At 39.8% G+C, this 123,053-nt stretch overlaps 2 protein-coding genes across 3 annotated transcripts; one reads left to right on the top strand and one right to left on the bottom strand.

The window, feature by feature from the left end:
* Window positions 1–14,482: 14,482 nt before the first annotated feature.
* Window positions 14,483–77,318, bottom strand: LOC114667326 (zinc finger protein 883-like). The gene is made up of 4 exons (XM_028822605.2): window positions 76,930–77,318; window positions 62,798–63,165; window positions 58,599–59,861; window positions 14,483–16,278 (listed from the first exon to the last, which is right to left on the bottom strand). Exons 2-4 carry the CDS (start codon window positions 63,126–63,128, stop codon window positions 15,758–15,760), a joined length of 2,115 nt encoding a protein of 704 aa, XP_028678438.2. The 5' UTR covers window positions 63,129–63,165; window positions 76,930–77,318; the 3' UTR covers window positions 14,483–15,757.
* Window positions 77,319–77,345: 27 nt separating this feature from the next.
* LOC114667405 (zinc finger protein OZF-like) lies at window positions 77,346–115,874 on the top strand. 2 transcript variants are annotated; one of them, XM_051926226.1, is made up of 3 exons: window positions 77,346–77,934; window positions 87,585–87,958; window positions 113,722–115,874. In XM_051926226.1, exons 1-3 carry the CDS (start codon window positions 77,924–77,926, stop codon window positions 114,798–114,800), a joined length of 1,464 nt encoding a protein of 487 aa, XP_051782186.1. In that variant the 5' UTR covers window positions 77,346–77,923; the 3' UTR covers window positions 114,801–115,874. The 2 variants fall into 2 exon arrangements, with proteins under 2 accessions (XP_051782186.1, XP_028678533.1); XM_028822700.2 differs by having other exon boundaries at window positions 77,921–78,032.
* Window positions 115,875–123,053: the final 7,179 nt, after the last annotated feature.

The following is a 123,053-nucleotide window of genomic DNA, read 5'->3' as shown; positions in this document are numbered from 1 at the left end:
CCACCCGATGCATACTCTAAATGAACAACCACATATGAAATCCAATAACAAATTATATTTTCTGCCTCATTACTCATTCCATCCAATTTAATTAACAGAACCCGTGTCCACAGTGAGTCATAAGCTTTTGTTATATCTAGAAAAACTATGATTATTTTACTATAAAGGCTTTCCTTGCATAATTTTCCAGTTATTTGTATTAACTAGCTGAATACCCGTGCCTAGCAATGGGATAGCAACAGGAAAAATGTGTTCTAAAATATACAGAGTGATAGTATATGCCCTGTAAAGGTCAGAAGGCAAAATTTAGCACATAAAGGAAACAAAATAGGTTACTAATTATTTCTTGAAATGGTTTACTCAAATAGAAGTTGTTTTAAATATAGAAGACTTAAACAGTGATGATCAAAACTTATTTTGGACTAAAGCCCCAGTGATCCCTTTACCACCCCTGGTATTATTTAGTAAACAGTCCGCATAAGTTTTAAGTGCTAAATTTATTTGTTAATAAAAATAGATGAAGGTGAATGTTATATTAATTATATTAAAAATAGATTTTCAAGGAGTTTTTGAGATCATAAACCATTTACAAATCCTAAGCAATCTACCAAACCTGAAAACAAAAATCAAAAATAACATTGTCATTTACATAGACTGTAATAGATTAAGATAAGCCCAGGGATTTTACCACCGCCTCTGAAAAAAATCCACGGAGTAAACAGCCTATGTTTTAAGAATGTAGTACTTTGTTGTACACTACATTCTTAGTTTTCCCCTCAGGCTGGAGGATGACTAGGCTGTCAGGGGAGCTTACTCTAGAACAGGCCACGTACAACTGGCCGTGGGAGGAACAGTCACTCCTCAAAACCACGCCAACCATTTTCAAACTTTGCCCCTGAGCTTTGTTTATGGTCATGGTGTAGCAGACTTTCACCGGGAACTGCAGTCTTTTAAACTGAAAGGGGTAGTCTGATGGGATTAGGGGAAGGCAGGGAATGAAGACTACTTTTCCCTGTCCGACGCCTGTAAATATTGTGGCTTCAATGACATGTTTGTGTAGAGCCATCACCATTGCACAAGTTAGGAGAATTAAGGTTGCACAGGAGCACTATGGGAGTGCGAACCTTGAAGTACAGAATATGGGGAGGCACTCCAGGTGGGTTGAGAGTGTGGAGGAACTCCACAGGATAGTGAACTGTGTCTTCAATCTCCACCACGGAGTCCACTGACTCATACCTAACCATCTCACTTGCCAGCTTCTCCAACAGAGCATTATTGATGTTCAATTTTTAAAACCGTTTCTTAGCGATCACCTATGGGCCAAGGGTAACCTCCATTCCAAATTTCAGGTCCCAAGTCCTCATGGTTCGGGAGATTCTGTGATGAGTGAGTCAGTGGTATTTGGCTTTTATATATATAGAAGATTAAATCCACTAAATGTGGATTTCCTTTTTCAAAAACCCCACTGGTAGGAACTCCTTAACCCTTCTTTTCTAAATAATATGTAATTTGGCCAACATCATTCTTTCCATTACTTTACACAAAACCGATGTAAGGGCACTAGGCCTAAAGTTTTTTGTTTGACAAGGGAAGTTCACAGGTTTCATAAACTAAAGCCTTTTCCCACTCTACAGAAGGAAATTCCTGCTTCTAACTGTCATTCTGTATTCATGATAATCAACATCTAATGCAGTATCAGGTAGATGTTTAACCATTTGATAAGAAATCATATCTTGTCCATGAGTTGAATTTTTGGCATCATTATTTGCAATTTGGAGTTCAAATAATGTGATTTCGTCATCTAACACACTGTTGTATATGTAGTCCATTTTTCATAAATGTCCTTGCACTCCCTTCTCATTTTCTGACATTTTTAATATAGTCATCTTCTATATTGTCCAGACTATGCATTTTCCTAAACTTTCATTTTTTTCTTCATTCTACTGACCCAATGCTAGACTTCTTTTAAAAATATTGGAAACACTTTAGGTGATACAAAAATGCATCTATTACTGATTTATTCATTTGAAACAAGACATCAACAAAGGCTTCTCTTGGTCTTTATTACACTTTGAAAACATCAGTAGATGGATTATTCATTTCAGTGCAGTGTGGCATATTAACATGCTGATAAAATTACTTATGAATATGAAGGACTTAGGGTGGTGCAGTGGGTAGCGCTGCTGCCTCACAGTTGGGAGACCTGGGTTCGCTTCCCGGGTCCTCCCTGTGTGGAGTTTGCATGTTCTCCCCGTGTCTGCATGGGTTTCCTCCAGGCGCTCCGTTTTCCTGCCACAGTCCAAAGACATGCAGGTTAGGTGGATTGGCTGATTCTAAATTGGCCCTAGTGTGTGCTTGGTGTGTGTCCTGCAGTGGGTTGGCACCCTGCCCAGGATTGGTTCCTGCCTTGTGCCCTGTGTTGGCTGGGATTGGCTCCAGCAGACCCCCATGACCCTGTGTTCGGATTCAGCGGGTTGGAAAATGGATGGATGGATGGATGGATGAAGGACTCACAGGTCTTATACTAAATATGTAACAGCAAGATAAATGCATCTCAGTTAAGCCATCTCAGACCACTCCAAAGTAATATTTTGTTAGTAGGTCATATTACAGAGATGAATAGATATTTTGTAATACTCTGTGTTACTGTGGTGGGCTGGCACCCTACCTGGGTTTGTTCCTGCCTTGCGCCCTGTGCTGGCTGGGATTGGCTCCAGTGGACCCCCGTGACCCTGTGTTAGGATATTGCGGGTTGGAAAATGACTGACTGACTGACTGACTATAAGTGTTATGAAGCCTCAAGAAGTGTTTGTTAAGGTCTTGTTACCTACAGTGCCCTCCATAATCTTTGGAACAGAGAAACATTTTTCCTTAATTTACCCCTCTGCTCCACAGATTAAAATTACAAATCAAACAATTCAGATGTGATTAAAGTGCACATTGCAGACTTTTATTTAAGGGCATTTGCGTACATTTTGGCCACACAATGTAAAAATGACAACACTTTTTCTGCACCATCCCCCCATTTCAGGACACCATAATGTTTACTACAATTGGCATCACTGGTGTTTGTGATTCCTCAGGTGTGTTTCATGGCTTCATTAGATACCTTGGTGGAGTCTGTAGTTGCCATTATTCAACCTGAAGACAAGAGCTGTGCCAATGAAAGTCAAAGAAACAATTATGAGGGTGAAAAACAAGAACAAAATCATTTGAGACATCAGTAAAACCTTAGGATGACCTAAATCAATTGTCTGGAATATCATGAAGAAGAAAGAACACACTGGTGAGCTCAGTAAAATCAAAGGGACTGCCAGGCCAAGGAAGACCTCTACTACTGATGACAGAAGAATCCTCACTATGGTTAAGAAAAAGCCCCAAACACCTGTCTGACAGATCAGAGACAGTCTTCAGGAGGAAGACGTGTGTGTGTGTCAGAGATGACTATCAGTAGAAGACTTCATGAACAGAAATGCAGAGGACACACTGCAATATGTAAACCACTAGTTAGCCACAAGAACAGTATGGCCAGTTTACAGTTTATGAAAAAGGACTTCAAAGAGACAGCAGAATTCTGGGAAAAGGTCTTGTGGACAGATGAGACAAAGATGAACCTGATCAGAGTGATGGAAGGACCAAAGTGTGGAAATAACAAGGGACTGCCCAAGATCCAAAGCAGACCACCTCAACTGTTAAACATGGTGGTGAGGGAGTTATGGCTTGGGCATTTATGGCACCAAAGGTCCTGGCACACTTCTCTTCATTGATAATGGAACTGCTGATGGTAGTGGCACAGTGAATTCTGAGGTGTGTAGAAACATCTGATATGCTCAAGTTCAGTAAATGCCTCCAAACTCACTGGACGGAACTTCATCCTACAAGAAGATAATGAGCCTAACACACTGCTGAGGCAACACAGGAGTTTTTCAAAGCTAAAAATCCGAAAACTCTTGAATGGCCAAGCCGGTCACCTGATTTAAATGCAATTGAGCAGGCCTTCCATATGCTGAAGAGAAAACTTAAGGAAATAAGCCCACGAAACAAGCAGGAGCTGAAGATGGCTGCATTAGAGGCATGGCAGAGCATCACCAGAGAAGATCCTCAGTGCCTGGTGATGTTTGTGAATCGCAGACTTCAAGCAGTCTTTGCATGAGAGGGACATGCAACAAAGGACTAAATATGATGATGGCTTTAATAGACCTGCCATTGCAGTGTCCAAACATTATTGTCTCCTGAAATGGGACGAATCATATAAAAAATGTTGTCATCTCTACACGGTGTGACTGAAATGTATGTAAATCCTTTTAAATGAAAGTCTGCAATGTGCACTTTAATCACGTCTGAATTGTTTGACTTATAATTTTAAACTGTGGAGCAGAGGGGTAAATCAAGGAAAATGTGTCTTTGTCACTAACATTACAGAGGGCATTGTATATGTACAATGAAAAAGTGGGTGGCGCAGTGGTAGCGCTGCTGCCTCGCAGTTAGGAGACCCAGGTTCGCTTCCTGGGTCCTCCCTGCGTGGAGTTTGCATGTTCTCCCCATGTCTGCATGGGTTTCCTCCGGGCGCTCCGGTTTCCTCCCACAGTCCAAAGACATGCAGGTTAGGTGGATTGGCAATTCTAAATTGGCCCTAGTGTCTGCTTGGTGTGTGTGTGTGTGCCCTGCGGTGGGTTGGCACCCTGCCCGGGATTGGTTCCTGCCTTGTGCCCTGTGTTGGCTGGGATTGGCTCCAGCAGACCCCTGTGATCCTGTGTTTGGATTCAGTGGGTTGGAAAATGGATGGATGGATGGATATGAAAAAGTTTGGGAACCCCTATTAATCCTTTGGATTTTTGTTTCTCATTGGCTGAGCTTTCAAAGTAGCAACTTCCTTTTAATAGATGACATGCCTTATGGAAACAGTAGTATTTCAGCAGTGACATTTTTAAGTTTATTGGATTAACAGAAAATATGCAATATGCATCATAACAAAATTAGACAGGTGCATAAATTTGGGCACCACAACAGAGATATTACATCAATACTTAGTTGAGCCTCCTTTTGTAAATATAACAGCCTCTAGACACTGTCCTCGTATAGCCTTTGATGAGTGTCTGGATTCTGGATGGAGGTATTTTTGACCATTCTTCCATACAAAATCTCTCCAGTTCAGTTAAATTTGATGGCTGCCAGGCATGGACAGCCTGCTTCAAATCATCCCATAGATTTTCGATGATATTCAAGTCAGGGGACTGTGACGGCCATTCCAGAACATTGTACTTCTCCCTCTGCATGAATGCATTTGTAGATTTCAAACTGTGTTTTGGGTCATAGTCTTATTGGAATATCGAACCCCTGTATAACTTCAACTTTGTGACTGATGCTTGAACATTATCCTGAAGAATTTGTTGATATTGGGTTGAATTCATCTGACCCTCGACTTTAACAAGGGCCCCAGTCCCTGAACTAGCCACACAGCCCCACAACATGATGGAACCTCCACCAGATTTAACAGTAGGTAGCAGGTGTTTTTCTTGGAATGCGGTGTTCTTCTTCCGCCATGCAAAGAGCTTTTTGTTACAACCAAATAACTCAATTTTTGTCTCATCAGTCCAAAGCACTTTGTTCCAAAATGAATCTGGCTTGTCTAAATGAGCATTTGCATACAACAAGCGACTCTGTTTGTGGTGTGAGTGCAAAAAGGGCTTCTTTCTCATCACCCTGCCATACAGATGTTCTTTGTGCAAATTGCGCTGAATTGTAGAACAATGTACAGATACACCATCTGCAGCAAGATGTTCTTGCAGGTCTTTGGAGGTGATCTGTGGGTTGTCTGTAACCATTCTCACAATCCTGTGCATATGCCGCTCCTGTATCTTTCTTGGCCTGCCAGACCTGCTGGGTTTAACAGCAACTGTGCCTGTGGCCTTCCATTTCCTGATTCCATTCCTTACAGTTGAAACTGACAGTTTAAACCTCTGAGATAGCTTTTTGTAGCCTTCCACTAACCAAGAGACTGAACAATCTTTGTCTTCAGGGGCCTCATGTATAACGCCGTGCGTAGAACTCACACTATAACATGGCGTAAGCACAAAAGCGGAATTGTGCGTACGCACAGAAAAATCAAGATGCAGGAATCTGTGCGCACACATACTTTCACGTTCTTCCACTACATAAATCCCGATCAGCGTGAAAAGTAACGCACGTGCACGCGCCTTCTGTCCCGCCCCAACTCCTCCCAGAATTACGCCTCTTTGAATATGCAAATCAATATAAATAGCCTTCTGTGAAAAGACAATGGGAAAAGCACAGGGGAAAATATAAGAATTTCAGCGAATACCAAGTGGAGGCAAAGGAAAAACGTACTATTTGTTGGTTTAAACAGTGGTATAATCAACAGAAGAAAGTTGATCGAGTGACAGAGTGTCGGAAAAACTCGAAAGATCAAATTCACAAAGTCGCACAGTGCCGAAATAAAAAAGAAATCACATATCAAAGTCGCTGTGAAAAGGCGAATCGTAGCCCACCGTCTGAGTGTCATATGAAAGCTTATTAGGGTACAAACAAAAAACATAGGCACACAGTGGGGAAAAAAGCACGAAATGTCAACTTTAATCTCGAAATTTCCACTTTAATCACGTAGTTTATTTTGCCATTAAAGTAGAACATCATAAACTTCATCTTAAAATCGTTTATTTTACTAGTTTCTCAAGTAGCGTGTTAAATGCTTTGTTCTGTGTTTGATCTTCTATGTGCTCTATGTGTGTGAATCACTACGTGCTTCCGTTCTTTCTCTTTCTCCGACAGGACACAGAATGCATTACATTTGAGATATTACAGCTCTCTGAATAATTAAAATACTGAGATGTATACGTGATATCATTTTCATGATGATAGGAATGAAAGCATGTTATTAAACATGGGAACACGGTGGCGCAGTGATTGTTCATATCTCACGCAAGAGGCTTGCTGCACCATGTGCGACCTTCGATGAAATAATTTATTACAGAAGTACTGTCTCTTTCAAATGTACTAACCTCCAATTCCTGTCCTTACTTTTCTTTCTTCAATCGCCACACAATCAGCTCTGTAATAGACGTTAAGCCATTTGTAAGCTTAGAACGCCGATTCTTCAAAACTTTTAAGGAACATTGAAATATCTTCATAGTACATGTTTAATTATTCTATTCTTCTATCCTTCCAGTGTCGCGTCAGCACCAGCAAGAATACAGCGCAAGGCAGGAGCTATCCTTGAACTAGCTATACGCTGCGGCACCGTGTCCTCACATGTTTAATTATTAACAATACAGATTATTTAAATGAAGTTAAAGTTTTATCTGTATACTATAAGCAACATATTTTGCTGCATTTCATCTTAAAAATGATATTGTCATCATACGCGCTTTATAAAGTAGCGCAGGTTGTGCAATATTATAACTGTAGTGCAAGTTTACAGTGAGGTGATTGTACTTATATGTAGAAACAGTTCTACAAGGAGCACTAGATGGACTGATTGAGTGCGTTTATAGTTCTTCGGATTAAACTGTTTCTGAAACGCGAGGTCCGTACAGGAAAGGCTTTGACGCTTTTTGCAGTGGTTGAGGTAGTGTGTACTTGAAACTGTATACCGATAATTCTCTTTCCGATCATCTGCTGCTGTGATTCACACTCAGATGCAGTGATATAAATACTCCGAGTGGTGCAGTGAGAGTAATATGGAAAAAGATGATCCGCAGTGGCAACCCTTAACGGGAACAGCAAAAAGAAGAAGAAGATGCAGTGAGCATAACAACGCTAAAGCAGTTATGGTATTTGGAATACTATGGCTATTCCCTGGCCCATTATATTGCTACAGGTTAATTACAATCAGATGCATTACACTAATAAACAATATGCAGTTAATTTCAGTGTATTTATAAAGCTGCGTCAGGAATGTGGAGCTAAGAAAGAAAGGATGAGCACACAGGAACAGTAGTTTGACCATTCTGTGGACCATTATATTGTTACAGGTTAATTACAATCAGATGCATTAAATTTATGAACGATATGCGGTTAATTTCAGTGTATTTGATAAAGCTGCCGCCGTGGATGTGGATCTAAGAAAGAGTAACCACACAGGAACAGTAGCACTGCTTTGACGCTGGGTGCCGCCAGTCTGCAAAACCGAGCGGAGAAATTGCGTACGCCAAGGTATGAGTTACCGTGGAAATGTGCATGGCTTTACGCCAAGTTTAGGTTTTATACATCGCGATTTGAGCGTGGAAAGGTTCGTACGCAACATTTCTGTGCGTACGCACCGTTTATACATGAGGCCCCAGATCTTTTGAGAGTTGCTTTGAGGATCCCATGCTGTCACTCTTCAGAGGAGAGTCAAAGGGAAGCACAACTTGCAATTGACCACCTTAAATACCTTTATATCTCATGATTGGACACACCTGTCTATGAAGTTTAAGGCTTCACAAGCTAATCCAACCATTTTGGTGTTGCAAGTAATCAGCATTGAGCAGTGACAGGCATTCAAATCGGCAACATTACAAGGGGACCCACATTTTTGCACAGCCAGTTTTTCACATTTGATTTAATTTCATACAACTAAATACTGCTTCACTAAAAATCTTTGTTCGGAAAACACCCCACTACTCAAATGTTCCTAGGAAATGAAAGACATACCACTGTTATCTTTCTGGTTGAAAGTAGAGTCAATTATTATGCAGGCTGAGAGGGGTTCCCAAACTTTTTCATATGACTGCATATACCATGGATTCAAAAAGCATTCAGACCCCTTCACTTTCGGCACACTTTACTGTATTGTAGATTTCATTTTAAATGGATGAATGCACCATCAATTTACACTTAATAACAGCTGGTGAAAAACACCCTTTCAGAAAAGTTTTACAATTTAATTAAAAATTAACAGCTGCAATTTCTTATCCATAGAAGTATTCAGACCCTTAATTCATTACTTTGTAGAATCTCCTGTCGCAGCAAGTCCATCTTTTAGTCTGCTTGGATAAGTCTCTACAAGCTCTGCACACCTGAATTTAGCCAGTGTATCCCCTTTTTCCTGACAGGTTTTCTCAAGCTCCATTAGATTGAATAGGAAATGTCTATAAACTACCATAAAGTATCTATCTATCTATCTATCTATCTATCTATCTATCTATCTATCTATCTATCTATCTATCTATCTATCTATCTATCTATCTATCTATCTATCTATCTATCTATCTATCTATCTATCTATCTATCTATCTATCTATCTATCTATCTATCTTCAGGTTACTCCACAGTTGTTCTAAGGGTTTAATACTGGGCTTTAGCTGGGCCACCTAAGGACAGTTAGAGGCTTGCTCTGAAGTCAATTCGGTGTAGTCTTGGCTGAATTCTTCAGGTCATTGTTGTGCTGAAAGTTGAACCGTCACTCCAGTCTGAGGTGGCATGCACTCTGGAGCAGGTGTTCTTGAAGGACGTCTCTGTATTATTCTGCATTCTTCCTTCCCTCAATTCTGACCAGTCTCTGTCACTGAGAAGCACCCTGATACAGCAGTCATGGGCAAAAGTTTTGAGAATGACACAAATACTAATTTTCACAAAGTTTGCTGCCTCAGTTTTTAAGATAGAAATTTGCATATACTCCAGAATGTTCTGAAGAGTGACCAGATGAATTACAATTAATCACAAAAGTCCCTCTTTGCCATGAAAATGAACTTAATCCCCAAAAAACTAATTTCCACTGCATGTCCGCCCTGCCACAAAAGGACCTGCTGACGTCATTTCAGTGATCCTCTTGTTAACACAGGTGAGTGTGTCGATGAGGACAAGGCCGGAGATCACTCTGTCATGCTGACTGAGTTACAACAGAGAGGTTCAATTGTTGTGAAGAAGGCTTCAGGGTGCCCAAGAAAGTCCAGCAAGTGCCAGGACTGTCTCCTAAAGTTGATTCAGCTGCCGGCACCACCAGGGCAGAGCTTAGTCAGGCATGGCAGCTGGCAGGTGTGAGTGAGGCAAAGACTTTTGGAGGATGGCCTGGTGTCAAGAAGGTCAGCAAAGAGACCAAGTAAAACATCAGGGACAGATGAGTATTCTGCAAAAGGTCCAGGGATTGGACTGCTGAGGACTGCTGGGGTCAAGTCATTTTCTTGGATGAATGTTTCCAATTGTTTGGGGCATCTGGAAAAAAAGATTGGCTGGAGAAGAAAATGTGAGCACTACTATCAATCCTGTGTCATGGAGACCATTCACGTGTGGGGTTGCTTCTCAGCCAAGGCAGTGGGCTCATTCACAATTTTGCCCAAGAACACAGCCATGAATAAAGAATGGGACCAAAACATCCACCGAGATCAACGTTTCTCAACAATTCAAGAACAGTTTGGTGACACACAATGCCTTTGCCAGCATGATGGAGCACTGTGCCATAAGGAAAAAGTGACAACTAAGTGGCTCGGGGAACAAAACATCAAAATTTTGGGTCCATGGCCAGGAAACTCCCCAGCCCTTAATCCCATTGAGAGCTTGTGGTCAATCCTCAAGAGGCGAGTGGACAAACAAAATCACACAAATTGTGACAAACTCCAAACTCAGGATTTGGCCCAGAAGTTGATTGACAGAATGCCAGGGGGAATTGCAGAGGTCTTGAAAAAGAAAGAAGGGCCAACACTGCAAATATGGACACTTTGCATAAACTTAATGTAATTGTCAATAAAAGCCTTTGAAACTTATGAAATGCTTGTAATTCTACTTCAGTATACCATAGGAACATCTGACAAAAAGATTTAAAAACACTGAAGCAGCAGACTTTGTGAAAACCAATACTTGTGTCATTCTCAAAACGTTTGGCCATGACTGTATATTGCTGATACCACCATACTTCACAGTACGGCTGGTATTAGGCAGGTGGTGAACAGTGTCTGGTGCTGCTTGGAGGTCTGCCCAAAGAGTTCAACTTTTGTCTCATCAGACCAGAGGATCCGTTTCCTCATGATCTTAGAGTCTTTGAAATGCAGTCATGTGTCTTTATCGCAAGAGTGGTTTCTGTCTAGTCTGATTCATGGAGTAGTGCTGAGATGGCCGTCCTTTTCACAGGTTCTTCGATCTTAGCAGAGGACTTCTGAAGTTCTTTTAGAACTGAGCCAAATTCTCCCTGACCAAGGCCCTACTTGCCTGGTTACTCAGTTTGGCCAGACAGCCAGTTCTAGAAAGAGTCCTGGTGGTTTCAAACTTCTCCTATTTCACAATTATTGAAGTCACTGTGCTGTTGGGAACACTGAAAGCTTTAGAAATGGTTGTATCTGCTTGCCCTGATCTATGCCTCACCATAATTTCATTATTGAGATCTACAGAGTGTTCCTTGGACTTTATGGCTTAGTTTTTGTTCTGATATGCAGTGTGAATTGTGGGACCTTCTACAAACAAGTAAACATTTGCCTTTCAAAATGATGTACAAACAATTCAGTTTGCCTCAGGTGAACTCCAACCAAGTTCTGGACACATCTCAGGGAGAATGAAAGACAACAGGATGCACCTGAGCACAATTTGGAGTGCCTCGACAAAGGGTCTGAATCCTTCTAGGGATGGCAGATTTCAGTTTTTGACTTTTAAAAAATTACCAAAACTTTCTAAAAAAAAAACGTTTTTCACTCTGTCATTCTGGGTTGTTGTATGCGGATTAATAGGCAAACGTTTCCACTTAAAATTAAATCTACCACATAATAAAGTATGCAGGAAGTGACAAGGTCTGAAAACTTTGACAGGCAGAGAAGCAGGATGCAATACAAATTTCTCATGTACCCAACCACACTTACACATGATCAATTTGGGATTGCCAAGAACCTTACCTTGAATGCCTTTGGCGATGCGTGGGAAAACTGTGGTACCTGGAAGGAAAGCAAAGCAAGGAGAATATGCAAAATTTACAGTGATAATATGATGGCTGTAAGATTCAAGTCAAGCTTATTGTCTTATCTGGACAGCACTATTAAATTCTCACCTTGTATGTTGTTGTGATTTAGATGTAGGACCATAGCAAAAAGGGAGCACAGCCTCAAAAATAGGACACTAGAGCAGGCCAGGACCACCACTATCCTATCCAAAGTAGCCTCACTCCAAATCAGACAACCCTACAATTGCTAACTGTAGGCTGCACTCAATCAAAATACTAGAAATGTCAAATTAAACAAAAAAATACCTTTAAAGGGAGATAAACTGTAAAAACTGTGGCTTGTAATGACCGTCCAAACAAAGAATATTTATAAACAAAAATATTTATTTTAAATGAGAAAAAAAAAAAAATCACAAGATAATCATAAGAACAAAAAGTGTGTGTGTGGCCAAAAATACAATATGTAAGCAATATCCAGAGGCAGAGCAGAAAAAAAAGTTGTAGAAAAAATTATTTGAGAAGCAATACTCACTCAAGAGACTCTGAATGCAATCACCGAACTGCCACTGACTTCTCCTCTTTGGGTGATTTACAAAGCCAGAGGGAGGACCCAGCAGCAGTGATGTCAGGGAGGCCCCGCCTCTTGGGGCACCAGGCACAGAGCACAAGGGACATAATAATAATAATAATAATAATAACAATAATAACAATAATAATAAATTCTTTACATTTATATAGTGCTTTTCTCACTACTCAAAGCACTCCACACAGGGAGGATCCGGGAAACAAACCCATGATCTCCTTACTGTGAGACAGCAGTGCTACCACTGCGCCACCTGCATGGATACATAAGAGAAAAATTATTTCATATAAGTACTAAATAAAACATAAAAATAAACATAACAGTATTAACAAAACCAAATGACAACTGTAAAATAAACAGAAAAGGCATACAAAAAGAACAAATCCTAGATAAAACATAACATGTGTCACTTTAGTAGAATAGTTGACAATAAGACAATATCCACAAAAGACACACACACACACACATAAAAGGTAAGTTTCTGATTTACATGGGGCTGAAGCAGGAGGGCAGCATATTTCCTAATGCATTTGTGCTCTAGAAAGTTGAAATTCTGCTTTGCTGTATGAAACTGGCAGTGCACGATCCAGTCCAGTCCTCTTAAATTCTTGCAAAAGTTGTGCTTTGTGGTCAGATTTATTCCATTGTGGTGTGGCCAGAAATACCATCCATCTGGACTGACACCACATTTGAGTTTTTTTATTTTCATCTGAAGATGTTGCACGATCACCATCACCTACTCAAGTGTTGAGGCATAGTGTGGGCACCTATTTATCCAGTGATACATATTACCTTTTTGGATCCTTTTCGTACCAGAACAGTAGTTTCATTCTGATGAAATTTGGGATGGATCTTGTAACAAAAAAGCCTACCATGTGATGGAACTCATCAAGACTTGAGTATCTTGGAGATTTATATTTTACTCGTTCCTCTGTTCTGTCATTCTTCACCCACCAACTTGCTCCTTTAGGGCTTCTCTTACAGTTTCCTTCTCCAAACTTTCTTGGTGTGCTTACTTATCCAGACAAGAGTGAAAGTAACTCGTGACCATTCAGGTCTACTGCTGGATTTCTTATTCTTGGAGACTGCAGAGACAGCATGAGGCACCTCCATTATTCCCATTAACACTTTCTTCTGCAGTTCTTATGGAATTATGACACTCAGTAGGATGTCAAGATGGACCTGACAATTTCTGCTTATTAGCCTCATAGATCACAGCATGGCAGGCACTATTCTGTTGTTTTCTTCAACACCTGGCATATCTTGGATTGCATTTCTTTGCACTTTATTATTGAACACAGAACTGAGTGTCAATTGCAATTCACTTGGAGAACTGATTATCATTTAGACTGGACACTTCAGTTATCCAGGACTGTTTTTCTTTGATAATTACAGTGGTGTGAAAAATTATTTGCCCCCTTCCTGATTTCTTATTCTTTTGCATGTTTGTCACACAAAATGTTTCTGATCATCAAACACATTTAACCATTAGTCAAATATAACACAAGTAAACACAAAATGCATTTTATAAATCGTGGTTTTTATTATTTAGGGAGAAAAAAAAATCCAAACCTACATGGTCCTGTGTGAAAAAGTAATTGCCCCCTGAACCTAATAACTGGTTGGGCCACCCTTAGCAGCAATAACTGCAATCAAGCGTTTGCGATAACTTGCAATGAGTCTTTTACAGCGCTCTGGAGGAATTTTGGCCCACTCATCTTTGCAAAATTGTTGTAATTCAGCTTTATTTGAGGGTTTTCTAGCATGAACCGCCTTTTTAAGGTCATACCATAGCATCTCAATTGGATTCAGGTCAGGACTTTGACTAGGCCACTCCAAAGTCTTTATTTTGTTTTTCTTCAGCCATTCAGAGGTGGATTTGCTGGTGTGTTTTGGGTCATTGTCCTGTTGCAGCACCCAAGATCGCTTCAGCTTGAGTTGACGAACAGATGGCCGGACATTCTCCTTCAGGATTTTTTGGTAGACAGTAGAATTCATGGTTCCATCTATCACAGCAAGCCTTCCAGGTCCTGAAGCAGCAAAACAACCCCAGACCATCACACTACCACCACCATATTTTACTGTTGGTATGATGTTCTTTTTCTAAAATGCTGTGTTCCTTTTATGCCAGATGTAACGGGACATTTGCCTTCCAAAAAGTTCAACTTTTGACTCATCAGTCCACAAGGTATTTTCCCAAAAGTCTTGGCAATCATTGAGACGTTTCTTAGCAAAATTGAGACGAGCCCTAATGTTCTTTTTGCTTAACAGTGGTTTGCGTCTTGGAAATCTGCCATGCAGGCCGTTTTTGCCCAGTCTCTTTCTTATGGTGGAGTCGTGAACACTGACCTTAATTGAGGCAAGTGAGGCCTGCAGTTCTTTAGACGTTGTCCTGGGGTCTTTTGTGACCTCTCGGATGAGTCGTCTCTGCGCTCTTGGGGTAATTTTGGTCGGCCGGCCACTCCTGGGAAGGTTCACCACTGTTCCATGTTTTTGCCATTTGTGGATAATGGCTCTCACTGTGGTTTGCTGGAGTCCCAAAGCTTTAGAAATGGCTTTATAACCTTTACCAGACTGATAGATCTCAATTACTTCTGTTCTCATTTGTTCCTGAATTTCTTTGGATCTTGGCATGATGTCTAGCTTTTGAGGTGCTTTTGGTCTACTTCTCTGTGTCAGGCAGCTCCTATTTAAGTGATTTCTTGATTGAAACAGGTGTGGCAGTAATCAGGCCTGGGGGTGGCTACGGAAATTGAACTCAGGTGTGATACACCACAGTTAGGTTATTTTTTTAACAAGGGGGCAATTACTTTTTCACACAGGGCCATGTAGGTTTGGATTTTTTTTCTCCCTAAATAATAAAAACCATCATTTAAAAACTGCATTTTGTGTTTACTTGTGTTATATTTGACTAATGGTTAAATGTGTTTGATGATCAGAAACTTTTTGTGTGACAAACATGCAAAAGAATAAGAAATCAGGAAGGGGGCAAATAGTTTTTCACACCACTGTATGCCCAATATTCTGGCGTCTCTTGTCCTCTCATTTGGTATTGGTTTGTCCCAGGTGATTAACTATGAAGTCTGGATTGTGATTCCAGTTTCTTTCTAGTGCATTAAAACCATATTTTAAACAAATTTCCCAGCAAATTAGTCGTCTAATAACATTGTTGTTACTTGCAGCCATCAGGAACCTACACATAGCAACCAGATGTGTGAAAATCTCCAGCTCTGTTTTTTATAAAATTCTTTTCTATTGATATCCTTAGCCAACTTTTGCACATGCTGCAATCTTGTCCAGCCATTATTAGGCATTCATCTTTTAATCTTGTCTCCAGTGTGAAGTTTTGTGTGGCTCTGAAGGTTACTTCTGTGGCCAAAACGCTTGCCACATTCGTTACAGCAATATGGCTTCTCTCCAGTGTGAATTCTTCTGTGGCTCTGAAGATCACCCCTCTGACAGAATTGTTTGCCACATTCAGAACAGCAATAGGGCTTCTCTCCGGTGTGAACTCTATTGTGGCTCAGAAGATTACTCCTGCGATAGAATTGTTTGCCACATTCAATACAGCAATAGGGCTTCTCTCCGGTGTGAATTCTTTTGTGGATCTGAAGATCATTTCTGTGACAGAATCGTTTACCACATTCATTACAGCAATATGGCTTCTCTCCAGTGTGAGTTCTAATGTGTCTCTGAAGATGGGTACTTTGCAAAAACTGTTTACCACATTCTGAACAACAATATGGCTTCTCTCCAGTGTGAATTCTAATATGCCTCCAAAGGTGACTACTGTAACAGAACTGTTTGCCACATTCAGAACAGCAGTGATGTTTGTCTCCTGTAATAACATTAAAAGAAAAAATAATACCTTACTTCCCACTTTTCTATTATTTACATTAATACACAATATTCAATAAAAGATGGTTGAAATTAAGAACAAGCTTTTGTTAAAATAAGACATCATAAAACTGAGGTTGCATGTTGAAAGACACTCAACTTTTCATTTTCCCCTCTATATTACAACTGTGCACCACACACTCATAATCACTGGAGCCAAGAAGCAGAAACAGTAGAATAAACATATCACGTGTGACAGGCCTAATTGACAAAATTAGTGGCCACATTTTGTTAACATTGACTCATAATGTTATCATACTCTTAAAATATTTTAAACTATTTTGTTTCTATTTATCATTTTTATTTATAATCTTCACTTACCATGATATTAAAGACAGTTTTATCTGTAAAACAGTATTCCATGCCATTCAAGTGAAATGAACTTTTCATGATCAGAATGAGCCCCAACATTTCTCTTTTTAGACTAAAGTTAATTGGCTCCAAACATACTGTATATCCAAATGGTTTATTTGAATCAATAAAGTAAAATACAGCATTATACAAGTAGAAGGTGAAATATCAATGTACAGACCTACAAGGGCTGCAATGGTCTGTGAGAAAAAATAAAGATGAGAAAACCCAGGATCATTTGTGTCTGCTTTGAAGGGAAGAGGCAGGGGACACTAGGACTGTTCAGCTTTGTGACACATACTCTGTATTATGTAATTCAGCATGTTACTGTCCTTATTTATTTATACTGATTAAATTGACACTTACTTAGTTTTACTCTGTATCTAATCTAGTGTGTGTGCTCATGTTGTGAGGTTTCTGAACTCTTGTAGGACCCACTAAACGGGATGACACGCCAAAGCGCGATTACCACGTCTGTGGAGAACTGCTTGACCATTGCCACGGCAACCGCGGGTTTGCAGCACCACTGCATAGCGTCGCGGACACAACTATGAGCCAATCGCAGTCGTGCTATAAGCCCCTGTTGTCGAGGCACAGTATTACTTGGCCACTAACTTGGTCATGACCCTGCCTGATTGTTGTCTCTTATATATAAGAGAACGGTAGATCCCACTACAATTAATAACCATGCTGATCCTGTTTCAACCTGATTAAAGCTGGTTTTGTTAAAGTACTGAGACTCAGCCTCTTGCTTTGGGGTGCAAGACAGGGACTCACCATTACAATGTCTGTAAGTTATGTCTGGTTGAATTACTTCTGTCACAGTATTAAAGCTGGAAACCTCAAGCACTCCATGCCTATACTCAATGAAGAGCACTATCCATCCATCCATCCATCCATTATCCAACCTGCTGAATCCGAACACAGGGTCACGGGGGTCTGCTGGAGCCAATCCCAGCCAACACAGGGCACAAGGCAGGAACCAATCCCGGGCAGGGTGCCAACCCACCAAGCACACACTAGGGCCAATTTAGAATCGCCAATCCACCTAACCTGCATGTCTTTGGACTGTGGGAGGAAACTGGAGCACCCGGAGGAAACCCACGCAGACACGGGGAGAACATGCAAACTCCACGCAGTGAGGACCCGGGAAGCGAACCCAGGTCCCCAGGTCTCCCAACTGCGAGGCAGCAGCGCTACCCACTGTGCCACCATGCCGCCCATGAAGAGCACTATACAAAACTAAAATGGAAAAAAGCAAAGTTACTTAGCTCTCCCAGGAAATTAGCAAAGTTACTTAGCTCTGCAATTAACACATACCTTTGTCCTGGAGTGGAAAATGTTCAGTTTTTAAAATGCAGATTGTTTATGTTACATTTTAATTATTTGCTCAAAAGATTCAGGATGAACTGAATATACAAGACTTTAATTACAGGCACTGCAAGTGTCCTTTCTTGTACATTCTTCCATTATTGTATCAGTGACTTATGCATCTGTTCAAAGATGGTTTCTTTTTCAATTTGCCTGAACAAATTTATCAGGCATGCCTGCACCACCATAGGGCTAAAACTAGGAAGCTGTTGTGAAAAAGAAGATGATGGCAAAATTGGAGGCCATCATGAAAAATCCCCTCCGTCCCCTCCAGGAGGTGCTCTCTTGAAGAATTTCTAGCCATAGGCTCATTCCTCTATGGTGTGCTAAGTAATGCCTCCAGGGATCTTTTTTCTCCACTGCTATCAGGCAATTCAATGCATACTCCTGATGTACTCATTAAGTTTCTTTTGAAATTTCTGCACAATATTAATTTATTTATTAATTGATTGTTCGGCAGTATTATTTGTCCTGTGAATCTGTATCTTTGTCTTTTATGTTTCTGCTGCTGTATGCATCTAAATTTCCCCTTAGGTTAAATAAAGTCTATTTAATTGAATGACCTGGGAATGGGAAATAAGTACAGATGCCAAGAACCCATTTTAAAGTTTAAAACTTGGGAAGGAATGGAAGGTGAAATACTATGAATTACATAATTAGTTTACAGTCTGAGAAAAGAAAGAATATGGAGGTACTTAAAAGATCAAATACTTTGATCAGAGTCATTCATTAACAGGATAAGGCAGCCAATCAAATATGTGCAAACTCACATGTCCCAAAACCCCATATATGCATTTTAACATAATCATGGCTTGTCCGAGGGATTAAAGAGACGACGACAGAAGGGGATCGAAACAGATTGAGAGACCATCAGAAAACAATCTACGAATAACTCCAATCATTAAATCAAAAGCCACTCAGGACAATATCCACTCCCTGACATTTCCAGTTTTCAGAAAGCTTTTCTAAGAGTCTTTATATCCCGACTTTGCTGTTTTATTTTGTATTATATTTTCTTCTATTTGGCATATGTTATATGTTAATAAAAACCATGTTGCTTTTATATTTTCTATACTTTGTCTTTAATCTAGAGTGATTAAAATAATAAAAGGGCACCAAGTGTGGGGAGGATTGCTCCATTTCTTGCCCACAGGGTTTATCAAGGCTTATATAGTCTCAATAGTTAGAACAACGGCGGTAAATGTAAAACATGATTTGGTTGGTAAATGGCATATAACCAGAAGAGTTGGGCTTTTATGTGTGTTGCAATGGATACTTGCATAATAATGTTAATGTTTTTTAGTCCCTGCATAGAGAATCTTAGGCAGAATATTGCAGTTTGACTGGCAATTAGTACCCCTTGAGACTGTGTCTGGCTGGGAACTCTATGTGTATGTGCGTGTATATCTCTGTGTGTGTGTGTATTAATCTTTAAAGGTGAGAGTAGATAAACCTGATAAACGTACCCGCTTTAAACTGGATAAACTGCCAAGTTTTACCTTAACATATGGTTTTGGGGGCAGGTGTGAAGATGTTCTATTCCCCCACTGGTCTGAAGTATGGCTGTTTGGAACTGGCTTGTATCAGAAGCCTTTAAGTACCATGACACCCTGTTGGCTCTAGGGGTTGGACAGAAAACTTATAAATTTGCTCACTCCCTCACTCTCTCTCTCTCTCTCTCTCTTACTAACATCTGATGAGGGAGCAGCTTACCCCATGAACCGACAAGGACAACACAATGAAGAGCACAGCTCAGCAGCCATATTGAGAAAGGCATGCGGCCTGTTCTGAAGAAAGCTGACCACAAAAAGATGCCTTAACTATAGACATTTTAAGAAACTAACAAGTCTGTGTGCCACCTGAAACTACACATCACCATTTATCAGGTTGTATGATGGCCAATGTTCAAATGTACTTTGCATATTGTTATTATTTATGAATATTATCAATTATGTATTGTTTAAATTGTAACTTAAATCTGCTTGTCTTTTACTACACCTAATTGCCGGAGGTTATACATGCAGAAGGGAACGTGGGGAGTACTTATATGGGACAATACCTTATAAACAGTGGTAAGTCTGTGAAATTAGATGCATTCTGAGAAAGGCTACATATTAATAATACAAAAGGGGAAAGGAGAGGAATATATTACTCTACCAAGACAAAACAAGGAGATTTTGAAACTAACATTACATGGAAAGCCTCTTTCTTCAACTTGACAGGTTCTCTTACTGCTGGTGTTCTCCAAAATCTCTTGCAGCTGCAATCACAACAGGCACAAACAAGTTTCTGGCCAGAGGTCCTTGCAATGGCCCCCACTATGCCTCTGATACCTGCCATAGTGGAAAAGAAGCTCATTCTGAATAAAGACATTCACTACCTGTTTGGGTCATCCAAGTGGCAATTATCTGTTAGCTCAACACATATGTTTATCTAAATGTCCAGACAATTTGGTCTCAGAGTAGACAACACAATCACAGTCAATCACTGACCACTGGCCCCAGGTAGTCTGATACCAGGTATGCTGACAAACCCTGGGATCAAAAAGGGTGTTTGTTAAGACTGCTTAAAAACTTCACAGTGCAGACAAAAGCATAAATCAAACCAACACCTTAAGCAGTACCTAGCAGCCATACCATATGAACCTCAGAACACGTCATCCACCTGAAGCTAAGCATGTTCGAGTCTAGCCAGTAGTTGGACAGGAGACCACCTAGGTAAAGCTTGGGTTGCTGCTGGAAGAGATGTTGGTGAGGCCAGCAGGGGGGCACTTACCCTGTGGTCTGAATTTAGATCCCAATGCCACTGCAGTGACAGGGACAATGTGCTGTAAAAATGGCGCCATCCTATGGATAAGATATAAAACCGAGGTCCTGACTCTCTGTGGTCATTAAAGATCCTTAAAGGGTGTATAATAATGTCCTGGCTAAATTTTCCCCCATGGCTTATTCATTTTGACCCCATAATCATCCAAACTTGAATAACTGTCTCTCTCTCTCTCACCCCTTACCCTGAGAAGTAATAGCTCCCACCCCAAACATATAAGGCGCTCCATTATTTTTAGCCAAGCAATATGATAAAACCGTATTTGCTCAGACCCGACAAACCAGGATAAACAACTGCAGGAGCTTAGACAAGATTTCATCAGACAAGGTTATACCCCCAAAACAACAGACACTGAAATAAGAAGAGCTACTGCCATACCCAGAGACAACCTTCTAGAATATAAAAACAAAGACAACAAGAGCTGTATTCCCTTCATTGTCACCTATAACCCACATCTTGAAACACTTGGAAAAATTATAAAAGAACTTCAGCCAATGCTACACAATGATGAAACGCTGAAAAATGTATTTCCAGAACCTCCCTTCCTGGCATACAGACAACCGCTAAACCTGCAGCAACAAATTGTCTGAAACTCCCGAAGTGGACCAACAGAAAATGGCACAACTCCCTGCCTACAGAAAAGATGTAAAACATGTGCTCACATTTATAATACAGGCCGTGTAGTTATACCACACTGCCGACTAGGAGATCGCATAAAGGGATCATTTTGCTGCCGATCATCTAATGTGGTGTACCTAATTCTCTGTATGAATTGTCCTGATACTGCACTCCATGTGGAAGAAACTGGACAAACACTTCACCAGAGAATGAATTTCCACAGGTTCCACATCAAGGATGGCAATAGGGATGTTCTTGTAGCAGCCCACTTCAACAGCCATGGACACTGTGAGAGGGACTTTAAAGTCACAATGCTTATGTACAACTTCAGAACACGGCAAGAGAGAAAAGAATAATGGAAAGTCAAACTCATGCTAAAATGTAACATATTACAACATAGTTTGAATAGAGGCAAGAGTTTAATAGCCAGATATGAATATTGTTTAAACCCAGCCACAGGGGATGCACAAACCACTGTGTTTCTTTGTGCCGGTCCCAAGCACAGATAAATGGGGAAGGTTACGTCAGGATGGGCATCCAGTGTAAAATTTGCCAAATCAATATGCGGACAATACAAATTTCCATACTGGATCGGTCGAGCCCCGGGTTAACAACGACTGCCAGCAGTACTGTTAGCCAACAGGGTGCTGGCGGAAATTGGGCTACTGTTGGCCGAAGAAGAAAAAGAAGGAGAAGAAGAGGGGGGGAAGGGTTCGGAGGCAGGAGGAGAGGAGGAAGGTAAAGAAAGTGGAACGGAGGGTAGGAACTTTAAATGTTGGCAGTATGACTGGTAAGGGGAGAGAGTTAGCAGATATGATAGCGAGAAGGAGGTTGATATATTGTGAGAGGAAGAGACTAAATGGAAGGGGAGTAAGGCCAGGTGGATCGGAGGTGGATTCAAATTGTTCTATCATGGTGTGGATGGGAGGAGAAATGGAGTAGGGGTTATTTTGAAGGAACAGTATGTCAAGAGCGTTTTGAAGGTGAAAAGAGAGTCAGACAGAGTAATGATTATGAAGCTGGAAATTGGAGGTGTGATGATGAATGTTGTTAGTGCATATGCCCCACAAGTTGGGTGTGCAATGGATGAGAAAGAAGATTTTTGGAGTGAGATGGATGATGTGATGAACAGTGTACCCAAGGGACAGAAAGTGGCGATTGGAGCAGATTTCAATGGACATGTTGGTGAAGGGAACAGAAGAGATGAGGAGGTGATGGGTAGGTATGGTGTCAAGGGGAGGAATGAAGAAGGTCAGAGGATAGTGGATTTTGCCAAAAGGATGGACATGGCTGTGGTGAATACGTATTTTAAGAAGAGGGAGGAACATAGAGTTATGTACAAGAGTGGAGGAATATGCACACAGGTAGATTACATCCTATACAGAAGAGTCAATCTGAAGGAGATTGAAGACTGCAAAGTGGTGGCAGGGGAAAGTGTAGTTAAGCAGCATAGGATGGTGTTCTGTAGTAAGACGCTGGAGATCAAGAAGAGGAAGAGTGAGGCAGAGCCAAGGATCAAATGGTGGAAGCTAAAAAAGGAAGACTGCAAGGTTGAGTTTAGGGAGAAGGTGAGACAGGCACTGGGTGGTACTGAAGAGTCACCAGATAGCTGGGCAACTACAGCAGATGTAGTAAGGGTGACAGCAAGAAGGGTGCTTGCCGTGACATCTGGACAGAGGAAGAAGGAAAAGGAAACCTGGTGGTGGAATGGGGAAGTACAGGAGAGTATACAGAGGAAGAGGATGGCAAAGAAGAAGTGGGATAGTCAGAGAGATGCAGAAAGTAGACAAGAGTACAAGGAGATAAAATGCAAGGTGAAGAGAGAGGTGGCAAAGGCTAAAGAAAATGCATATGATGAGTTATATTAGAGGTTGGACACTAAGGAGGGAGAAAAGGACCAGAACGGATTGGCTAGGCAGAGGTACCGAGCTGAGAAAGATGTGCAGCAGGTTAGGGTAATAAAGGATAAAGATGGAAACGTACTCACAAGTGAGGAGAGTGTGTTGAGCAGATGGAAAGAGTACTTTGAGAGGCTGATGAATGAAGAGAACGAGAGAGAGAAGAGGTTGGATGATTTGGAGATAGTGAATCAGGAAGTGCAATGGATTAGCAAGGAGGAAGTAATGACAGCTATGAAGAGGATGAAGAATGGAAAAGCCGTTGGTCCAGACAACACACCTGTGGAAGCATGGAGGCGTTTAGGAGAGATGGCAGTGGAGTTTATAACCAGCTTGTTTAATGGAATCTTGGAAAGTGAGAGGATGCCTGAGGAATGGAGAAGACGTGTACTGGTGGCGATATTTAAGAAAAAGGGGGATGTGCAGGACTGTAGTAACTACATGGGGATAAAATTGATGAGCCACAGCATGAATTTATGGGAAAGAGTTGTGGAAGCTAGGTTAAGAAGTGAGGTGATGATTAGTGAGCAGCAGTATGGTTTCATGCCAAGAAAGAGCACCACGGATACGATGTTTGCTCTGAGGGTGTTGATGGTTAAGTATAGAGAAGGCCAGAAAGAGTTGCATTGCGTCTTTGTGAACCTGGAGAAACCATATGACAGGGTGCCTCGAGAAGAGCTGTGGTATTGTATGAGGAAGTCAGGAGTGGCAGAGAAGTATGTAAGAGTTGTACAGGATATGTACGAAGGAAGTGTGACAGTGGTGAGGTCTGCAGTAGGAGTGACAGATGCATTCAAGGTGGAGGTGGGATTACATCAGTGATCTGCTCTGAGCCCTTTCTTATTTGCAATGGTGATGGACAGGTTGACAGACAAGATTAGACAGGAGTCCACATGGACTATGATGCTTGTTGATGACATTGTGATCTGTAGCGAGAGGAGGGAGCAGGTTGAGGAAACCCTGGAGAGGTGGAGATATGCTCTAGAAAGGAGAGGAATGAAGGTCAGTAGGAACAAGACAGAATATATGTGTGTAAATGAGAGGGAGGTCAGTGGAATGGTGAGGATGCAGGGAGTAGAGTTGGCAAAGGTGGATGAGTTTAAATACTTGGGATCAACAGTACAGAGTAATGGGGATTGTGGAAGAGAGGTGAAAAAGAGAGTGCACGCAGGTTGGAATGGGTGGAGAAGAGTGTCAGAAGTAATCTGTGACAGACGGGTATCAGTGAGAGTGAAAGGGAAGGTCTACAGGACGGTAGTGAGACCAGCTATGTTATATGGGTTGGAGATGGTGGCACTGACCAGAAAGCAGGAGATAGCATTTTTAACTCTGCTACCTCCAGCTCTAAGATTTGCTTTGGGTGTGACAAGGATGGATAGGATTAGAAATGAGGCCATTTGAAGGTCAGCTCAAGTTGGACGGTTGGGAGACAAAGTCAGAGAGGCGAGATTGCGTTGGTTGGACATTGGCAGAGGAGAGATGCTGAGTATATTGGGAGAAGGATGATAAGGATAGAGCTGCCAGGCAAGAGAAAAAGAGGAAGGCCTAAGAGAAGGTTTAGGGATGTGGTGATAGAGGATATGCAGGTGATGGATGTAACAGAAGATGCAGAGGACAGAAAGATATGATCTGCTGTGGCGACCCCTAATGGGAGTAGCCAAAAGAAGAAGAAGATATGAGGGTTGTTTACATCTCTCTGACTGACATGGACAACCTGTCTACAGACCCACATTGTATTGAAAAACTCATCAGAAACTGTTGGACAGTTATCTTATCCAAAGATCTTGACTATACACTGTTCCCCTCTCTTGCTTAATGAATCTTAGTGCGAATTGGTCTATTAATTTTTTACATTTAAGATGTCTCACTTAATGGTTTTCCAATGTTGTATCTGTCATGGTGTCTATATAAACACAGGGAAGTCCAGTTTCTGTATTACATCTTGACTGAAGAAGGGGCCTGAGTTGCCTTGAAAGCTTGCATATTGTAATCTTTATAGTTGGCCAATAAAAGGGGTCATTTTGCTTGACTTCTCATCCCTTAACCACTTAATAGACTAACATGTGGTGAGTGTACTGAAGCAAAACAGGTGGATGCTACACATTGATGGAGGTTGAAGTGGCCTCCCATTCTCTACATAAAGAGCTTTGTCTCCATCAACCCACAGAAACACAAGTGGTCTACAAATTGAAAAAATTCAGTACCGAAGTGAGGGTCCTGCAAGTATTACAAGAGTACTGAGATGGAAAAATTACCCTGGGGGTAAAGAACAGTACCAGCGGAAATAAAAATACAGTGCAAAAACAGCAAAATGCTAGACACTACTGTGACAAATAAAGATTTTTTTTTACAGTGCATTCGGAAAGTATTCACAGCGCATCACTTTTTCCACATTTTATGATGTTACAGCCTTATTCCAAAATGGATTAAATTCATTTTTTTCCTCAGAATTCTACACACAACACCCCATAATGACAACGGAAAAAAGTTTACTTGAGATTTTTGCAAATTTATTAAAAATAAAAAAAACTGAGAAATCACATGTACATAAGTATTCACAGCCTTTGCCATGAAGCTCCAAATTGAGCTCAGGTGCATCCTGTTTCCCCTGATCATCCTTGAGATGTTTCTGCAGCTTAATTGGAGTCCACCTGTGGTAAATTCAGTTGATTGGACATGATTTGGAAAGGCACACACCTGTCTATATAAGGTCCCACAGTTAACAGTTCATGTCAGAGCACAAACCAAGCATGAAGTCAAAGGAATTGTCTGTAGACCTCTGAGACAGGATTATCTCGAGGCACAAATCTGGGGAAGGTTACAGAAAAATTTCTGCTGCTTTGAAGGTCCCAATGAGCACAGTGGCCTCCATCATCCATAAGTGGAAGAAGTTCGAAACCACCAGGACTCTTCCTAGAGCTGGCCGGCCATCTAAACTGAGCGATTGGGAGAGAAGGGCCTTAGTCAGGGAGGTGACCAAGAACCCGATGGTCACTCTGTCAGAGCTCCAGAGGTCCTCTGTGGAGAGAGGAGAACCTTCCAGAAGGACAACCATCTCTGCAGCAATCCACCAATCAGGCCTGTATGGTAGAGTGGCCAGACAGAAGCCACTCCTTACTAAAAGGCACATGGCAGCCCACCTGGAGTTGGCCAAAAGGCACCTGAAGGACTCTCAAACCATGAGAGAGAAAATTCTCTGGTCTGATGAGACAAAGATTGAACTCTTTGGTGTGAATGCCAGGCGTCACGTTTGGAGGAAACCAGGCACCACTCATCACCAGGCAAATACCATCCCTACAGTGAAGCATGGTGGTGGCAGCATCATGCTGTGGGGATGTTTTTCAGCGGCAGGAACTGGGAGACTAGTCAGGATAAAGGGAAAGATGACTGCAGCAATGTACAGAGACATCCTGGATGAAAACCTGCTCCAGAGCACTCTTTGACCTCAGACTGGGGCGACGGTTCATCTTTCAGCAGGACAACGACCCTAAGCACACAGCCAAGATATCAAAGGAGTGGCTTCAGGACAACTCTGTGAATGTCCTTGAGTGGCCCAGCCAGAGCCCAGACTTGAATCCGATTGAACATCTCTGGACAGATCTTAAAATGGCTGTGCACCGTCGCTTCCCATCCAACCTGATGGAGCTTGAGAGGTGCTGCAAAGAGGAAAGGGCGAAACTGGCCAAGGATAGGTGTGCCAAGCTTGTGGCATCATATTCAAAAAGACTTGAGGCTGTAATTGCTGCCAAAGGTGCATCGACAAAGTATTGCGCAAAGGCTGTGAATACTTATGTACATGGGATTTCTCAGTTTTTTATTTTTAATAAATTTGCAAAAACCTCAAGTAAACTTTTTACACATTGTCATTATGGGGTGTTGTGTGTAGAATTCTGAGGAAAAAAATGAATTTAATCCATTTTGGAATAAGGCTGTAACATAACAAAATGTGGAAAAAGTGATGCACTGTGAATACTTTCCGGATGCACTATACATACAGTATTTTTTTAGTTGTAATGTTTTTTTTGCCTGCACCACCACCATCTACTCAAAGCACCATGATGTTCTAACATTGATGGATTAAAAGCCAGAAGTCTGCATGACCATCATCATCAAGTCCTTCCGTGAGAACCCTAAATACAAAGAGGACTGCTTCATTTATGTGAGGTAGAATGCCCAGAGGGGACTGGGCGGTCTCATGGTCTGGAACCCCTGCAGATTTTATTTTTTTCTCCAGCCGTCTGGAGTTTTTTTTGTTTTTTCTGTCCTCCCTGGCCATCAGACCTTAGTCTTATTCTATGTTAATTAGTGTTGTCTTATTTTAATTTCTTATTTTGTCTTTTATTTTTCTTTTCTTCATTATGTAAAGCACTTTGAGCTACATTTTTTGTATGAAAATGTGCTATATAAATAAATGTTGTTGTTGTTGGATTTTCAATCAGTGAAATGAATTTTTGAATATAAAAAAAAGAACTTTTGATTTTTACTCATGTTGACTAAGTTTTTTTTATTTTTTTTATACCTTTTCCATACTGATTATGTGGTGCACCAAGTGGAACCACATGATTGTCATGGTCATGTTTCTAACATCATAGACAGCTTGTCTCGTTGTTTGCCTTTGATTTTCATTTCAGACTTTGCATTTTGGTTTTGGTGCTCCAACCTCTTTCTGTCTCTGTAACAACACCCCCAGCCACCCGACCCTGCCTATCCTCATCTACGACTTTTGCTTTGTGTTTTTATCTCCCGGTCCTTGGTCACAACAATCTCAGGAAACAGTGGGTCTTGTAACATCTACAACATTCATATACTGTAGATGAACTCTCAAACTACACTAACCAGCAATATCATTGACTTTCTAAGTTTCTCATAAAAAGGCACAAGATCTCCATTTCAGACATATACCTCCAGAGCTAAAATTTACACATATTTCATACTTACTTCTTCCAGACTTCTTTGCAGGAGTTGGCTGATCTTCCTGAGTTGTAACTGATGCAATGTCCTCTGTCCTCTTGGTGCCAGACTGCAATATTTCAGACTTCACATTGACAGAAGACTCCAGAGATGAAGAGTTTCTGCTCTGAGATGAGACTAACTTGGTCATTATTCCATCTTCACACCCATAACAATGGTGGTCTTCCTTAACACCCTCCGTAATTTTATATTTGTGTGTCTCATTGCTGACACACTTCTCTTCAGCCTCTTCTTTAATGATCACTGACTCCTGTTTGCATTCCTCCTCAATGCCCAGACTCTCCTGTTTAGGGTGGATAGACTCCCATTCACGGTCCTCCTCCTTAATATTTACGGTTCTTTTCTCCACACTATTCATGCCAGCCTCACACATCTCTTTCACATCCATATAGATGTTTCAGGTAATGGCAGCTTTTTCTTTCTCTCTGTGGAAGAACACAATTTAATTCCACTGAAATTGCAGCGTTCGGATCTAAACACATTCGCATTTTATTTTACAATACCTTGCCAGTCAAGGTCTATGTCCTGACAGTATATTGCATGTTAGAGCTAAAACATTTCTAGAATGAGAAAGAGAGAGCATTCAATTCTGATTACAAAGAGGCTCTGAAGGGCACCTAGTGAGTGCTGAAGAGAAAGCTGAGTAAAGGAAAGTAGGATTACAAAGCCAAATAAATCAGTCTCTGCAGCTGCACGAATAAAAGGTAAAGTACCACTTCTGGTTAGCGGAAATAGCCCAAAAGTAGAAAGAAAAGTATATTTTGTAGCTAATACTTGAATGCAAAATTTTGGTTGACCTAAGTGAAAGCATTCTTAAGTTATCGTGTTTACATACACACACACACACATAATTCCAAAAATGGTATTAAAATGCTGAGATTCATCAAAATCTCAAAACGGAATTTTTGGAGGATTCTAATACTTCCCCTATACTTCGTATACAGGAAAGTCAGGGAGGCCTAAAATGTTGAGATTCATCAAAATCTCGACATCAAATATTTGGACAATTACAATACTTTCCCTATACTTCTTAAACGAGAAAGTAAAAAGAAAACAAACTTACTCAGAAGAATATGAAATACAAATGAGCACAAACTTTTTGGTACCCTACAGGTCATTGAAAATGTGCTGCATCCCTCCTGAAAAGTGGTAAAATAAAAAGCAACTGTCCCCTGTATAACTGCCTGCCTTTAATATGTCATTGAGTAAATCAAAGCAAGTGTGAAAGGTGATCAAGTATTGCTTATTTTACAAGGATATTCTGAAATGGCCTGGACACATTTGTTGGTACCCCTAGAAAAGATCCCAAATAATTGGATTTGCACGATTTTTCAAACTAGCTTGTTTTAGTTTTTTTTAATTTTGTATCATGCATGTCTTCACTTATGCAATAAGTCACTCAGCTGATTTAAATGGAGAAAAATTATCTCTCTGCTGTTTGCTGTCATTGTGTATCTCACAGTGAACATGGACCACGGAAGGCAAAGAAGAGAGTTGTCTGAAGAGATCATAAAAAATAAATTATAGACAACTATGTTAAAGGCAAAGGCTAGAATACCATCTCCAAGCAGCTTGATGTTCCTGTAGTAACAGCTGCAACTATTATTAAGATGTTTAAGGTCCATAGGACTGTAGCCAACCTCCCTGCACGCAGCCACAAGAGGAAAATCAACTCTAGAATGGGCAGAAGGATAGTGACAATGGTACACAAAAAGCCAAGGACAGCTTCCAAAGAGATACAAGCCGAACTCCGAGGTCAAGGTCCATCAATGTCTGACTGTTCCATTTGTTGCTTTCTGAGTGACATTGGGCTCAGAGGAAGAAGACCTAGGAAGACTTTAATCTTGAAAGAAAAAAGAAAAATGCCAGACTGGAATTTGCTCAAATACATATTGTCAAGCCATAATGCTTCTGGGAGAATGTCTTCTGGACAAATGATACAAAAGGGGAGCTTTTTGGCAAGTCACATCAGCTCTATGTCCACAGACAAGAAAATGAAAAAAAAAAAAAAAGAAGAAGAAGACCATACCTACTGTGAAACATGAAGAAGGCTCGTTATGTTTTGAAGCTACTTTGCCATGTCTGGCACAGGGTGCCCTGAGTCTGTGCAGGGAACAATGAAATTTCAAGACTATCAAGACATTCTGGAGTGAAACATACCACCCAGTGTCAGAAAGCTCAGTCTCTGTTACAGGTTATGGATCCTCCAACAGGTTAATGAGGCAAAACACACAGCTTGCGTACTGAAGAGTCTATAGATGCAGGTGGATTGGGCAAATACACTGTCCACATCTAAACACTAGCGTGGAGAGTCGCTCATGTACTGAAGAGTCTATAGCTGCAGGTGAAAGCTGCTGTCGCACTTTTCGTGGCATTACACATGTACTTTGTCAGCATGCCCGTGTCGATCAAACACAAGAAGCTCTGAAGTCTACTTGTGACTTTACGCTGTAGGAAGATACGTAAATAAATCAAGGTAAATAGGCAAATAACATAAATAAGATTCACTGGCAGGATGACGCCCAACCTCTTGCTGCATCCCAACGTTGCCATCTTTTGCCTTTATGCCTGGTGCGGCTGCGTTATTCTTATATATGAGTGGACGTTTCTTGTGGGGAGGGCTTCTGTTCTCTTTCTCCGATGTAGAACCCTCATCGTCATCTGAGTTCATCTCTGTTATAGCATGTGTTTATTTGAAAACAGCAGTATCAGATCATGGGGAGCGTGAACGCAACAGACAGAATAAAACTGAATTAAAAAAAAACCAAAAACAACACTAACTTTTACAAGCACCATAAATTTACACCGGCTGTTACAGACTCAAATAAAATGCATGTTTTAATTCTATAATAGTAACAAAAAGAGCAGCTCGCTACTCAAAACAGTCACGCTTGGAATTGAACCGGCGACCTCTTGATTACGAGTCAGCAGTTCTTACCGCTGCACCACCCAAGCTGTCGTGTCATGTCATGTCATGTCAATGTCAATGTTGTACTCTAACCGTATTTATTTTTCTACAGTTATATTCGTGAATAAAAGCTCACTTGTTTTGTTATACTTGTACCTTTTGCGAAAGTGTTTATTTGATATTTCGACTTCAGCCTTCACACATTATACACTTCATGTGTACATTTTGTCAATTATTACTAAAATATTAAAAACGTTTCTTTTTTAGTTATGTGTTCAACAATTCCTGCCTTGCATTTTATCCTACATTTACACAGATCGCTGTAGACACGGAACACACATGAAATGTATGAATTCCAAATGATGATATATTTTTTACCCTATAAAACTCCAAGCACCTTACATGCAGATAAGGAGCCTTAGCTTGAGCTGGGAGAACTTTTTGCCCGAGGTGAGCTCCATCGAGGGGAGGATGAGATAGCAGGCTGCTTGCTGTTTGTGCTGATGAACACATTTACAAAACAAAAGACACTGCTGGAGAGGTGGGAAGGGATTTAAGGTAGGCTTCAGGGATTCTAGTGTTAAGGCATCTGGTGACCAACTTTGTGGAGTCCTCTGACAGCTGTTCAGCATGTCATGAAGGCTTCAGAAAGTGCTGATGCTATGAAATATATTCTGCATTGTTCTTGTTCCAAAGAAGGTAGGTGCCTCTTCACCTAATGACTACAGACCAGTGGCACTGTTGTCTCACATCATGAAGACCTTTGAGAGACTGGCCCTGGAGTATACAAGTCCTCTTGTAGTAGACCACTTGGACCCACTGCAGTTTGCCTAATGGAAAAAGATTGGACTGGAGGATAAATTGACAGTATCTATCTCCACAAGGCTTATTCTCACCTGGACAAAGCTGGCAGCACTGTGAGGATTCTATTCTTGATTTCTCCAGTGCCTTCAATACCATCCAGCTAATACTGTTAAGGGGTAAGTTCAGAGATATGCAGATGGATGAGCCTGCGGTGTGGTGGATAATGGACTATCTGTCATGCAGACACTAGTTTGTGAGACTCATGGACTGTGTGAGCAGCACTGGAGCACCACAAGGAACAGTCATGTCTCCTTTTCTCTCCACTCTGTACACCTCACACTATACTGTAAATATAACACCAGGTCATGTCATTTGCAGAAATTCTCACTTAATTCTACACTTAGGGTGTGTATCCATAAGGGGTTATGAGAGAGAGTATAGGGGTCAGGTGGAGAACTTTGTTTCTTGGTGCAAAGAGAATTACCTGCATCTTAACATCAGCAAAACCAAGGAACTGCTTATTGACTTTCGCCACACCAAACAGCCTCTATGTCCAGTCACTATTCAAAGAGTGGATGTAGAGGTGGTCTACTCCTACAAATAGAGTACTTGGGGTCCACATTAATGACAGGGTGGACTGGTCTCGTAACCCAGAGGAACTATAGAAGAAAGGGCAGATCAGGCTTTCCTTTCTGAAGAGATTGCATCCCTTTAATGTGGGAAGTGACATCCTTCACATCTTCTATAACTCTGTAATGGCCAGTGTGGTGTGCTGGACTGGTAACATCACTTCAGTAGAGGCTCACTGAATCAACAAGCTAATTAAAAGGGCACGCTCAATTATGGGACACACTCTGGACCCCTAGAGGTCGTAGTAAAGGACAAAATTAAAACAAAACTGTGTGCCATTATGAACAATGCTCCACATCCTCCCTCTGACACAGTGACACTGAGGACTTTCAGCCAACCAATCATTCAGCAGATGTGTGTCAAGAAACACTACTAGGGCTCCTATATACCAACAGCAATACATCACTGGGACTGTGACAGTTAAGTCAGAGGTTTTCTTTCTTTTTAGTCATTTTGGTGAACATTTATTGGGCTTCTGTAAAAAGGCATATTTCTCCCTGGGGACAAATAAAGTTCTGTCTATATTAACAGTAACTCACTAATCTTCATATCAAATTATTACATGTGAAATTTGTGAGTTGAGTGAAGGTCCAACAAGCTATAAGAAGACCATCTCACACAGCTGTGGGTTAACAGTATTCAGTCATGGGATAAAAATACTGTTTTGCCTCTTAAGTTCACACCACATGTGATTTTTAAAAGGGTGAGTTGCATTTCAGCTATAGGAGAGCCTTTGAAACAAGAAATGTATTGAAAGAATAATGTGGTGTGAACAAAACAGCCCAGTTTCGTTTCGCATTCGGTTTCAATGGATTTTGTTTTAAAGCTACACTTTTGCATTGTTATTTTTATATAATATATATATATATATAGCTTGGAGAGTTTTGGTTCAATGTTGTCACATCTGTCTAAATTTAACCACCCACTGAAGAACTGCTTTCCAATTTGGGACGTCACCATTAGGAGGGATGCTGAAGTGCGTTCTGAAGGTGCGTCAAGTAGTGATGATGGATTTTTTGTTTTTGAAGAACACTGACAGTGAAAGAACAGTGCACACTGGACAAAGGCATGTTACCGACTGAAAACTACAAGGGATCACCTATCAAAGAACCCCCACCGCAACCTCTACCTCTACCTCGTGGATTTTGGCTCAACCTGAGTGAGTGTGTGTGTGTGTGTATATTTTATATATATATATATATATATATATATATATATATATATATATATATATCTCTTATAATAAAAAACTCTTGGGAAGAGAGGTGAGACATGACTTTCTCAGAGAGACACTTTCACGTCCCACGAGATGAGACTTTGTGCCAAGAGATTTAACCACACCCGGGGCCGAAAATAAAAGACAAAGAGTAGATGACAAAGTAGAATGTCATAAAGAAATCAAAAACATTGGCGCGATACACATGCAGAGCAGGTTACAGATAATTTAAGTACGAAAATTTGAAAGTCTCAAAAAAAATTATTGTAAAGATAGTATTAGCGGAAACAAACAGAAATTATTACTCGGTGAAATAATGGAACAGCGAAAAGAGATTGAATATATTGTTTGGATTTAAACTTTAAGTCGGGGACTTGTAGATCATCTAATTCATGTTGCCATCAGGGAAAAGTAGTGTTTCCTCCCAATGAAGAGGCCTATCCACGAGAATTAAAAGTTTTGTTGTTTGGTCAAACTGAAATCCACATACACAAGTGGCAGAGGTGCGAAGTTGCTGCCGCGTAGCGCAGGCAGGGGGGTTGGCAAGCGAAGCTAGCAGGGGGCGATATATACATATGTGTGTATATATATATATATATATATATATATATATATATACACAGTGAGGAACACACTGCGATTTTGCAAGTTCTCCCACTTAGAAATCATGGAGGGGTCTGAAATTCACATTGTAGGTGCATTCCCACTGTAAGAGACAGAATGTAAAAAAAAAAATCAGGAAATCACATTGTATGATTTGTTCAGAATTTATTTGTATTGCACTGCTGCACATAAGTATTTGAACACCTGAGAAAATCAGCGTTAATATTTGGTACAGAAGCCTTTGTTTGCAATTACAGAGGTCAAACGTTTCCCGTAGTACTTGACCAGGTTTGCACACACACTGCAACAGGGATTTTGGCCCACTCCTCCACACAGATCTCCTCTAGATCTGTCAGGTTCCAGGGCTGGCGCTGAGCAACACGGAGTTTCAGCTCCCTCCAAAGATTTTCGATTGGATTTAGGTCTGGAGACTGGCTAGGCCACTTCAGAACCTTGATATGCTTCTTGCGGAGCCACTGCTTGGTTATCCTGGCTGTGTGCTTCGGGTCATTGTCATGTTGGAAGACCCAGCCACGACCCATCTTCAGTGCTCTGACTGAGGGAAGGGGGTTGTTGCTCAAAATCTCACAGTACACGGCCCCATTCATCCTCTCCTTAATACAATGCAGTCGTCCTGTCCCCTTCACAGAAAAGCACCCCCAAAGCATGATGCTTCCACCCCATGCTTCACAGTAGGGATGGTGTTCTTGGGATGCAACTCCTCCTTCTTTTTCCTCCAAACACGGCGAGTGAAGTTTACACCAAAAAGTTCTATTTTGGTCACATCTGACCATGACTTTCTCCCATGCCTCCTTTGGATCATCCAGATGGTCATTGGCAAATTTCAGACAGGCCTGGACATGTGATGACTTGAGCAGGGGAACCTTCTGTGGAATGCGTGATTTGAAACCATGACGGCATAGTGTTCTACCGACAGTGACCTTTGAAACTGTGGTCCCAGCTCTCTTCATGTCATTAACCAGCTCCTCCCGTGTAGTTCTGGGCTGATTCCTCACCTTTCTTATCATCTGTGATACCCCATGAGGTGAGATCTTGCATGGAGCCCCAGTCCGAGGGAGAATGACAGTCGTCTTTAGCCTCTTCCATTTTCTGACAATTGCTTCAACAGTTGATCTATTTTCACCAAGCTGCTTGGCAATTGCCCTGTAGCCCTTTCCAGCCTTGTGGAGGTCCACAATTTTGTCTCTGGTGTCTTTTGACAGCTCTGTGGTCTTGCCCATGGTAGTAGTTGGAGTCTGACTGACTGTGGGGTGGACAGGTGTCTTTAAAGAGCTCAGACAGGTGCTACTAATTAAGATTACTAAGTGGAGTAGAGGTGGACTTCTTAAAGGCAGAGTAACAGGTCTTTGAGAGCCAGAATTCTTGCTGATTGCCAGGTGTTCAAATACTTATGTGCAGCAGTGCAATACAAATAAATTCTGTACAAATCATACAATGTGATTTCCTGAATTTTTTTTTACATTCTGTCTCTCACAGTGGGAATGCACCTACAATGTGAATTTCAGACCCCTCCATGATTTCTAAGTGGGAGAACTTGCAAAATCGCAGGGTGTTCAAATACTTATGTTCCTCACTGTATATATATAAATATAAATATATATATAAATATAAATATTTATATATACATATAGCTGGAAATGCACAAAGGGAGACAATGAAGCACCTGTTTTTTATTCCTAAGCTTTCGACTCCTTCCTGGATTCATCATCAGAGGAAGATGATTAGACTTACGGGAATCCAAGGCAATATATAGAAAATAAAAGAGGGGAGGATAGGTGCATGTGGGAGGGGGGATTGATGAGATGAGGATCGGAGGGTGTTGATCATAAAAGTCTTATTTATTATTTGCATGTTCTTCTTTTAAAGCCTACATATGCTGGGTTCACATCCAAATGTCTGTAAATGGCGTTTTCAGTGGGCAGACACCTTTCAGCCAGTTCGATGGCTGAACATGCACATACTGTACTGCAAACTGTATAACGAACTTTCGCTTTTATATATTTGTCAGAGAATGTACAGTGTCATGAAGCCCGTGTAGCATCTTGTTCCTAGTAAAGATAATGGGGGTTGAGTCTGGTGTTTTTTGGGAGGTGCAAACGGGTGGCAAAAATGTATCTTGCCACAGGCAGGATTATTTCACGTGCAGGTCTTGCATGTTTGTAAATGTGTGCTGTCTGAATTGGCTTTAGAAGGTTTCAGAATTTTTGGCAGCGTTACTTCATAAATGCACGAGTACCGATGATAATGTCCAAACTTTGCCATTAACCCTACATCTTCAACTACAAGAAAATTAACAGAGCGGTAACAGTGCGGGCACTATAATTTTGCCTCATTATACATTCTTGTTTGTAATTGAGCTCGTATGCACGCCGACTCTTATCCACTGTCACATACTTCAGTCGGTTCAGCTCGTTTTTCTCTTTTGCTGATCAGAAACCTACAGCCCAACTGACGCCTCAACAACTGACCGGTAACCAAATTCCCTCCTCTTTTAACTGGACACCTTGGATTAAAGGGACAAAGAAAATTCGGAAATCAAGGCTCTGTGTATGTGGAATCTCCGCCTCCTCAACTTCAGCGATTGGAGAAGGACACGACCGGCGGAATAAAGAGAAATGAATGAATCAGCGGCGGTGTGTCTGGGCGGTTTGAAATAGAAACGGGAATCGATAACGTGAAGTGGACTGCAGATACCAATGAATGGCAAAGATAAGCGGACCAAAAGAGGTTCCACTCGAGAAATGTCAGGGCGTAGGTGGATGTACACAGACGTGCTGCTTTTCACCTCTCATTCAAGTCGCTTACAGTAACTCTGAGTGGAAGGAATGAAAAGTCGCGCGTCCATAAAGTATCGTCCCCAAACCCTGAGCACTTACCCCTCTCTTTGTCGGTAATCGGAGTCTTTTTACACTCGTTTGTTCTCCTTCCTCGCTTGTAAACACTCAACAACATACCGTTACCCGCTGAATGAAAGCCAACCAGCAAAAGTTAGAAACAGAAAAATACTTCTTCCGGTGCTGAGCACATCAAAATATATCAAAATAAAAGCCCTATGAACCAGAAATACCGTGGCTAAGAGCAATGTGATGTCATCCAAGGCGACAGAATCTGACGTACGCTACTGTCTCTTTTTAACCGGTGGCATATTTGTTTTCACACAGTCCATTTGTCTGTAAGCACACATTTATTAGGTACACATTGCTAGTACCGCCTTTTGCCTTCAGAACTGTCATAATTCTTCGTGGCATAGATTCAGCAAGGTGCTGGAAACATCCCTCAGGGTTTCTGGTCCATAGTGACAAGATAGCATCATGCAGTTACTGCAGATTTGTCGGCTGCACATCCATGATGCGAATCTCCTTTTCTCCACATCCTAAGGGTGCTGTATTAGATTGAGATCTGATGACTGTGGAGGCAATTTGAGTACAGTGAACTCACTGTCATGTTCAAGAAGCCATTTTGAGATGATTTGAGCTTTGTGACATAAATAGCCCTCAGAAGATGGACATGGTTAGCAATAAAAAACAGATTGTACCAATTGAGCATCATTTAAATGCCTATGGGGTCCAAAAAATATCTCTCACACAATTTTACCACCACCAGCAGCCTCAACAGTTGATACAAGGTAGGATGGATCCATGATTTAACATTGTTGACGCCAAATTCTGACCTGACCTTGCAAATGTAACAGCAGAAATTAAGACTCATAAGAGCTGGCAACGTTTTTCAAACCTTCTATTGTCCAATTTTGATGAGCCTGTACGGAACTGGGTATCCATAACCTGAAGAATTCAGAGTGTCTCAATTGTGTAAAGGGCTAAAGAGTGAATACTGTAAATTGCAGATACCTGTACTGTAGTGAATAAACATGGTGAAGTTGTGTGGAGTAAGGAATTCACACCTGATGGCATCATCTAATGCAAAATCTGGGTACTCACAATCAGTCTCTCTGCAGTAACTATCTGCTCTCTAGTAGGGACCTCATTGTCTATTGGATGTGATTGCAACAAAGGCTAGAGTTATCCATTTTACTTCAAAGGGAAACCGTGTAGAACTATAAAAGTGGAAGTAATGTTTAACTTGTAGTTGGGGGGCCATTAGTTCAGACTTTGCTAAGGTTAAGCAAATTCACGAGGTGGAGAGAGACTGTATGTAAAGTCATGTGTTCATGTACCTAGCAATGGGCATTGACTGATTGTCAGCTGCCTGGCAGGCATAACAATGCTTGCAAATGTAAATACCTCAAAGAGAAAATTGCTGGTAATGCATACAACCAGAAGGTGTGACCAAGGCGAAAAAGCAGAAAAGTTCCTAAACAGAGACACAAAAGTGCACCAAACAAATCCTTTCACATGTTCCACAGGAATCCGACCCACAAGGAACAAAGCATCAACTACACCAAACCATAAGTACACCTACTTTGATTCTGACAACTAGTTATTGTAACTTAGTAGTTAGGACAAAGGCAGCTAATTTATTATGGTGTTGATATCACTGTAATTGGAAAGTAATAAACTCTATGAAAGGATAAGGCTTTAGCTATTATAGACTTATTCCCAAATCCAGTAGGAAAGGTTAGAGCAGCATCTCACATGCATAAACGCACAATTAGAAACCTTGCAGGTGGAGAGTAAACTAGTGTATACAAGCTTTAAGCAAATGAACACCATGGTGCAGGTATCACTAGTAGCTTAGTAACGAACTACAGAACTTATCCATTTTCACCACACAAATTGAAAGATCAGAATTCATAAGTCATGTGCTTTTTTATAGGAGAGAAAAAGTTTAACTAAGTTATCATAATTTAATATTTTGTGTTTTTTATTGTCCTATATATAAAACCATATATATACACTAGCTGTACCCCGTGGCTGTGCCCACATAGTAATGAAACAAGACAAACTTTAAAAATCAATAGACGTTGGCACTATATCTAATCTTATTCAGCATTGACGGGAGAGCATTCCCCATGTAGGGAGAAAAGCACATGGCCGAGATATCTCTGGCAATCAGTAGCTACCCTCTAAAACACATGAGCTCTGATCTCTCTCTCAAAAACATCAAACGATACTCCTTAACAATCTGTAGATGATAATGTCTGTTGAACAAACAGGCATCGCTAGCTAAGCAGAGGCAAGGTGCAATCCAACACGTGGCGAGACATAGACCTGCTCTCAGCCCACAGCCACTCTGTTGGATTTGCATAAATACATCTGTACCGCAAGTAAACTATGGTACTTAGCATGATGAGAGAAGTCGCAAAATCAACCGGAAAGTTCAAGCAAATTATAGAAAACAACCAGATCTAAATCCGTTAAGTAATTCTCTCATGAACAGCAGACAGACATACAGACAGACATAATGTGCTTGAACCCCAAAATTTTTTAAACCGTTTCTTAGCGGGCACCTATGGGCCAAGGATAACTTACATTCCAAATTTTAAGTCCCAAGTTCTCATGGTTCGGAAGATTTCATGATGAGTAAGTCAGTGGTATTTGGTTTTTATAGTGTATATATATATATATATATATATATATATATATATATATATATATATAGTGACAAGGACGAGACTTCAGACATTATAAAAGTTTGGGGCAGCCACCCGTATATTATATCCCAGCTGCAAAAGTTTGAAAAAAGTTTGAACAGAGATATTCACATGACTGAGTCCAAAATAGAACTTATGAGGTGGAGGTAAGATGGCAGCTTTAAAGGCCCAGAGAGGAAGTGATGTCATCAAAAGGGCTGGAACCGGACGTGATGTCATCAAGGTCGGAAAACAGAGGTGACATCATCAAAAGGTCCGGAAGTGATCTTATCAATGGCACTGGAACGAGGTGGACTTTCTTGGGAAGGGTCTACAAGGAACTGAGAAAGATAGTCAGCACACTCTGCTGCCCTCTGGTCTGATATGTTATTACCAATACTTAAGCCCTTTAGCTGCCACCTACTTGCACGTGTGTGACAATATATACACACGTACTAGGAGGCTTTGCTTGCCAATGCCCGGGGGCGCTATTTTACAGTTGAGCCACATGAAGGGCATTGTATTTAAAAAGATGGTGTGATGGTGTGGGTCGGCCTCACACTACAGGGTCCCATCGCCAATAATGTTTCCGAAGACATCACATAAATCAAGGGGAAGGTGAATCAGTGCTTATTGCTTTTATTAAAAACCACACACAACAAGTGTCCAAAAGAGCAGCACAAAGTTCAATAAATAAATAATCCATATATAAATAAATAATATACAGTACTGTGCAAAAGTTTTAGTCAGGTGTGAAAAAAATGCTGCAAACAAAGAATGCTTTCAGAAATATAAATAATGATTGTTTATTGTTATCAATTTACAAAATGCAAAGTGAGCGAACAAAAGAAAAATCTAAATCAAATCAATATTTGGTGTTACTACCTTTTGCCTTCAAACCAGCATCAATTCTTATAGGTCCACTTGCACAAAGTCAGGGATTTTGTAGGATTCTAGTCAGGTGTCTGATCAACCAATTCTACCAAACAGGTGCTAATGATCATCAATGTCACATGTAGGTTGAAACACAGTTATTAACTGAAACAGAAACAGCTGTGTAGGAGGCTTAAAACTGGGTGAGGAACAGCCAAACTCTGCTACCAAGGTGAGGTTGTGGAAGACAGTTTCATGTCATGGCAAGATTGAGCACAGCAACAAGACACAAGGTAGTTATACTGCATCAGTAAGGTCTCTCCCAGACAAAGATTTCAAAGCAGACTGGGGTTTCAAGATGTGCTGTTCAAGCTCTTTTGAAGAAGCACAAAGAAACAGGCAACGTTGAGGATCGTAGACACAGTGGTCGGCCAAGGAAACTTAGTGCAGCAGATGAAAGACGCATCAAGCTTATTACTCTTCGAAATCATAAGATGTCCAGCAGTGCCATCAGCTCAGAACTGGCAGAAACCAGTGGGACCCAGGTACACCCATCTACTGTCCGGAGAAGTCTGGCCAGAAGTGGTCTTCATGGAAGAGTTGCAGCCAAAAAGCCATACCTCCGACGTGGAAACAAGGCCAAGCGACTCAAGTATGCACGAAAACATAGGAAGTGGGGTGCAGAAAAATGGCAGCAGGTGCTCTGGACTGATGAGTCAAAATTTGAAATATTTGGCTGTATCAGAAGGCAGTTTGTTCGTCGAAGGGCTGGAGAGCGGTACAATAATGAGTGCCTGCAGGCAACAGTGAAGCATGGTGGAGGTTCCTTGAACGTTTGGGGCTGCATTTCTGCAAATGGAGTTGGAGATTTGGTCAGGATTAATGGTGTTCTCAATGCTGAGAAATACAGGCAGATACTTATCCATTATGCAATACCATCAGGGAGGCGTATGATTGGCCCCAAATTTATTCTGCAGCAGGACAACGACCCCAAACATACAGCCAAAGTCATTAAGAACTATCTTCAGCGTAATGAAGACCAAGAAGTCCTGGAAGTGATGGTATGGCCCCCACAGAGCCTTGATCTCAACATCATCGAGTGTGTCTGGGATTACATGAAGAGACAGAAGGATGTGAGGAAGCCTACATCCACAGAAGATCTGTGGTTAGTTCTCCAAGATGTTTGGAACAACCTACCAGCCGAGTTCCTTCAAAAACTGTGTGCAAGTGTACCTAGAAGAATTGATGCTGTTTTCAAGGCAAAGGGTGGTCACACCAAATATTGATTTGATTTAGATTTCTCTTTTGTTCATTGACTGCATTTTGTTGATTGATGAAAATAAATGATTAACACTTCCATTTTTGAAAGCATTCTTTGTTTACATCATTTTTTCACACCTGCCTAAAACTTTTGCACAGTACTATATATATATATATAGATATATACAGTGCATCTGGAAAGTATTCACGGCGCATCACTTTTTCCACATTTTGTTATGTTACAGCCTTATTCCAAAATGAATTAAATTCATTTTGTTCCTCAGAATTCTACACACAACACCACATAATGACAACATGAAAAACGTTTCTTGAGATTTTTGCAAATTTATTAAAAATAAAAAAATTGAGAAAGCACATGTACGATCATCCTTGAGATGTTTCTGCAGTTTAATTGGAGTCCACCTGTGGTAAATTCAGTTGATTGGACATGATTTGGAAAGGCACACACCTGTCTATATAAGGTCCCACAGTTGACAGTTCATGTCAGAGCACAAACCAAGCATGAAGTCCAAGGAATTGTCTGTAGACCTCCAAGACAGGATTGTCTCAAGGCACAAACTGGGGAAGGTTACAGAAAAATTTCTGCTGCTTTGAAGGTCCCAATGAGCACAGTGGCCTCCATCATCTGTAAGTGGAAGAAGTTAAAAACCACCAGGACTCTTCCTAGAGCTGGCCGGCCATCTAAACTGAATGATCAGGGGATAAGGGCCTTAGTCAGGGAGGTGACCAAGGACCTGATGGTCACTCTGTTAGAGCTCCAGAGGTCCTCTGTGGAGAGAGGAGAACCTTCCAGAAGGACAACCATCTCTGCAGCAATCCACCAATCAGGCCTGTATGGTAGAGTGAGTAAAAGACACATGGCAGCCCGCCTGGAGTTTGCCAAAAGGCACCTGAAGGACTCACAGGCCATGAGAAAGAAAATTCTCTGTTCTGATGAGACAAAGATTGAACTCTTTGGTGTGAATGCCAGGCGTCATGTTTGGAGGAAACCAGGTACCGCTCATCACCAGGCCAATACCATCCCTACAGTGAAGCATGGTGGTGGCAGCATTATACTGTGGGGATGTTTTTCAGTGGCAGGGACTGGGAGACTAGTCAGGATAAAGGGAAAGATGACTGCAGCAATGTACAGAGACATCCTGGATGAAAACCTGCTCCAGAGCGCTCTTGACCTCAGACTGGGGCGACGGATCATCTTTCAGCAGGACAACGACCCTAAGCACACAGCCAAGATATCAAAGGAGTGGCTTCAGGACAACTCTGTGAATGTCCTTGAGTGGCCCAGCCAGAGCCCAGACTTGAATCCGATTGAACATCTCTGGAGAGATCTTAAAATGGCTGTGCACCAACGCTTCCCGTCCAACCTGATGGAGCTTGAGAGGTGCTGCAAAGAAGAATGGGAGAAACTGGCCAAGGATAGGTGTGCCAAGCTTGTGGCATCACATTCAAAAAGACTTGAGGCTGTAATTGCTGCCAAAGGTGCATCGACAAAGTATTGAGCAAAGGCTGTGAATACTTATGTATATGGGATTTCTCAGTTTTATTATTTTTAATAAATTTGCAAAAACCTCAAGTAAACTTTTTTCACGTTGTCATTATGGGGTGTTGTGTGTAGAATTCTGAGGAAAAAAAATGAATTTAACCCAGTTTGGAATAAGGCTGTAACATCCATCCATCCATCCATCTTCCAACCCGCTGAATCCGAACACAGGGTCACGGGGGTCTGCTGGAGCCAATCCCAGCCAACACAGGGCACAAGGCAGGGAACCAATCCTGGGCAGGGTGCCAACCCACCACAGGACACACACAAACACACCCACACACCAAGCACACACTAGGGCCAATTTAGAATCGCCAATCCACCTAACCTGCATGTCTTTGGACTGTGGGAGGAAACCGGAGCGCCCGGAGGAAACCCACGCAGACACGGGGAGAACATGCAAACTCCACGCAGGGCGGACCCGGGAAGCGAACCCAGGTCCCCAGATCTCCCAACTGCGAGGCAGCAGCGCTACCCACTGCGCCACTGTGCCGCCCAGGCTGTAACATGCACTGTGTATATATATATATATATATATATATATATATATATATATATATATATATATATATATATATATATATATATATATATATATATATATATATATATATATATATATATATATATATTTTATATATACTGTATATATATATATAGCTGTAAATCCACAAAGGGAGTCAATGATCTGTCTATCTATCTATCCTGACCTGAATGATTTCTTTTCAGTTTGTTTCTTTCTGCATGTACATTAAATACGACCAGAACCTCCTCTACAGACTTCTTTTTAATGGTTTAATCCACATTTTATTATAGCTGTGTAATAAAAGTATGCAATACTCTTGTTTTACTTGCATCTGCTCCACAGCTGTTAGGAGTTGGCCATGCGGACCCTCTCCTGCCAGTGCCCCAGTCTGCAGCATATTCTGCCCTCAGACCTTTAAATCTCTTGCCACCAAATTTCTCTACCTAAGCATCCACCATCCTCAAAATTTCCTTTCTTCCACCAATGGCTGCCAAGATTTTTACATCGGGCTTGCCTCCCTGCTTTGTACAACAGGTCTATACCATGTCATTCTATTTTCCATGACTTTCTCCAAAATACACCATGCCCTGCCATTTTACTAGCATCATTATTTATTTTCTCTTTTATTTCTTTCCTGTTGAACAACTTTTCCTTCTGTTTGATGATCCAAATTGTATTCCTATTATTTCACACCCATATCTAGGCACTATTTGTAAGCTGCGTAAGGCACACGTCCAATCATGTTGTCATGACAGTTTTTGATTATTTATAACTTCTGCCACTTTCTGTTAGCTGTATCTTTTCTACTCCAATTCTATTATGGCTGTTTCACAACCACCTCTTGCTTCAAGCCCAGAAATCTGAAGTGGTTCACTTGTTTGAGATCTCTGTTTCTTCTGTCTATGGCTCTTATTCTTTGATTCCCTCCTTTAATGCACATGCTAACATCTCCAGCATATTCCCAGAATTTACTGTTATCTTTTTTTGTGTTTCATTGAAAAAAACCTTATATTTCAACTATAATTTATAACTGGATTCTCTTTCTCTTTAAAGAAAAAAAAATCCTTTATCAAAAATCCCACACCACCATTTTCACATAATTGGCACATCAGGTCAGCAATACAGAAAATCCATCATATGTGTAATATCACATTGTGATACAGATTAAGGGCGTTGGATGCTGAAAAACTTTATTTACTAAGTACTCTTACATGTCTTGGGAATTTGGTCAGATTCATTTAGTTACACAAACCAAGACATATTATTTAGGGGGAGGCAGCTTGATGGCCGAGGTCTGCAGGACTCTGAACAAATCCAAATCATATTATGTGATATCATCTACTGTTGACTTCTCCTCTGTACTTTTAACATTTCTATTGCACTATTATATTGTATTGAGGATTACTTGTGTTCTGTCCTTTGTATTGTATTGTAATAACTCCTTTTTCTTGACACCCACTTCACGCCCAACCTACCTGGGTCTCTTTTTGAACTGCCTTTCCCAAGGTTTCTTCCATTTTTTCCCTACAAGGTTTTTTCTTGTCTAATTAGACAGTCAAGGCTGGGAGGCTGTCAAAAGGCAGGGCTTGTTAAAGCCCATTGGGGCATTTCTGTGATTTTGAGCTATAAAAAATAAATTGTATTGCATTGTGTATTGCATTTTTTTGTTACATGTAATGGAGGGGTAGCTCAAGGAATCGTTTCTAAATGAACTCATCGGAAAATCCAACATACCAAATAAGAAGCATCTCTAAATTATACCAAATGCTTTTTAGATAAAGAGTGAAACAATTTGATCCCCAAAATATTAGTTCATGGTTAATTAAATCAATTCTAGGAATTTCAAGCTATAACTTAGGATTTCCAAAATTATTTTTGGGTTGGAGCATTAAAAAAAATGTTAATTTTTCAGAATGAAGACATCAACCTATAAATTAATTCTGGGAGAAACATATTCTATGAGAGCGTTTCTCAACCTGTAAGTATTTGCGACCCGAGTTTTCATAACAGTTTTAATCGCGCCCCCCTAACGTTTTTTTGAAACCCTAATAAAATGTATTCCTATATTTTTTGCTGCCGATACACCGCTACAAGTTTAAAATTTCCCAACGAATAGCGAAATTATGCCACATATGGCAACATTCACGCCCCCTTTTTTGTTACTTCGCGCCCCCCAACACAGATTGAGAACTGCTATTCTATGACTCCTTCACCAATTAGATCTCTGTCCACAGTTACTAAATTAATGTTTATTTTCATTCATCTATTCATTCATCTATTTTCCAAATTCGCTTATCCTGAGCAATGTCACAGGGAATTTCAGCAAGCATTTTCAGAGGAAATTTATTCAATTTTAATGTTTTGAAAAGACCATAATGAGCAAAATTTCTCTATTGACCTTAAATCTAGCATAGCCAAGCTATCCAACAAATTATCAATCTGAACAGACAACAAAATTATTATTTTTTTTGTTGTTGCTTTGAGACTGACTACGAGTGCACACTGCACCTATCCTAAATGGAGTGGGCATTTCAGTTTATCTGCCTTTTTTCTTTCAGTTCTGGACAATTAATAATAATACTTCCAGTTTCACAACAAAAACAAAGCCCTGCAGAGATTCTTCCTTTAAACACTGTTTCTTTTACAGGGATACATAAGTTTATCAGCAAATATTTTCTGCACCCATTTTCTAACCTGCTTAATCCAGGCCAGAGTTATGAAGGGTGCTAGAGCATAACTCAGGCAGCAAAGGGTGCAGGGCAGGAATAAACCCTGAACAGAGTGCCAGTCCATCACAGGGCATACACACACACACACCAAACACAAACTAGGGCCAATTTAGTGTCACCAATCCACCTAACCTGCATGTCTTTGGACTGTTGGAGGAAACTGGACAGCCTGGAGGAAACCCATGCAGACTCAGGGAGAACATGCAAACTCCATGCAGGGAGGACCCGGGATACTTTAGTGTGAGGCAGCAGGGCTATCACTAAACCACCATGCTGCCCTTTCTCTAAGTGTGTGCCAAATTTAAATGCAAGACTAACTGCTTCATCCAAAGTATCCTCAATATCTTAACTGGCCATTTCATTCTTATGCTCTACTCAGAAAGCCCACTGCAAAAACAAAGTAACCAAGGCTAAGTCCTCCCATCCCAAATCAGCAGTTGAACAATGAAAATCAATGTCAAGAGGTTTATCTTGATAAACCAGGGACCAGATAATATTTACCCTTGAGTTCTTAAGTAGGTTAGTGAGTAAAGATATAAACCCTTGAGACACATTTTTAGGAAGTTACCATGCACTAAGGAAATTCAGAAGGACTGGAAAAAGGCAAATATTATCCCATTATATAAAAAGGGCGACTGGGAAGATCCAAGCAACTATAGGCCAGTAAGCTTAACATTCATCACTGGAAAATTAATGGAAGGAATTATTAAGGATAACATTGAGCAAAACATGGCAAGTACAGGAGTTTTACTGAACAGTCAGTGTGGGTTCAGAAGATGGAGGTCGTGTTTTACTAACATGCTGGAATTCTATGAGGAGGCAACAAAAGTATACAATCAAAGTGGAGCTTATGATATAATTTATCTGGACTTTCAGAAAGCATTTGATAAGGTGCCACACGAGAAGTTGGGCATCAAACTAAAATAAGTGGGAGTTCAAGGTGTAGTGTGTAGACTGGTGAAAAATTGACTCAGACACAGGAAGTAGGAGGATGATGGTGCGAGGAACTTTATTAGAATTGGCTGAAGTTAAGAGTGGTGTCCAGCAGGGGTCAGTGCTAGGGATGTTGATATTTTTAATAAATATGTAAATGATTTTGATAGTAATAAAAGTAACAAGCTGGTTAAGTTTGCAGATAATACCAAGATAGGTGGATTGTCAGATAATTTGGAATCCGTTATATCATCCATCCATCCATTTTCCAACCCGCTGAATCCAAACACAGGGTCACGGGGGTCTGCTGGAGCCAATCCCAGCCAACACAGGGCACAAGGCAGGGAACCAATCCTGGGCAGGATGCCAACCCACTGCAGGACACACACAAACACACCCACACACCAAGCACACACTAGGGCCAATTTAGAATCGCCAATCCACCTAACCTGCATGTCTTTGGACTGTGGGAGGAAACCGGAGCGCCCGGAGGAAACCCACGCAGACACGGGGAGAACATGCAAACTCCACGCAGGGAGGACCCGGGAAGCGGACCCAGGTCCCCAGATCTCCCAACTGCAAGGCAGCAGCGCTACCCACTGCGCCACCGTGCTGCCCCCGTTATATCATTACAGAAGGAATTGGATAGCATACAGGATTGGGCAGCTTTGTGGCAGATGAAATTTAATGTCAGTAAATGCAAAGTATTACATGTAGGAAGTAAAAATGTTGGGACTGGATACACAATGGGAGGTCTGAAAATCAAAAGTGCACCTTATGAGAAGTAATTCAGTTTCATCGTGGACTTGACACTACAAACTGCTAGACCAGCGGTTCTCAAACTGTGGAGTGGACCCCCCTAGAGGGGGCATGAAGTAACAAAAAAGGGGGCATGAAGATGTGAAAAAAAGAAAAAAAGAATCAAAAATATGAAAAATACATCTATTGAAACCAAAACAAATTAACTTAAACTATATTCTGATACTAGAAAAATAAATATAGAGTTAGATAAATGTCGATAAAAGTTAAGTAGGTATAATAAAATATGCATCTATGATATATCGTTAATTAAAAAAGAACAAATTGGTATTAGTGGGCTCCTTTCAAAAAAACATTAGGGGGGGGGGCGCGATTAAAACGGTTATGAAAACTCGGGTCGCAAATACTTAAAGGTTGAGAAACGCTGTGCTAGACAGTGTTCAGAAGCCATTAAGAAGGCTAACAGAATGTCGGGTTATATAGCGCCTTGATGTGTGGAGTACAAGTCACAGGAGGTTCTGCTCAAGCTTTATAACACACTGGTGAGGCCTCATCTGGAGTCCTGTGTGCAGTTTTGGTCTCTAGGCTGCAAAAAAGGACACAGCAGCACTAGAAAAGGTCCAGAGAAGAGCGATTAGGTTGATTCCAGGGCTACAGGGGATGAATTATGAGGAAAGATTTAAAGAGCGGAGCGTTTTCAGTTTAAGCAAAAAGAAAATTAAGAGGTGACCTGACGGAAATATTTAAAGTTATGAAGGGAATTAGTCCAGTAGATCGAGAAAGTTATTTTAAAATGAGTTCATTAAGAACACGGAAGCATAGTTTTAAATTGTTAAAGGAAAAATTTGCACGCATATTAGGGGTTTTTTCTTCACACAGAGATCCACAGACACATGAAATAAGTCACCAAGTAGTATAGTTAACATTAGGACTTTAGGAAGTTTCAAAATTCAACTTGATGTTATTTTAGAAGAATAAAGTGGATAGGACTGGCGAGCTTTGTTAGGCTGAATGGCCTGTTCTCGTCTAGGTTACTCTAATATTCTAAAAAAAAAAAAATATTTACGTAGAGAGTGGATGAGAAGACTATAATTGCCCCTCCAGCATCCCCTCCTCTTGCTGCCAAAATACAATTCAGTTTTTCAGCAGGTGTATAACCTTTCATTATTGCTTTGCTAAACATGAAATCCATTCATTATATGTTTTCACTCAGTTCATGCCAGTTCCAATGTAGAAGAAAATATATTTGGTTTTCGAAAGTGAATAAAATTGTTGTCTTTACATTTATACTTCAGCTAAACATTGACACAGTTGAGTCTATAAAGAATTAAGAAAAAAGATCATTAGTGTTTTTAGATGCTTTATATTATGCTGGACTGTAATACAGGAGTTTCGGTTTGTGTGTGGACATTTTATTAACCTGGTATATAACTGGATTCCAAGGGCACTGAACTTTTTTGAAACTAATACAGGTAAAATGAAAGGAAGAATACAGTCTTTAACTTGTTTCAACACCTTTTTGACATGTAAATATCAGATTTTGGATTTACTAAAGTACAACAATTTTTCTTGGTATTCAACAAGACATTGTTATTGCTACAACATTACACGTAACAGTGTGTGGAGTGGAAAAGTGGAAAACGTCTGAGGACAAGTATGCTACATGCACATTTATTGGGTGTGCATAATGTGTTCACCTAAGTAATATTCTTGAGTATCTGAATGAACTATTAAAGTTATTAATAAGTTTGATCAAAATAAGTGACAATGTTTTAACTAGTATATCATCAAGATGGGATTAAGACTCTAACCTTACTACCTCTGCTAAATATACCTCCATCAGGCAAATGCATAAGCTCACAATTATGAATTATGAACATCACATATGCAATAAATAAATAAGGTACAGGAATGACAGTAGCTAAAGGCTGTGATGGATGGCCGGCAGCTCAACCCAGCTGGGACACCCCAAGAATGAAAGGATGGGGAAGGCAACAACTTTGGACAATGTCTCCCCCAAGATGCTAGATGGCAGCTCCCCTGGAGTATAGCGTTGTCTTGGATTCCCCCAGGGAATCCTGGGACTTGGAGTTCAGTTTCTCAGCCCTGTTGGGAGCCATGGGTGCCACCAGGGGGAGCTGCCAAAGGACCGGGGGAGTCATACTTTCCCTATAGCCCGGGAGTACTAATGGATAACACGGACTGAATTTGAGACTTTCATTAGTTGTCAGTTATCAACATTAAAAGAAATAAACATTTGAAATACATCAGTCTGTGTGTAATGAATGAATCTAATATACAAGTTTCACTTTTTGAATGGAATTACTGAAATAAATCAGCTTTGTCAGGATATTCTAATTTTATGACCAGCACCTTTAGATGTTTTCTCTTTTTGCAGCACTATAAAAATTCAAATGTACTGTCTCTTTTAGGAGTGACTCTTGCTCTGATCATGTCCCACTCATCTCACCCAACCAGGACTCATTCTTTTCTTTTAAATGCTTTTATTTATGTCATGAGGATTGAAGGAGTAGGAGTATGTGCTAGATAATGGATTGCTCTGGGAGCCTGTCAATGAAAACATGCACTTTTCTTGTTATTAGGCGTTTTACTCTCCAAAATGCTAAGGCTTCTTCGTGAGAAGGGCCCCAGGATGTGCACCCAAGTCACCCTGATAGTAGATGTGGCCATGCACATTATAGACTTCTCTATTCAATCTCACAATCTTAGAGTTTACCTTTTTATTGGAGTATAATTTCATTAACTGAAATGCTTATTGTAAAATAATGCCTTTTAAAATCAAGAAATTAGATGCTACTTACTTTTAATTATTGTTTAAAATCAACCAAACATATGGTTTAGGTCTCTTTTTTATTAGTTCTATTGGTCTCTGAACATTTCTTTTTTTGCCCCCCTGCACTCATGTGCATTGTGCTTGGCAGAGATGACCATACATCAGACCCAAGCTAATTACCATCCATAACCTGCATTGCATTTTTATAAAGAACCAAATCCCACTGACCCTTGCATGTGCTCAACAGCTGCAATATCACACTTCTCCAGAAGATGGCTCTGATGTTCTAAAACCAACACAGCATTTTGCACTTTTTGTGGTATTAAAGTTAGATTCAAGAGTTAGTTCAAAATGGGAAGAATACCATTATTGACATGTACTATACATGAAGTCACTCAGTACATGGAAAGACATAATGGATATTTCATTATAACAAATTTGGTGAAAATACGTACACTATTGTGACCCTGATTACTGGTGATTTGCCATTTCTAACAATGGCAGTGCAAGGACAACTCCGTAGCTGCGTCTTCCCACATAACGTGCTTGTTGCATGATGTTTAGATCAGTGGTCTCAAAGTCCGGTCCTGGAGGACCACCGTGGTTGCAGGTTTTCATTCTAACCTTTTTCTTAATTAGTGACCTGTTTTTGCTGCTAATTAACTTCTTTTGAAGTTGTTTTGTCTTGGTAGAGTAATATATATTGCTCTACTTTCCCCTATTGTATTATCAATATGTAGACTCTGTCAGAATGCCTAATCTCACTTACCACTGTTTATAAGGTATTATTGTATATAACATATCCCCATCTTCCCTTCTATATACAGTGGTGTGAAAAACTATTTGCCCCCTTCCTGATTTCTTATTCTTTTGCATGTTTGTCACACAAAATGTTTCTGATCATCAAACACATTTAACCATTAGTCAAATATAACACAAGTAAACACAAAATGCAGTTTTTAAATGATGTTTTTTATTATTTAGGGAGAAAAAAAATCCAAACCTACATGGCCCTGTGTGAAAAAGTAATTGCCCCCTTGTTAAAAAATAACCTAACTGTGGTGTATCACACCTGAGTTCAATTTCCGTAGCCACCCCCAGGCCTGATTACTGCCACACCTGTTTCAATCAAGAAATCACTTAAATAGGAGCTGCCTGACACAGAGAAGTAGACCAAAAGCACCTCAAAAGCTAGACATCATGCCAAGATCCAAAGAAATTCAGGAACAAATGAGAACAGAAGTAATTGAGATCTATCAGTTTGGTAAAGGTTATAAAGCCATTTCTAAAGCTTTGGGACTCCAGCGAACCACAGTGAGAGCCATTATCCACAAATGGCAAAAACATGGAACAGTGGTGAACCTTCCCAGGAGTGGCCGGCCGACCAAAATTACCCCAAGAGCGCAGAGACGACTCCTCCGAGAGGTCACAAAAGACCCCAGGACAACATCTAAAGAACTGCAGGCCTCACTTGCCTCAATTAAGGTCAGTGTTCACGACTCCACCATAAGAAAGAGACTGGGCAAAAACGGCCTGCATGGCAGATTTCCAAGACACAAACCACTGTTAAGCAAAAAGAACATTAGGGCTCGTCTCAATTTTGCTAAGAAACATCTCAATGATTGCCAAGACTTTTGGGAAAATACCTTGTGGACTGATGAGACAAAAGTTGAACTTTTTGGAAGGCAAATGTCCCGTTACATCTGGCGTAAAAGGAACACAGCATTTCAGAAAAAGAACATCATACCAACAGTAAAATATGGTGGTGGTAGTGTGATGGTCTGGGGTTGTTTTCATACCAACAGTAAAATATGGTGGTGGTAGTGGGATGGTCTGGGGTTGTTTTGCTGCTTCAGGACATGGAAGGCTTGCTGTGATAGATGGAACCATGAATTCTACTGTCTACCAAAAAATCCTGAAGGAGAATGTCCGGCCATCTGTTCGTCAACTCAAGCTGAAGCGATCTTGGGTGCTGCAACAGGACAATGACCCAAAACACACCAGCAAATCCACCTCTGAATGGCTGAAGAAAAACAAAATGAAGACTTTGGAGTGGCCTAGTCAAAGTCCTGACCTGAATCCAATTGAGATGCTATGGCATGACCTTAAAAAGGCGGTTCATGCTAGAAAACCCTCAAATAAAGCTGAATTACAACAATTTTGCAAAGATGAGTGGGCCAAAATTCCTCCAGAGCGCTGTGAAAGACTCATTGCAAGTTATCGCAAACGCTTGATTGCAGTTATTGCTGCTAAGGGTGGCCCAACCAGTTATTAGGTTCAGGGGGCAATTATTTTTTCACACAGGGCCATGTAGGTTTGGATTTTTTTTTCTCCCTAAATAATAAAAACCACCATTTACAAACTGCATTTTGTGTTTACTTGTGTTATATTTGACTAATGGTTAAATGTGTTTGATGATCAGAAACATTTTGTGTGACAAACAGATAGATAGATAGATAGATAGATAGATAGATACTTTATTAATCCCAATGGGAAATTCACAAACATGCAAAAGAATAAGAAATCAGGAAGGGGGCAAATAGTTTTTCACACCACTGTATATAACCTCAGGCAATTAGATGTAGTAAAAAGACAAGCAGAAGTTAAGTTACAGTTTAAACAATGTATTATTGATAATATTCATAAATAATAACAAAATGCAAAGTATATTTGAATATTGGCAACCATACAACCTGATTAAATGGTGATATGTAGTTCAGGCGGCACACTGACTTGCAGTTACTTAAATGTCTCTAGTTAAGGCATCATTGGTGCTCAGCTTTCAGCCATATGTCTGTTCAAAATGGCTGCTGAGCTGTGCTCTTCATTGTGTTGTCTTCATCATCACAGGTTAGCAAAAGAGAGATACTTCTTCATCATATGTTGGTTGGTAAGACAGAGATTGTGAGGTTAAACACGTACATTTATAGATGTTCTGTCCAACCCTTAGAGCAAATAGGACATCATGGTACTTAAAGGCCTCTGAGACAAGCCAATTCCAAACAGCCATACCTCAGACCAATTGGGGAATAGAACATCTTAACACCTGTCCCCAAACCATTGTGGTGGATTGCCGGCATTTTACTCCAGCCCTCACCCCCAGGAGGAGCTCTTCCGACAGCATGATCGTGCCCCGAGTTCCAGCAGGGCCTCATGGACTATGTAGTGTTTATACACAGCCCTGCTGGATACCTTGGGGGCTACTGGAGTCGCTGTAGGGGGGCTAGCGGGCTCTTATGTGCCCTATAACCCGGGAGTGCATCATCATCACGTGACAGGAAGGAACGACGTGCTCCTGGGCTGAAGAAAGGACTGTTTACCTGACCCGGAGGGAACAAGGACTTGTGGGTTTGGCCAGGAACCACTTCCAGGTCAGGGGATATAAAAGGACTGTGGGAAAGCCCAGACACAGAGCTGAGCTGGGAGGTAGGAGGGCGAAGTGTCTGGGCGAAGAGGATTGGTGTTTGTATAGAGAGAATTGTGTTTATGAGTGTGGAGTGGAGGGTGCTTTGTGCACAGTGTAAATATAAAATAAATAGTGTTTACACTTTCATCTGGTGTTCAGAGTGTTACCTGAGGGTTCAAGAGGTGGACAACACCTCAATCTGTTACACCATATATTAAAGTACACCTTAGCCTACTTGGGGGTTGGGGGGGAGGTTTGGTTCTGGGGTAGAAATGACTTTAGCAAACTGGTTTAAGACACATCCCCCAAATCCTGTTGTAAAATTCAAACAGACCCATTCCTAAGGTGGAGGGGGTAAACACAAAATTATTTGTAATTTAGGCAAAGAAATGTAAAGACAAAATATTCATCAAGGTATATGTAAAATCTCACATCACAACAGAAGTAATTGTATTTGACTTGATCTTGAAGACTCAGATCCCTTAATTATTCTTTTTCCTCAATTAGCAGCCAAACAATAATGAGACACAAAATGAGCCAAAACAACTGGTGTCCATCATACAATATCTGAAAATAAAGAGCGATGAAGGTCTCAGGAATGTTGATCTGCTCAGGTCCTCAATATATTTTAACAGAAAAGAGAACATCAACAATTTCAGAAATGTCTGCTAATGCACCACGAGAGCAGCAACATGCCCTGGAATTAAAGAACGGGTTTAATTAATGACAAGAATCAACACCTAATTAAGCAACTGGTTGGAGTGAAATTAGTTGGAGTTTGAGGCCCTGACTTAGTTGGTCTTCTGCTGGCTCACTCACTTCACATTTCATTTCTGTTTGGATGCCATTTAAGGAAAGAAATGAAGCAATTCGGAGGAACGATGAAGAAATTCAGGGGAACAAATCTTGAAAAAGCAATTTAATTAAAGTGAATTCACAAAAAGTTAATTAGCAGCACAAACAGGGCCCTCACTTAAAAAAAAGGGTTAGAATGAAAACCTGCAGCCACAGTGGACCTCCAGGACCGGAGCTGGCGACCCCTGGTTTAGATCATTTAACACCCAGCATGGACTCACCTGTGTCTCGTGCAACTAACTCTGTGACACAAGCTTGATAATATCTGTATATAAAAAAAAAAAAAAAAAAAAAAAAAAAAAACAGTGCTTTGTAAATGGCAAAAAATATTTAATTTGAAAAATGAGTTGTTAGATGTAACTTTCTTTTATAGAAATACAATTATGAATACAGAATGAAAAAGAGATGTTACATGTATTTTTTTAAAATAGAAATAAACGCTTTTCTAAATTTTTATCGTTCAGATACCAACAACCGATCTTTAACTTTTTCTTTTTTTTTTTTTTTTGATCCTTCAGAATTTTTGACAGTGTTGAAGGCACAATTCCAAATGTTTGTGCTACATCCTTTTTCTTCATTCCAGAATCAACTTTTTCCAGGATTGCATTTTTCTTATAGCGTAAATTGCCGCCATTTCTCACTTTTTTTCCTGTTCATCGCAAAGAAAACTTTTAGAAGTGCTATGAAACTCGAACTGTACAGTTTCCACACATGGACACTCTGCGGAGCACCGAGTCAGAATTCAGCTATGTGTATGATGTCTCACCCTTACTGTCACCGAGACTGGAAATTTCGCAACAGATTATTTTCTTTTGGTCTAACAAGAAAGAGACAGATTGCTGCAGGTTTCCCTGAGACTCCTGTGAAAGTGTAGGTATGGCATTAAGTATTTTTTTTCTTTTTTAATATCACAGTGGCCATTTTTAGTCCCCCTAAAAAAAAAATTTTATCTGAAATTTACATTTTGTTAAAATGAAATCTGGTTAATTTGATGTTGTATGAACGTTTGTCTGGGGCAAAAAAGTATTAGATATTTCAAAAATTGTATTACATTCTGTACTCGCTTTAACAGGATTTGATCTGAATATATAATTTTTGAAAACAAATATATATTTTGGTCATATTTAGGCTACAGAAAACTGTGAAAAAATGTATGTTGCACCTCATTATATCACAGGCAATAGACAAGTGGGAACAATAACTCTTGAAATCTGTCTATGTTAGCTAGCAATCAAGAAAACATTCTATCATGATAAGAAAAACAAATTAAGTGATGTTGAAAAAGAAACTAGCAAACAATTTGCCCAACACACCATTGCCAAGCTAACAAATAGAGCTGTGTTTAAGTCATCAGTGTAAGAGGAGAATGTAACCAGTGTCATCAATGGAGCACATCATGTCAGGTAAATCAAGCATCAACTGTAGAAGCCTCTTCTCTTTATTCTCTCTGCACACCTCTTCACGTTACACACTCACCCTAAGCTTATTAAAGATGTGCTGAGCATCCTGATACACTCAGACCAAAATGGATATAATGATATGCAGTATCTGAAGAGAAATATTTAAATAAAAACTATGTAGTCTCAAATGGTTTCATTATTATGGTAAGGACACAACAGTTTCCCACAAATTGCAGCAAACTGGACAGACACAGCACAGGTTTAATTTAATTTAGTCTCTGAAAAATTGTTTATTTGAATAGTTTCTGACTTCAGCGGACAGGCATGCAGGTTCTCAAATCCAGAAGAACCCCCATTTAGTGTTGTTTTTTTGGGGTGTTAAATGAAAGAATCTGTTTATGATATGTCAGGACCTGTTAGTACAGGTCTTTAGTGTTTTTAGTTTCACCACAGCCTTTTTGTTTTTACTTAACTGTGACACAGATATGTTGCTTGAGAAGTATGATTATCAAAAAGGGGGTTATGTGGGAAGACACAGAATCAAAACTGTTCAGAAAGAATGTACACGAGTTTAGGAAAGACCATTTTGCTTTCAAACAGTGCAAAACACTGTCTCCCCAATCATGTCCCATGTCATGTTTACAGGTTTCTACAAACAGATCCAGCAGTGATAATTGTGTTCAATTATCAATTATTCAAAACACCACCAAGGATCTTCTATTTCATGTTCTTGAAATCATGAGTTAACGAATACACAGATATCCTGCACTGAAACATGTGAAGCAGCACAGCAATCAGTAGGTTTAAGATGTCACATCTGTCTGCCAAAACGGTTGTTATACATTTTGCATGTGCAAGGTATGTTATGATCTTGCTTATTTATTAAATTTTTCTATGCTTCTATTTAGGGATTTTTTGGAATATTCCAGTATTGTGTAAAACCTCCTTCCATGTACTGCTAATTTTGTGCAACAAATGAATGACATCTCTTTGTTAACTTCAATTAACCTCTGGATTGTGTCCAGTCAATTTTGTGCTCTGATCAGTTTCACTATGATTGGCCGGTGACACTATCCATCTGAACTGTTACCACATTGGCGGTCTTCTCTCTGTATCTAAAGATACTGCACCAACACTTATTTGAGTACTGAGGCAGAGGGGGGCCACTTTAACTTTGTGTCCACATAGTTATAGTGAATTACTTGTTTGGCTAGTTTTGCCTTCATGAGATTTGGCATGGATCTTACTTAATGTAGTCCACCACATGAAGATACTCATCAAGAGTCAAGTTTTTTCGAAAAGTTAAATTTCACACTTTCCTCCATTCTTTACTGCAGGTTGATTTCTTAATAATGACTTGGATTGCTTTCAAGACAGGAGTGAACCTCATTCATGACTTATTTGATTTTTTGGACTGCTACTGTGAAATCTTCTGTGTATCTGAAGAGAGCTACTGGTGGTGAATTGTTTTCCACATTCAGAACAACTATATGGCTTTTCCCCAGTGTGAATTCTTCTGTGGTACTGAAAACTGCTATGGTGGGTGAATCCTTTACCACATTCAGAACAACAGTATGGTTTCTCACCAGTGTGAATTCTTCTGTGCCTCTGAAGACTGCTGCTAGTTACAAATCCATTTCCACATTCGGAACAACAATATGGTTTCTCTCTAGTGTGAAATCTTTTGTGTTCCAGAAGGCTGCTGCTGGTGACAAATCCTTTCCCACATTCAGAACAACAATATGGCTTCTCTCCAGTGTGAACTCGTATGTGTGTTTGAAGAGAGCTGCTGGTGGTGAATCCTTTGCCACATTCAGAACAACCATACGGTTTCTCTCCAGTGTGAATTCTTCTATGGTCCTTAAGGTTGCTGTTGCTGGTGAACATTTTTCCACATTCAGAACACCCATATGGCTTCCCTCCTGTATGTGTTCGTTTGTGCTTCTGTAGACTGCTCTTGCACGTGAATTCTTTGCCACATTCAGAACAGCAATACGGTTTTTCTCCAGTGTGAATTCTTCTGTGATCCTGAAGGCTGTGGTTGGTGGTGAATGCTTTTCCACATTCAGAACAAGAATACGGCTTCTCACCAGTATGAATTCTTGTATGGGACTGAAGAGCACTCATTTGTGAAAACTGCTTGCCACATTCAGAGCAAGAATATGGCTTTTCTCCCGTATGAATTTTTTTGTGCTTCTGAAAGCTGCTCCTTTCAGAAAACTGCTTGCCACATTCTGAACAGCAATATGGCTTCTCTCCGGTGTGAATTCTTCTGTGGTCTTGAAGGTTGCTGCTGGTGGTGAATCGTTTGCCACAGTCTGAACAGCAATATGCCTTCTCACCAGTGTGAATTCTTTTGTGATACTGAAGGCCATTGCTGGTGGTGAATTGTTTGCCACATTCAGAACACTGATACACCTTCTGTTGTGTTTGACTTGGATTACCATTCCTGGATTTAGACTTGCCTTGAATACTTTTCACCTGTTCCTGATGGACTGTGGCAGAGTCTGAATTGTGTGTCTGAAGATGACATGCGATTGCACCCACTGTCATTTGTTTCATCGGTGGCAAAGAATCATCCTGTAATGAGGCATTGTTATCATTTGATGTCTGTTGTGATTTGTGCTGAAGAGGAGCCTGAGCCAACGAGGACAAAAAGGCATCTTTGACTTGTAAAGCTGCAGAAATACAAATATGGAAAGAAAGGGTGAGGTTTTAAGAAGTACTCAAAGAGATGTTCAAAGATAATTGTTTAGTGTCAAAATTAACACAGCTTGTGCTTCAGCCCCAATGCTTAGATTTCATTATGGATGGATTAATAATGATTTAATTGAGGTCCTAAATGCAAATGAAAGAACAAACTTGGAAAGCATCTTATATATAATTTGCCAGTCTCCTCACTCACTCACGTCCGTCCATAGCCGAATGCGCAGTCGCCTTCTCCGCACGTCGTCTTGTGCGCATGTCCGAAGCCGAATGCGCAATCGCCTTCTGCGCAGCTGCCCGAAAAACCTTATGAGACCGACATCGCAGCAGGCGTCGGATTTACGGCTGCAAAAATTCAAAAAGAAAGGCGACTTCGACCAACATCGCGGCAGGGTCCGTCCGAAGCCGAACGCGCAGTCGCCTTCTGCGCATGTCCGAAGCCGAACGCGCAGTCGCCTTCTGCGCATGTCCGAAGCCGAACGCGCAGTCGCCTTCTGCGCATGTCCGAAGCCGAACGCGCAGTCGCCTTCTGCGCATGTCCGAAGCCGAACGTGCAGTCGCCTTCTGCGCATGTCCGAAGCCGAACGCGCAGTCGCCTTCTGCGCAGCTGCCGAAAAACCTTACGAGACCGACATCGCGGCAGGCGGCGGATTTACGGACGGGAAAATTCAAAAAAGAAAGGCGACTTCAACCAACATTGCGGCAGGCGGCGGATTTACGGCTGCAAAAATTCAAAGAGAAAAGCGACTTCGACTATCATCGCGGCAGGCGGTGGATTTACAGCCGCGAAAATGCAAAGAGAAAGGCGACTTCGACCAACATTGCGGCAGGCGGAGGATTTACGGCCGCAAAAATTCAAAGAGAAAGGCGACTTCGATTAAAGCTCTAAAGGCCTGAAAGGCAATTTCGACTACAGCTCCAGGCCTAATTACGCATTCATTCAATACACCTATATCAGATTTGTGGTGCTTATACTTATTACTTACTATTCCACTCGTGCTCGTTTCATCATACGTTGTCGAAACGTCTCTTTGTCTAGTTTAGTCAATAAGGAGTAAAAGAGAATGGATATTAATTGTTTGGTAGTTAACCACCCTCCATTAACTTATTTAACTGAAACTTGTAACACATTATTAAATTGCATCAATTATCAAAATGTATCCGAATGTGTGAATTACACTTTTTGAGTTATAACATCTCATACAATAACTGCCATTAATGTAATGAAGTTGGAGAGACAGGAAGAACAATAGGATTAGGTACATGGACTAATGTAGCCATCCAAAATCTATGGTAATTTACATGTAAGCTACTGTGTTGCATCATAAGTGCCACCTTTTGGTAATTTTGGTTAGCAATGTATATATCAGGTGTTAGTATTACAAACTGTACTGTTTGTGCATTAATTGCCAGCAGAGTGTAGTCAAAACTGATGATGTGCAAAATAATCAATGAACTAAATGACGAAGAGGAGCCGATTTTTAAAATGTTTAGAGCAAACCTCAACTCAGCACAGTTTTACATTTAACAACATCTCTAAATTCAGAAACAAAATACTCTCTGACAATACCCTTTCACAGTTTTAGAGAGCAATTGCCAAACAGCCCCACTGCTTTCTATACTAAGAGGACCTTTTAGTGCATGCGAGGCAAAACGAGATCTGCTGTTCACATCACACCATAACACAGCTTGTGTGTAATAAAACATAGAAAAACAGCAATTTATGATGTGTCTCACAGAATAAGTGTGAGGACTGGGAGATGTGTTGTGAAATAGTTTCATTTTTCCCCAATCACATTTAACATTTGTTAAATATTGAAACAAATGGCATTGTTTATACTTGTTTTGCTTTCTTTAAATGGCATAACAACACAGATTAGATTCTGTGTGAAAATTGCATGCTCTCTCCAAGCTTCCTCTAGGCCCGCAGATTTCCTCCCATGCAGAAAGATACAAAATGGCCCTGAATTAGTCAAGAAAGATGAGTGCATATAAAAAGGTGGAAGCAGAATGCAAAAATGACCTCTTACTTGCTCTTTTCTGAATGCAGCTGACATGTTTAAGTCAAAAATCTCAGCCATATTGACTTTCAACTGAGAAGCGGAAGTTGCAAAATGACCCCTGGATCCTGTCTGTCCCTTATAATCACATCAGGCTACAGCAGTTATCTGGGATGGACGTTACTATTGTTGGGATCAGAAATGACAATTTATAGAGGTACGTTTAGGGAGTTCTGACTTTTGTCCATCTTCTCTTCTGATACTCCACAACTAACCTTACACGCTTTGGCATGTGCAGAATGTGGGAAACAATGTAAAAAGGGCAGGTAAACTCAACTACTTGTGACACAAGAGAGTAGCCTTTATAAAAGAACTGAAGCTTTTACAAAATGGCTGGACTAAGTGTCTCCTCTTAAACTTGTGCTCTTACATATGCTAACAGAATCCATCCCCATACTCACCAGAAGCATTCCCCTTTAATACAGCACCACTTGAAAATTATGCTTTAGAGAGCGAGGTTAGCAAAATTGAGCTGAACTAATCAAAAAAAGAAGTCGGACAGCAACCACCACCATGGCCTGAACTCACACACACACACTATTTTACATAATGCTCTTTATGGAGTACAAGATCTCAGTGCTTACACATATTTACAACTATTGCATATTGCATCACCACTAAATTATTAAACTATAAAACATGTATATGCAAATGTGCAAACACCCAACAAACTTATTCCTTCTGTCTTTTTTTTTTTTTTTTTTAAAAACTTGATGTAAAACGTCCACACACACTTTTCACCTTTATATATTAAACCTCAGTACATTTTTCAGGTTTTTACACAATAAGCCTTTTCAGGCCCATACAGCCAACTTTGAAACTTATATGTATTTTTATTTTATACTTACTTATTTTAGATTCATTTAAAGGTGATGGGTGATCTTCCCAAATTCCAATAGATGAATTTTCCTCAGTCCTCTTTGTGTCAGGCTCAGACCTCACCTTGAGGTCAACACGTCCCGGAGTTTTATGTATGTGTGTCTTATTGCTGACAGATGCTACATCTGCCTCTTTTTCAATGCCCACAGTCACCATTTCATAATCCTCATCCTTAATGCCCAGATTCTCCTGTTCTGAGTGGAAAGACTCCCATTCATAGTCGTCCTCTTCCTTAACAGTTACAGTCATTATCTCCATGGTATTTATGTCAGCCTCACATGTCTCCTCTTTCACATCCATCTTAGTTTAACGGTAAGTAGAAGCTGCTGCTTCTTTGCTGTTGAAAGAGTTAATAAATTAAATATGAATGATGCAGTACTGAACACACTTAACTGGTATGATGAAGTATTAAAACACATTTAAGGTTTAGGTCAAGCAAATACAGAGAAATCACACTATAGCATGCTGGCAATAACGACTTTAGGGCTGCCACTACACCTATGAATTGATGGTGACTTGTCAATTCAATTTGAATCTGCATTTGTACCTGATGATTTGCAATTTGTTCAAAAAAATAATACAATACAATTTATTTTTGTATAGCCCAAAATCACACAAGAATGGGCTTTAACAGGCCCTATCTCTTGACAGCCCCGCAGCCTAAATTCTCTAAGAAGAAAAAAAAAACCCTTGTAGGGAAAAAAATGGAAGAAACCTTAGGAAAGGCAGTTCAAAGAGAGACCCCTTTCCAGGTAGGCTGGGCGTGCAGTGGGTGTCAAAAAGAAGGGGGTCAATACAGTACAATACACAGAACAGAAAACAAGTAATCCTCAATATAATATGCAATGTGCAATAGAAATATTACAAGTACAGAGCACAATTTAACAGTAGATGATATCACATAATATGATTTGGATCTGTTTAGAGTCCTGGAGACCTCAGCCATCAAGCTGCCGACCCCATTTGGTCATTCCACAGCTGAGTCAGTGCTGGGCCAGCCAATCTGATGAAAGGACCCCTCTACCCCACGATTCCTGCAATCCTCCATCAGGGATGACTTTACCTTAGGTAGGCAAAACAACTTGGCAGGTGGGCCGTGGCACCAAGTGCCACATTGTGCCTTATTTGTGCCATAACAACATTTGTGCCTTTTTGAAATTAAGTTACCATGTCTACCTCAATAAACGTATCCTCAATAAACTGTAATAAACCTGTTTTTTTAAACAGGGGGCAGCAGCAATTGTCATAAAATTGTCTTGTGTAGTTTTTAAATAAATACAATTACAAAGTTTGACTAAAAACTTCAAGTGAAACGTTTGAAACTAAGAAAACAAAGTAATTATCATTTTGTTCTAAATATAATGTATGTCCCTTTCATTTACAGGGAAACATTTTGGAGCAAGTATATCCATCCATCCATTTTCCAACCCGCTGAATCCGAACACAGGGTCACGGGGTTCTGCTGGAGCCAATCCCAGCCAACACAGGGCACAAGGCAGGGAACCAATCCTGGGCAGGGTGCCAACCCACCGCAGGACACACACAAACACACCCACGCACCAAGCACACACTAGGGCCAATTTAGAATCGCCAATCCACCTAACCTGCATGTCTTTGGACTGTGGGAGGAAACCGGAGCGCCCGGAGGAAACCCACGCAGACACGGGGAGAACATGCAAACTCCACGCAGGGAGGACCTGGGAAGCGAACCCAGGTCCCCAGATCTCCCAACTGCGAGGCAGCAGCGCTACCCACTGCGCCACCGTGCCGCCCGGAGCAAGTATAATTTGTGTCAATGTAAATAGTTTATGGCAAGGGTTTTCAAACTTTTTAGCCAAGTCCCTAGTCCCTCAAATATTATATTATATGGTCAGAGCCCCCTATTAATCAAAACCCAATGCTTTGAAGTACCATAGAATGATTTTAGATAATATAGTATACCTGTTGAAATCAAAGTAAATGCTTAACTACAGTAGCATACTGACACAAATGTCATCAAATGATGCTAGATATCTCTAGGCCAGGGGTTCTCAACCGGTTATTCTTGGTATACTTCTTCCAGGAATTGATGTTTTGAAATAACATAATTTGTTTGGTCTTTAAATTGTTAAGTTCTGAACCCCGATTGTGGACAAACATCTAAAGGTAATGTTTCTTACATCATCCCCAATATTGTGTTTTGGGATTTTAACAGGTGATTACTGAAAGTTTTGTGTAGGCGTGTGTGTGTGTGTGTATGTTTTTTTATGTAAGACAAATGCTTTACTTAAATTATTTTTTATGAAAGAACAGAAGTGTGGTTTTATATGGAATAAAAAAATAGAAAGTGTAAAATTTCCATACATTGAAAATACAAAAATTATACAGTTAACTGTATACATGTGAATTCAGATCAATCTACATAATACTTTAGGTCAGAGAGAGACAGGGAGAGTGAGATTGGGATCATGCACTGATGGTGCAGTGCTGCACCAGCCACATGATGAACCACCTAGACTGGGACCCGAGTGCAGCGAGTGACACCTCAGCACCACACTGGAACAGTATGAGATTTCCCCCAACCCCCCCACCCACAGTGACTGGAATGCCAATCCTGCCACCAACCCACAAGTTTTCCTTGTAAGCTGGGGGAGCTGCTTGCAGGGCTGGAAGCAGATTAATGTCATACCCAGTACGAAGCAAATGCAGGTTAAGGGCCAGGGCCTTGCTCAAGGGCCAAACAGAGTAGAGTCACTTCTGGAGTTTATGGGATTCAAAGCTGGCAACCTTCCGATTGCTGGATCAAGACCAAAAAACAACTCAAAGTTCATGCTATATTAATGCAGTGCAGTTCTGTGTGAGTGCTCATTTGCCGTCAGCTCTCACACACAGAAAGCCTACCTTCTATGGATTAAAGACAAAAATCAAACCCGTCTAATTTTGTCAGGGTGAGCGAATCACTGCTGATCACAGGAGTGCAGTAAGACTGCCTCAGAAGTAGCTATACAGTAATCCCTCCTCCATCGCGGGGGTTGCGTTCCAGAGCCACCCACGAAATAAGAAAATCCGCGAAGTAGAAACCATATGTTTATATGGTTATTTTTAGATTGTCATGCTTGGGTCACAGATTTGCGCAGAAACACAGGAGGTTGTAGAGAGACAGGAACGTTATTCAAACACTGCAAACAAACATTTGTCTCTTTTTCAAAAGTTTAAACTGTGCCCCATGACAAGACAGAGATGACAGTTCTGTCTCACAATTAAAAGAATGCAAACATATCTTCCTCTTCAAAGGAGTGCGTGTCAGGAGCACAGAATGTCACATAGATAGAGAAAACAATCTCTAGCAAACAAATCAATAGAGCTATTTGGCTTTTAAGTATGCGAAGCACTGCGGCACAAAGCTGTTGAAGGCGGCAGCTCACACCCCCTCGTCAGGAGCAGGGAGAGAGAGAGAGAGAGAGAGAGAGAGAGAGAGAGAAAGAGAGAGAGAGAGAGAGAGAGAGTTTGTTTTTCAGTCAAAAATCAATACGTGCCCTTCGAGCTTTTAAGTATGCGAAGCACTGTGCAGCATGTCGTTTCAGGAAGCAGCTGCACAAAAGATAGCAACGTGAAGATTAATCTTTCAGCATTTTTAGACGAGCGTCCGTATTGTCTAGGTGTGCGAACAGCCCCCCTGCTCAATCCCCATACGTCAGGATCAGAGAAAGTCTGCGCAAGAGAGAGATAGAGAAAAGTAAGCAATCTAGCTTCTCAGCCATCTGCCAATAGCGTCCCTTGTATGAAATCAACTGGGCAAACCAACTGAGGAAGCATGTACCAGAAATTAAAAGACCCATTGTCCGCAGAAATCCGCGAACCAGCAAAAAATCCGCGATATATATTTAAATATGCTTACATATAAAATCCGCGATGGAGTGTAGCCGCGAAAGGCGAAGCGCGATATAGCACCGTACAAGAAAAGACATGTAATGGAACATGGCCTTTACATAGTAAAGATTACAATATTACAGTACCAGCACGAGATAAAACTGATCCGTACGATAGAATCAAAGCAGCAAATGCAAAAAAAAAAAAAGCAACAAAATTCAATCAATTACACAACATTTTGGATGAATTAAAGGTTGTACTCTTAAGTCAGTAGGTTACTTGCAGTGCTGCTCACCTGAAACATGAGTGTTTGCTGTCCCCACTGTGTTGTTTTTCTTCTAATGGAATCTGAAATCTGAGACAATTAGATAAGAGCAATAGAATATGCACTTTAGCAAACTGATGGCATTTTATTCAGATATTCAAAATAGGGCTGGGGATATAAAGAAAATTGAGGTTACATTCGATAAATTGGAGGCAACTGTGTATCATGTATGACTTAGCACTGTTTCAGTATTTAGACTCAATTACCGTTGCTAATGTACAATTGGCCTTGTTATTAAAATCATCAATTATGCATTCCTATATGTTTCCAAGTGAATGTTAGAAGCTCAAATCGTCATCTTTCAACCTATGGCGGGTCCCTGTCCAAGTCTGTGCTCCTAACGTAGGTTTCACAATTTTCTTCACACATCTCAGTGCATTTGGCAGAATAGAGTGCAGTGATGAAATTAAGTCACACCAACAAAAATTGACAAAAGTGATATTATCTGTAAAAAGTGCACTCATGGATCTATAGTATGGAAAAGGTTGGGCTTCAAAAGGTCAGATGAGGAACATAGCACAGTCACATGCAAGCTATGCCCAAAAAAGATCACTACCAATGTTAGCAATACGACAGAGCTCTTCCACCATCTCATACAATCAGGGTGTGAAGTCAGGGTTGGGAGCAATTACTGGATTACCAACTCCATCTAAATGTAAATTGTAATATAATGTGTTAAAATTCCCAACTTCACATATACTAATTTGAACTATTTTTTTTTTCTTCTTTCAGGATACATTTTAAATTTACATTGATTTCTAGTTGTTTTTTATCCCCAGATTTCAAAACAATACATTTTACGGTAGTTTAAACCCCATGCACAAATTCACAATGACAAAAAGAGTTTTAACAAAGACTGCAGTTTTTGAACACTTGACAATCACAACAGATGGGGAAATATCTGTGTCAGTGAGTTGTAGAACATAATGGTAAAAAAAGTATACAATGCAAAAATAAGTAGTTTAACTGGCTCCAAAATTAATACACTTACAAGAGCATCAAATTTAAAAAGACACTTGCAAAGTTTTCATTTTCATGTAGTGATGAAATATCTTGTATCTTATACAGTATGTTTACTATGTTGATGGAAAGCATACTAGTCTAATTAAAAATGGGAGTTAGAGGTACCATAAATTGAGTACCAAGACTATACAGCCCTGCATACAATGACAACCAGTCCAGCACAAGGATTGCATAAAACTCCGTACTGTACAGTCTTCCCCTCGCACTGTCAAGTACCAATCTGTCACCTTAAATCAAAGCACATTAGCAGCTTAATTTTATCATTATTACCTTTCAGAAAAGGACAGTGCAAGGTAGAAAGAAATTACTTTCACTGTAGCCTACACAGTGAAGAACATGGATCCAATTAGTACAGTTAAAAAAGCAGGTCATAAGCAGCTACTTAAAATGATGGATCCTAAATACAAGTTGCCCGGCTGTAATTTTTTTTTTTTTTTTAATTTAAATGGCAAAGCATTACCTAAGCACTACACTTCCAAAGTTGCATACTTTTTGACCACTACAGATCCTGGGGTCTAGTAGGACATGTAAGTTCTACCTGAACCTCTCAGTACATATTATAGCAAACTGGAAGTTAAAAGTGCATGTCTAAAAACAAGCTACTTTATGGATGATCATACCAGTAAAATAATTGAACAGGGCCTTCAGAATGCACTGAATGCAAGTATGCGTTACCACAGATAATGGCAGCAATGTTATCCTTGCAGTGAGGTTGAATAAATGGATGAGGCTGCAGAATTTTCTTCACCCGCTTCACGTAGCCATTGGCGAGTAGGCTTTATTATGTTTCATTTAATCAAAATTGTAGATATGTATGTATGTATGGATATGTGAGTGTGTGTGTGTTAGATTCTAATAATTAAGAGATTTGTGCATGATTATGTGTGAGGAAGAAATAGTAACGAGACTTATAATTACTAATACCAAAATATTTATAGGCTATATAATTAGAAAGCTACTGGTGTATTGTGCTCTGGACACAGAAAAATACTGATGTGACATACTCACTACTCATTCTGACACAGTCCCAAGTATAAATAAAACTTACACCACTCTACATTTTTTAGAGAAAATATCAAAAGGAGGAGGAGTACAGGGACCTAATCAATGACTTTGTTAAATGGTGTGACTCAAACCACCTACACCTGAACACCAGCAAAACCAAGGAGCTGGTGGTGGATTTTAGGAGGTCTAGTCCCCTCATGGACCCTGTGATCATCAGAGGTGACTGTGTGCAGAGGGTGCAGACCTATAAATACCTGGGAGTGCAGCTGGATGATAAATTAGACTGGACTGCAAATACTGATGCTCTGTGTAAGAAAGGACAGAGCCGGTTATACTTCCTTAGAAGGCTGGCGTCCTTCAACATCTGCAATAAGATGCTGAAGATGTTCTATCAGACGGTTGTGGCGAGTGCCCTCTTCTACGCGGTGGTGTGCTGGGGAGGCAGCATTAAGAAGAAAAACGCCTCACGTCTGGACAAACTGGTGAGGAAGGCAGGCTCTATTGTTGGCATGGAGCTGGACAGTTAGACATCTGTGGCAGAGCGACGAGCGCTCAGTAGGCTCCTATCAATTATGGAGAATCCACTGCATCCACTGAACAGTGTCATCTCCAGACAGAGGAGCAGCTTCAGCGACAGACTGCTGTCAATGTCCTGCTCCACTGACAGACTGAGAAGATCGTTCCTCCCCCAAACTATGCAACTCTTTAATTCCACCCAGGGGGGTAAACATTAACATTATAAAAAATTATTGTCCGTTTTTACCTGCATTATTATCAAACTTTAATTTAATATTGCTTTTTGTATCAGTATGCTGCTGCTGGAGAATGTGAATTTCCCCCTGGGATTAATAAAGTATCTATCTATCAATACATTTCGAATTTCACCACATGACCTATTGCTCAGCCATAGACCCCAAATCTCCATAAACGTTTGTTTTGAATTCAAACAGGCAAATTAGTGAGAAATCTGGTTAAAGGATTAATGGGAACAGTGCCAATTATATTCCAGAAACCTAAACCTGTGTTTTTTGGAACAGACTTTGATTGTCTATGAAGTCAAAAATGTAAATAATTCAGTAATCCTGCTCTGTCAAACTGCTCAGGCTTTATCTGTTCCAGAAGGAATTACTGAGGAAACCAATTCCATGAAACTACTTTGCAAACTAGCAGGTTTAATGAGAAAAACTGCTGTATGAGTAAGAATTCTGAATATTTTCCTCCCTAACTGAAAGAACCAAAGTTTAAAAATGTTTGCTTAGTGAATGTGTACCAAAATAGCACTGAAAAGAAAAAGTAATACACAAATCATTAAAATCAAATTTGAAATTTTGTGAAATATCCTTAAGTCTCCTCATCTTCCACAAGTGTCTCTACTCTTGAAGCAATATTTTTTAGTTTTGATGAAGTGTTATATACTATTTCTAGGTTTTTAATCAACAAATAAAGAAATTCACCTCCAAACAAACTCCCAGAGTGATAAATAAGAAATGCTTCAATTAGAATTTCAAAAAAGAAAAAAAAATGAAACTATGCGAAGAAGAAAAACTCCTCAAATTGTTCAAAGCATACTGAAATTTGTACATGAGGAACATGTATATCTTTGAGATTTTTCTAAAAATATATCCAGGACACACAGTAAAATGTCCAGTTTTAATTTCGATTTATTATTTATAAATTAATGTTACCAATTTTGCTGTGCATAATGTGAAGCATGAACAGTTGTTGGTGTCCATCCCATCACCATGAGACTAGTTGTGTCAGGGAGGACAGACAGCTGAGAGAGCAAGTGGCAAATGAAAGGAAAGAGGCAAGCCCAATAGGGACTGGCACACAAAAACAGTGTGTGTAAGAAACCTGATCGTCCACAAAAGGGATGGAAGGCCTGCATTACAAATTAAATGAAAAAAGCATCAGAAGTTACATTTTTAGGAATGTGGATAGACAGTAAAATAACTTGGAAGCATCATATCAATAAAATTATTGTTAAATGTAAAGGTGCACAATATGACTGGTTTAATTTATAGACATTTAATTATATTTGTTTTTGATTATAGTACAGTCTATGGATCAACTTCAAGCTGTGAATTAATGCAACTGAATATTATTCAGTTACAGATTTAAAATTATGTTGTAGTTCTGCTAAATTTGACCTGTTTCAAATATACTTGTTGAAATGGGACCACTTCCTTAAAGCTTTGTGAATTAAAGTTGCATCTAATGTATTGGCTTAATAATAAATGATATATTGATTTCCAAGTTATTAGTTTATGAAACAATTGCTTGGAAAATCATAAGAAAACTTTAGTTTTTGGTAGGTAGGTCCTGCACATGCAGAAAATAGAAGATTACTGAATTTTTAATCAAGACCTATATTTAAAAAAGTTAAAAAAGGTGTGTTAAAAACAGAAATACCAAATATAAGCAGAATACAAGATGGAGGACTTTGTGTTCTTGATTTCTCAACATTTTAATCCAGTTGATTTTAAAAGTTGGTTTCAAAGTTTCTAAAAAATTATTCTAGCAAATAAAATGGCATGCTCAAGTTTACATTTAGCAAATCTGGCAAGTTATAGTTCCTACTACTGTGCCCCATCAAAATGAGTAAATTACCTAGAACATTGTCTGCCCTTCATAAACAAGTTCTGATGAGTTTGCTTTTACTTTAAAAGACCATTACCAACTAAATAGATGTTTCCTCTTTGACAAAGAACATATTATCCTTGAGAAAAGAATGTTTCATTTAGATAAATTAATTCATAACATGTTATTGGTTCATCAGTTAATTGATTAGAAGTATCATAATAGCCTATTCTGACTTTTGTTCATACAATTTTAAATTCTCTTAATACAGAAAAACAAGTATTTCACTCTTTAATTAAAGGCAATCAAGCCACTATGGACACTATTTTGATACATTAACTCTATTTATAGGTAATAAATTGTATATCAGACAAGAATTTAATAAGCACCACATGCAATTATCCATATTACTAAACAAGAATGGTAAACCGGATGGACGCAGGGACATGGGCCGTGGATGCAAAAGACGTAGTGTGCAGGCGCCACACAAAGCCCCCCTCCAAGCACCGGAAAATGAGAAATGATGCGCCGCGCAGAAATAAGAAATGAGGCAACGCGCCCCTAGCACACCAAGAACAAAGGAGTCAGACGCAAGCGCCACATAGCACACGAGACGGTACGCACACAAAAAAAGAGGATTCAGACCCACGACACACAAAGCCCCCCTCCACTAACAGAAATAAAAAATGAGGCAACGTGCCCCTAGCACACAAAAAAAAAAGGAGTCAGACGCGAGCGCCACTGAAAGCCCATTGCACACGAAACGGGACAGACTACGGACATAGCACATGAAACGGGACACACACAAAAAGGAGGATTCAGACCCACGACACACAAAGCCCCCCTCCACTAACAAAAATAAATAATGAGGCAACGCGCCCCTAGCACACAAAGAACAGGGACAAACACATAGAGAGCAGGTTACAGAACAAAGCCCCCCTGCCCAGAGTAAAACGAGAAAGACTACGAACCGTCTGACATGCCGCAAGCAGGATAAAGCGAGGTCAGAAATAGAACACAGAGTAGATAGATAGATAGATACTTTATTAATCCCAATGGGAGATTCACAATCTCCAAAAGCAGCATACTGATACAATAAATAATATTAAATTACAGAAAGATAATAATGCAGGTGAAAAACAGACAATAACTTTGTATAATAATGTTAAATGTTAACGTTTACCCCCCCCGCGTGGAATTGAAGAGTCGCATAGTTTGGGGGAGGAACGATCTCCTCAATCTGTCTGTGGAGCAGGACAGTGACAGCAGTCTATCGCTAAAGCTGCTCTTCTGTCTGGAAAGTGATCAATAAATAAAAATAGAAAAAGTACAGAAGCACACATACACATACGCCACACACACGCCCAATCGCCCCCCCCCCCCCCCCCCCGCCGCCCCGAGCAAAACGGGAGAGACTACGAACCGTCAGAGTAGGAAACAAAGTAAAATGTCATAAACAGGTTAAAGAACAGGGACAAACACATAGAGAGCAGGTTACAAAACAAAGCCCCCCTGCCCAGAGTAAAACGAGAAAGACTGCGAACCATCTGACATGCCGCATATAGTTTGGAGGGACGGCCGGATCCAGGGAGGGTCCTAATAGTACCAAACACTTGCCACTCCTTTATTATGGACTTTACTGTTTTCCTTGGGATTGATAAAGCCTTTGAGATTGTTTTGTATCCATCTCTTGCTTTATGTTTGACCACAACTCCATCCCTGAGATCTATTGAAAGTGGCTTGCCACCCATAGTCAGTTGAACTACCAAGCAAGGGAATGCTCCAGGAACAGCTGTTTTTATGCTTCACTGATCACACGGATTACAATTGAGCACAGGTGGAAGGATGCCAGTAGCCATGGTCTGCAATGGAAATAGTGGGCAGTGACACCTGATTGAGTTTAGGAGGGGGTTATCCTTTATTCATCTCAGTATTTCTTATTTTTTATTTTTTATAATTCTTCTGAAGTATAGCTGTGATATCTTCACTTGGATATTATAGATTGCATTGAGTAAATAAAGCAGGAAAAAATATTGGTTTGTGTGTTTTCATTTAAAGCTGTAAAGCAAAAAAAAAAGGGAATATTTTGAAGGGGGGATTCTTTTCTATACCCACTGTAAGTGAGCAGAAGATGAGCTGATCACCAAAAGACATGGAAGTTAAACAGGATACATTTCTTTAATATTTCAAGCAAGATAACATTTATTTCTGTCATTCACAGGTATAAAATACCAAATAAACGAAAAGACCCTGAAGCAAACATTTGGGCACCCAGCATGGTCAGTAGTTAGTAAGACCCCCTTTGGCAGGTATCATAGTTTGTAAACACTTTTTCTAGCCAGCAAAGAGTCTTTCAGTTGTGACTTGGGGTATTTTCACCCATTCTTCTTTGCAAAAAAGGCTTCTAATAGGCATGATTCTTGGGCTGTCTTCCAGAATTTGCTTGTATTTGAATCCATTCTTCCTTCCACCAATTACATGTCCCCTGTGCCACTGGCTACAAACACAAGCCCAACGCCTGATCGATCCACCACCATGCTTAATAGTTGGAGATGTGCTCTTTTCCTGGAATTCTGCACTCTTTTTTCTCCAAACACACCTTTGCACACTGTGGCCATTTTCACTTTATCAACTCAAAAGACTTGATCCCAAATACATCAGGCTTGCTTAGATGATCATTTGAAAAATTCAGGTCCTGAATTTTGTGTGTATGATTCAAGAAAGGCTTTCTTCTGCCGACTTTACCATGGAAGGAATATTTTTTCAGGTGCCACTGCCCAGTAGAACAATGCACCACCACTCCAAAGTCTGCAAAATCTTGCTGAAAGATTTTTGCAGTCAAACAGGGTTTTTTATTTGCGTTTCTAGTAATCCGATGAACAGTTCTTTCAGAAAGTTTTCTTGGTTTTTCAGACCTCAACCTGACCTCCACCATTACTGTTAACTGCTATTTCTAAATAACATTACAAACTGAGGAAACAGCTACCTGAAAAAGCTTTCCTGTCTTCTTGTAACCTTCTCCTCCTTTGTGAGCATCAATTATTTTATTTTTCAGGATGCCAGGCAGCTGCTTAAAGGAGCCCATTTTTGCTGATTTTTGGGACAAGGTCTGAGGAGTCAGAGAATTTATACAGTTTTGACATTTGTTTCATCTGGGCTTTCTCCCCCAACAATGATTGTGAACAAGCCATAGCCCTAATGAGCTAATGAACATCCGGGACCTTGATAAACATTATTTGAGACCTCAAATATCTTGGGATGCCCAAACCTTTTCATGGTGCCCCTTTCCTTTTTTCACTATATAAAATTGTACAAAACAAAAACAATACACTAATCTTGAATAAAATGCTGAAAATAAATGCATCATCTTTACCTTTATGCCTTTTGGTTATCAGTTCATCTTCTGCTCACTTAACTATTCACAGTAACAGACATGTTAAGCAAGGGTGCCCAAACATTTGCATGCCACTGTAGCAAAATGTGAGGATCCCCATTTGAAACATTGCACAGATTCTACTTGGTTAATAAAACACTATGTGGATGTAAGTGATGCTCGAGTGTTCTGTAAAGGAGCTAACCATACAATTCTACAGACTGTATGTGTCAGCTCTTTTTGGACTAAGATTTTCTTGAACAATAAGGAAAAAAAAAACTGTAGGGGTCTTACTCTTCAAACTTGCTACATACTATTACATTATGATAATGCTCCTTTGGCTCAGATGAATAATTAACTATAACATGAGTAGGTTTCATCTTATGTCAATGACATTTATCTTACCTAAACTAATAAGTCTGTAATCCCTACAAAACAAAATACATTCCAATATATTAAGATATTAATTCGTTCATGCTTATGTTTTTGTTGTGTTTTTATACACAGTATATTATATATATATATATATATATATATATATATATATATATATAATATATATATATATATATATATATATATATATATATAATATCTCAATGAAAGAAGCATAGACCTGAATGGTTACATCAATATGTTTATGTTACATATTCCTGGAATATATAGCCGATCTCTGGGTGACAGGGCCATCAGCTATAGAACACCAGATTTTGGAATGACCTCCCTAAATTAATGAGATCATCTGACTCCATTCATTTTTTAAAAAATAACTAAAACTCATCTGTTCAGGAAGGCTTTAAACTTAACCTGACATTCTGCCTCCTCTCTCTGTCTTCCTCTTTGTCCAGATGTTCAGGATAATTTGTGTGTGTTATACCACAAATGATGTTATTTGCTAGGCTTTCTTTTAGTATCAAATCTAGTAATTTACTCTGGTTTATTGTCTTTTATTCTATTAAATGCCTTTGTATATCCTGTATCTATCTGGTATAATGTTCTGTTCAGGAAACATCTGTATCCAATGTTACATACACCTGCTGTTTCTTTATGAGACTCCGTGAAGCGCCTTTCCCATGCTCATGACTCTATACAAATACAATTTCTTCTTATTATTATGATTTAAAGAAAATTAAACTTACTATACATGGCTAGCAAAAATATCCATTTTAATTGGAAGAACTTAAATACAACCCTCATAACTAAATGGGAACACGATGCCTTAAATTGTCCCGTGTGTGTGTGTGCCCTGCGGTGGGCTGGCGCCCTGCCCGGGGTTTATTCCTACCTTGCGCCCTGTGCTGGCTGGTATTGGCTCCAGTTGACCCCGTGTTAGGATATAGCGGGTTGGGAAATGACTGACTGACTTATCTTAAATTTAAAGGAAAAGTAATGTCTCCCGATGAGCTGTTTAGAATTTGACAAGAATTAATGATATCGTGAAATTGCCTGCCAGGTATTTGCGTGATTTCCATTGCCGTTTAAATAGATAAGAAGATGCAGAACGACGCTAAATTTAGCTACGGACTAGCATTTTCTCTTCCACCATAAGTCGGCTATCTTTTCTAAGCATTTTGGTTTATAAATCTGATATGATAAGAGGGCTGTGTGCGTGTTCTTTTCATTTAATGGATTTTAGAATACAGTGGTCAAACCGCCGTGTTGGTGCTTTACTTACTTTAAAAAAAATAAAAAGAGCCATTTTCATGTGAAATCGCTTTTGCCTCAAGCATAAAGAATTCGGCAATTCCCCTAAAACACCGACAAAAGGAATATACGGAAAAGAATGGCGGTGTCCCTCGGCATTTTGAAGTAGAAACGGGACTCAATAACATGAAGTGAAGGTAGCCGCTGACAGAAGACAATGAACGAAGAGTACCGCGAGATACAGGGAATAAAAAAATCCCACCTCCATAAAGTGACGTCCCACCCCGATTCAGCTCACTTACCGTCTACCTCTGGGTGATGCAGTACTTTTAAAAGACAGCTGAATCAAAATCAAGAATCTTCCCGTCTGCAAAACACAGATTGTGTACATACAGACACTGTGCTGAAATGAGAGAGTCGAGACACACGCCGACTTTAGTTTTCACCGCCCTTGATGACGTAATACGGCACGTCGCGTCTAGGTACGCACTACGCTAGAACGGTGTTGCTGCTGCCCGGAGAAATAATGGGCGGATCTATGGGTAGAATAAATGCCCATCAAATTCGACTTCAGCGAATAATGTTGTTCCTGGACACATCGATCGGAATTAACATGCCCAATTGTCAACAGTCTTACATTGTCTATCAAGTTTAACTTCATTCAATGTATTCGTGGTTCACTGTTCGCAGTCCCTCCTTACTACCCCATGTCTATCTGTAGACCTCCACAACTAGATTCTTTTGGAGATGTTGAATGCAAGATTAGGAAGGACTTTTGAAATGTCGGGTATGTGCCGTGAAACCTTATCGGGCGGGATTTCCTGTGTTTAATAAAACAATCTACTCATTCTTATAAGGGCGTATCAGCATATTCTATTTGTTTTTTTATTTTTTAAATGAATGTATTATGTCGTGGAACAACCAGATAAGCTCCTGTAAAATCTGTGTAAGCGCCTATGTTATATCGACACTTGAATCACTACACATTTTCAAGCAAGAACGAACTTTCTGGGTTAAAGTGAAATTAAAAATTCACACGGGTTTAACTTTTAAAGAACATACATGACTTTAGAAATTAATTTTCTTAGTCAATAATTCAACGTTTAATAGTGAAGAGAGACGAAAATGACTGGAGACCACGCTCAGGTTCACGTAAATCAGAACCAGTTAATGTGCGTGAACGTAAACGGCGGGCACCAGGACCCAGTTTATCCTGCCCCTAAATCCGCCCATAATTTCTCCGGCCTGCAGAAATAAACAAGACATGCTGTGTGACGTCACCAAAAGCGACGAGGGATGATGCCTGCGTGAGACTCGTTCTTTTTTTTACTTAAGACCATTAGGCGACACACTAGGTGCTTGAAGCTGATTAAGCCGGCTTTATTAAATTATCCAGAAGCAGAAGGTAAGTTATCGGGTCGGTCACTTCGTGGATGTAGGATTTTTCGTTCGCTGTACTTTGTTCAGCGACTTGAATCACAGGCAAGACTGACTTTCCCTCTTAAATGCGTGAAGTGCCGTTTGCATTTTCTCTGCCTGCGCCTTGTGCACTTTATAATGTTGATTTCCATTTCTACTTCTTAGCGACCAAACACAGATTTCATTACGCGTTTATTTAGTTAATCAGCGTGGTCTCGTGTATGCCGTATATTGGGATTTCGAGAAGGAGGCGAGTTCATGCGGAAATAGCTACAGTATTTGATTTCTTCGTCCCGACAACTTCGCTAAAATAAAATTGGGTGTGCAATTCAATTCACTAGAAAGATTTTATTCAGTGTTACTTTGTAGTTTTCATAGTTTGGTTGAGTGTGTGGAAGTCGGGGGCATTAAGTCGTCCGTCTGATACTGTATTTTTAAACCATCCGATCAATCAATGATCATTTATTGTCATTTTAACGGAATACATTGTACAAGTACTGTATAAAGTAATTCTTGTTTGAGTGTCTACCTCGCAGAATACATACACTAACAGTTTCTAGTATAATTAACGGTACAGTAATGCAACAATACAAGTCAGTAAATACTAAACTATCGAGTACAAATTACTGTGCAATAGGTAACAACTTGCAGGCGTGAAGTACAAATAGCGCAATAGGCCAAAGTGACTAGTGTTAAATGAAAACTTGTAGTCACTTTAGCAGTTTAGGTGTTAAGCAATAAAGTGACAGTTCTGATATTCAATTTAAATAATAAAGTACAGTGCTGATAAACTGTAACAATACATACAATTTATAGGTGACAGTAAGTAGCTCACTGATAAATGACACTCGTTGGACTTATCAATACTGTCGTGATATCGCAAAATAATGTACTGCAAACTCCTGACAATATTACAGTGCAACATTATGTGACATAAATATACAGATCACTACAGAGTCAGACAGTTTATACAATAGAAGCAAATTAAGAGTTTAAGTCTTTATTGTTGGCCAAGCGTGCCAGTATTGCCAATCAGTGCATGTTTAGCAGTCTAATTGCCTGGAGGTAAAAACTGTCTCTGAAATTTGTTGTGCATGTGCGGATGAGTCTTTTTTCAGAAGTAAGGAAAGAGAAAATGTTAATTGCAGGATGATGGGAGTCCTTCATGATTCATGCCCATATTTTTCAGTCATCTCATAGTGGTAAAATGGTCCTAACTAGCTAATCTCAGAATGACTCAAATTTGCTCCTAGTCTTAGCAGCAAAATTAAAGGCACTTTATCAATTTTCCTAATTGAGGAAACTATTCATAACTTCATCAGTCTTTAAGGAAGTGCACAAAGTCTCCTAACTCGCTAGAAGATGGTAATCAGAGATCAGCACACACATCCTAGGATCCGTTGAATGTTTTGGAAATGCTGGACAACAAATGATTTTGTGTAAAGATATCAATCTGACAGAGATGGAATAATACTTGTAACAAATCTTGTGTGTTACATGATCAACCCATCGATGTGGTGAAGCCATGTGCTGTCCGCAGAAATTAAAGTGTTGGTAATGTTACACATTTTACCAGATGGAAAATGCTACATTGCAATAATGATGACCTGGGAATGTTACAACCAGAAATTTCTCAAATTTTGCACTAAACTTTAAATGGCCTTACAGCACATGAGGTAATGTGCAGATTTTTTTTTTTTTACACCACTACTCAATGTGAGGTAATGTTATAAACAAACTGCATTCATATAAGGGTTATTGCCCCAAGTGTGGAATCACACACATATGTGACTCACAAGCACTATCACAGTATCAACATGCAGATTTTCATCGATGCAAACTGTACTGTGTTAGCCAGCATTTACCCTCAAGATGGATTGTGGCTGGATGGGAGATTGACAGCGAAAGGTCTCATGGGTGTGTTGATCTTTGCATTCCACAAACCCCTAGAATGTTTGCTACACAATCTGATTATGGAGGGGGACCTCTGGAAGTTGATCAGAAACAGTGCATGAATAGCTATGGCTAGTTTCAGTAACTGTTACTTGATGTGGTGTTTCCCATGTGCCATAATCGAAGGAAGTTATTCTTCTGGAAGTAAGGCTGTGGATCATTTTGTTGTTAAATAAACATACCTGTTATTGAGCTTGACTTTCATTCAGTGTTTGTGTCTTGATCTTTCCATCTTGGTGTTTGTTGCATTATTATTCATTATGTTGCATAGTGGCAACAATTACATGCACATTATCCTACTTTATTAAGTTATCCTCCTTTATTATTATTATTATGTTTATGGTAAAGCTTCAGTGTTAGCATCAGAAAACTTAAAAAAATGTCATCATGAATGTCAGTTTATGGTCAGGGGAGTTGTAAATGTGTGGCATCATTCCTTCTCAAATGTGGCCTCTTACTCCTCACTGGGGCTGAGAGTAGGAAGCTTTATAACTACTTCTGATGTTCTGAGGTAGGAAAAATTCCCTGTCTTTTTTCAGAATGAGTGACCCTACCCCTGGAGCAGCACTGCTCCGAACAGAGCTTCTTCCCTGACTGCTGTTCCTCCTCTCAGCTGTACCAGTCTTGCCATTATCCTGACTTCATTTTGTTTTCTCTCCTTTGATTTCAACCCAAGCTTTTTTTCTTTGGTTCTCTTATCCTCACTCTTCTCTGAATCTCAAGTCCATTGCCCTGATGTCCTGCTCAGGAAGTGGGCACTGTGCGCAAAAATCTATATTATGATATATAATGAACAATTCTGTTTTGATAGATGCAGGTATTATGTACTTGTGTAAACCTTTTCAGACTGAAATATACTTTTGTAACAAATGATCAGAGGCGACTGGTGAAAAAAATTTGGGTTAGGGGCAAACTGAAGCAGCGCTTATATAATAGATAGATTGGAAAGGCACTATGTAATAGATATTGCCTATAGTGTAGCTATCTGGTCATTCCACATGCTGTTGTGGTTCTTATCATATTGTCAATGCACATCTTGGCCTGTCCAGTACCAGACCCATAGGACAATTCCAGGCTAAAATGCATTATACCCTTTCCACCGTGCTGCCCAACCTGATGCCACCTTTCCTATTTCTACTGTGCTCCAAAACTTCAGTCCGTGACATCCACAGTCCCCTTATTCTTTCCATTAGGCGTCCAGTAGATGTGGAAAAGAACAGGTGATCCTGCCCTCAAAATTTTATTCTACACCTGTCTCTAAATTGTCCAGGCCTCTGCCAACTTGCCCAGTTCCCCATTCTGACAAATCCCACACCATAATGTCAGCAAGCCCATCTCCATAATCTTCCAATAACATGGACTTCTGTCTGTCCTATAATACATCCATTGCTTAAGTTCAATCCAAATTTTATTCTGCTTCTGCTAATAGAGTGTCCAGTTCTTGCCCATTTCCATTGCATTCTATAAATCCACATCACACAAGTACGAGTCCTCTGACTTTTCTCAAGTCTTCCATCTCAGTTTATCATTTAGCACAGCCACAGAGTCATTCCTACCCTAATTTTATTCTGCACTTGCTGCTAATCTGCCCAGTCCTATGTACGTTTGCAAGGCTTACCTCACTTGGGTACAAAATCACATTGTTAGATCCACAGACCCCCCGATCTTAAAATATAACTCACCCCCCAACCTGTCTTGTACTGCACCCATAGAACAAGACCAACCTAAAGCTTATTTTGCCTTTATGATCAGGATACTGTGATTTCCTTGAATATAAATTTTGCCATCCTTTTCTTCAGTCATTTCACTAAGCCTGCTAAAACAATTTAGCCTCCTACTATTGTCTAGATCATTGTTTCCCAATCTTTTTTTCTGTAGTGACGCACGTTTTGTAACCAAAAACATCCTAAGGCACACCACTGTTTTACTATCCACAAATGCATTTATATCTCATACATGTGCTCAACTGTCTGAAGGGGTGGGACTACTGGAGAAGCCAGTAGAAAAGGAGCTCTGAGATCAGCGTTTGCAGGCACAGCACTTGGTGAGCACTTTGCTGGAATCTCCCTGCTGCTTCTCTCCTTTGTCCGTCCCTCTCTGCCTCAGAGGCAACTTGTATACTCGCTAAACACTGCTCCTGAGTGACTCACGGTCGACTACTCACCCAGGTAGTTTGACTCTAGGAGATGCATCTGCATTGTAGAGATCACAGAGGTGCTTTTATTCAAAGCTTCTCCGGGTAGTCCTGTCCTCCTCAGACAGGTCTCGACCACCCGTAGAGCTAGTCCCTCTCAAGCTATTATTTCCAGGGCCTACCTGTCATGGAGCAACACTGTGCCATGGCACATTGGTTGAAAAATGCTGGTGTAGATAACTGTAACTACTTTAATGTTGCTTGCATTTTTCAGAAAGATGTTTTAGGTCTCATAACCCCAATTATTATCCTCAGAGCTTCAGTACTGACACTTTGAAACAACAAACAGGGAAAGCAAAATAAGGCATTACTTACACCACAATCCTTTGGCCAACTCCATTTGTCATAACAGTAGCTGGAAAAAGTCTGTGTGTAAGCTTGTTGTCGATCTCTTGCCTGCTGCTGAATTAAATCAAGTTGGTCAGATTCAAGCCCCTTTATGTTCTTTTTTTTTTTTTCTCCAAGTGAATGATTTATGAAGGGGTGTTTCATTAAAGAAATAACTGAATTTTCTTTGATTTCTGAAGTTCCGCTTCAAGTTGCCATCTCCGTAAAGTTGCACTCACTCATCTGTAGTTACATTAATGGCAGGTGTGAACTGTGTACCATGGATGTGAGCATGAAATTATCATCCAATCACATTAGATTAAAAAAAAACCTAAACAGTACTAATTCATTGCCAATAAATGTGTGAGTGTCCAGGTTGCACAGAGCTGTATCCCTGGAAAAATCTGAAAACAATCAATTTAAGGACAGCCTCGGGTCACCTGCTTTGCAAAAGAACAAGGACTTGAAAAGACCCTAATTGGGCTGGCGTCCTTCACTCAGGAAATATAGTTATTCACACAGAAATTAAACAAATACAAGTCGGAACCAGTTTTTAATGGATGCTGCCATGAGCTGACACCAGACACGTTGTGACATTAAACAATTTATTTCATGGTTATTTCGCATTACCTAATTAATTTAAGTACAGATTTAAAATATTTTGGAGGAGGGGTGGTGCCCCTTCTCTCCGCATTACAAACTGCCACTGCAAATGATAAATATATTACTGACCGATTGTATACATAGGTGAATCTTAACTGCTGTAAAGCTTGTTAACACTCAAATTGATTCAATAGTGGGTACTCCCCTCTCTTTGACTTGATCTGATGATAATGCAGTTTCTTTCTCTCTCACACAGTCGGTCATGTTCCAGCCAAGCAAGCGCAGTACAAGAGAACTTTTTCCAGTTACAGGTCTGCACAAAAAGACATTACCTTTAAGACACGAAAACACATTTTTCTATGTAAACATACTGGCAAATATGTTGTTTCATGGGTGGCGCAGTGGTATCGCTGCTGCCTCGCAGTTAGGAGACCTGGGTTCGCTTCCCGGGTCCTCCCTGCGTGGAGTTTGCTTGTTCTCCCCGTGTCTGCTTGGGTTTCCTCCGGGCGCTCCGGTTTCCTCCCACAGTCCAAAGACATGCAGGTTAGGTGGATTGGCGATTCTAAATTGGCACTAGTGTGTGCTTGGTGTGTTTGTGTGTGTCCTGCGGTGGGTTGGCTCCCTGCCCGGGATTGGTTCCTGCCTTGTGCCCTGTGTTGGCTGGGATTGGCTCCAGCAGACCCCCGTGACCCTGTGTTTGGATTCAGTGGGTTGGAAAATGGATGGATGGATGTTGTTTCATTAAGAAGAATTTCATCTGGTATACCAGATGTACGGGATTATCACCTACTCCTACAGGGCAGCATTAAATCAGTGTTCATAACCTTTTAAAATATTAAATTAATGATTTGTTTTTGTATTCATGTCTAACATATCTTTCCAAAATATTAAAATCAGTCAAGTCAGTCAGTCATTTTCCAACCCGCTATATCCTAACACAGGGTCACGGAGGTCTGCTGGAGCCAAACCCAGCCAGCACAGGGCGCAAGGCAGGAACAAATCCCTAGGCAGGGTGCCAGCCCACCGCAGGTCACACACACACACGCACACACTAGGTACAATTGAGGATCGCCAATGCACCTAACCTGCATGTTTTTGGATTGTGGAAGGAAACCCACACAGACACAGGGAGAACATGCAAACTCCACGCAGGGAGGACCCGGGAAGCGAACCCAGGTCTCCTTACTGCAAGGGCTACCACTGCGCCACCGTGCCACCCATATTAAAATCAGTAAACATGAAATGTTGCTTTCAGTTGTTAAAAGCTGAGCTGTATTTCTGTATTTGGAATATCTACAGATATTCAGTAAGACTTGTACCTTTTGGCTGCTCTTCTCCATCATCCATCCATCCATCCATTTTCCAACCCGCTGAATCCGAACACAGGGTCACGGGGGTCTGCTGGAGCCAATCCCAGCCAACACAGGGCACAAGGCAGGGAACCAATCCCGGGCAGGGTGCCAACCCACCGCAGGACACACACAAACACACCCACACACCAAGCACACACTAGGGCCAATTTAGAATCACCAATCCACCTAACCTGCATGTCTTTGGACTGTGGGAGGAAACCGGAGCGCCCGGAGGAAACCCACGCAGACACGGGGAGAACATGCAAACTCCACGCAGGGTGGACCCGGGAAGCGAACCCGGGTCTCCTAACTGCGAGGCAGCAGCGCTACCACCGCGCCACCATGCCGCCCCTTCTCCATCATTAAGTACCATTTTCCAAACTGTTTTACAGTAATCCCTCCTTGATCGCGGGGGTTGCGTTCCAGAACCCCCCCGCGAAAGGTGAAAATTCGCAAAGTAGAAACCATATGTTTTTATGGTTATTTTTATATTGTCACGCTTGGTTCACAGATTTGCACAGAAACACAGGAAGTTGTAGAGAGACAGGAACTTTATTCAAACACTGCAAACAAACATTTATCTCTTTTTCAAAAGTTTAAACTGTGCTCAATGACAAGACAGAGATGACAGTTCCATCTCACAATTAAAAGAATGCAAACATATCTTCCTCTTCAAAGGAGTGCGCGTCAGGAGCACAGAATGTCAGAAAGAGAGAGAAAAGCAAACAAATCAATAGGGCTGTTTGGTTTTTAAGTATGCGAAGCACCGCCGTATAAAGCAGTTGCAAGGAAGGCAGTAGCTCACACCCCCTTCATCAGGAGCAGAGAATGTCAGAGAGAGAGAGACAGATAAAAACAAACAATCAAAAATCAATACGTGCCCTTCGAGCTTTTAAGTATGCGAAGCACCGTGCAGCATGTCGCTTCACGAAGCAGCTGCACAGAAGGGAGCAACGTGAAGGTAATCTTTCAGCATTTTTAGATGAGCGTCCGTATCGTCTAGGTGTGCGAACAGCCCCCCCTGCTCACACCCCCCTACGTCAGGAGCAGAGAATGTCAGAGCAAGAGAGAGAGAGAGAAAAGTAAGTTGGGTAGCTTCTCAGCCATCTGCCAGTAGCGTCCCTTATATGAAATCAAATGGGCAAACCAACTGAGGAAGCATGTATCAGAAATTAAAAGACCCATTGTCCGCAGAAATCCACGAACCAGCAAAAAATCCGCGGTATATATCTAAATATGCTTACATATAAAATCCGCGATAGAGTGAAGCCGTGAAGCGCGATATAGCGAGGGATTACTGTATTTGCATACACTGTGCTGGTGTCTAATTACTGTTTTATTTATTGCCATCCATGACCTTTCAAACATCCATCCATTATCCAACCCGCTATATCCTAATTACAGGGTCACGGGGGTCTGCTGGAACCCATCCCAACCAACACAGGGCGCAAGGCAGGTAACAAACCCCAGGCAGGGTGCCAGACCACCGCAAGGCACACACACACACCAAGCACACACTGGGAACAATTTAGAATCGCCAATGCACCTAGCCTGTACCTGGAGGAGACCCACGCAGACACTGGGAGAACATGCAAACTCCACGCAGGGAAGACCTGGGAAGCGAATCTGAATCTCCTACCTGCGAGGCAGCAGCGCTACGCACTGTGCCACCGTGCCGCCCAGCTTTCAAACAGTGAAGTGCAAATTGCTGGTATCACTGTGTGCACAAGTAGTTCGTATTTGTAAAGGATTAAAGATGTTGGAGAACATTGTCTTAAAGTACACGATGACTCTGGTCTACTCGGTATTTTATTACACATGTTCAATAATGGCTCAGAGGCTAGGGATCTGCACTGGCAATCGGAAGGTTGCCGGTTCGAATCCTTTAAATGCCAATAGGGACTGTGCTCTGTTGGGCCCTTGAGCAAGGCCCTTAACCTGCAATTGCTGAGTGCTTTGAGTAGTGAGAAAAGTGCTATATAAATGCAAAGAATTACTCATTATTATTATTATTAATAGTTCAACTAAGCAAAATATTTTATATTTGGCTTGTTTGATTTAGGGTAGAAGAAATTTTGGAAATCGACTCTTTATTCATCCATTTCCAAAATGAGTTTGAGAATGTTTCATTAATGAGCTAAAAGTAGACAAAGGTGCTGGTTTCATGGGTGTTTTGTTCTTTGAGATTGTATACTTTAGTTCTATGATTTAGGGAGGAAGATATTGAGAAATACTGTATGCCATACTTTTTATATATTATGAAATAATTTAACTAAAAAACATGTTGTAGTTGGTCTTTTCAGTGACTTGGGATACAAATAATTTGTTTTGAACATTTCAATAAAATGCAAAGAGGTGTTCGTTTACTACAACACATATCCCATTGCTTGTGTCTAATTATCTCTGGCTTAATTACAGGAACAATACAACATGGTGGCAGCAAATCCTCTAACTCCAAAGGTATCCTGCAGGCTTAACTGACAGCAAACCATTAAATTATCCAAAATACCCTCTAATTGTTTGATATTTACACCTCATTTTCTCTGTTTAAATATATCAGGCAGAATTCCAAAAACCATCTGCTTTCATTGTGCTTTTATTTACATTTGCTTCTTCGATTTTGCCATTTTGACTAGTTCTGTCTCATCCAGTATTGTACTCTGTGCTCAATGAAGCACATTGTCACTGTCTTCGTCATCAACAATACCATCTAAAACGAGGTCTGCCTGATTTTCATGCTGTAAATGTGTCTTAATGTATCCCATGCTACTACATTGTTTCCACTAGATTGTTATAAAAGTTCAGTCTTAAGTTAAACTAATACGTGATGCAAAATGCCTGCCATTCAACAACATTTCCTTTTAAACACAATATGTGTAAATCAAGTAATGAATACTAGTGGTCCAAACTGTGCAAGATGGTCCTCTTCAAGCCTGTTAGACCTTACTCAACAGTAACTTTATTTGAAGAATAATGAGTTACTGTCAACATACTGTATTGTCCAACGTGACATAAACCTAAAAAGAGAGTACTATAAGAAGAAACATTTTTTTTAACATTTAATTGGTACAGTTATGAATATTGATGACAAATTCTGTTCTTTCTACAGCAAGGAAGACTCGACTGCCATTTACAGTAATACCAAGATGGATGTCAAAGAGGAAACCTGTGAGGCTGACATAAAGACCATGGAGATAGTGACTGTAACTATTAAGGAGGAGGACTGTGAATGGGAGTCTGCCCACCTTAAACAGGAAAGTTCATGCATTAAGCGTGAGGATCATAAACCGGGGTCGGAGGACATTAAAGAAGAGGCTGAGGAGACGTCGGTCAACAATGAGATGCACAAACCTAAAATTATAAGACGTGGTGACCTCAAAATGAGGTCTGAATCATCAGTGTCCAAGACAAAGAGGACTGAGGAATTTGTATCTGTTAGAACTCGGGAAGATTGGCCATCACCTTCAAATCAGTCTGGCGAAAGTAAGTGTGAAGTAAATACATTATAGGTGTTAGTTTCAAAGTGAGGGTTATAGGCCTGAAAAGGGGTCTTGTGCTTTTTACATGAAAATTAAAAATAAAATGAGTTTTTATGTTTCATGGTGAAAAGTAACCCCAGATGCATTGGATGCCTGGGATTGAATTGTGAAAGAGTTCAGGGCTCTTCTTAGACTGTCCAGCTTGTATCTGTGATATTATAGAATGTCGCAGAGCTAGGCTAGGGGGGGGTCTTCAGAACTGATATGATGTCTGTTAATACCAGCTGCAGAGTCTCAAACCAAAGGAGTCTTTGGTTTCATCCATCCATCCATTTTCCAACCCGCTGAATCCGAACACAGGGTCACGGGGGTCTGCTGGAGCCAATCCCAGCCAACACAGGGCACAAGGCAGGAACCAATCCTGGGCAGGGTGCCAACCCACCGCAGGAGTCTTTGGTTTTCTTTTCTCCATTACCAATTAGCCATGTCTTTATTTCCAGTATAAGGGACATTTGCCCTGATCTGGTTTTTTTTTTTTTTGTATGTTGTGGAAGCGGTACATAAAAACCAGGGGAACCAAAGAAAATTTGGGGTGCCAGCTGGGCCACCCCATTTAGTGCAATTTGGAAAAATTAGCAAGCGGGGGTGCAACTGAAAAAAAGGCATAATATCTGTCCTTTCAACCTCATTGGGTTTTCTAAACAGTCAGCTCTCTTGAGCGGGTCTGCATTAGGAAGCTCATGCATGCGGAGCAAAGTTCCATTAATTGAGACTCCATCCTCCATGAGCGCTCAGCTTAATACCATCCTGACCTTAAGGGGTGTAGCTTACTTGCATGTGCTTGTGGCTGAATTGACCTCCATGTCTGGTTTCTCTGAGCTAGGGAAGAGAAAAGTGAAACTGTTGCTAGCTTTGGTACCCCATCCTGTCCCGGTGGGTTATTGCATACCAGCCTGAAAGGTGATCCAATTATCTAATTTATTATTGGTTTTGTCTTTTGCAAATTCAGTAATTAGATAATTCAGGAAGGCTTCTGCTTTAATTTTCTTTTTCTCGGTATGGGCAGTGGGTGCCTGAAGCCCACTCATTTTAAGAATAATAAGAACAATAGTATGATTTACAGTTTATCGATGTATGCAAGGATTATACAAATAAGATAACCACTTATCTATCAATGTAGAAGATGGCGCACAAGACAATTGAGACAAAAACGTGAATAATGGTTGTTTACAGACTATTTAAAGTTCAACACAAAATCACTGTTTTATTATACCAAAGCTTTAAGGATGATGTCCGATGATGGATGGAGTTGCATGTTGTTGCTCCGGGTTCAAGTAGAGAACTCATCTTGCGTCGAAGTGCACTCTTTGTGATTGCTCTGTGGTCCTTTGTATGTGTGGTGTTGCCTTTCTCAGCTTGCTGTTAGGCTTTTTGCTGTGTTCTCTGCAGCCTAATTTGGAAAAGAGTTATTTTTTTGGTGGGCTCTGAAATTACCTTCTTGAATGAATGCCACTTCTCGGATTGGGCTCAGTTACTGGCACTGAGCTTAGCCTGGAAGAAAGGGTCTTAGAGCTTGGTTAGGACATGTAGCTCCAAGGCTCAATGGAGAATAGCTTGCAGGTAAAACAAAGTCTGTAAGCTTGTTTTCTCCACAGACAGTGGGTAGCTTCTTGGGTTATTAGCCTTCTGCCCCCCAAGAATCAGAAATGATGAATGCACCTATTTTTAAGGGAGATGTACCCTCTGCTGATTTAATCAAGGTCACTTCCAGTTACAGCACCAGTACTTACTTATTGGTGTGTTATTTTGTCCAACACATCCAGCTAGAGTTTAGTTTGCCGTTACAAAATGAATGTCCTCCTGGGCACTGTATTTTCCCCCATGGGCTGGATGGGCATCCTGGCCAGAAAAGCGGGTGGTTCCTTACCCGGACTGGAGGCTCCTAACAGGCAGATAGGCATCCCGGCCCGAGAGGAGAAAGGGATCAGACCCAGAAGGAAGGATCAAAAGGATGAACGTACAGCCCACTGAAAAGAGATGTCGATGGGTTTTTCTTTTTACTCCCCCAGCATGTTAGATGGCAGCAGCCCTGGATATCAGTGACCAGGCATGCCAGGGAATGTAGTCCAGCAGAGCAGCCCTGCTGGGGTCACTGGGTGCTGCAAGAGGGCACTGCAGGGAGTCCTATGACCCACAAGTGCTTCCATCAGGCAGTCGCCCTGGCACTGGAAGTACTCCCGGGTCCATAATAAAAGGGACCACAGTCCCTTTTCCAGGGGAGTCAGAGCTGGGAGGACAAAGAGCAGCACTCAACTGGAGGAGGGTAGTGCGGTGGTGAGTGGTGAATTGTGGAGAGAGAAAATCTGTGCTTGTGTTACAGTGAAGGTATTGTGGTGAATAAAAACCATCTTTTATTTGAACCACCAAACTCTTCTTGTGTTCATGTTGGGGGTTTGGGCCATTGACGCTCTGGTTTCCTTCACAACTAATTTTATAAAAACGACTTTTCTGCCATTCAGACGGCCAGAAAATCCTGCCGACTACGCCAGTTATGAAAGAACTAGTGTGCTGGGGGAGTAAGAAACCCCCAGTGACGACATCTCTTTTCAGTGGACTGTCCATCTATCCTTTTTGATCCTTCCTTCCAGGTCTGACCACTTTCTCCTCCCCAGCCGGGATGCCTGTCTGCCTGTTAGGAGCCTCCCATCCGGGCAAGGAACCATCCCCTCTTCTGGCTGGGATGACCGTCCAGCCCATGTGGCATCTACAGCAACTTTTCTTTTAAGGGAGTCTCTGCAGAGGTGTCATCTCAACTCTGATTTACACGTTTTTTTGTCATTTTAAGTACAGAGCTGACCATTCACTTCAATGTTCAATCTGTAATGCAGTTGACTTCCCTGTTAAGTCTTCTGTTTTAATAGGCTTTGTGTACCACTAAAAGCTTAGCAAAATGGGCAATACCCACTTTGTTTTACAGGTGGGTCATTTTTTCATTGTTTTGGGCTCAGTTTTATTGAGCTTGTTCTTTGAGGTTTCATTTGCAAATGTTGTTGTGTTCATGTGGAATGCTTCTGGTGAGTATGGGAATGCAGGAGTGCGAAAGTGTGTGTTTAAGTTGGGAGGCTGAACCCTGCCATTTTGGGAAAAGCTTTGTCTCTTCTGCAAAGACCACAAATAGTCAAGTACACCTGCCCTTTTACATTCACTACCAAACAGTGAATGTTCCAAGATCAGATTGTAAGGTTAGTCGGAGGATCAGGAGGGGAGAGGAAGCTTTAGGGCAGTGCTGTAAAACATTGAGCTCAGATCATGGCTCACAGGCTTGTCAAATCAAACTCGTGGTTCCATTTGTCAGTCAGAGGTCAACCCACCCATTACAGGAAAGGCAAAATGTTTTGGAAATGCTGGATAATAAATGGACTCCTAAAAAGATATCCATTTGACCAAGATATAATGAGATTAATAACAAATCTTGTACTTCACATGATCGTTCATGTATGCACAGAAGCCAGGTGCTGTGAGCTAAAATGAAAGTGTTGGTAACATTACATTTTTCGGCCATGGGAAAAGTTTTGCAGTAGTGATGATTTTGGTATGTTACAACCAGCCATTTCTTGAATTTTGCACCAAATGTTAAATGCCTTTGCAACATCCATCCCTCCATCCATTTTCCAACCCGCTGAATCCGAACACAGTGTCACGGGGGTCTGCCGGAGCCAATCCCAGCCAACACAGGGCACAAGGCAGGAACCAATCACGGGCAGGGTGCCAACCCACCACAGCCTTTGCAACATGTGAGGTAATATGCAGATTTACACATTTCCCCACTACTCCACCTTGAGGTAGTGTTAAAGCAGGCCACATACATGCATATCACTGGTTTTCCCATTATCACATTATCAACATACAGCTAGACAGGGATATAAAGTGTTATCCTTAAAGTGTGTATGATGTTGCATAGTGGCAAGGTTCAATGCATGACTCTAAAGTACTACATGAGAATGGCATAAACCTTTTATTTGAAAATAATCATATCCCTTTGAATATTGTTGTTTGATAATAGTATTATTTATTATCTTTGTGGTAACTCCTTGGCGTTCATATCTGAAAAGTACAAATGTCATCATGATTTCCAAGGAACTACAAAATCATGTATGAGTGCCGTTAAAATCATGTCATTCATTCTCAAAAATCAACTCCGACTCCTGACTGGGAGTGGGTATAGGATAATATAGGATGCTTCTCCTGTCCTGTTCTAGGGTAGGATAAATGCTTCTCCTATTCAGAGTTTTACTGCAATTCTTTGGAGTAATTCTGACATGTGTAATACTTGTGTGTGATTACCTTGGGCAAAAGGTAAGTTATTGACAGTAGTTGTCTGTTCTGGACATGTTAGTAAAGTGAGGTAATGAGGTGTCAACTAACCACCACCTAGTGCTGGGCTGATTCAGGCAAATGACCCAAACGAGTAGTGAAAGCTTCTGTTGATAATTTGTTCAACTACAGAGAACTGTCTCCTGTATCATGGTAGGTGACAAGGGTGTAGAGTCCGACTAGATGGCATTCAAGACTTCACTAGTGTAGACCAATACAAGGAGCTTGTTCAGACACTTGTTAGTGCCCATCATGTAAACAGTCCCAGGAGTGACAGGAGGTCACCAACAGTATGGGATACCAGTAAGATTAAGAAAGAGGGCCTTTGTAAGCAGAAGATTCTGCTGATGTAATTGAAATTAACCAAAGAGGTGTCCACGGCCAATCTTTAGATTTATAACTTTGTTCGTTTTCAATTTTATTTCAGTTTAATTTTTTTTTTTTTTTTTTGCATAGTCATCTTCATTAGTACCAGCTTGGATTTTTTTATGTCTTCAACTGTAATGCTAAAAAGGAAATAATTAAAACAGATATCATTTACATATGTGAATACATAAAGTACATTAAATACACAGTAAAACAGAAAATGTCATTTTGATTAATACAAACTAAACCATACTTTATACGTTCACTATCTAAGTTAGATGTTGAATATGGTGTGATGGACGACTGGCTATGGACTCCGGTCGCCACCCCCAGGCCGCTAGGAGGAGCCCTCCGGACAGCATGATGGTGCCCCGAATGCCAGCAGGGCCTCATGGACTTTGTAGTTTATATACACAGCCCTGCTGGATACCTTGGGGACCACCGGGAGTCGCTGTAGGGGGGCTAGTGGGCTCTTGTGTGCCCTATAACCCGGGAGTGCGTCAGCATCACGTGTCCGGAAGGAACGACGTGCTCCCGGAATGAAGAAGAGGACTGTTTGCCCTGACCCGGAAGGAAAACGGACTTGTGGGTTTGGCCAGGAACCACTTCCGGGTCAGGGGCTATAAAAGGACTATGGGAAGCCCAGAACACTGAGCTGAGCTGAGCTGGGAGGTAGGGTGGCAAAGTGTCTGGGCGAGGAGGAATTGTAGTATTATTGAGAATTTATTGATTATATGAGTGTGGAGTGGAGGTTGCTTGGTGCACATTATAATAATAAAAATAATAGTATTTATACTTTTACCTGGTGTCTAGAGTGGTACCTGAGGGTGTTAGAGGTGGCTCCACGCCTCTACTGCTACAATGGGTAATAGAATAAATAATGTTTATCAAATATTTTTAAATTTGTATACCTTCAGTATTTACAGGAATGTAATTAAAAGAGAGAAAGTGCCAGACAAGAGAGGTTCAGACACATAAGAATACCAAAAAAAGGCATCTGGTAAATTCTACAACTCGGACTTTCTCATTTTGAGGGATATTGCTCGCCTCTTGTCTTCTTTTTGACTATCACCAATGGTAGACCGGCCCCCATTACCCTAAATGAAAACATCATTCGTATTCTTGTGCATACTTACTATGTTTAAAAGCGACTTGTGGCTTTCTTCCTACGATTTTCCTCTGTAACCTTGTGTGTGTCAGCCACCATTGCCTGGTGCTTCCTGTCTGTATTTTGTTTGACTGAGCAGCCACAGGGAAAATGACAGATCAGACCATAACCAGACTGCATGGAGGGACCAAACACACACTCGCACATCCACGCACACTAGCATTTTATTGTCTAGCTCAGTGTTTCCCAACCTTGGTGCTGTGGCCTCCCTGTGGCTGCAGGTTTTTATTCCAACCAGCTTCTGTTCTTAATTGGACTCCTGAGCTAATTAAGTGATGTGTTATTTCTCAAGTTCTGTGTTTTGGGAACAATATAGAAATTAGAAAACTCAGTTTGGTATATGATATATACACCAAAATTATAATCAACAAAATCCAGTGAATGAACAAAAGAGAAATCTAAATCAAATCAATATTTGGTGTGATCACCCTTTGTCTTCAAATCACCATCAATTCTTCTAGGTACACTTGCACACAGTTTTTGAAGGAACTCGGCTGGTAGGTTGTTCCAAACATCTTGGAGAACTAACCACAGATCTTCTGTGGATGTAGGCTTCCTCACATCCTTCTGTCTCTTCATGTAATTCCAGACACACTCGATGATGTTGAGATCAGGGCTCTGTGGGGGCCATACCATCACTTCCAGGACTTCTTGTTCTTCTTTATGCTGAAAATAGTTCTTAATGACTTTGGCTGTATGTTTGGGGTCATTGTCCTGCTGCAGAATAAATTTGGGGCCAATCATATGCCTCCCTGATGGTATTGCATGATGGATAAGTATCTGCCTGTATTTCTCAGCATTGAGAACACCATTAATCCTGACAAATCTCCAACTCCACTGTTGCCTGCTGACACTCATTATTGTACCGCTCTCCAGCCCTTCGACGAACAAACTGCCATCTGCTACAGCCAAATATTTCAAATTTTGACTTCTCAGTCCAGAGCACCTGCTGCCATTTTTCTGCACCCCAGTTCCTATGTTTTCATGCATACTTGAGTCGCTTGGCCTTGTTTCCATGTCGGAGCTATGGCTTTTTGGCTGCAACTCTTCCATGAAGACCACTTCTGGCCAGACTTCTCCGGACAGTAGATGGGTGTACCTGGGTCCCACTGGTTTCTGCCAGTTCTGAGCTGATGGCACTGCTGGACATCTTCTGATTTCGAAGGGTAATAAGGCCTTGCTGATGCAGTATAACTACCTTGTGTCTTGTTGCTGTGCTCAATCTTGCCATGACATGAAACTGTCTTCCATAACCTCACCTTGGTAGCAGAGTTTGGCTGTTCCTCACCCAGTTTTAAGCCTCCTACACAGCTGTTTCTGTTTCAGTTAATGACTGTGTTTAAATCTATGTGTGACATTGATGATCATTAGCACCTGTTTGGTAGAATTGGTTGATCAGACACCTGACTATAATCCTACAAAATCCCTGACTTTGTGCAAGTGTACCTATAAAAATTGATGCTGGTTTGAAGGCAAAAGGTAGTAACACCAAATATTGATTTGATTTAGATTTTTCTTTTGTTCGCTCACTTTGCATTTTGTGAATTGATAACAATAAACAATCATTATTTATATTTCTGAAAGCATTCTTTGTTTACAGCATTTTTTTCACACCTGCCTAAAACTTTTGCACAGTACTGTGTGCGTGTATAATATATATATATATATATATACATACACACAAAGTAAAAAGTATGTGAACCCTTTGGAATGATCTGGTTTACTGCATGAATTGGTCATAAAAAGTGATCTGATCTTCATCTAAGTCACAGCTACTGATGTACACAAAGCTTAAGCCAATGACACACAAAAAAATTCTACTTTCATGTCTTTATTTTACAAATGCATTCAATGTTCACAGAGGTAGTGGAAAAAGAAAGTGAACCTTAGGATTTAATAACTGGCTGACCCTCCTTTGGCAGCAATGACCTCAACCAGGCACTTCCTGTAGCTGCAGAACAGACCTGCACATCGTGCGGGGGGGAATTTGAGCCCATTCTTCTCTGCAGACCTGTCTTAACTCTTCCATATTCTTTGGTTGTCTTCTGTGTATGGCTCTCTTCATGTCATTCCACAGCATCTCAATAGGATTGAGATCTGGGCTCTGACTGGGCCACTCCAAAAGGCGGAATTTGTTCTTCTGAAGCCATTGCGCTGTGGATTTGCTGCAATGTTTGGGGTCATTGTCCTGTTGCATCACTCAGCCTCTTCTGAGCTTAAGTTGATGGACAGACACCCTCACATTATCCTGGAGAATTTGTTGATAAACTTGTGAATTCATTTTCCCCTCAATGATGGCAAGCTGTCCAGGCCCTGATGCAGCAAAGCAGGCCAAAATCATGATGTTCCCTCCATCATACTTTACTGTAGGGATGATATTTTTTTTTTGATATACAGTCCCCTTTTTACGCCAAATTTAAGTTCTGCTTGTTCCTCCCAAATAGTTCAATTTTGGTTTCATCACTCCACAAAACATTTTCCCAGTACCGTTGTGGAGTGTTCAAGTGCTCTTTTACAAACTTCAGGCGTTCAGCAATGTTCTTTTTTGATAGCAGTGGCTTCCTTCTCGGTGTCCTGCCATGGACTCCTTTCTTGTTCAATGTTTTGCGTATAGTTGACTCATGAACAGAGATGTTGGCCAGTTCTAATGACTTCTTCAAGTCCTTTGCTGTCACTCTAGGGTTCTTCTTTACCTCATTGCTGACCCTGCATTGTGCTCTTGGGGTCATCTTGTCTGTTTTTTTTTTCAGAATTCACTGTCTTAATCTTCTTTATTTATCTGGTTTGTACAGTGCTATATACTGTATATGCTGCTGTTCTTTATTATATTCTGTAAGTGCCTTGAGCATGGGAAAGGTGCTATATAAATAAAATTTATTATTATTATTATTATCTTGGCAGGGCGCCCACTTCTAGGAAGAGTAGCCACAATACCAAATTGTTTCCATTTATAGACAACTTGCCTAACAGTAGACTGATGAATATCTCAAATCTTTGAGATGACTTTGTAACCCTTTCCAGCCTTATGTAGATTAACAATTCTCGATTGTAGCTCTTTTGCGCGAGGCATGATTCCCATCTGGATATGCTTCTTGTCAAAAGCTCAAACTCAAACTTTATTGTGTTTTTGATCAATCAAATTAATTCTAGGCCACACCTCTGAACTTGTTTCATTAAATGGACCCCAGGTGTGCTAAATTCTGACTGCAATGAGCTTTTTATAAAGTCATTAGCTTGGGGTTCACTTACTTTTTCCAACCTTCAGTTCCACAGTTTGAATGATTTATTCAATATGGTCAAAAATTCTCTGAAAATCTGCGTATATTTAGTTATAGGAGACTGTTTGTTCATTATTGTGACTGACATGAAGATACAACCATGTTTTATATGGGAATTAGACATAAATATAGATCATTCCTAGGGGTTCACATACTTTTTACTTTGTGTATGTGTTGATATATAATATATATAATTATAAAAATGTACCAAACAGTTGTATGGGAATAATGTATTTTTTTTCTTTATTAATATTTTCATCTTGATTTTCATTCTACTTTTCTAGGTGTTCTAATTGTTTAATTAATCCATTATTTACTAATTAGTGGGTCTGATGGTAAAGTAGTTGCAGCCTTTGATTATTCTGTGTGTTGTTTGCCAGCGTGTCTGCTCTGCTCATTTTTAATTGTCATTAATAAGGTACTAATAATGAAGGGGAAAAACTGCACAGAGAAAGGGCAAAATATAATGAAATCAACTAAAGAGAGTTAAGTATTTAAATCTATAGCAAAAGAAAAAATATTTCTAAATATCTTATAAATGTAAAAATCATGCTGCTGTGCTTTTCTGAATGTAGAATAAAAGAAAAATAATGCCAGCTAATTAAATGAGCTCAATGTTATCAGGTGTTGTCACTGATTAGGAATCTGGTTGGAACAAAAACCTGCAGTCACTGGGGGTCCACAGGACCAAGGTTGGGAAACACTGGTCTGGACAGATTACCATTTTTTTCTCCAGGTGAATGAAGGTAAATCGGAGCCAGTCATGTTTTGTCCACCTTAATGTATCGCAAGACTCTTTAAAAACCTACATCACTTGTCTATTAAAGTGAAATTGCAGATTACAAAACTGGAGTTGATTTTTGATCTGGCTTTAAATTTAAAAACTAAGCAAACTCTGTTGTCAAGGGAAGTTTTTTTTTTTTCTGCATGGAATGATCTCTAAGGTAGAGCCATTGTTGACATTTACTGATCTGGAGAACGTGATAGATAGATAGATAGATAGTGATGCATGCATGTATATCGTCCTGTTTAGATTATTGTAATTCTTTGTATATGGATATCGGTCAGACCTCTTTGTTACGTCTGCAACTGGTTTAGAATGTTGAAGCATGATTAGTATTTACATCACTCTAGTTTTTCACGTGCTCCCAGTTCATTTTAGAATTAATTTTAAACTTCTAGTTTTTGTTTCTAAAGCGCTTAATGGCTTGGCCACATCTTCTTCTATTGCTTACTTGCTCTCCCCCACTCAATCACCAAGTCAATATAATCATCAAGTCAACAGTTATTAGATGAGCCTTGGTCTAAGTTTAACCATAAGGGGGCTCGTGCCTCTGCAGTAGCTACCCCAAAATTGTGGAATAGCTTACTCCTCGATATTAGAGCTGCTTCTTCTATTAGCATTTTTAAAATGCAGACCCAAACTTCACCTTTTCTCATTAGTTTTCAAGTTTATTTGGATGATTTTTAAACTTGTTTTTTGTCGTAATGTATCTGTGCTAATGATTACAGTGTTTGTGACTTTGTTGTCATTTTCCTTGCCTTTTACCTTTTATTTGTACAGCACTTTGGCTAAGACTGTGTTGTTTTTAAATGTGCTTTATACACTAAATATAATTTGCTTGATTGATTGGTGCAATTTATATTGTCTATTATAATGTGTCACATAGCTGAATTGTTCTGCTTTCACCTGACACTCCTGTTCGGAGCAAAAGCAAATAACTGATCTAATGTTTTTTTTTTTGTTTTTTTTTCCATCTTCTAAATTTTCTCCCAGACCATTGTTATGATTAATGTTACTTTTGAGTTTTTTTCCAGGCTCTTCTGAAGCTTTAAAATCCATCTAGGTGTAATGTCTGGGGTTTATAAATTCAAGTTAATTTAATTTAATTGTTATTTTCTTGTTTATAGCCTTCATTTAGAAATTGCTTTTAATTAGCGCATTTTCAGATGGCTTTTTTTTTTTTTTTTTGTCCTTTTTTTTTTTTTTAAGACTGTGAGGCGGCCACTTTGTGGTGTCATTTGTCATGATGTTGGTGCTGGTTGCTAGGGGATATGGAGGGCTAAAAGGTCATCTCTAAGGTCATTTTGTGTCTGAGATTGAACTAATCAACTTGTGATTCTTTCGATTTTTTTTGGTTACTGGTTCTAGTATTTAGCTCTTCCGATTTGATTTTTGGTTTGCAATTTGGCTCTGATATCTCTCTGATTTCGTTATTTATTTATTTTTTTCTGGTATTAACATAAAAAAAAATATTCAAGTCTGCCTTTTTTTGTTTACAGGTAATACAACCACCATCAGAACTTGCAGGTCTGTACATTAATAATGTGTCACTTTAATCATCAGAGCAAGCATAGCCACGAACAAATAAGTCATTTGACATGATTCCTGTCCTTGGCATACAGACAGGTGTGATGGAAACTGAATTATCCTTCTCAAGGCTGTTTGACTACTGGTTTTCCAAGGTGGCACATTTCCTTTTTCTCCCTTATCTGCCTGGCAGGTATATTTGTGAAGGAAATAGTCTGTTGGCACAATTTTCCTTCATCTATTGGTTTGGATCATGGTCCTTAATTTGTATCTAGATTTTGGCAGTTCTTTTGTAATAAGTTGGGGTGCTCTTGCAATTTAATGTCAGGCTATCCTCTTGAATCCAATGGGTTATCAGGACTTCCTTTGTTGCACAGTCAGTGCTAATCAGTCGGAGAGTATTATTGCCAACAGTGGAATTCTTCAGGAATGTTCTTTATCATTCATCTCTTGTGATGTCTCCCTTTTGAGCATTTGTATGGCTTTAAGCCATCTTTGCTGAATATTTCTGTGACTGCTTTGTCAATGTACAGTGTTTCTGTATACCTCATGAGACTTTTTCTATATTGCGTCGTATTCAAGGTAACTTTAAGAAGATGGGCAACTCTGTTAAGCAGTTTGTGGACCGCAAGTGTAAGTCTGCTCTTCAGTTTCAGGAAGTACAGAGATTGTGGCTTACCACACATGATATTCACTTAGAGGTTCTTTTTCACAAGCTAGCACCCCTATTTATTAGACCTTATGTGTTTTGTAAGAGGGTTGGTCTGTGGATAGTACAGAGGAATTAAAGGTACAATATATTGTGGATTTGTGTTGCTGGGCTTCTTGGGAGGATTACCTTGTCCACTGTGGTGTGTGTTGGGTGGGCCGTAAGGACTGTTTTTTTTACTTTGATCTGACTTGGTTCACACATCCCATTTGTTTGTGCTGTTTTATGTGTGAATTCCCCACAAAATGTTTGTGTTTGAAGCCTGCCCTGTAGAAGTGGAGTTATGTGATGATTCTTGTTCTTGTCTCATGTTTTTTTCACCCTTATCTCCTGTTTTTTCCTCTTTTTGTCCATATTCATAGGATTACTAATTATTTTAAAATGGTTCATTATTAGTTTTGTTTACATCCTGTTGCTGCCATTTTGTCTCGCAGCAGCTATTTCATGTTGGTAGTTGTCGCAGATAGTGGCACCGGAAGTTGCATCTGTTACATCATATGGACAATGGTATAAAGACCGGTGTGTCACAACAATAATTATCAGAGTTTGACAGATTACAATTAAAAGACTTTGTGCATTTGCTTTCATTAAGTCCTTTATTGACTTATTAACTTTTGAGTTATTGCTTTTATTTTTTTTATTTTTTATTTTTTTTGGATTACAGTTCTTGGGTATGATTTGGGTTATGAAGTTCTCTTTTAGTCTTCTGATTTTGATCCCTGGTCTGTTTAAACAGGTCTCCTGGTTATTGTGTTCAAACTGCTTGCATCCCAGTGCTACCTTAACACCATTTTGAAATACATTTTGAAGTCAAGAAGCTTTAGTCTAAATGTGGAGAAATGTTAGGGCACATTCTGAATTATTCAGAGTGCATTTCAGATGCATGGCATGACACTCTATTTTACAGATTAAATACTGTTCAGTGTCATGATAACAGATGATTACCACTTTTAATCTTCATAACAAAGTAAATTATTAACTATATAATTTTGAATAATATTTTAAGTGTATGAAAATACAATGATGATGATGTTCATTTACACTTATTTATTTCACTGACACCTTTATCCAAAGCGACATACAACATTTGATATACAATTGGTTACTTTTTTTTTCCCTTTTCTGAATTGGAGCACAGGCAGGTTCAGTCGTTATCGGGGTCACACCGTGTCAGTGGTGCGATTTGAACTGACAATCTCAAGGTTTAAAGTCTTAACCACTGTGCAATACTGAACACACTAGTTCTGTAATACAGTTGTCAATTTTGTCTACTACACATGATCTATTTAGTTTAATATTTCAACTTTTTAGCTACAGGATTGTGCTCATGTGGTGAGTTGTAGTGGTACAGAAGATAAAAAAATATGAAGATGACTGTCTTTTCACGTGAATTTTTAAGATTGTTAGTGCTTTTAAAAATTTTTTCAGAATTTCAACTATAATTTATTTAACACTATAAATCATTGTGCATAATAGGGCAGTGGATTGAAAATAAGATTTTATTTTTTCCTTTTCAACTTCATATAGGAGACAGACCTAACTGCTGTTCTGAATGTGGCAAACAATTCTGTCGCAGGAGTACTCTTTTGAGACACATTAGAATTCACACTGGAGAGAAACCGTATTGCTGCTTGGAATGTGGCAAACGGTTTTCAAATCCGAGTCAACTCCAGAGCCACAAAAGAATTCACACTGGAGAGAAGCCATACTGCTGTTATGAATGTGGCAAACGGTTTTCGTATATGAGCTCTCTTCAGAGCCACTTAAGATGTCACACTGGAGAGAAGCCATATTGTTGTGTTGAATGTGGAAAGCGATTTTCGCAAATGACATCCCTTCAGTGCCACACAAGAATTCACACTGGAGAGAAGCCATATTTTTGCTGTGAATGTGGCAGGCAATTCTCTAGGTTTAGCAGCCTTCACAACCACAAACAAATTCACACAGGAGAGAAGCCATATTGCTGTTCTGAATGTGGCAAACAATTTTCTTTGAAGTGTGACCTCCAGAGACACAGTAGAATTCACACGGGAGAAAAGGCAAATTGTTGTTTTGAATGTGGTGAACAGTTTTTACACAAGTGCAATCTTCAGAGCCATGAAAGAATTCACCGTAGCCTTACCACAATGGAAAAGATACAAATGCACAAGTGTACCTTAAACAAAAAAATATGAGGACTAGACACTGCCCATTGATATGTTGAACGTGAAGAAGAGATCATGTACTGCTACATCTACGAAACACATCCGGAGTTCCCAACTGAAAGATATAAGAAAAAAAAGGAAAAAAAAAAAAGCTAGAATACCTTCACCAGACATTGAAAGAAAAATGATAGGAAAAATCACCTTGTGTAACAACATGAAGTTGGAAGTGAAGTTGAGTAAGTGGATGAAACTGATACATTTGAAAAAACAATTCAGAAAGTGATTATTAGCCAAAATTGGAATCTCTAAGAAAGCAACCAATTCTCAAATAGTAAAATACTAACATAAAAGAGCAAGTTGAAAGTGACAACAAAGTGCCCAAAAACAGAAGAGATCACTTCAACAGTGAGGAGACATCAGAATTAGAAAAATCAATAAAACGGAGAAACAAAGGACTGTCAGGCAAACCTAAAAAAGAATACACCAATCAAAGAGAACACTCCAACAAGAGTGAAATTGACACCATAATTAGAGGACACAATAAAAATCTTTTTTTTTTTTTTTAACTAAATCGACAGACCCATCCATCCAATTTCTAAACTTATCCAGAACAGGGTCACGAAGGGGGTAGAGCCTATGAGAACAAGCAGCAGCATAAGGAAGTGACAATCCTGAACTGGTGCCAGTCTGACTTGATAAACAGGCACATATCAGATGCCGATTTAGCATCACTAATCCACCTAACCCACATGTTTTTGTTAGGAAACCGGAGTACTTAGGAGAAAAAACTCATGCTGGTGGTCTCCTTATTGCGATGCAGTTGTCCTACAATGTCGCCCTAATTGACAGGGAAGCATAGAGAAGTCTATAGAAGGTGGAAGTTACCAAGAACTACATTAAATTGTACCAGATGTAAGACTACAAGTAAGGCAAATAAGGCCTTAACTGAGACTTAGACAGTGAACAGGATTCAGTAATATGCAGCAAACCTTTGAAATCTCTAAAGTAAGAATTTTCACAGAAGAAAATTAAAGTAAGCCATAACAAAATTTATACTCCACCCTGGATAATGTGTAATGAAAAAAAAAATAAAGATTTTACATGGAATGTTGACACTAATCAAAACAAATCTGAAAGGAGCGAGATCACAATGTTCAGACAAAAAATACAATTAAAATTAGAGAACTACATATTTAAACACATGGGGATTTTAACTTCATAACTGTAAACAACAAAGTCTGAATTCAGGCAGAACCCAAAAAGTTCAGAATACAGTATATAAACAAACTCACTATTAAAAAAATCTAAAAATGTTGTATTGAATATTAAGGGGGGGCACCCTTACAGAAATGTCAGAGAAAAATATATGAAGTTGCCTGAGATTATAATAAAAGAAGCAACGTGGAAAAGCAAACTACAGACGAAATTGGAAAACCTCAAAAGGAAAGAAATGGAATGGCAGGAGGTAACAGCTGAAGAAGCAGAAAACAAACTCAGAACTGCTGGTAACTGGAAAACACCCAGTGCTGACACAATACCCAACTTCTGACTTGGGTTTCTAACATCTCTGCAAGAAGGTATGGCTAAACATAATGCAGGACCTACAACCAATGTTCCCTGTAAGGAGTAGCATATAGTGAGTAAAAAACATTGTTTATGAGCGACATTTTATTTAAGCCAAAAATTTATGAGCACCAACTCTGACGGTCGGAGTGAGCGATTGTGCAATAAGTATGAGCGATGCCATCGGAATGAGTGATCGTGCGGGAAGTATGAGCGACGCTCTGAATTTGTGTGAGCGATCGCTCACGCGCTCAGCTTAGAGGCAACATTGCCTACAACTCGCACTACAGAAGCTCACTATGAGAATGACCTTCCTACTTGCAAAAATTGGAGCAAATCATTCTCCACCATAGCCTGCCTCTTCCTTGTATACAAGTTCTTCATGACAATAAATTCTGATGAAATTTACAAACCTAAGAAATTTGACAAATGAGAAGAGGCCATTCAGTCCATCAAGCCTGTTTCTTTAACTAATAGCTAAGCTGTCCCGACATCTCATCCAGACACTTCTTAAAGGTTCTCAAGGTTTCTGCTTCAACTACATTGCTCGATAGTTTTTTCCAAATTCATATAACTTCGTGTAAATAAATACTTTTTGGCTTCATTTCTAAATACACTAACCCTTAATTTCCACTGGTGTCTTTGAGTATGTTAGTCACCATCAAGATTAAAGAACTCCCAGATTAAAAAATACATGTGTAATAGATCCGAATGGAAGTAAAAGTAGGTCATATGGAACAAAAGGCTAACCACTGTTAAACAGATTGATCATGGAGAGCTGCATGAAAGCCAGAAACCAAAGTATGGTTTGTATTGACTATAAAAAAAAAAAAAAACCTTTGATAGCATACCACACAGCTGAATCCACAGATGCTTTCAAATGTGTATTAAAAAAACTGTGCGCAAATCAAATTTCACTATTACTGCTATGCATTGTCAAACGGCTCCACAGCTTCACCAGAACAAAGGCCAGATTGTAATCCCAAATGTAAAATAAGAAGGACTTGCTGTTACTAGTCTTGTTCTGTCTGGCATTAGACCCACTAAGTGCCCAACTCTCTCATGGGTTTAACATTAACACTCAGAATCAACTGAACCCTCTAATAGGCACTTGTTTATTCCTTATAGATGACTTAAACCTGTAGACCTTTAACAACTACCACCTTGAAGAACGGCTGCGCTTGGTTGAAAGAGTTTTCAAGTAACATTTGGGCTTGACAAATCTGAGTCAAAGGTTTAACAATGCCAAGCCTTAAAGAATGAGGTACAGTGTTGTGTGATGCTGAATGTAAGCAGAGAGCTCTGCTTAATAATAATAATAATAATTCTTTGCATTTCTATGGTGTCTTTCTCACTCCTCAAGTGCTTTGCATGCTGGGAACACCTGAGATGTGAACCCACAATCTCCTTACTGTGAGGCAGCAGTGTTACCAATTCAGGCCCAAAGTAAGTTGGTATGCTTATTGCTTTCTATAGAGTGTTTAGATTTCTGCTCCAAAAGAAACAGAAGAGATGCATGCACATGGTTTTAAAGGAAGGTATAGAAACTGGTAATTGGATCAAGGTCCAGCTCCAGTATCTGCTTATAGGAACCTCAGACATCACTCTCAGAGTTCAGCTTGTGGTTAGAAATGTCCTTTTAGGTGCACTTTCTTATGAAGAAATCTCTGACGACAAGTCAACATATCTGTAATTTACAGCTTGGTAATCTGATGAAGCACAGATTTGACCAAAGTGTTGGCAGAGCTGCAGTTTAGCCATTCAGTTTAGTGTTCATTCCGAAATTCAAGTGGCAGTTATGTCTGGCTTCTATGCCAAGTCTGCTGTCTTAATAGGCCTTGAGTGCCACTGAATGCCCAACAAATGCTCTGTGCCCAGTTTATCCTACACTGTCTGAACCCATGCAATTTGCTAATACATATTTTCTTAATTTAGTGATGTTCAAACTTTTATAATAATTTCTTCCATTAGTTTACAAATCATACATATTAAGCACACTCCCCCATAGTCAGCCCAATCACCTATTTATAGTCAGAAAATAGTGAAGTATAGCTACTTTCAGCCATTTGTACTTTACTTGACTAAATTTCATTCATGGTTACTTTTACTTTAATCCCACAACATTTTTAGGTCAAATCACATATTTTTTACTTGGTTAAATTCTTCAGCAAGTCCTTGTTAGTCCTTCTACAGGCCAAACTATTATAAATTCATAAAAGACACCAACCAGATATGCTATCAATATGGGTTATAATTAGGCACTGTCAAAAGAATGCAATTTATTATTCAAAATAAAAGTACTGTAGCGCCTTGTACTGCTCATTTGGTAGGTCATTTTTATGCTTACTGCTCACTGTTAAGATATGGAAAATTAATGTGCATTTCCCAGCGATGTTTGAACACAATTTCCAGTACATTTGTAAAATGCAAAGGTGATTCATTTATAATGCTGTGCCTAATTTCCCCTTGGGATTAATAAACTGTCTATCTATCTACCTACCTACCTACTGCCAGCACGTAAACAAATCTCCACTTCCAAGAATCTGCCTTAAAATTTAAAGAAACATGTTGAGATAAGCATTTTTTTTTTTTTCACATCTTCTTCAGCTCTCTTATGTTGAGACCCTGACGTCCCAGAAACCAGTGTCTTTTTAATCTTGTACAAACAAGATTTTATGGGCACCAGTAATATCTTGAGTCGACAAGTTTTATACTGTGCTAACAATATCCTTCACTTGTATGGACGAGGAATTATTACGAGCCCAATTACTGAAATGCTAGAGTGAGCGCAGCTGTAAAAGTTGATTGACTGGTGAAGACAGGCTAAGGGGGCAAACGAGGTCTCGTGGCCTGTGAGCAGATACAGTAGAAGTATTTTTGTTGGTATGTTATTGAATTTGAGGTCGGGGGGGGGGGGGGGGGGGATGGGGTAGTACAGGTGACTTGTTAACAGAATGTTCTAGTTTTTGTGTAAAAGAGTGATATATTTTTTCTTCATTATTGAAGAATTTACTGCACATCTGTTATTCTGCCCTCCACTAAACTGCAAAGCGTGTAACGTTTATTATATCTGAGCTGCCCTTATTAGTAGTTCTTTACATTATTCAGAAAAGAGCATTTAAATATAGCAGAACTGCCTTCTGTCCAGAGCATCCTCCAGTAGAACACTGACTCTTCTGATTTGCATTTGCCATTTTATTATATTACTATATTAACTATAATAATAATTGTTGCATTTAAACGAGACAATGCTGTGTTTAAACTCATTAGCAATGCAACGAAAAATAAGCTGTAACTTTGTCTGCTTCACACCACATAATCATTATGCACCCAAATACAGTGGACAGCTTTAAAATGAATACTGAACAGGCCATATTTCATCAGTTTCATGTCTAGTACCAATTGGCACTCTCCGTTTACAAATCCTTATCCTACTTGTAAGTCAAAGTAGAAATGTATCCTCTTTGATGTCTAAAATCTTTTGTCATTTTCATGTCCAGAAAGAAAGACATTTGTGGTGATTCTTTTATGTTTTTATTATTAAAAATGAAAGGCTCAATACTGTAGGGATTTTACTTAACCCTAAATGAGCACAGACGGATAGTAGCTGCTTACACTTTACAGGTTATGGAGTGTATATGTCTTGCAGGAAAATTCAAAGCTCCTCTGATAGCCCCTGCGAAGGTCAGTGTTTATGATTTTGATGGGTTTTTTTTTTATTTTTATTTTTTATGGTGTAATTTCCATGTTGGGATGAGGGTGGCGTTATTACAAGTATTCACTGGATTTTTCTTTTTGTTTTTTCACTACATTGATATCATTTGTTATTTGAAACTTTTGACTGTTTATTGATGGAAAATAAATAAAAAATTGATCATAAAAATAAAGAAGCTCCTCTGACTACAATCATGTACTAATTAAAGACATTACTATTAAATTTTTTATTATTATAATAAATATCAATAATAATAATAAATATTAATAATAATAATATATTTTGTACTGTATTTTTGGAAGCAGATACTTTTCTACTTCTATTTACTTTTTTTACTTCTCAAATACTTTTTAAATGAAATAATTCTTCAGTGAAAGTAAAAATTTGACAAAGTACTACTTTTACTTAAGTATAATTTCTGAGTACTTTCTACAAATCTGCTTCTTGTCCATAGGAATATATCCAGTGTACAGTAATTTCCAAAAAAAAAAAAAATGTGTCATGCATTTTACATAATGATAGCACTCTGTTGTAGTCCTGGATCACAGCATCTCCTTTTGTTTGTTGTGTCAGCTGAAGCTGACTGAATCTGAATTTATCCTGAACTGCCTCTTTTATATGAAAACTTTTGGCCAGTCCAGCCCTTCTTCTTCACCTCCATGTACTAGGCAATGGTACCCTGACTGCAATTAGGTACTGGGATGAAATCCTCCGAGCCATTGTCAGACATAACACTGTAGATTGGGTCCTATGTTCCTCCTGGTGCAAAACAATGCCCGGCCTGTGTAGGCAGTTCCTGGATGATGAAGACATTGATGTCATTCCCCAGACCTGAATCCAATTGAGAACCTCTGGGGTGTTATGTATTGGTGCATCTGACGACGCCAAGCAATGCCACAGACTGTCCAGGAGCTCACTGATGCCCTGATCCAGGCCTGGGAGGAGATCCCCCAGGGCACCATTCAGTCTCATCAGGAGCATGCAGACATTTTGGGAGTGCATACAGGCCCATAGGGGCCATACACACTACTGAGTCACATTATGAGTTGCCATGATGAAATTTACACAGCCATCTTTTACTTGAGTTGCTGGATGAGCTGACATTTCTCTCAGATCTAGGACTCTTAGAAATAAACTTCCAAAAAATTTTACATCCAATAAGACTACCATTGTGTTTGCCTTATATCTAAATTTGGGTGAAATTATTTTTCTGTTTTTTTAATTTGTTTTTAAGTAAAGTAGATGTTTAAAGGAATTTAATCAAATTTAATCTAATGACAAGTATGAGTTATGCATAATATTGCCTTATGCATTGGCCTTTTTCTGCTACTTCTGGGTAGTGCTGTCTGTTCACCTCTGACATAAAGGCTTCTCCTTTTCACTTGTATACACCAGTGTTTCTTCATAATGTTAAACCACTTCTTTGCTTTCATAGCCTTGTAGAAATTGATAATTACAGTAATCCCTCCTCCATCACGGGGTTTGCATTCCAGAACCCCCCGCGAAAGGTGAAAATCCGCAGCCATATGTAGAAACCATATGTTCATATTGTTATTTTTATATATTTTAAGCCCTTATAAACTCTCCCACACTATTATAAACATTTCCCACACAATTATACAGCATAAACCCTTTGTATTCTCTTAGATATTAGGTAAGATTCATTGAAATTATGTATGTAAACACAGTTTATATACAGTAAAACCTAAATATTATTTTAAAACTATCGAGCATCTCCGATATCACATATGTTACAGCCATTACGACAGACAGGCCACCAGCAATAAATATGTACAATGCAAGAAAAATTGTATACAGTAAAATGTGTGTACAGTGACACTAAACTATGTACATGTAATAAGTGCTATACGTAGATAATTAATTATGGTTACTCACCAACAATGACACGACGACTTGTCCGATAACGATGAGTTTAATTTTACTGCACAACAAAGGATAGCATTACAGCTCTTCTAAAGGAGCCTCTGCAGGCGACTGTATAGCACCGCCGTTGTTCTTCTTCCATCACTCTTCAATCCAAATCCCTAAAGCAGATTCCATCCAGACTACTGCCTTATCACGTCCACTTGCAACTCGTTTTGCACCCTGGTTAAAGGACACTGCGGCCGTAGATCTTATATGCTTTTCCTCCTTTTTAAATAAAAAGAATCGTGGACTCATTGATGCCGTAATGGTGTCCTGCAGCGGTGTAGCTGTTCCCTTCCTTCAACATATCCAAAACTTTTACCTTTTCTGCAATTATTTGCATCTTCTGTTGGCGCTTGGACACGGCCCCTGAAGCAGTAGCAGGAGCACGTTAATGCTGAATGAGTGAGATGAGACTTCCTGGTTAATGCAGCACTCCGTCACTGAGCCAATCAGCAGCACACAGGAACTTAACTGAATGCTCTGATTGGGTAGCTTCTCAGCCATCCGCCAATAGCATCTCTTGTATGAAATCAACTGGGCAAACTAACTGAGGAAGCAAGTACCAGAAGTAAAAAGACCCATTGTCCGCAGAAACCCGCGAAGCATCTGCATTATATATTTAGATATGCATACATATAAAATCCGCGATAGAGTGAAGCCGCGAAAGTCGAAGTGCACTATGGTGAGGGATTACTGTAATAACCAATAAGACACCCACACAGGGGAATGCCAAAAAATGTAGCAAGTAGTGTGATTTAACCTGTCCATCCTGAAGGAGGCCAATAAATGTTGGAAATGGAAACAGAAAGATGAATTTTAACTTGGCAGTACCAGTAGTTAATCAAATAATTCAGCAAGGCTTCTAGTTTATATACCTTACCATTTTTCATTTTTAGGATGCGAGTCTCAAGCCTTTAGATTTATATTAAGGTGACTGAAGCACCAAATTTATTGCCGAGTTTTCCCTGCAAGTTGTAAGACCTGCCTACAAGGCTGGATTCAGGTTAATGTCATACCCAGGACGGAGCAATTACAGGTTAAGGGCCTTGCTCAAGTGGATTATAGAAATATGATAATTCCATATATATGTTGACATATAAGACAGGATGCATACAAGCTAGGCAGACAAGCATATAACATAGACAGGCTGGCTGTTTTCTTGCTGTCTAGAGTTCTAATTTATATTGGCACAGATAAATGGTTTTACGATACTAAGTCTTAAAGGTGATGTCCGATGTTTTGTGGAGTTGTTGCTTTATTGTTGCTCAGGGTTCAAGTGGATTCTTCTTGCATTGGAGTGCACTCTTTATCTGTGCTGCATGATTCTTTTCTTGCGGTGTTCTGTGATGTTGTTTTCTGCTGTTAGGCCCTTAGTTGTGTTTTCTGAAACAAGAGTAAGCATTACTCTTTCGAGCACAAGAGTTTAGATACTGAAGTTCCCTTCTTGAATTAAGGGCTGCATCTCAGCCTTTTCAACCCAGTGGCCCACTGCTTGGCTTGACAGAGAGATTGTTGACTTCTGATCTGCAAAGAGAAATAGGTTTTCAGTTTTCAGCTCCCCAAACAGAACAGCTCATCAGCTTTTAGTTTCAAAGAGAAATTTCCAAAGGTCATTTTGCAGAGTGACAGCACAGCTTTCTCCTAGAGCAGAATGCCCCAGAGAGAGAGAAAGAGAGAGTGCACTGTGGTAGTCTGCAGGGAATTCAGTAAGAGTATCCAGCAAATATTCAGAATTCCCCAGTAGGGAAGAGAGTAACTAGTTTATTAAGAAAGAGGGAACCTCTCATGATTGAATTAAAGTAACTTCCAGTTACAAAATTATGAGTGAGTTCTTCTGTCCAGTAGAATTATAATTCAGTAGACAAAGAGCCCATTTCGACAACGTAAGATGAAACGGGCATGAGTGCAATAGTAGTAAGTATAAGCACCACAAACCTGATATAGGTGTATTCAATGAATGCGTAATTAGCCCTGGAGCTGTAGTCGAAATTGCCTTTCAGGCCTCTAGAGCTTTAATCGAAGTCGCCTTTCTCTTTGAATTTTTGCGACCATAAATCCGCCGCCTGCTGCGATGTTGGTCGAAGTCGCCTTTCTCTTTGAATTTTCGCGGCCGTAAATCCACCGCCTGCCGCAATGTCGGTCTCGTAAGGTTTTTCGGGCAGCTGCGCAGAAGGCGACTGCGCATTCGGCTTCGGACGTGAGTGAGTGAGTGAGTGAGTGAGTGAGTGAGTGAGTGAGTGAGTGAGTGAGTAAGTAGACTGGCGAATTATATATATGATGATTTATAGCTCTTTGTTCTTGCATGAGTCCATTTTTCACCTTCTGGTTCAAAATGTCTGCAAAAAAATCTGTAGATTTTTCTGTTTTATTGAAATGACATGACCTGAAATTACATTACAGGCCAGTCAAATTTTACTCATTTGGTCCACGGGTCCCCTGTTGAGTTTTACTGTTGTTGTCCAGCTCGGTAAGTGGTGATGATGCAAATAAAGAATTTCAGTTACTGTATGCCACTTCTACTTGCATCACCCCTGCCATCTTACATAATTTGCAAACTGTCCAGAGCAATATACTGTTGGGGTAAGTGTCCCAGGCACAAAAATACACCCACCCACCCAATAAGAGTAATGAATTCTAACAGCTTACAATAATGATTTAGAATTCGACAGAATGTCTACAACTATTTGAATTCAAAATGCTTATAACTCTGGGAATAAAGGAATTCCTAAATCTGTTACTCATTGCTCTTGAGAAGCAAGATCTTTTGCCTGATGGTAACAAGTAAAACTTTGAAAACTGAGGGAGGCATTTGTCGGACACAGTTGAGTCGACGTTCTTTGTGTTACAGCATAATGACAGGGCAATGCTACACACTACTTGCTTTCCTACAGATTTTGACATTGTTATTGATACAGAAGATGTTCATAATGTTAAGGTTTTCAAATAATAAACATATAAAAGCATTTGTAATGGAAGAGTTCAAGTTTGTTATGTGTACTCAATACAATGAAATTCTCACTTGCATGTCTTCTCAGACCCGTAATAGTAATACAAAACCAGCAAATGAATTATACATAAAATACAACATATGTATATTATTATATATCAGATCCGTAATAGTAATACAATACCAGCAAAACAGAAAAACTCTTAATAATATCGTGAATAGTCTTTCACTAGAAAAGACAGGACATTTCTTTGTTTTATTCTGAATATCAGGAAGATGTGCCATTTTCTCAGGTAAGGAAGATAGAAGATTCAATATCAGGTAGTTCTACCCATAGATAATGGTGCCAGAAGTAGCAGTGCATTACATATCGATTAACACACACATGTAAGAACTTCACTACACTCTGTACATGTGACTATGATGACCGTTTATGTCTAGTCGTGGATTTTCTGTCAGTATTGTATCTCATCCCCTTGCTAAGAGTAGTTTCATGTGGTGAACAGTTACAGTACAAAGAGAAAAACGAGTGGCTTTTTTCTTAATTTGTTTCCTTGTAGTTTTTCTTTTCCTTCTTTATGTTCTATCCATCCATCCATCCATCCATTTTCCAACCCGCTGAATCCGAACACAGGGTCACGGGGGTCTGCTGGAGCCAATCCCAGCCAACACAGGGCACAAGGCAGGAAACAATCCTGGGCAGGGTGCCAACCCACCGCAGGACACACACAAACACACCCACACACCAACCACACACACTAGGGCCAATTTAGAATCGCCAATCCACCTAACCTGCATGTCTTTGGACTGTGGGAGGAAACCGGAGCGCCCGGAGGAAACCCACGCAGACACGGGGAGAACATGCAAACTCACGCAGGGAGGACCCGGGAATCGATCTTTATGTTCTAATAATTACTATTATTTTTTTCTTTAATCACTACATTATATTCTAGTAAGGTCAAAGGACAATCATGAATATTGGCTTGAAACTTAAGCATTACTTTTTTTATCTCTTTTATTGCTCCTCTGGGCCTAATTCCTGTTTTTTGTTGGTATTTAAGATAGCGTACATATCAAAGTTTAAAACGGGGAAATGTGAATTGATAGCAATAAAAGTTAGTACCATGGTTAGAGTGGTGGTGTTGGTTCAGTTTATTTAAATAAAAATAACCTGATGTCCACTAAATGGCTGCCCTTGGTCAAATCTCTTTTCCAACTTCACATACTGACTTGCAATTGTGATTTTCTTGTGTTTTTCTGCAGATACACTGGAGACTTGTAGCTTTTCTCCATCTTTACCTGCTCAGACTTCTCTTCTGTTCCAACCACAACAGTCACTGCATGATGAAAATTTGATGAAATTGACATCTGGATCACAACTTTTAATGCCAGTCTATTCTCATTTGAGTTCTGTCCATGGTGTGACGTTAACAAACACAGATACAATTAACAGTGAAGAACAAGTGGAAAATGCAACTTCAGGGGCTTTCTGTGGCTGGCAAGAACAAAGGAAAAATTTTAAATGCAGATCTAACAAAAGCAATCAATGGAACCATACGGGACTAAAGTCATATTGCTGTTATGAATGTGGAAAACAGTTTTCACAAAGGAGCTCTCTTCAAATCCACATAAGAATTCATACTGGAGAGAAGCCATATTGCTGTTCTGATTGTGGAAAACGATTTTCAGACAGGGGAAATTTTCATACCCACACAAGAATCCATACTGGAGAGAAGCCATATTGCTGTTCTGAATGTGGGAAACGATTTTCAGACAGGGGCAATTTCCATACCCACACAAGAATTCATATGGGAGAGAAGCCCTATTCCTGTTCAGAATGTGGCAAAAAATTCTCTGAGAAGGGTGGCCTTCATAAACACTACAGAGTTCACACTGGAGAAAAGCCATATTGCTGTTCTGAATGTGACAAACAGTTTTCCCAAAAGAGCTATCTTGAAACCCACAAAAGAATTCATACTGGAGAGAAGCCATATTGTTGTTCTGAATGTGGAAAGCAATTTTCAGACAGAGGCAATTTCCATACCCACACAAGAATTCATACAGGAGAGCGACCCTACTGCTGCTCAGAATGTGGCAAAAGATTCTCTGAGAAGGGTGATCTTCATAAGCACTCCAGAGTTCACACAGGAGACAAGCCATATTGCTGCACTGAATGTGGAAAACAATTCTCACAAATTGGCAATCTTCAGTATCAAAAACAAATTCACACTGGAGATCAACCATATTTCTGTTCTGAATGTGACAAAGGATTTTCTGACAGGGAACATTTTCAGAAACACGCAAGGGTTCACACTGGAGAGCAGGAAGCCATGAAGGAGTAAGTTGCAAAGTAAAGAATGAAGGAGCGGAGGAAGGTGTGAAATGTAACCCTCCTACCAACTCAAGTCTTGATTAGTACCTTCATGAGGTGTGTTTCATTATATAAGATCATAACAAATCCCATCATGGTGAATTTAGTCTTATGGTGCGAAAAGGATACAAAAAAGAAGTCCATATTTGCTTTAAATCACTCAAAATTAAAAGGTGCCAACCCATTGCTTGTGCACTAGGGTGGGTGATGGTGATAGCAATACCTATAAGGCAATGAAGAGAAGAGTACCTTCAATGTGATGTCAGATCAGATGGAAAGTGTTGCTGGCCTTACCACTGTGAAACGGATTAGACCCCAAAAGCACAACTTGAGCAAGAGGATTGGACACCATGTAGTGGTCAATTGAAGATAAACAGAAGATCATGAACTTATACTTTCATCCAAGGTGTCATTTTGCTTGACTTCTCACTACATTCATAATAGCTAATATGGTACAACACCCTAGTACTTCAAACAAAACCCAGAATTTCTATTATAAAGTATACTGTATGTAATGAGAACTTGCACAAAATTGGAATGTCGGAAAGTATTTTTTATTTTCAATATTATGAGTTAACTGATGCAAACCTAAGATCACTTACTGGAATAATTAAAAAAAATTATCAAAATTAAAATATCTCCAAAAAACATCAAAGTAAGAAATAATACAAGAAAGGGACAAGATTGAAAACCATGAGAACAGAACAGGCAGAGACTGAGATGAAGGGAAGATCAGGGACTTCAAAGAGGAAGCTGACATTTGAAAAGAAATTTACAGATAATATAAAAACAAAAAAAGTTTTTGAAGAATTAAGAATGGAAAGGTAAGGCAGACTGAAAGTGAAATTAAGAGCACTATACAAAATGCCCAGATGCCACAAGAGAAGTCAGCTCCAAATGTATAACAAGCACAAACTCCTCCGGAAATAGAAAATTATTTAAAAACATCAGCGGACACTCACCAAAATTAAAAAAAAAAAATACAGAAGTTAATGAGAATACACTGAAGAAAAAGCAGAAAAATCCCCCTCAAATAGAGGACAAAGGAATCCAGAAAATAAAGGAATGGCTCCCTGGACCTCGTCGGTATGGTCAAGTGCACAGAAATCTACAAAAGGCAGAAATTCCTTGGAATTGTATTAAACAGTACCATATATAGTATTATAGGTTATGTCAACAATGCCATAACTGCAATAAAGCAAACAGAATTTAATGGACAATGACAACAGTCAACAGGATCAGTGCTGTGTGGGAGAGCTAATCACTTCAAAAATAACAGCAGAAAGGAACATTGGAGTAGGGAAAAATTGACAAAAATACAGTCTTCCATGGATGAAGTAAATTTTAATTAAAAAATAAAGAATAAATAAATCTACACAGGGATGTGTCATTAACCAAGAAGGTGTGAAATCACACAAATTTAAAAACATAATGCAGCATCTGAAATCTAAGTATTGCCTCTTAAGATATGAAGACTTGAACTTTTTAATGACAAATAACAAACTCAGAATCCTAGAAGGTCAGCAGTTAAGAAGATACAAACAAAAGCACAAAGAGAATTTACATAACAAAATTATTCAGCGACAACCAAAACAAGCTCTACAGAATTTAAGGCAGAGAAGACTTAAAGGTACCTAAACCCTGAGACAAAAAAGAGATTGAAATATTTTGAAGAAATATATATGAGAATGGTAAAGAACACAATAAAGAAGCAGACTGTTTAAGTGAAGTACAGGGAGACATTGAAAAACAAGTAAATTGAAGAAATGGCATGGCCTGAGGTGACAATCAAAGAAATGGAAGCGACGCACAGAACCACTGCTAATAGGAAGACACCTGGGGCCTCATGTATAAACGGTGCGTACGCACAGAAATGTTGCGTACGGACGTTTCCACGCTCAAATCGCGATGTATAAAACCTAAACTTGGCGTAAAGCCACGCACATTTCCACGGTAACTCATAACTTGGCGTACGCAATTTCTCTGCTCGATTTTGCAGACTGGCGGCACCCAGCGTCAAAGCAGTGCTACTGTTCCTGTGTGGTCACCCTTTCTTTCTTAGCTCCACATTCCTGATGCGGCTTTATAAATACACTGAAACTAACTGCATATTGTTTATTAGTGTAATGCATCTGATTGTAATTAACCTGTAGCAATATAATGGTCCAGGTAATAGCCATAGTATTCCAAATACCATAACTGCTTTAGCGTTGTAACTCTCACTGCATCTTCTTTCAGCTGCTCCCGTTAAGGGTTGCCACAGCAGATCTTCTTTTTCCATATTACTCTCACTGCACCACTCGGAGTATTTATATCACTGTATCTGAGTGGGGAATCACAGCAGCAGCTGATCGGAAAGAGAATTATCGGTACACAGCATGAAGCAGACACTGCCTGAGCCAAGGCAAAACGCTTCAGACACTTCCCTGTACGGACTTCGCAGTTTAGAAAAAGTTTCATCCCAAGAACTATAAACGCACTCAATCAGTCCATCAAGTGCTCCTTGTAGAACTGTTTGTACTTATAAGTACAATCACCTCACTTTAAATTTGCACTACAGTTATAATATTGCACAACCTGCGCCACTTTATGAAGCGCGTATTTACATATGATGACGATATCATTTTTAAGATAAAATGCAGCAAAATATGTTGATTATATTATACAGATAAAACTTTAACTTCATTTAAATAATCTTTATTGTTAGTAATTAAACATGTGAGGACACGGTGCTGCAGCGCTAGCTAGTTCAGGGATTGTTCCAGCATTGTGTTGTATTCTTGCTGGTGCTGACGCGACACTGGAAAGATAGACGGATATAATAATTAAACATGTACTACGAAGATATTTCAAATGATTCCTTAAAAGTTCTGAAGAATCCGCGTTTTAAGCTTACAGATGGCTTCACGTCTATATAGCTGATTGTGTGGCGATTGGGTTTTTGGAGAAAGAAAAGTAAGGACAGGAATTGGAGGTTAGTACGTTTGAAAGAGACAGTACTTCTGTAATAAATTATTTAATTGAAGGTCGCGCATGGCGCCGCAAGCCTCTTGCGTGAGACATGAACAAGCACTGCGCCACCGTGTTCCCATGTTTAATAACATGCTTTCATTCCTATCATCATGAAAAAGATATCACGTATACATCTCAGAATTTTAATTATTCAGAGAGCTGTAATATCATGAATGTAATGGATTATGTGTCCTGTCGGAGAAAGAGAAAGCCCGTTTAAGAAGCTGGTAGTGATTCACACATGTAGAGCACATAGAAGATCAAATACAGAACAAAGCATTTAATGTGCCACTTTAGTTACAATGGGATTTGAGAAACTAGTAAATTAAACGATTTTAAGATGAATGGCAAAATAAACTACGTGATTAAAGTGGAAATTTCGAGATTAAAGTTGACATTTCATTGCTTTTTTCCACACTGTGTGCCTATTTTTTTTGTCTGTACCCTAATAAGCTTTCATATGACACTCAGACGGTGGGCTACAACTCGCCTTTTCACGGCGACTTTGATATGTGATTTCTTTTTTATTTCGGGCACTGTGCAACTTTGTGAACTTGAGCCTTCGAGTTTCTCCGGCACTCTGTCACTCGATGAACTTCCTTTTGTTGATTATATCACTGTTTAAACCAACAGAGAGTACATTTTTCCTTTGCCTCCACTTGGTATTCACTGAAATTCTTATATTTCCCCCCGTGCTTTTCCCATTGTCTTTTCACAGAAGGCTATTTATATTGATTTGCATATTCAAAGAGGCGTAATTCTGGGAGGAGTTGGGGTGGGACAGAAGGCGCGTGCACGTACGTTACTCTTCACGCTGATCGGGATTTATGTAGTGGAAGAACGTGAAAGTTAGCGTACGTACAGATTTGTGCATCTGGATTTTTCTGTGCATACGCACATTCCCACTTTTGTGCTTACGCCATGTTATAGTGTGAGTTCTACGCACGGCGTTATACATGAGGCCCCTGGTCCAGATGCCATACTCAACTTCTGGCTCAAACAACTAACAGCACTGCACTAGAATATGTGCTACTAAAACACCTGCATATGGCACCATGGAGCAGGAGTCTCCAACTCTGCTCTTGGAGAGCTGCAGTTGCTGCAGGTTTTCATTCTAACCCTTTTCTTAATTAGTAACCTGTTTTTGCTGCTAATTAACTTCTTCTTTCGAATTAATTTCAGTTGACTTGTTTTTTAAGATTTGTTCTCCTGAATTTCTTCATCGTTCCTCTGAATTGCTTCATTTCTTTCCTTAAATAGCACCCATATAGAAATGAAATGTGAAGTGAGGGAGCCAAAAGAAGACCAACTAAGTCAGGGCATCAAACTCCAACCAATTTCACTCCAACTAGTTGCTTAATTAGACACCGATTTATTATTGTTAATTAAACCTGTTCTTTAATTCCATGGCTTATTGCTGGTCTCTTTGTGCGATAGCATAAATTCCAGAAATTGTTGATTTTCTCTTTTCTAAGAGCACTTAAAATGTTTTGGGGACCAGAGCAGATCAGTATTCCTGAGACCTTCATCTTTATTTTCAGATATTGTGTGATGGACACCGTTTTCTGGTCATGTTTTACCTCATTTTGTATCTCGTTATTGTTTGGCTGCTAATTAAGAAAAAAGAAACAATTAAGGGGTTTGAGTCTTCAAGAGCAAGTCAATTAAAATTAATTCAAAAGACATTTATTAGCAGCAAAAACTGGTCACTTATGAAGAAAACGGTTAGAATGAAAATCAGCAGCCACTGCGGCCCTCCCGAACCGAGCTGGGGATCACCACAGCAATGACATTCCTACCTCCAACATTAGAGCCAACTGTAACAGCAAGAACTACCATTCCATAATCTCCCTCTCCACCTTATGTAAGCTCTTTGTTGCAATCACCAGGATCAAAGTAACATAATGACAACAAAAATGGAGAGAAGCAAAAATGCAACACAGAAGACCAAGTATACGAGTTATGTATATCCCATATGCGTGTTATAGTTCATGCTACATGTAATATATTGGTATGTCCTACAGTCCTCTCTCACTGTTCATTTAATGATCTAATCTTAATTCAGATATCTTTTTCTTGTTGACATCAAATCAGCCCAACATGATTTGTCAATTCCAATTCTTCTAAATTTTCAAAGTATTATTAAGTTGGAAGCTGAAGGTCTCCAAATCCCTAATATGTACCACATTTGTCAGTTAGTTAATTATTACAAGCATGTGTGGTTCTTTGTGTGAAGAAAAACTTTGAAATGTTTGTAAAAATGTACCCTTAAGCATCTGTTGGCCTCTGTGTCTTTTCTCTTATTTTGTAGTTGAGGAACCCATTTTAAAATTAATTGCTACATCTACCTTAGTAAAATTATTGAATAACTCAAAACAGAAATCTATGGTTGTTTAATTTGAGCTTTTTCTCTCCTATAGAAAAAGGTGCATAACTTGTGAATTCTACTTTCTTAATTCTTATCTAAAGAATTCTTATGTAGATAGTTAACCTGGAAACCTCATTTGTTTAGAACCAGGTTTTAATTGTTTTTGTCATAGTTCTGGTCTTTCAGCAGGGTGGATGGTTAAGTTCTGTGCTAGTTGTGAAGTTTGTAGCACCTGCACTTTGGTGTAAGCAGTGAATTGTTGACAAGTTGTTTGCACACAACTCCTGTGTGTGCGTGTGTAAGATGCTGCTCTGAAGTTTACTATGAAAAATAGAAGTCTATCAGCTATAGACTTGTCCTTTACATAGGTTATTACTTTCAGTTACAGTAACACCAATAACCAGAAACCATTAGCTGGCTTTAACCTAACTACCAACCTAGGGACAATTGTTCCTGAAATCAGAGTAGGTACACTTGTGGTTTTGGTTCTTGTTGACTAATTCTGTAGGTGATTCGTTGTCCTGGTTCCTTCAGAATTAGCTTCCTCCAGCACACATGAGTTCAGCATGCGTTTTCTTTCTTTGTTTAGATGCCCTTCTCCTTGGTATGGCCAAAATCCAGGTTGTCCTTGTAGTTTTACACTTAGTAATCCTCTTTTCCTAGCATAAAATGTGCATCTGCTAGGCAGTGGTTGATCATTGATTCTCTTTGTTAGCAAGATGAACACACGTCACACATACTGTGGGTCTGTCTTGCTTGGGCACCTTAACTTTCCTTTAACAAGCCTTGGACTCATGTGACACACATCCATTACAGGCTGTCTTCTGCTATTTCGGTTCAGCATTTGGTTATCCTTCAGAATTAAAGGGATCTCTCCAGCCATTACTGCTGCCACATCTTAGTCAGTAGGTGCCCAAGTTTGGAGCAGAAGTTAAGTCCATGTAGTGAGAACAGATCTAGTGATTGGAATGGTTCATTTGCTTGGTTGCCTTTATGATTAATTATAACACTTCTCATAGCCAACCTAGTTTCCCTTTTCTGTTTTTAACATAAACTACAGTATTTTAATCAGTAAGTCTAATATGGGAAATCAAGACAATGTCTTTTTTTTAAGAAAAATTGAATTGTTTTCATCAGTGAAAATAAGGAGGTTTTCAGGAATTATAATAAGACACAGTAAATGCATTGTAGTGCATCAGAAGGCTTAGCAAACAGGCCCTCTGTTTCTCGGAACCTGCTGCCCTTTTAAACTTTGGCCACAGCTTTATGTGCCTGCAAGTCCAAATTTACAAAAGTCCTCTGTCAATTCAATCCTTAAGATAATTAAGAATGTGCTCTGTTGGTGAAATCAAGCCTAATCCATATAATACACTGCTCATCAGAACATGGAGATAGGTTCTGTTCTACCAATTAGCATATACAATGAACTAATCCATATATTGTAGTGGTCAGCAGGAAGTGTGGGTATTAAGCCTGTCACCGTCTCATTTTGCAGGGAGCTGATTTGCATGGATAGAAATCATCTAAACAACTCTGTGCCTATCAGAAATGTCTCAGACGCTGCAAAGATGGGCATACAGCCATCAAATACCCCACTAAAGAACTGTAAGACAATTGTACAGTTTCATGGCTTTTTTTTCAGGTGCACATATGTATATATTATGATATGCTAAAATGTATTTTAGTAGTGTAAGCTGCATTTTAAAGCAAGTAAAATCCATTCTTTCTTTTGTATCACATTTCTATTGTCTTACTATCTCCACCATGGTGACTTGGAAGGGAAATGTGCAGGTTCAAAGTAGGAGCTGCAGTTCAAAAAGGACACATTCTCCGGGAACAACTGCCCCCTGGTAAGACAGACGCTTAAAAGACTTCAAAGAAAAAAGTAAGCAGCATCAACCATACTCAAATGATAAAACAAAAACCTGAGCATTCAACAGTTTGTTCTTTAGAGGTGGGGCATTGCACTTCATCAGTCAGGAAGACCTTTTGGACAGTCTCAAATGTGTATTTTCACTGTTTGACATATTCAAGTGACACACCAATAAAAAGCACTTCAAATACTATTAGATAGTCAACACATATTTCAAAACCAATATCCCTTGGCTCATCTCAGATGTTGCCTCTCGATCTGTATTCCTGTTGTGTGCTTCTCAGCTGATGCAAAGAACCTAAAGAAACATAATTTTGTGACATTTAATTGAAGCTTAATTTATTTTAAAGTTGAATAGACAGTGAAATTCATTCACTTTTATATAAAGAAATGAAACACAAAAATGCAACAAGTAGTCAGTGTATTAGATTTAATAATTAGCTGCAGTTGTCAATTTGTGTCACACACTCAATATTTATGTGCCTATCCTGTACCTTGGCAAATGGTGAGTATTGATCTGTGTTTATACGTGTAATGTATAGTATGTCAAATATCTGTTAGCAAATTATATCATAGTGAGAGGCCCGGGTTGCCCGCAGCTGGCATTACCGCCTTTAGCCTGGGACATTGATAGTCATGAAACCGAGGTGGACTAGGGCAGGGGATCTCAGTGTCAGTCCTGGGGGTCCACTGAGGTTTCAGGTTTTTGTTTCAACAAGATTCATAATAAGTGATGAGAACTGATAGCACTGAGCTCATTTAATTAGCTGATATACAGTATATAATATTTGCCTTCTCTTATTCTACATTCAGAAAAGCACAGCATCATGATTTTTACATTTATGAGAAAATTAGAAATATTGCTGATTTTGCTATAGATTTAAATACTTAACTCTTTTTTTTTATTTCATTATATTTTGACTGTTGTCTGTGCAATTTCCTCTCTTCATTGTATCTTATTAATGACAATT

The sequence above is a fragment of the Erpetoichthys calabaricus genome, chromosome 1, assembly GCF_900747795.2.
Source record: "Erpetoichthys calabaricus chromosome 1, fErpCal1.3, whole genome shotgun sequence".
Taxonomy (NCBI): Eukaryota; Metazoa; Chordata; class Cladistia; order Polypteriformes; family Polypteridae; genus Erpetoichthys; species Erpetoichthys calabaricus.
This window is presented reverse-complemented; position numbering and strand designations above follow the sequence as displayed.

Excerpts from the sequence above, each read along its gene's own strand:
- LOC114667326 (XM_028822605.2), bottom strand. The coding sequence starts at position 63,128 with ATGGATGTGAAAGAGGAGACATGTGAGGCTGACATAAATACCATGGAG. Across the intron at positions 59,862-62,797 it reads TTTAAATGAATCTAAAATAA|CTTTACAAGTCAAAGATGCC; the intron begins GTAAGTATAAAA and ends GTATTTCTGCAG. Across the intron at positions 16,279-58,598 it reads CAGAAGATTTCACAGTAGCA|ACAAACATCACTGCTGTTCT; the intron begins GTCCAAAAAATC and ends TTATTACAGGAG.
- LOC114667405 (XM_051926226.1), top strand. Across the intron at positions 87,959-113,721 it reads TTCAAATCAGTCTGGCGAAA|ATACACTGGAGACTTGTAGC; the intron begins GTAAGTGTGAAG and ends GTTTTTCTGCAG.